Raw genomic sequence first — 144,179 nt, forward strand, 5'->3', positions numbered from 1 at the left:
GATTTTAAGTGTTCAACACTCCACTTTTCCGGGAACAGGCACTCACTCACTGTTTTAGTCAGGGTTCTCTATCTAGCAGGACAGAACTAACAGGGTAGATGTATACGAAGAGGAGTTTAGTAAGGAGTATTAACTCTCAGGATCACAGGGTGAAGTCCCACAATAGGACATCTGCTTGGCTGAGAATCAAGGAAGCCAGTCCGAGTCCCAAAACTTCAATCGTAGGGAGGCTGACAGTACAGCCTTCAGTCTGTGGCCAAAGACTCAAGAGTCCCTGGAAAACCAGTGGTGTAAGTCGAAGAGTCCAATAGCTGAAGAAAATAGAGTCTGATATTTGAGGGCCAGAGGCATCCAGCACGGGAGAAAGATGAAGGCTGAAGACTCAGCAAGTCAGCTCTTCCATATTCTCCTGCCAGCTTTATTCTCGCTGTGCTGGCTGCTGATTAGATGGGGCACAACCAGGTTGAGGGTGGGTCTGCCTCTCCCAGTCCACTGACTTAAATGTTAATTTCCTTTGGCAACACCCTCACAGACACATCCGGGAGCAATACTTTGCATCCTTCAAACCAATTAAGTTGACATTCAGTATTAACTATCACACCCGCCTTTATAGAGGTTTTGTTCATTCGTTCATTTATTCAACAATATATATTAGCCGGGCACCGTGACTCATGTCTGCAATCCCAGCACTTTGGGAGGCCAAGGCGGGTGGATCACCTGAGGTCAGGAGTTTGAGATCAGCCTGGCCAACATGGTGAAACCTTGTCTCTACTAAAAGTACAAAATGTTAGCCAGGTGGTGGGCATCTGTAATACCAGCTACTTAGGAGGCTGAGCAGGAGAATCGCTTGAACTTGGGAGGTGGAGGTTGCAGTGGGCTAAGACCTCACCATTGCACTCCAGCCTGGGCAACTAAAACAAAACTCCATCTCAACAAAACAAAACAAATCAACCCAATATTGTTGAGTGCTATACCTGACATTTTTCTAGGCCCTGGAGATACAGCAATGAATAAAACATTCCTGTTCTCATGAAACTGATATTCTGATAAAGGGCATCAGACATTAAACAAAATAAGTAAAATATGTGGATGTATTAGTTTGTCTGTGTTACTATAAAGGAATATCTGAGACTGGGTAATTTATAAAGAAAATAGGAGGCTTACTGATCTCCAGACAATTGGGAAAAAGCCTCTAATCTCCAAGTCATCATTGGTCAAGCCTTGCAATCTTCCCGGCAAGTCCCTGGCTCTCTGCTTCCATGCCACAGGAACACAGAACTCTTTCCTGAGGCTAAAGGACACCATACTCCTTTGGGTGCAGTCATCCCTTTGAAGTCATGACATCTTCCTCATCTGCCTGGAAAAATGAACATCTTGAAGCAGGGTCAGGTGTCCACTAATCTTGTGATATGCCAATCTTTTCAGTTAGTTTAGGCTTTTGTAACAGACCCCAAGAGTAGGTGACTTTCTTCTAGGAGTTTCAGCTTTCCACCCTGAAAATACTCCCTCAAAGATTTTTTTTTTTCCTTTTAATAAGTTGTTCTGCCATGTGTTTGTTGCATGAATGAGCACAAATTCAAATGGGATCCCATAACTGGTGATTCTGAGCAGCTAAGGGCATCATCAAAATATTAGATTAATTAAAGTCCAAGAGTATGATGAGGAGAAAGAGTGGCTGTAAAGAAACCTAAAGAACAATGAGGGCAAACTTCATCTGTGTCACAGTACTTATGATAGCATTTCATGTGCTTGGTGCAGAAGTAATTTTTCTCCACTCTGCCTTGAGCTGGGATCAAAACAATATCCTTGATCTTTTTGGGGAGCAAATGACTTTTAGAGAGAAGGTCTCAAAGGGAAAGTAGTTTATATTTGATGAATTGCAAGAATGCCTTTTGATATCTAGGGAATGTAACCCACAGAAGAGCTGATATTCAAAATCAGAATTATTAAAAATTGTAGGCCGGGCGCGGTGGCTCAAGCCTGTAATCCCAGCACTTTGGGAGGCCGAGGCGGGTGGATCACGAGGTCAAGAGATCGAGACCAGCCTGGTCAACATGGTGAAACCCCGTCTCTACTAAAAATACAAAAAATCAGCTGGGCGTGGTGGTGCGTGCCTGTAATCCCAGCTACTCAGGAGGCTGAGGCAGGAGAATTGCCTGAACCCAGGAGGCGGAGGTTGCGGTGAGCCGAGATCGTGCCATTGCACTCCAGCCTGGGTTAACAAGAGCGAAACTCCGTCTCAAAAAAAAAAAAAAAAAATTGTAGTGGGGGCAGTTGGGGTTTAGGGGTGAAAAGGAGTACATGAAGAGTATCCAACTAAGCCCAAGTGATTTACCATTGGCTTGGCCTAGAAGTTTCTTCGAGGAATTTGAATAATTCGTATTTATTTATACGTTTTCAAATATTTATTTAAGTGCCTAAAACGTGTGAGGCATTTGGGATGTGAGTGAATGTGGTAAGTTCTTTGCTCTAATAGAGCTCACATTTGGATGTATGTTAATTCTGAGTCTGAATTCAAGAGCACAATACAGTCAATTAAGCAGTGAGCCCAGGAAGCCATGGATCTTCACAAGCCCCAGGAAAAGTCAATATTTAAAATTTTCTATTTAAAATACAAGGGCACAGCAAGCTCTTGCCTGTATGGGAAGGCCATGGACTACAATTTCCACAAGCCATTGCGACTCTCTCGTTCAGCGCAGCTTGCGGTACGAGGAAGAGGAGCCTGCTCGGCGCATTCTTGTTGCATCATCAGCGTGCGCCTCCGCGACGAACTAGGTCTGGGCTACGAACGTATGGCAGCTTCTGAGGTGCCGTCGGTGGTGTCTTCGTCGTCTTTGAAAACAGACACATCCCCTGTCCTTGAAACTGCAGGAACGGTTGCAGCAATGGCTGCGACTCCGCCAGTCACAGCTGCAGCCGCGGCTGTTGCGGCCGCGGCCAGGACAGGATCCGAAGCCAGGGTCTCCAAGGCCGCTTTGGCTACAAAGCTGCTGTCCCTGAGCGGCGTGTTCGCCGTACACAAGCCCAAAGGGCCCACTTCAGCCGAGCTGCTGAATCGGTTGAAGGAGAAGCTGCTGGCAGGTACTGCAGCCCGGGTGGGGACCAGGCTGAGGCGGTCGCCGCGAAAGGGGAAGCACACTAGGCTTTTTGCGACGCTCGTGACTCAGGAGACAAAAGGAAGGGAAAGGGAGAATGACCATTGAATTAGCTCTGGACTAATTCAAAGAAATCTCGGGCGTCTCGGGCTTGGACTTGGCGGTGGCACGAACACTTGTAGCCTACATGGCAGTTGTAGTTCTCAACAGGAGGAAAAAAAAAAACATCAATAAAACCCTTCCCTAGGGCGTGCAGACCTATTTTCTGTAATCTGATCCTTCAGGAGGCTTTTGTTGGGTTCGTGTGGATGAATCCCAAAAGGAAGCACTGGCTCTGCATTCTTCAAAATACATGGGAAATGCATATACACTTCGTTAACCAAGACCTAACATAGTGGTTTTTCACACTTTAGTGGGCCTAACAATTGCTTAGACTCTCTTGTACAAATACAGATTCCTAATCCCTGTCCTCTCAGAGACTGCGATTCCGAGAGTTCGGGGTATTTTTAGGAAAACGCAATTCTTAACAGTTACTCCAGGTGATTCTAGTGTAAGTAGCTTATGGGCCACATTTAAGGAACACTCAGTATAACTTGGTCACTAAGCTGAGTGTTCTTTTTATTGATTTGTTTATTCATGTACGCTGGGAAATTAATAGAAAAGCCCAAAGAATCACCCCATTCATCAGCTCCGTAGATCATTTCACACATAAAGCATCATTGGATATCCACATAAGCCAGATCTGTGCTAGCCTATAGAGACTTAAAGATGAAAGAGACTGTCTCTTACCTTTGCCGAGCTTATAGCCTACTTTCTGCACCGTGTGGTGATAAAACTAGTTAGCTGGGCCCTCCAGAATTTGGCCCTGTTCTGTCTTGCCATTAAACAAGTACAGGGACTTTCTCACATTGTTTAGTGTCCCATGGAAAACTTTACACTTAAAATGCAAAAACAAATTACTCTTATGGGAATTATAACTGACAGTACAGATTTAAATGTTTTTGGGCTAATAGGTACACTCCTACAGGTGTTTAATTCCAGTATCACGACTACTCATTCTTTTGTTAAAGTTTACTTTTTTGCCTGAAAAGAGGGGTCACACAGAGGAATGAGTAAATGTCAAAGTGAGGAATTGCATCAAGGATATGCATTATGGTGTCATCATAGTTTTTTTTTTTTTTTATGTTTTCCTTTATAGAACTTCACCTTTCCTGATGTGTTAGCAAAACTCTGGGTTGTTACTTTTTTTTTTAATCCTTAAGGTAATGATTACCATTCTTTAAGACGAGTTTCTGACAATGCCATATTCTGGCCTTCTGGTTAATCTGCCTCTAAGAACTGAAGTTTCTTGTGGAATCTTGGTTAAAATGATTGTTTCAAGGCTGTTGCTAGGCTAGAACTTTTAGCTAGAGACATTCTCATGATCCTTGATTTCTATATTGCTTGTGTGTGATTGACCTATTCTTTATTTATGTTAGCTAGGTTAGAGTTTCCCAAATGCCATTTTAACTGGCTGTCAGAATTACTTGGGAAGGTTCTTAAAGATACCTGCATTCTAATGTGTTTAACACCTACAGACAATGGTTGTGGCCTCTAATACCATTCCTTGTCTTTCCTTACATTGATTCCTGTTATACTACAATCCCTACTCTTTGTTATCCTTCAAAGCCCTAAGTGTACCACAATTTTATAGCTAGAAAATACTTTAATAAATATTTATCCACAAATACTTAGTTCAGTGGGGTGAACTAAATTCTTCACTCTATAGAGGCAGTATGTCTGCACATAAGAAGGAGGTATATTTGGGCACAAAGGGAAGATAGTATATTTATGGGGCCTTCTTACTCGAAAGAGAAGTTGAAAATGCAAAGAGTTCCCCAGAAGGTTTCTGTTAATTTATGGGTGAGAGATCGCTGATGGGTTGCAAGTGACAGGTCAAGGATTTGAAACCTAGGTCTGGCCTTAGAATTTTTTGTCAATGCAGACAGCCATACCCATCTAAATGTGATGATGCCATAATTAGAGAATGATGCCAGGGTATTCCAGAGACCATGGTTGTGACCCACTAGAGTGGTAATTTTGCTGGGAGGCCAAGCCACCCAACATAACCTTTTGGCCATTTAAACTGGCTTCTGCATTTCCACTCTTGCTTTGCTTTCTCCTCTTCCCTTTTCTGTCCACTCGTTTTATTTTCTTTATTTTCTTTCTGCTCGGTGTCAGTGGTGATAATGAAGGTTTGACAGGTTTGGGGGCAGGTATAGATCAATATAGCTTTTCCTGCTTTTCTCTTCTTTCTCACTTGATGTCTAATAGCCAGTACTCTCTCAATATGTTGTATGCCATTATCAACTTATATTTATCTAGAAGGAAACACTGGCTCCGTACCCCCAAAGTACTTTCAAATAACACTGTTTTACTTTTTTTTTTTTGAGACAGGATCTTGCTCTGTTGCCCAGGTTAGAATACAGTGGCACAGTCTTGACTTAACTGTAATCTCTGCCTCCCAAGCTCAAGCAGTCCTCTTTCCTAAGCCTCCCAAGTATATAGGACTATAGGTGCACACCACCATGCCCAGATAATTTTTTAAATTTTATTTTGAGTAGACACGGGGTTTCCCTGTGTTGCCCAGGCTGATCTTGAACTTATCGGTTCAGGTGATCCTCCTGTCTTGGCCTCACAAAGTGCTGGGATTACAGGCATGAGCCACTGTACCTGGCTCACTTTATATTTACAACAGGAATATGAGATGCCAGGCTGGCATCCTCTTTTTAAAATCTAAATGCTTGGATCACCTGAGGTCAGGAGTTTGAGATCAGCCTGGCCAACATGGTGAAACTCCGTCTGTACTAGAAACACAAAAATTAGCCAGACATGATGGTGGGCACCTGTAATCCCAACTACTTGGAAGGCGGAGGCGGGAGAATCACTTGAACCCAGGAGGCAGAGATTGCAGTGAGCTGAGATCATGCCACTGTACTCCAGCCTGGGCGACAGAGTGAGACTTTGTCTCAAAAAAAGAAAGGAAAAAAAAATCTGAATGCTTAAGAAGTTAAGGTGCAACTTAATCTTACCTGCCTTCTACATAATGTTTTGTTGAGATTCGCTTCTTTAATGAATTGCAAGTTTTGATTAAGAGAGGGAGACCACGAATACAGGAAGTTTGGGAATTTGGTGTATTTAGAAGTAGCCCTACATGAGTTATACTCCCAATGTTAGGTAGCTGGAGATACCAGGGAAGACCATGGAAGAGATTTAGAACTGGAAATGGAAATTTTTATTATTTATTTGTTTATTTTTTGAGACAGAGTCTCGCTCTGTTACCCAGGCTAGAGTATAGTGGCATGAACTTGGCTCACCACAACTTCTGCCTCCCAGGTTCATGTGATTCTCCTGTCTCAGCCTCCTGAGTAGCTGAGATTATAGGCATGTGCCATTATACCCAGCTAATTTTTGTATTTTTGGTAGAGATGGGGTTTCACTATATTGGCCAGGCTGGTCTCAAACTCCTGACCTTGTGATCTGCCCACCTTGGCCTCCCAAAGTGCTGGGATTACAGCTGTGAGCCACCGCACCCAGCCACATTGAGGACTTTTAAAAGTATCTTTCTAAATCAAGATTAACTTTATTTCATGATTCTCTTATCAGCCCACCACTACCAAGAATTTCCTAGATTTTTGCGAGTTAGCCTGGATATTTACCCACCTTTTAAAAATGCTGTTTTTTTTTTTTCTTGGAGAATTATTTCTAGTATACAGATAGCTAATTTTAGAATACTGTTTCTTTATAATTTAGGGAATGTCCATTTTAAAATCTTTTCTTTGTTAGTAATGAGGTCATAGTCTCTTAACATGTAAAGTTTGTACAGTACTTTTTATTGCCTTTATTGAAATGGCAATAAAATGTTTTGAAAATGCCATCTCTTCTTCCTCCCAAGTTTATGGAGATCCTACTTCATTTGTCTTGGTAATCACCTTCCTTTTCATCCCCATTACTCTTGTAGAAGCTGGAATGCCTTCTCCAGAATGGAGCAAGAGGAAGAAGCAGACTTTGAAAATTGGGCATGGAGGGACTCTAGACAGTGCAGCCCGAGGAGTTCTGGGTAAGAGATAAAAAAGTGAAATTTCCACTGTCTCTTAATATTAGAAAGAAACACTGGTTGAGAACAGATGAGATTGACTAAAGCTTTCTATTTTTTGGTCTATTTTGGAATGTTTCAGATCTACTGGATATATATAGTGCCATCTTCTAAAGAAGCCCTTAAATGGTACAAGGTCTTAAAGGCCGTTAGAAATAGCTACCTTTATGTGTGGACAGGACTTTGAAAAGTTTGTATCTGTGCAGAAAAGAGTTAACATAGCAGACCTGAAATGGCTATCTTTAGAAAGGCCTGCTTATACACCTTTCCCTCGGCTGGTGTCTGGGAACTTGGAATTTGGGAGTGTTCCCACCTTTCACTGTGTGATAAGACTGGTTGGCTGTGCCTCAGATGTATCTGAGATTACCATCTTTCCTTCTAGGAATCTGGAATTTTGTCCCACTGCTAAGACAGAGAGGGTGCCTGAGTGATTATCCTCTCAAGTCCCCAATAAAAACGTTGGGCACTGAGTTTCTAATGAGCTTCCCTGAGAGAAGCATTGCACAGGTGTTACTGCTTTTTTTGTTGCTGGAAAAAGTAGCATGCTTGAGTGTCCCCTCATAGGAGGGGGAGAGAATAAGGAAGCTTGTGCCCAGATTGCTCTGTGTGTTTTCCTCTTGAGGTTCAGCTGAGTATTCTTACTACATCACTGTAATCAATCTGAGGTATACATCAATCTTTGAATGTGGGCTGGTCTTGGGGACTCCCAACAAGGTATAAGGTTCTGTTTGTCTGCTTATCTCTAGTCTAATCTCTGAGATAACTGTCTTGAGAAGGGGAAGCTTATAGTTCTTGAGAGGAAGTCATTTTCTGCTGGAGATGTATTAGTTGACCATTTTATTGCTTGTGAAGGAAAATGGTAGAATTGATCAAAGGGAAAAATGTCTTTTATCCTTTTTTATTCCATCTTTTTGTTGTTGTTGTTGTTTTTGCACCTGGTAGAGATTCTAAAGTCCAACTTAATGGACTGCTAAAGTGTGTATACATAGGCTAGGATATATTTTACTCTGTAACTGCATCCTTAGTTACAGAACTAGCTACATACATTGGGATCCCTCTCTGTGCCCACTTCCCCACATACGAAAAACAAACTTTTATGGAACAATACTTATCTTTTTCCATGCTCTGGTATTTTATATTTTATTCAGTTTTATTTAGAGCAAAAATTAGTACAAACAACAGCAAACCTTGATCTAAGCTATCCAAAGTAGATAAGTGCTTATTTAAAAGAAAAGGATAAAATTGGTCAAGAAAATGGTATGCTTAAAGAACGTTAGAAACTGTATATAATTTTTTATTTTCTAAAATTATAGATTTAGTTTATGTTAGCAAACATATTTTTACTTGAGGTTAGAATAGAACAAATAGTTCAAGACCAACCTGGCCAACATAGTGAAACCCCATCTCTACTAAAAATACAGAAATTAGCCAGGTGTGGTTGTGCGTGCCTGTAATGCCAGCTACTCAGGAGGCTGAGGCAGGAGAATCACATGAACCCGGGAGGTGGAGGTTGCAGTGAGCTGAGGTCACACCATTGCACTCCAGCCTGAGCGACAAGAGTGAAACTCCATCTCAAAAAATAAATACAATAAAATACAGTATAGTACAGTACAATACAGTACAGTACAATAGAAAAAAAATGAGGCTGGGCACAGTGACTCCCACCTGTAATCCCAGTACTTTGGGAGGCTGAGGTGGGTAGACTGCTTGAGCCTGGGAGCCTAAGACCAGCTTAGGCAATGTGGTGAAACCCCATCTCTATAAAAAATTTTAAAATTAGTTGGGTGTGGTGGCATATACCTATAGTCCCAGCTACTTGGGAGGCTGGGAAGTTGAGGCTGCAGCGATCTGTGATTGCACCACTGCACTCCAGAAAACAAACAAGCAAAACAAAACAAAAACCCCAGCTAATGATAAAAAGAATTTATTGAGTACTTACTGTACATAAGATCTTCAGTTTTGGGCATTCATAAGTTATATAGTTTAATTCTCATTGTAATCTGTAAGAGGTTATTATTATCCCCATTTTACAGAAGAAGAAATGAAGACCCTGAGAGATAAAGTAACATGTTCACTGTCATAGAGTTAGTGACAGAGTCAGGATTTGAGCCCAGATCTGCCCAGTTCCAAAGCATCTGCCCCTGTGGATGGTAGATACCTGGCGCTCCTGCTTTTGTTCCTCATGCCCTGTGCTCTTGGCAGAAATTAGGGCTTTATGATTCTTACCAGCGTAGAACTTCAGTAGCCTGTACCAGTGATTAGAGTTGGTCCTTGAGTTGAAGCCTATGCTTCAAACCACTTGCTTTACTGTTTTCCAGGCATAGCACCACAAATACAAGAAAAGAGAGGATAAGATCTGTTGCTTGTTTATGAATAGATCAATTCTGGTAATTTCTAGTGGTGGTTCTTCATTGGCATGCAGAAAATAGTAATATTCAGGGCAGTGAATGAAATAGTTTATTTTTTACCCTGAACCTATGGCAAGCTTGTCCAGTCTTTGACCTGTGGGCTGCATGTGGCCCAGGACAGCTTTTAGTGCAGCCCAACACAAATTCGTAAACTTTCTTAAAACATCCTGAGATTTTTTTATGTGTGATTTCTTTTTTTAAGCTCATCAGCCATCGTTAGTGTATTATATGTATGGCTCAAGACAGTTCTTTCATTGTGGCCCAGGAAAACCCAAAGATTGGACACCCTTGACTGAAGGGATCTTGTTGAAGCTTCCATTTTAGTATTATGAAGGAGCTGAAATTTGTATGTAAATTAAGGTTGGAGGCTTAATTTTATATTTGATCTTACAGGGACTTATATGATGATATAACATGTTCATATGTCAGATGTATTAATTTTTCTTCCAACACATGTGATTTCCAAGGAGAGATAAAGTTTAAAAAATTATAGGTGTTGGCCAGGCATGGTGGCTAACGCCTGTAATCCCAGCACTTTGGGAGGCCAAGGTGGTCAGATCACCTGAGGTCAGGAGTTCAAGACCAGCCTGTCCAACATGGTGAAACTCCATCTCTATTAGAAAAAAAATTATAGGTGTTCAGTCACAGAGTAAGGGATGTTTGTTATCCAAGTTAGCAGTTCTGGAAACTTATGAGAAGTTGATTTTTGATTGTGTGGTAAAATAAACACTAGACTCTAATCATATTTGGGTTTGTATACCGGCTACTGGCTTCTTCAGTTACTAACTATACACATCCTAAGAAAATCCCATAACCTCCCTGAATATTTTTTCATGTTTTAAAAGAGGATAATGTCTACCAAAATTGAGTCAAAAGGTTATTTATTTATTTATTTATTTATTTTTTGGAATGCAGTCACTCTCTGTGGCCCAGGCTGGAGTGCAGTGGCGTGATCTTGGCTCACTGCAACGTCTGCCTCCTGGGTTTAAGTGATTCTCCTGCCTCAGGCTTCCGAGTAGCTGGGATTACAGGCATGCGTCACCATGCCTGGCTAATTTTTGTAATTTTACTAGAGACGGGGTTTCACCATGTTGGTCAGGCTGGTCTTGAACTCCTGACCTCATGACCTGCCCGTCTAGGCCTCCCAAAGTGCTGGGGGCATGAGCCACTGTGCTTGGCCAGGTCAAAAGGTTTTTAAAAATATCTTACAGAATACCTATAGTATATAGATGTGTACTTTATTCTGTGAAGTACTGTATACAGGTCTTTTTTATTTTTATTTATTTATTTATTTGAGATGGAGTCTTGCTCTGTCACCCAGTCTGGAGTGCAGTGGTATGATCTTGGCTTACTGCAACCTCCACCTCCTGAATTCAAGTGACTCTCCTGCTTCAGCCTCCTGAGTAGCTGGGATTATAGGTGACTGTCACCATGCCTGGCTAATTTTTGTATTTTTAATAGAGTCGGGATTTTACCATGTTGGCCAGGGTGGTCTTGAACCCCTGATCTCAAGTGATCTGCCTGCCTTGGCCTCCCAAAGTGCGGGGATTACAGTGGTGAGCCAACATGCCCAGCCAAAGGTCCTTTTTAAAAATAAATAAAACTGGACCTGTGTGAAAAAAATATCCTTTTACTTTCAACATTTTAGACTGTTTTTTTTTTTTTTTTTGCAATATTAGTGGTGCAGAGTAAGAATTTAGCTGACAATTTAAGATTATAACCTGAAATTCAGGCTTATAATTCTATAGCATAATTGCTAGAGAGTTCACAGGTTTCTCAGAAATACTGTGGTAGGCAAAATAATCACCTGCTAAAAGTGTCCATGTCCTAATTTCCATAACCCGTGAATATGTTAGGTTACATCATAAAGAGCATTAGGGTTGTAGATGGAATTGATGTTGCTAATCAGCTGACTTTAAGATAGATTATCCTGAAATTTCCAAGTGGACCCAATGTAATCATAAGACTCTTTAAAAGTGGAAGAGGAGGCAGAAGAGAGAGTCAGAGATACGGCAATGAAAGCAGAGATTGGAGGGATGTGATTGCTGGCTTTGAAGAGAGAAGGGAAATCACAAGCCAAAGAATGGGAGCAGCCTCTAAAAGCTGAAGGAGGCAAAAAAAAGGTTCCCTAGGAAGGCTATAGTGAAGGATTCTCCCCTAGCACCTCCAGAGAAGAACATAGCCAAGCCAACTGCTTGATTTTAAGCCTAGTTAAACCTGTTTCAGACTTCTGACCTCCACAACTGTATGATAAAAAGTTTGTATTGTTTTAAGCCCCAATTGGTAATTTGTTACAATAGCAATAGGAAAGGAATATACCTATTGATCGTAAATCACTTAAAATGTAAATAAAATTTCTATATACCATTTCAAAATTTTTTTAACTTTAGAGGTTATAGAAACAGTGAGAAAATTTAGATAAAGTACAAGAAAGTTGAAAATAAAAAATGGCCATTTTCCACCTTTTATCAGTTAACATTTTTGCCATATTTCTTTGTAACTTTTTGTCTATGCAGTTTTTTTTTTTTTTTTTTTTTTTTGAGACGGAATTTTGCTCTTGTTGCCCAGGCTGGAGTTCAATGGCACAATCTTAGCTCACTGCAACCTCCGCCTCCTGGGTTCAAGCGATTCTCCTGCCTCAGCCTCCGAGTAGCTGGGATTACAGGCATGCACCACCATGTCTGGCTAATTTTTGTATTATTAGTAGAGATGGTGTTTCTCCATGTTGGTCAGGCTGGTCTTGAACTCTTGACTTCAGGTGATCTGCCCGCCTCTGCCTCTCAAAGTGCTGGGATTACAGGTATGAGCCACCATACCTGGCCTATCTATGCAGATTATTTTTTAAGTTGAGCTCTACTTCACTGTATGTACTTATATATCCATTTCTTTAACTTAACATTGTGACATAAACGTGGTTCATGTTGATTGTTTGTAAACCTTATTTTTAATGGCTATAAAATGTTCTATCATATGGCTAAAATACAATTTATTAACCATTTCCCTATTTGAGGTCACTGTGGCTATTACCAGAGTTTTGTCATACTGATTTTGTGAGGGATATCTTTATAGATATAACTTTTTGTTTGTTTAGTTTTTAGTTTTTAGTTTTTACCCATACATCCGTATCAGCCAGGTGTTTTGGATTCTTAAAATAGATTCCTACAATTGGAAAGATACAGGTCTTGTTAGATGACCATACGGGGTGTTAATCGAATTAGATAAATAGCAGTAGAAACTTCCAGTTGCAGAAAGCTGGAAATACATGTATATAATCCATGCCTGTCCTAGAGGGACTCTCCTCATAAACAAATTCTATCTTTTTGATTTGAGAATAGGATACTAGGACATTGGATTAAGTTCGGAGATACTGAATTTTTTTTTTTTGTGTGTGTGTGTTTTTTAACAGAGAAAACATTTGTGCGAGCACAGAAAATTTGGGAGACAGAGTAGTAATTGTGAGACTGTGCATGGAAAACCCTGTTATCCATTCTTTGAATTTTCCACACCTTTTCAAACGTGGTGCCTTTGCTCATACTTTTCTTTTATTTATTTATTTATATTTATATTTATTTTTTTAATTGCATTTTAGGTTTTGGGGTACATGTGAAGAACATACAAGATTGTTGCATAGGTACACACATGGCAGTGTGGTTTTCTGCCTTCCATCCCCTCGCCTGTATCTGTCATTTCTCCCCATGCTATCTCTTCCCACCTCCCCACCCCCCTCCTTCCCCTATTTCCCCCCAACGGACCCCAGTGTGTAGTGCTCCCCTCCCTGTGTCCATGTGTTCTCATTGTTCAACACCTGCCTATGAGTGAGAACATGCGGTGTTTGATTTTCTGCTCTTGTGTCAGTTTGCTGAGAATGATGGTTTCCAGGTTTATCCATGTCCCTACAAAGGACGTGAACTCATCGTTTTTGATGGCTGTGTAATATTCCATGGTGTATATGTACCACATTTTCCCTATCCCATACTTTTCTTTTGTAAGTGCCTTTCTTTGCAGAAGTCCTACTGACCTTTCCAGGTTCAGCTGAAATGCCATTTCCTGCCTTTGAAGCTTGCCTGCTTGCTCTTCTATACTGCTAATGTAAAACTTCATTTTGGCCTCTTAGTTTTTGTTGATATTTGTCTCCCTCTTAGATTGTTAAATCACAGCGGAAGCCAGGTCTTATTTATTTGTGTACCTACACAATATGTACTGAATATAATTTTGAATGATTGAAGGGAAAAATGCTAAATAATAATTCTGTCCAGGGAACTAACCTGTGAATGAAAATCTGCTGGTTGGCTAGGTCCCAATGCTGGAAAATTTTTCTGTATGCCACCACCATATTAGTCTTTCTAAAATTCCGCTTTCACTAATCACCTAACTTCAGTGGCAGTTGGTTATTCTTAGGTATAAAATGAGAGGATTAAGCTGGGTAACTCTAAGATGCCTTCTTTTAAATTTTATCCTTCTGGGTCACTAAACTAGCTCAGAAACCATGATGAGTTCAGGATTTCAACCATGTTAAAGTCAAACATCTCAGCCTGCTTCTAAGACACACTATGTTTGGTCTATAAACCCACTGTTCTCATCCTTGTATCTGAGAGTTTGTGCAATTTCTTTCTTTCTAAGAACATGCTTCTCTTCTCTGTTGTGTTCCTATATATTCTTCAAAGTCCTAACACAAACTCTGAAATGCTTGAGTGAAGCATTCTCTGGCCTCTTTAGCCATTTAGAATGCTCCGCTTTTGCCCTGCTATGGCAGCTGTTCTATCTCTGTTCATTTTGAGACTTAATCATATACTATCATATTGTAATTTAGCATTGTTCACTCATTAGGCAACATTTCTTGAGCTCTGTGATTTCTGTTTTCTGTGTTTTATTTTCCCAATAAGATTATAAGTTTTTTTAAAGTTAGGAAATGTGTCACAAGCTTGTTTTTTCATTAGAAGTATTCCTCTTGGGATTATGTGCATAGCAGTTATTAAAAAAATATTTATTGGGGATTTATTTGAATGGAATCAAATTGCATTGAATCTTTGCTGTTTGCCTCATCAGCAGCAGTATCTACTGCTAAAAGTTCTGTCATTTGAAGAGTATTGTGCTCTCCAGAGGCTACTGAGGGCAGACTGTTTTTTAATCTTAGTCCTTGGACTATATGACTTAGAGGGATCAAGACAGATGAGTGTCATAGAAGTTTTCAGGAGGTTGGAATAGACTATGAATGAGTTGGGGCTTGAGCTAGACTTCAATGCTGTAAGCACTGGGACCTTACTAAGAATTGTTTTGGGACTTTGTAATGTGAAAAATAGGGTTTCAGAAATGGTTATGAAGTGTTATGAATTGAGAGAGGAAGGGATAGGATGTAGAACAGTCAGATTTGCAGTGATGTAGGCTGGCAGTGAGAAGAAAGCCTAGATGAGTTAAGGTGGCAGAGGGAATGGAAAGGAAGGGAGTCTGCTCTTAGGCCACTGGCTTGAATAATCTGAACTCTACCATGTACTGGTTGTGAGATGCTGGGCAAAGTTCTTAGTCTCGTATTCCTCAGTTCCCTCATATGTCAATAGGGGTAATTATACTACCTTTTAAAGTTGTTATAAGGATTAAATGGGATAATAAAGGAGAGCATGTAGAGTAGAATCTGATACTTGGTAAACTCACTGAATGATATTTGCCATAAATATTGAAGATAATTATTCCAGTTTGCCAATCTGTACTCCTTATTTGCTCTTATAATTCTAAATTGTGGTGGTTATATTGTGTTCTTATGCACAGTTGTATCTGTTGATGACAGATGCTTCAATTCTTAAAAAAATTGCCTTCTTACAAAAAGAGAAGTGACTAAATCCTCTCACCCTCACCTGGTGAAATGTGTTGTCCTATGAATAATGTTTGAAATGTAAGAGAAAGGTCGGCCATTGGTGTACTTTTGTATTTGGTCTCTGTTAAAATACATTCTTCAGCCTTTATTTTACCTTGTATTCTATGTGTTAGAATGATTTGTTATGTTTCTCTCTTCTTGATTGTATACTGCTGGGTGCTAATCATCTTTAAATGGTTCATTAGCTATGATAATGGCTTTTGCTTTGTTTAATAATGAATTCTGTCAAAAGACCTCATCATACCCACTTGAACATGGTTAATTGTGCCATGTGTTTTTCACTGGTGCCCGTATAAAATTCCAGTGCATCCTTTGAGATTGTTGTAAAGCTTCATTATCTAATTGGCTGGGTTGAGGTTTCCACTGAGTTTAATACTTTGAGAATGGGGAGAAAGGTCTTCTCTCATCCCTTCTTCAGAATCTCTTAGTTGCGTGAGGAGTTCAACTGTTTGGAGTAATAAGAACCCTCAAAATTTGCAAAATGTATGCTCATTCCAACTTCACATTACCTAAGCTGGGAAATTATGACCAAAATATGTAGCTATTTTAAAACCTAGTTTTCAGAATAGAGTGTCATAATATTTCTTTCTTTGATTTGTAGTGGTTGGAATTGGAAGGGGAACAAAAATGCTGACCAGTATGTTGTCAGGGTCCAAGGTAAGAATACTGGAATAGTTCTATTTTTCTTTAATCTTGTTAATGACCTACATGTGTTGGATTTTTATCAAATAAAAAATAAACAAACTGAGTAAACGGCATGAATATCATTCCTGAGTATTAATCATGTCTATTAACATATCTGAGATTCAAAATACTGAGACTGAAAATTGGAAATTTTGAATTGAAAAACCAATTAGACTTAAAGAAATAATGCTACAGTATTCATCATTTAACAAAATTACGTTTAGACTTTTAAAATACCTTATTTCTTAGATGATCCGGCCTCAGAGGTCGTAAACTCTAGTGGAAGATTTTTTTAAACCTTGGAATTTTTATAGAAACAATACCATTTTGTAAACCATGCCCTTTTCAGCAAAAACACGCTTTGTTCAATGGTTATAAAATGTTTATTAAAGAAAAGAGTAGGGCCTCTTTAAGATGATAAAGTATGTTTATCTGTGAGAATACCCTTGAATTGATCCAAAAGCGCTTTTCCAGACACTTAATAGAAGAGAGAAGGGGTTATTTGGAGGCAGGAAGGGCTGGAAAGCTGTGAACTGCTGGTAGGAGAGGTCTCTTCCATCTCTCAAAGAGATAATATCTGTATCCTAATGAGTAATTAGGTGCTGGTTATAAGTGCTGGGACTAAGCGCCAATGAAGATGCACGTGGAAGGAAGATTAATATGCCAAGAGGTAATAAAAAATTTCATCAAGTTCCTGGACTAACCTTTTTGTTTTAAAACTCTTGCTCTAAATGTGACATAAATCGTTGATAAAATTATTTTGTCTAAATTGTTTCTTTAAAAAGATACGTAGTCTAAGACTATTTGAAACAATTTCCAGTTCATTGCAGACTGATTGATGACTTTTGTAAAATATAATTAAAATGTTGTGGCAATGTAAAATTGCTAAATAAGTTTCTACGCAACCTCATTTTTCTGAACTTAATCTCGTTATAGATACTGGCCTGTGGAAAACACTTGACATAGCAGTGGTTTAAGTAAACTTTTATTAAAATAAAAGCCCTGGCCGAGCGTGGTGGCTCATTCGTGTAATCCTAGCACTTTGGAAGGCTGAGGCGGGCAGCTCACTGGAGGTCAGGAGTTCAAGACCAGCCTGGCCAACATGGTGAAACCTTTCTCTACTAAAAATCACAAAAAATTGGCAGGCGTGGTGATGCATGCCTTTAATACCAGCTGCTCTGGAGGCTGAGGCAGGAGAATCACTTGAACCCAGGAGATGAAGGTTGCACTGAGCCAAGATCATACCACTGCACTCCAGCATGGGTTATAGAGGGACACTCCATCTCAATAAATAAATAACAAGTAAGATAGATAGGTAGGTAGTTAGGTAGATAGATAGATATTAAGATAGATGGGTAGGTAGATAGATAGATAAAGATAGATAAGTAGATTGACTGATTTTAAAAAGCTCTGGAGAATGTATTGTATGTGATATCCCATTTTGCTTATCAACTGACATGGCATAAAAATCTGTGCCATTCAGTTAGAAGGAATCTTAGTGCCTCTGATAAATGAAAAACTTCAATGTGGCTTGCTCTGTAATCTTCAAAATGTTGGTATTGAAAAATTACTTTGAAATGTTGGTGTTGGAAAAATTGCAGAGTGTAAAAATTGCATTAGAATGAAGGAGTTTGACAGTTTCTCAGTGAATTTGTGCATTGTGCTTAAATACTGACACACAGAGCTTAGAATTTGTTTCTGATATTGGTTTTTGGCAGTTGTTTAATATTTGTGAACACTAAAAGAACAGTGTTTACTTTAAAATGGGATTATGGATGATTTTTATTTTTTTCACATTATTTGGTATTTTCCAAAATCTTTACAATAAACAAATCACTTTTATGTTAATGTAAAAAAGATATGTTTACATTAAGGAATTTGTTTGGGGTTTTTTTCCCTAGATAAAATATGTTGAGTTCACTGAGATATTCATTGTTTGCCCCTCCTCCCCCAAACCACAAACACAGCACGCTACATATTATTGAAAGATTTTACTTGTAAATTCCAGATGTATTTTCAGAAATATTATGACTGAAATGTAAATAGATCATTGACTCTGGTGTAAATTTTGTCACAGCCCATTTTGCTGTTCAGCTATGAAACCTGAATGTCTCACCGTGAAATGACTGATCCTCAGGTGACTGTAACATAAATAGAATACCGCAGGCGCATCTTGTTATAGAAACCTAGTTCTTAGGTATTTCATATTTCAAAGATAGGCATCATTGTCTTGTTAGCTATTTATATTTTTTATCCTTTTAATTTTATGTACATGTTAAAAGAACTGAATCATTAAGAGTTTAATGTTTAAGATTTTTTAAAATAAAAAGTAGTTTAAACTGTTAATACATATTTTTGTTAGTTTTTTTAAAAAACACTAGAAGGAATCTTAGAGATCTTGTTATCTAGTGACTTTCAAAATTTTTTTGACAAAGACCCATAGTAAGAGACTCATTTTATGTCATGACCCTGTAGACACATACATTTATGAAAAGGCAACATTTTATCAGTGTGTGTTGCTGTAAAGGAATAGTTGAGGCTGGGTAATTTGTAAAGAAAAGAGGTTTATTTGGCTCATGGTTCTTTAGTCTGTATAAGAAACATGGTGCTGGTATCTGCTTCTGGTGAGGGCCTCAGGAAGCTTACAGTTGTGGCCATGTCACATGGTGAGAGAGGGAGTGAGAGAGAGAGGCAGAAGTGCCAGCCTCTTTTAAACAGCCAAATCTCTCATGAACTCATTACTGCAGGGATGACACCAAGCCATTCATGAGGGATCCGCCCTCATAATCCGGAAAATTCCCACTATGCCCCACCTACAACACTGGGGATTACATTTCAACATGAGATTTGGAGGGGACAGACATCCAAACTTTATCCAACTCTAACCCTGTATATGATGTATTCTTGGTATTTTTTCCTTCATTGGTATTTTATTTCATTTAATAAAAAAAATGGTGGTTGCAACCTCCTAACTTGGCCCAGATCTAATGTCCACTTTTTCTTCACTTCCTCTTTTGACAGATGAATTTCTATTTGCATCACAGTGCAACTAGAAAGATTAGACTTTGTTATGTGTAGGATGGAGTTACATGAAGAAATATATAGTTCCAGGATGGCAGATATTCAGTGTTCTTGTTACAGCCATGTTACAGTACACTCTTCTCTCCCTAGCCAGGCCTAATTGGTGATATTGCTAATTGAACATGGCCTGCCATTTCTTCTTGCTGAATCAAGAAACATCCTTAGAATCTTTTTCAACATAGTGCTATTTCATACAACTACTGTCACTTACCAGGTGAAATTCTGACCTTTTTTTTTTGAGAGTGTTGCACTGCCACCTGGGTTGGAGTGCAGTGGCACAATCTTGGCTCACTGCAACCACCTCTTGGGTTCAAGTGATTCTCCTGCCTCAGCCTCCCAAGTAGCTGAGATTACAGTGCCCACCAGCATGCCCAGCTAATTTTTTGTATTTTTAGTAGAGATGGGGTTTCACCATGTTGGCCAGGCTGGTCTTGAACTCCTGACCTCGTGATTCACCTCCCTCGGCCTCCCAGAGTGCTGAGATTACAGGCGTGAGCCACTGCGCCCAGCCAATACTGGCGTTTTAAATAAAATTTTTAGGCCATTATATTATTTTGTTTCCATCTATGAAGACTAGACACTAATCAGACCACCCAAATCATTTCTTGCATTTCCTCCCATTCAGATCAGAGTAAGAGTTAAGGGCCACTACCCTGTATTCCTCATTGTCTTCCTCTTCTGCCTTGGAGTGAGCTTTGTTCTGCCAATGATCATATTTATCGTCTTTTTTTGTTTATTTTCCACTGCCTGCTCATTTAGGATTATGTGTATAATGTGTGTGAAAAGCATGTGAGCTTTTTGTACAGTGCCTTGTGTACAGAAATTGCTCATTAAATACTGTTACTACTATTCCCAAGTATTTCATCTATCCCCAGATCTCTCTCTCGAGGTCCAGGCCTGTTGGAGCTTTCTAGCCACATGTTCTGTAGACACCTGAAATTAATTTTACTCAGGCAGGTTCTCTTGGAACTCTTGAATACAGTTAACTTCATTTTTTTTTCATTATTATCTGTGATTGCTGGTGATGTAGGCAAAATATTGCACTCATCAGAAAAAGAAAGCATTCCAGTTCTTTAAGGGAGAGACAAACTTTCCTTAGACATTAAAGTCAGGAAGAAGTTTCTGATAATAATGGATATTAAATGACAGATAGATAGTGATTTTCAAAAATAGCTTTACAACAGATGCAGAAATGGAGCTACATAAAATACAGCTTAGGTTAAATGATTCTGAGAGGTTAGGCTGATGTGTTCCTTTGGCCTAAGTTGATGTAAGTATAAAATGTAGCTTACCTAGAGGAGGGCAATAGTCTCATTCCTGTCTTCCCTAAATTACACTTTCTTTGAGGCAGTCATTCAGCAAAAGCTGGATAGCAGATACTGTACTTTGAAGGAACAGATTTTGATGAGGTATTGAGGTTTTGGAGTGCTATCTTTTTTTTTTTTTTTTTTTTTGAGATGCAGTTTTGCTCGTTGCCCAAGGTGGAGTGCAATGGCGTCATCTCAGCTCACCACAACCTCCACTTCCCAGGTTCAAGCAATTCTCCTGGCTCAGCCTCCCAAGTAGCTGGGATTACAGGCATGCGCCACCACGCCTGGATAATTTTGTGTTTTTAGTAGAGTCGGGGGTTTCTCCACGTTGGTAAGGCTGGTCTCGAACTCCTGACCACAGGTGATCTGCCTGCCTCAGTCATGAGCCACCGCACCCGGCCTGGAGTGCTATCTTTATTAGTTTTCTATATTGTTGATCAAAGTTGGTTGCTTTAGAAACCAGATGGAAAGGTTATGAAAACCCGAAGAATCTAACTAGCATGTCCAAATATAAAGGTACCTCCATATTTCTGTGCAGGTAAACCTTAGTGGCACCTTCAGGCAAAGCCAGCATTTCCTCAGAAGGCAACTTTGTATCTCCCTCCAATAATTAAACAAGTGTTATCATTGGAGTGAATAAAGTATACCCTTGGTGTGGTCAAAGGACAGTAACTTTCCCCAAGGACACAGTAACATTTTTGGCTAACCAGTTATGCGAACTCAAAAGCATGACTTGAATGCTCCTATGAAACTTAGCCAACTGTTTAAAATTTCAGCATTTCTAATCAGTTTTCTCCAGAGGCTAATCCAGTTTGTACCATTTCTGTATACTCTATTAATATTCATATATTTCATAAATACTGTATTGAAAAATTGGAGGGCTTATACTTAGGAACTATAAAGAGCTGTTCCTTCTCTCTCTCTTTTTTTTTTTTTTTGAAATAGAGTCTTGCTCTGTAGCTCAGGCTGGAGTGCAGTGGTGCGATCTCGGCTCACTGCAACCTCTGCCTCCTGGGTCCTGGTTCAAGCAATTCTCCTACCTCAGCCTTCCAAGTACCTGGGATTACAGGTACAAGCCACCATGTCTAGCTAATTTTTGTGTTTTTTAGTAGAGACAGGGGTTTCACCCTGTTGACCAGTCTGGTCTTGAACTCCTGACCTCGTGATCCACCCACCTTGGCCTCCCAAAGTGCCGGGATTACAGACATGAGCCACCGCACCTGGCCAGAACTGTTCCTTCTTAATGAATGCATTCAAAGCCACATGTTTTTTGTTTGATAGTTTTTTAAAAAAGTGTTCTTTTACATCCTCAGTAATATCCCTCTTTTTTGTGTGTGTGAAGTTTTAAATCACAAGCTTTCAAACTCACACCTCAGTTGAGATCCAAGGAAATGATTGTGTATACTTTCTGTAATAGAAACATTTTTCTTTCTCCTAAACAGTACAGAAGCTGATTTGTTGCCAGAGATGTCTAGCTAATATCTGCTGTGGGGTTCAGGGAGCTTGAAGATAAGTAAAGTAGAGAGTAAAATAATATCAGTGAGAAACCATGCGTCCCAGAGAGTACACAGGTCAGTGGGATGTTCTTCAGGACCTCTCCTTTGTTGTACTGGAATTACACTGTAATGAATATAGCAGTAGAACTCACAATTCCCAGGTATACATCTTGGAGAATTAACAACTCCGAAGCACAGACTCTATGTAGAATTTAAGCCAGTGAAAAGAATTATTTTAGACCCCGTAAGATAAAATGTTAGGGTTGAATGTATACATCTCCATGTCTTTTTTCTTCTTTGTCAGTATCTTTCTGGTGGTGAGGCTTTGTTTCAGCTGGAGGCTAACTGTGTGGTTGAATTTTTCTAAGTGGTTTGTGGATAATTGAATAAAATTGAGGGATAATTATTATTAGATGCCAGGACAAGGGAAAGCTAGGAAACAGCTATGATTTCAATCATCAGTTCACAGGGTGTGGTCTAAGGACTCCTGAGGTTCTTTCAGGGAGTCTGTTGAAATTGAAACTATTTTCAGTTTTCCTTTTTTAATTGGCAATCCCACAAATACACAGTAGAGTTTTTCAGAGGTTACTAGATGTGCAATGACCTCATTGCTCTGATGGCTAATGGAAGTTTTAAGCATTTTTCAGCTTTAATTTCTAATACAGTAAATCTAGGCAGATATAACCTGTTTTAAAAAATGTATGCCAGGGTTTCTCAGTAAGTTTTAAGTGTATGTAGGGGTTCTGAAAACAGAATGTTTGAGAACATCTTGATTTGATTTGAGAATGTTGATTTCGATATTGTCTTTCCTAAAAAGAATCCAGCACAATTGCAGACCCTGGTTGAGACTTAGCAGATAAAATCTAGATGAACAAAACTATGGTGAAATGTGAAGAATTGCACATATAGGCACTTCTCTAGCATGTGTATAATTCTGTCAGCTACTTTTTATTAAGATGCCACTGTTTCTGTCTAGTAGAGAATACAATAGAACAGCAAAGGGAAATTCTAGCTAAGAGTTCATACTTGGAGAAAGTAAGGATCAATAAAATATACTTGGAAAACAGTGAATATCTCTATAGGTCATCTTGTGCTAAGCAGTGTGATATGAGAGCTCAGTGAGATAAACTAGACATGTCTGTTGTTGCCATTATACACAGTCCCCTCTGCAGTAGTTGTCTTTACTGAAGTCTTCCTGTTACACTGTAACCTCTTAGAGGGAGAAGACTCTATCTTACCTATAGTATCCTTCCCTAGCACTTAGGAGAATACTTTGGAGATTCATAGTCCTTAAGAAGCATGATTGAATTTGTGGATTTGATATAGGCCTTCCTTCTTTTTGTGCATGGAATTTGTATCAAGCACCTACTCTTAGTCATGCTGTGAAGGTGGGTAATTGGAAGTTGGGATTAATTAAAGGGTGGCTTTGAAAGATGAATAAGGTTTGATCCTTACAGACGAGAGGGAGTTCAAGGCCAGGGAAGTGACGTGCCCAGGTGCACAGGACATCAAGAGTCCAGAGACTAGAATGGGCATTGCATACTTGGGAAACATGTTAAGGTTCCTAGTTCAGACTTGCTGAGGAAGAGCAAGATAGTGCAGATACTGCATTCAAGGCGCAATATGCAAGATTACACTGTGGTTTTCTTATGCAACTAAACAGACTCTAAAGGTAAAAAAATCATAAAGCATTTTGATGCTTTGCTTTCCTTATGGGAGCTCATTGTAACCAGATGAGTCACTCTAACCACTGTTACTCTGTGAATCATCCTATATCTTCTTTCTTAGAAAATAAAAATGATGGTAATATTGTTATTTACCAGGGCTAGATATTGTTGCTGTAAACGTTTGCTTCTTATGAGGCATTATTATTTTCCACATTTTAATATAGGAAATTAAGCTCCAGCAGGAAAGACTAACTTGATCTGCTTCATCAGCTGTGGTAGAGTCAGAATTCACACCCAGCCAGTTGACTCTGAGCCTGTGCTGTTACCATTGTTGTACTTCTCCCTGTGGTATGCTTCATCAAGGTTCGTCTCAAAATAGAGAGGCAGGAGTGGGTGTCTCGTGTGATGAGACTATGGTTAGTTATAAAAAACTAATTTTTGTCGATACCTATGAAACTTTTAAAAAATTAATTCAAATGCCAGTGGAATATTTCCTCCTGTATCTGAGCTATATAATATTAAGGTGATTTCATCAAAGGCCCTTAAGCTGTTATAAAATGTCTGCAGGTTTTTGAGATTTTGAAGTTTTAATATTTTTCTCATTTTTGTCTTGGGTCCCTTCACTAGCATAATAAGTTTGTCATTAATCTTATATTTCTGCGAAGTACTTTGAGCTTTCTTTTATAAAAGCTTTCACATAAATACAGATTATATTCAGTGGGAAAGATAGTTCTTACAATTTTTTTCACTACTTCATGTGATGACCCAAATAAAAATTGCATTTGACCAAAAGAGAGTAGTGAAAAGAATATGTACTACAAGTGTGTCCTAAGATGAGAAATAAGACAGTCCTCACTTAACTAAGAATGATCTTATTCTTCAGTTGTGAATAAAGATAAATTCTTAGAAATGATTCTTGTTCCTGAGATCTTAAATAGTAATTTATCTTTATTAAGAAAATACATGGCCGGGTATGGTGACTCACGCCTGTAATCCCAGCACTTTGGGAGGCTGAGGCGGGTAGATCACCTGAGGTCAGAAGTTTGAGACCAGGCTGACCAACATGGTGAAACCCTGGCCCTACTAAAAATACAAAAAATTAGCCGGATGTGGTGGTGGGCACCTGTAATCCCAGCTACTCCAAACACTGAGGCAGGAGAATCGCTTGAACCTGGGAGTTGGAGGTTGCAGTGAGCTGAGATCGCACCACTGCACTCTAGCCTGGGCAACAGCATAGACTCCGTCTCAAAAAAACAAAAAATAAAACAAAACAAAAAAACATGTAATAGTTAAGTGCACTAACTGCTATACTAGTTTTGCTCTTTTTCTACAGATTTAGCTTTTGTTTAATTGCATGACCTAGTTACTAAGATTTGTCTTAGTATTTCATGTAAGAAGTACTAAGTTGCCTTATTTAAAATTAATTTTAATTGTATGTGTGGGAAAATTATTGAATCTTATGATGGCCACAGGGTCAGGGATATTGTACCATTCTCTTTATTCATGGATAGACTTGAAAATTTTTCTTAAACTTCTCAGTATAAAGGTGGTTTGAGAAATTTGTTTACAATAATAATTCTCATAATTATTAAACCATAGTTATCAAGAAAATCAAGTTTTTCTTTCTCATATTGGCTACGGTGAGACGTTTATGAATGTTCTTCAGTATACACAATTGCTTCCCACACATTAAAAAAAAAAAAGTTGCATCTGTTATTTTCGCCTTTATTTTGTATTAGGCTGGTAGTATTAGTGAAATTCTGTATAAAGACATGCATAACAGCTTTTCTTTGCCTCATGGCCCATTTTCTCCCTGTTTCCCTTCTTCTAGAGATACATTGCCATTGGAGAACTGGGGAAAGCTACTGATACACTCGATTCTACGGGGAAAGTAACAGAAGAAAAACCTTACGGTACGAAGTTCATCTAATATAGGCCTCCTTTCTAGGATTTAGGGAAAGTTTCTGTGAAGGCAGAATTTTAAAACAAATCTCTTATCTGATATTACCAGCCATTTTAATTCTCAGTACATTTCTTTGGGCTAAGAAGATTGGAAATTGTGTATCATATTGTTACTCACTTGGTATGAGTTTATGAATAAAAATTTATTGTGATTGCCTCTTTTTCTCTAATGATTTTTTAAGTGTTTGGAATTGTTCTTCCAAATAACGCCATTGCAAAAGCAGTTATAGCTAGGATTTAGGTTATTTTCCCTAGTAAATGAGAAACAAAGCAGAGATACTCTGTTGTATTTTATCAGTGTTGCCATTAAAAAACAAATTACCTGTCAGCTATTGAGATAAATGTGCCAGGTTTAGTACTTTAAAACTCATCATGTTTTTGTGCTTTTGGACCATGTAAAAAGATGACAGAGGGCAAGCTGTTCCTCTGGAAGTAAAGCAGAATTCACTGGGGCTCACCTTAAGTTTCATACTGTTCCTTCTTTCATTCCTCTGAGGAAGGCTAGATAAATGAAATGGTCTCCTAGCAACTCTCACGGTGCCTATGCTGTTTATAATGCAGGAATTGCAGTTTTCTAAGTCAGTTGACCTGCATCATTATGTCACCAATTGTGAATTATTTGTGGACTTTCTGTTTTCTCTGTTTAGTGTTATCTCTTCTTAATCGTAGACAAGACAGCATTTGGTTCCCTTATATTTTTGTGTTGATTATCCTTATTACGTATTGCCCCAGTAGTGAGGCCAACCTTTTTATCATTCATAATAGCTTCATTTATTCGGTTAACATTTATGTATAGCTTAGTATCTTGCTTAAACCAAGCAACGTAATAAGAGGAAAAATTGCTGATTTATTTCAAGACTTTTCAAAAATAGATCCTGAAATATTCTTGGAATTATCATTATTAGCAAACAATAGCAACTAATAACCTTCAGCCAGAAGACTGTTAAGATTAAAGAGGCATAGGGTAATAAGAGGATGTCAGAGACTTCCAAAGTATCCTAAAGTATCTGTAAGTACTTATGTAATTAAGTCTCCTATGTCTCTGACTCCATTTACTAAACCATAATAAGAAGAATGATTAATATTCAGAACAGTAGTCCTGGGGTAATATAATTTAGGATGGGGGTACCACGTGGTGAAAAGTATAAGGAGCACTAGAGTAAACAAACCTGGTAGTCTGTTATTTTCGCCTTTATTTTGTTTTAGGTATTAATACCTGGTAGTCTGTTATTAACAAACCTGGTAGTCTGTTATTTTCACCTTTATTTTGTAGTAATTTGTAGCTTTGCCCTTATCTAGCTGTGTAAATTTGAAATTTTCTTAGTTTCTTTATTTCAGTTTTTTTCATCTCCAAAATGTATGATAGCAACTTCAAAGTGTGATTAGGAGGATTAATTGGAGGAGAATGAATTTGGAGGTCTTATAGATTAGTCATGAGGCTCTTACAGTAGTACAAGCAGAGATGATGGTAACTTGGACCAGGGTGTCAGTGGTAGAGACAGAGTTTTCCTATTAGAAAATTTTCCCATGATTAGGAAGTAAAATTGGCAAGACTTGATTTTTGGTTGATTGGATAGGATAGTGAGGAAGTTGTCAACAATGACCTAGATTTTGGGGTTTTAAAATTGGTTACATGATGGTGTAGTTCATTAAGTAAAAGATGCTGGAAGGGGACAAGGGTGACAGAAATACTTAAACATCTCCTTTTTATCCTTAAGGATTTCAGAATTTTAAAAAAGCTATGCTGTGTTAGGTAATTTGTAACCTTATTTACTTACGTTAAAGAAAGCTCAGTTTGTTAAATCATCTCATTGTAATGATGCAGTAAATCATAGAGAAACTATAACTTTTTTCAGGCCATGAAGAGAAGAGTTCCTGTAGTTTATTAAATAGTTTTCTTTGTCCCAGAAAATGAGAGCTCAGATAATTTTGCTAATGGTATGATTTTTCTAAAATAAAAAAATATTTTTTATTTGTTGAAACTGCTATAGCAGGTACCAAGGGAAAGATAGATAAATGTAAGACCTAACCTGTGTCCTTAAGGAACTTACTGTCTAATGGAGAACTTTGACCAATATTCTCAACCTTCTGTGACCTATGACCAATATTTTATAATGCCTTTTTTACTATACAGAAGTAAATTCAAAGATACTTTAATTTACTTATACATTTGGAAAAATCAATATGATACAGTAAATGGAATATAAAGAAGAAATAAAAATAATTTATAATAAAGTAGGTGCATTCATATGTAAACACACAGGTATTAGCACACCGAAAGTCTTGGCTGAAGTGCAGTGGCGATCTTGGCTCACTGTAATGTCCCCCTCCCTGGTTCAAGTGGTTCTTTTGCCTCAGCCTCCCAAGTGGCTGGGACTACAGGCATGTGCCACCATGCCCGGCTAATTTTTGTATTTTTAGTAAAGACGGGGTTTCACTGTGTTGGCCAGGTTGGTCTTAAACTCCTCACCTCAGGTGGTCCACCCACCTCAGCCTCCTAGAGTGCTAGGATTTCAGGCATGAGCCACTGCGCCCAGCCAGCACACTAAAAGTCTTAATGAAATAGTCAAATGTTTATACTTACACATGAATCACTGTGAATGCCACAAGTACAAGTGCAAATTGATAGAAATGTGTTATATTAATGATTGGACTGGAATATTCAGGGTATATAAAACTGGGTGAAAAATACTTTGTGTATAAATGTAAAGTGGACTTAAGTTCTAGCCTGAGGTAGTTACAGTCTTTTCACCTGCATGACTATCTGGCAGACATCCTAAAGTCTGGCAGTACACAGGACAATTCTTCATTGTGTTCCACGATTCTCTGTGTTACAGGACATCTGGCATCCCTGGTCTCCACCCATTGAAGGAAGCTGGTGTCACCACCCCACCCTGTCATTGTAACAACTAGAAACATGGTTTTTAATTGACCTGTCAAGACCAACTAATGTTGGATAAAGTAACTCAGTTTGCAGTCTTAAGTCATTTTGTCCTATCTAGACAAAAACTATTTTTAACTCTTATTTCAGATAGCTAGCTGAAAGCTAGCGCAGAGGAATAAGAAAATGAGCCTGGCTTAGAGTCAAACATCAAAGCATGTAACAGAGTTCTTCCCTTTGTTCTCTATCAAAACACTCTGTTATTCCTAAATAGCTTTTTTCACTATTTACAATTGTGCTTTATGTTTGAGTGTTGATCCCTTAAGCCATGGGGTTGAAACCATGTCTCTTTTGGTTCTCAGTGTATTTCTGGTGTAGTGTATGGCATATAGAATGACATATATAGAGTTTGATTAAAAAAAGAGAGGCAGCAGAGGCATTCTCAGAAAAGATGACTGCAGATAAGCCCAGAAAGGCAAAGCATCTTCCTGCCTTCTGCTGCTGCCTTCTCATCCCACCTAGAGATTAAGTCTCTGCCACTATTGCTGGTATCTCTGAGGACACACAGCTTCAGTATGCTCATCTGTTCTCCACTGAGCTAAGGACAGTAGGACCATAGCTTCCCAGGCTAGATGTGGACCAAGCATCTGGGAAAGCCTAACTGTCCCTGTAGTGGGAATAGTTTTCCTGTCCCTCCCATGAGGCAAGAAAAGTAGAAAGAAAAGAGGAATCTCACGCTAATCTTTTATTCTAAACACCACCACCCCTTAGTCCTGAGATCAGATGTTACCAAGGTCTTCCCAAATGGATGTAGCTAATGTTGTATCTAATGGGACTGGCTCCTCTTGGACTGTATGTGGTTTGGCTCCTGAGACTTATCATGGAGTAAGCTTAAGAGTTGAATTAAGTTTCAAATTGTGATGTAAACCAATAGGGTATATGCTATAATTTGACTAGTGTATAGCTGGGTATAAAAATTCTTACAGGGCTGTTTGAATTTAAACTTTTTGTTATAAAATGTTATACAAGTAAAGAAAACTGAACAAAACTTTCACAAAACAAATATTTGTATAGCTAGCTATCACCCTTAGTCAAGAAATAGAAGATTTTTAGAAACCACACTTAAGCCCTATCTGTCATTACCCTGTCCTCCTTTTGCAAAGATAACTACTATTCTAACTTACAATGCTATGAGATGGTTTTAAAACTAAGGCATAGTTTTACCTGTTTTTGACTTTAGTATAAATAGAATTGAACACTATGTGTCCTTTTATGTCTAAATTCTTCCACTTATTATATTTTTGAGATTCATCCATGTTGCTACATGTATGAGTATTTCAGACTTTTTTATTGCTACATAGTATGCCACTGTGTGAATATACTATACACACACTCACATACAGTACTCTCCCAGTTTGGGCTTTATGAATAAAGTGCTGTGTATATTTTATACCTACCTTTTGGTAGATATATTTCTACCAAAGTGTAATTTCTCTTGGGTATATACCCAGGTAGAATATAGGTCATATATTTGTGTGTGTGTGTGCACATGAGCATGCATGCACATGTGTGTGTTCCTTTTAACTGTACTGGAAATTGTCAAACAGTTGTCCAAAGTGATTTTACTTGGAAAACTTTGCATTTCCACTAGCAGCGCATAAGTGTTCCACTTGCTCCACATCCTTAGCTATTAATAGTGTTTTTAATTTTGGCTGTTCTGGCGAGTGTGTAGTGGTATTCCCTTGTGGTTTTAATTTGATTACTGATGAGATTGAGTACCTTATCATGTTTTTTGGCTTCGTAGCCATCTTCTTTTGTGTATTGTCTGTTCACGTCTCTTACCCATATTTTTATTTTTTTCTTTCACTATTGCGTTGCCTTTTTCTTATAAATTTGTGTGAGTTTTTGTTTTTTATTAAGCACCTTCTGTTCAGGGATGCATAGGTTCTTTATATACTCTGGATATATTCCTCTTCTTTTGGCTATGTGTGTTGCAGATATTTTCTCTTACTTTATGGTTTGCCTTTTTCCTCTCTTGTCTTTTGAAAAACAGAAGTTCTTAGTTTTAATTTAGTCCAGCTTATCAGGTCTTCTCCTTTGTGAATGGTCCTTTTAGTGTCCTGTTTAAGAAAACTTTTCTGACTCTAAAACCATGAAGATATTTTCCTATGTTCTAGAAGCTGTTACTGCTTTGCCTTTCACGTTCCCTCTGCAGTCCATATTTTCTTCCTGCATGGATATCCAGTTGCTTCAGCACTTTCCCAGTACTCTTGTGTTCGCTCTTTTATCACACATCAAGCACCACTGAGGCTATTGTTTTAAAGAAAAACTCTGTTTTTTTACATTGATTGGTTTGTTTATACTTGTACGTACACCAGACTGTATTAATTGCTGTAGTTTTAGACTGTCTTGATATCTGGAAAAACCAGTCTTTCCTACCTTATTTCTTATAAAGGGCTTTTCTATAGGTTTTTAATAGCTTTCTTATCAAAGTAAAGAAGTTATCTTTTATTCCTAATTTACTGAATTCTAGTTTTTTAAAATAATGAGCAGACATTCAAGTTTATCAAATATTTTTCTGCATCTATTGATTTTTATTATTATTCACCTCTTAAACTAACTTTACATTTCTGGAATAAACCCAACTTAGTTGTAATGTGTTATCCTTTATATCAGTTGTTGCATTTGTTTTGGTAATATTTAGTTGAGGATTTTTTGTATCTGTATTTGAGTGAGATTACCCCGTATTTTTCTTTTCTCTTAATGTTCTGGACTGGTTTTGATACCAAAGTTAAGCTGACCTCCTACAATAGGTTGGGTGCTGTTCTCATTTTTTCTATTCTCAGGAAGAATTTCTATCAGATTGGCATTTTTTTCTGATGTTTGGTAGAATTTACAGATAGACATCTGTTCTTGTGTTTTCTTTGTTAGGAAGGTTTTAAACCGTGGGTTGGATTTTTTTTTTTTTTTACTAGCTATTGGATATGCTATTTTTTTTTTTTTTTTTTTTTTTTTGAGACAGAGTCTCACTCTGTCAACAGGCTGGAGTACAGTCGCGCCATCTTGGCTCGCTGCAACCTCCAACTCCCTGGTTCAAGTGATTCTCTTGCCTCAGCCTCCTGAGCTGGGATTACAGGCATGTGCCACCACACCCAGCTAATTTTTGTATTTTTTTTTTTTTTTTTTTTTTTTTTGAGACGGAGTTTCGCTCTTGTTACTCAGGCTGGAGTGCAATGGCGCAATCTCGGCTCACCACAACCTCTGCCTCCCAGGTTCAGGCAATTCTCCTTCCTCAGCCTCCTGAGTAGCTCTGACTACAGGCATGTGCCACCATGCCCAGCTACTTTTTTGTATTTTTAGTAGAGACAGGGTTTCACCATGTTGACCAGGATGATCTCGATCTCTTGACCTCGTGATCCACCTGCCTCGGCCTCCGAAAGTGCTGGGATTACAGGCTTGAGCCACCACGCCCGGCCTAATTTTTGTATTTTTATTAGAGACGGAGTTTCACCCTATTGGCCAGGATGGTCTCAGTCTCCTGACCTCGTGATCTGCCCGCCTCAGCCTTCCAAAGTGCTGGGATTACAAGTGTGAGCCACCGAGCCTGACCTGGATATGCTATCTTTTATTGCTTATATCTATGTAGATAATTTTTTCCCTAGAAATTTGTCATTTCATGTAAAATTTCAAACATACTGATATAAAGTTGTTTATAATAGTCCCTTATGACCTTTCTTTTATTTTGAAATAATATCAAACTTAGATATACAGCAAATAACTTTTCCTAAATTACCCAAGAACAAGCTCAGCCATGATGTTCTGCTACCCAAAATACATTACTGCAATCCAGTTTGGAGACTCTATTTATTTTTTAAAAACAGCTTTCTAGAAGTATAAATGACATACAGAAATACTGTACATATTTAAAATATATGATTTGAAAAATTAACATGCATTTACCTATAAAATCAGAGCTATGATGAAAATAGTGAACATGTTTATTAATCATAAAGTGTCTATGCCCCTCTCTCCAGTTTGAGTTAATTTTTTAATATGATTTTAGATGTGGATTCAAGGTCATTTTTTGTATATGGATATTGTTTTGTAACCATTTTTTAAAAGGTTATCCTTTCTCTGGTTCCCTTTGAACTTGTGTCAAAAAAACAGATGTCCATATCTACGTACTTTTATTTCTAGACTTTTAATTCTGTCTCATTGATCTATGTATTTTTATACCAGTACCATACTGTTTTATTGCAGCTTTGTAAGTCTTGAAATTAGGGAGTGTTAGCCCTCCAACTTGTTCTTTTTCAAAGTTGTTTTTGCTATTCTTGGTCCTTTGCATTTCCATATGAATTTTTGAATCAGCTTGTCAGTTTCTATACACACACACACTCACACATAATCTACTGGCAGTTTGATTGAGATTGTTTTGAAGCTAAAGATCAATTTTGGAAGAATTGACATCCAAACAATATTGAGTCTTCTGAACCGTGAAACAAGATATCTCTCTTCATTTATTTAGGGCTTTCAATTTCTTATAACCATGTTTTTGTGATTTTTAATATCAGATCTTTACATCTTTTGTTCCTGAAATCTCTAAGTACCTCATATTCTGAAATTTCAGTTTCTGATAATTCATTGGTAGTATATAGAAATGGAGTTAATGTTTGTATATTGGTCTTGTGTTTTTCAGTCTTGCTAAACTCACTTGCTTGTTCTAGTTGTTTTTGTATAGATTTAATATTAGGATGGCTCTAACGTAGACTTTTTCCAGGTCTAGATTAGCTCTGCTCCTAAAGCATTACTTTTCTGTAATGTCTATCAAATGTCTTGTGTATTCAACAAAGTTTCTTCATTCTGGATGGTTGAAATCAAAACATCCCCCACCCTTGTAAGAGCTTTGGTAGTGCTTCTTTAGTTAATTTTGTAGAAACTCTGGGGCCTTCATAGACATTTCTTTCTCTGTGTATTTTCTTCAATTTCCAGCTGCCACTACTTCCCCAGATTCTGATCTCTGTTCCATGAGATCACTGTGCTTTGAGGTTCTCCTCTCTGTCTCACAGTTGAGAAAACACCTCCACAAAAACAAGTGATCCTGGGGCTGGCTTGTTTCTGTTTCCTCAGGGGTTACAGTCCTTGATGCCTGTTGTCTGTCTAAAAATAGTTGCTTAATATATTTTGTCCAGTTTAACAGCTGTTTATGGTGGCAGGATTTGTCCAGTGACAAATACGGTTTTAGTCAAATATGGTTTTTAGCATATTGTAGTCAAATATGGTTTTTAACTCAATCATATTGTTTTTAACTCCGTAGTTCAGTTAAATCTCAACCATCATGTTGTGAGTTCACTGGAAGAGTCAAGGCAAATAATGATGTATAACATGATCTTGTATATATTAATTTTATGAAATATTTTTATAAAGTTAATTTCAAATGAATGCTGTCGTACTGACGGCTTATTAATTTACTAAACAAAAAGTAATTACCCATGTCCTGTGACACTTGTATTTCTTTTACCAAATATATTAATTTTACCTAGTTACTTGATATACTTACTATGGACATTTTATTCTATGTTTCTTTTTAAATACTTTGGAAGTAGAGTCTTTATACTTATGTCATAAGAACAATTATTATTTTGATTGGACTTATATCATGTTTTAGATATAGCCAGTTTGTATGACATACTCATGTACCACAAGCTTAGATTTTATTATAAGACAACTTGCTATGTAGTCTGCCTAGTGATTCAAACATCAGATGGATGATTGGCCTAGGTGACTTTTAAATGCCCTTCAGCCGTGAGATTCTATTATTCTTCAGCAAATTAAATTCAGCAGATGTCTTGAGTGCCATTTTAATAGGGTAAGTTATCTAAGAAAAATTATTTTTGCCTTTGAGAAGCTTAGAATTTCATTGGTAAGATAATACCTACGTGTGTGTGTGTGTGTGTGTAGAAACAGAATATGTAGAAAGAAGAGAGAATATGTGTAGAAAGATAATAGTTAAAATTGCGTATGATTAATTACAGAGTGAACAACACAAACCATAAATGCTTGACATGTTCAGTCAGAGAAAGAGACAATATGGCAAAAGTAGAAAAAAAAGAACACATCTTGTCTTGTGTGTGGTGATATCAGCAAAAGAGGGGCACCGAAACAGCACAAAGGAGTACACATTTGCAAGAATGTCAGTAAAGAAAACAGCTTAGTAGAAGTAGAAAGCTGTTTGCCTTGTTTTAAAAATGTGTAGCTAAGTTGTGAACATTGCAATTTTATCAACAGTGGCATTTCTTTCAGCAAGTGCCAGCCTGGTGACAGCATTGGCTGTCTAGATCTGGAAATCTTACATTTGTATAACTAAGGTACCACTGGTAATAATGTCTTAATGTTGCTATAGACTAAATTTTTTTCATAGAAAAATCCTCATCTGTATCATCAGATAATCTGAGAAACAGTATGAACATATCCGCCATCTGAAGTCTGCCTTTTTGGAGCTGCTAGGTGCTAGAGAAATTCTTTTGAGTTTTATAGCTCTTCTGTATCTGTCTCAGTCTTAGTAGATTCTGGTCTATTGTTTGTGGTTAGCTTTTAAGGGTCAAGGTCATACTGAGGTTAAAACTGTCTTGCTGGGTTGATATTAAATCTGCACATAGTGTTCCATGCTGACTTTTAATTCTGGTATTGGAACGGTAATTCAAAGCACACTAGTTTTTATTTAATATTGTTCAAATAAAATTAAATTTAGTACGCATATACCAGAATAAAAAGTTTAGATAAATTTTCTACAAAATAGAAAAAGCACTGAAATGTCTTTCCATTGACTGAGCTAAACAGATTATATAATATTTCTGTGATTTAGTTTATTACTAAATAGGAAATATGTATGAAGACATCTTTGACTATGAAAATTCTAAATTTCAGTGTATCATAGGTTTCAGTTTTTAAAATTATAGAACTGAACTTTTTGTCTTTTTTTTTTTTTTTTTTTTAATATGGAACACGGTCGGGTGTGGTGACTCATGCCTGTACTTCAGCACTTTGGGAGGCTGAGGCAGGAGGATCACCTGAGATGAGGAGTTGGAGACCAGCCTGGCCAACGTGGTGAAACCTAGTCTCCTAAAAAATACAAAAAGTAGCTGGGTGTGTTGTTGCACGCCTGTAATCCCAGTTACTTGGGAGGCTAACGCATGAGAATCGCTTGAACCCAGGAGGCAGAGGTTGCAGTGAGCTGAGATTGCACCACTGAACTCCAGTCTGGGCAACAGATCGAGACCTATCTCAAAAAATAAGTAAATAGATAAACAAAAATGAAATATGGAGTACTTTACTGATTTGTATGTCATCCTTGCTCAGGGGACATGCTAGAACTCTACTTTAATATTGCATCATTTTGTTTAAAGCAGTACCAAACAAAAGCTGAAAACATGACTAACAGATATTAAAAGCTTTATGTGTATGTCTTAATTCATATTTTAAAAAATCATTGTTTAAAAAAATGCTTGTTTAGTAAGCATGCTAAAATCCTTGCTTATGTATGTGGTTTTTTTTTTTCACTGACTTATTTTTGAGGCTGACTGGGAGTGTTCATGAAAAACGAGAGAAATTCCAACAACAGAGAAAGGGGAAGGAGGAGGGGGACAGATAAATGCAGTTTTACTTGGCAGAGTTGAATGTTGAATGTGTAAAATTTATGCCATAAAACAGATTTGAAATCTTATCAGGTAAAACTTAATATGTAGATAATACTTGATAATGTTGAGTACCATATTGAGTTGTTTACAACATTTGGTTTCTAGAGAAACTTAGAAAAGAACTTATGGGGATTATTTTGCTGCCTGTATTCTGATCATTATTGATCACAACAGGATCATTTCTGTAGCTAATGGGGGATTTTCCTCAGATCTTCTTAAGGCCATAGTCAGAACCAACTGAATATGTATAGGATGATTGCATTATTTTTACTGGGAAAAAAAATGGAAGCAAAGGAAGTTGTTTTAATAAAGAATATAAGACTCTCTCCCCCTTTTATCTCATTAATGTATATTTTATTCTTTTACAAAGAATTTGGATTATAGAACATGTACTGTAATACATGCTTTGTTGGAAGAATTTTTAAATGAGTTTTCAGGGCTGTTGGTGCTGTGAAGATAGTACATGTACTTCTGTGGTTGTTTTAGTGTCTTTTTTGTTGATTTTTGACAGATAAAATAACACAAGAAGATATTGAAGGCATTCTACAGAAATTTACTGGGAATATAATGCAAGTGCCCCCCCTGTAAGTTCAATTAGTAAATTTGGATAAATATTTACTTTTCTTTTCCAGTGGTTAACATCACTCTAATTAAAATACATGGGCTTCCTCTTGCCATATGGCAAGGCAGGTTTTAAATCTGGTGTGGCAAATGTTCAAGTAAAGGTAAGACAGGATGTGGAGCTTTTGACACTCTCTAAGAGGCAGTGAAATGTGGTCTCCTTTGTTTCTGGGGGTGGCCACAGCCTGGCATCTGTGCTATTACAGTGTTTATTGGCTTTTCTGTTTCTGTCAACAGACATCAGGGCAGCTCTGGAGCCCAGAGATGTCCCTTTTCCTAGAACTGTTGTGAAGGGACCAGTCCAGTCTGGGAGGGAGTCCTAATGTGCAGTGCCTATCAGGTGCTGGGACCATTCCTATTGGACAGAATCTCTGCCTTCACTATTCTCTGCAACCAGTGAAACCAGTGAGAGTTATAACTTATTAAAAATATAAGTATATTGCTTTACTGCTTGTCTTAGTTTGTTTGGGCTTCAGTAACAAAATATCAAACTGGGTAGCTTATAAACAACAGAAATTTATTTCTCACGGTTCTGGAGGCTGGGAAGTCCAAGATCACAGTGCAGTAGACTCGGTGTCTGGGGGGGCCTGCTTTTTCACAGATGGCACCTTCTTACCCTGTCCTCCCATGGTAGAAGGGACAAGGCAGCTCTCCGGGGCCTCTTTTATAAGCGCACTAATTTCTTTCATGAGACCTGTGCCCTACGTCCTAATTACCTCCCAGGAGTCCCCACCTTCTCATATCATCACCTTGGGCATTAGGATTTCAGCATATAAATTTTGAGGTTTGGCATTCAGATCATAATACCTTGGAGCCATATTTTTCTGCACATTACCATTTCAAGCAAATTGCCTGTTTTTAAAAATGGCTGAATTGATTACAGGATATATTGGGATAAGTTTCTGACTTCTTTTAGAATTTAGTATTTATTTTGTATTTAAAATCTTGGGTTTTTTCAGGAACATTGAAATATCTCTGAAGAGATACCTTTTCATGATTTTGCCTCAAATGTAAAAATTTAAAAATTTTAGCAAGATCTTCATAAACATTTTTTTGGGTTGTTGTTAAAATAAATTTTATTTATATTTGCTTATAAGAATTATTTTAATATTTTCTGTGATTATTCCAAGGATTTTGTTTTCCAGTAAAATTTTATCACGAAAAGCTAAGATACGCTTAGGAAATTATTTACTTATTAGCTTCTTAGAAATGTTTTGGTAACATATAAAAATGTGTATTATAGTAGAGATTGTTTAAAGGAAATATAGCTGATATTATTATGACCAGAGTCTATTAAATTCCTTGTGCCTTTACCACAGAATGAGGACTACTAAGGAGAAGACATGAATAGACCATCTCCAGAAAGGTGGTTAAAGAACAAAATTGGCAACACTGTTTAGTGAGTGTCAGAATGAGGTTATATCCACCTTAGAAATATTTAGAAACTCTCTCCATGACAGCATTGTGGAGTAGATTAGAATTAAAAACTCATTCATTTTTTAGAAAGATTGTCACTGTAAAGCACTGCCAGTCATCCTTCCTTTCCATGCCAGAATTATCATCTCGCAATCTTTCCGAATCCCTCTCAATTCTTGCTCTCCTTTTCTTCCCTTTCTCCCATCTCACAAGCTATTCTGCATTAAAGAAAGATGGACAGAGACTTTCAACTTTGATGAAGAGAGGTGAAGTCGTAGAAGCAAAACCTGCCAGACCAGTGACCGTGTACAGTATCTCCCTTCAGAAATTCCAGCCACCATTTTTCACATTAGGTAAGATGGAGAAATTTGAAATCATTTGTAGTTACATGTACTTTTAATTTGTATTTGGCTACTTTTGTGTCATTTTAATAGATCTGTAGGGTGTTAGAGATTTTTTAAAAATTAAATTTAAGGAAAGTTAGGATTTCTTTATACCTTTTTTTGGTAACACATTTAATGAGATACCTATAGCTAAGTCAAGGTTCAGAAATGCCTTTCTAACTAGGCTGAGTTTTTCGTGTATTGTATTGTGTTATCTTACTATAAAGTTGAAAGTAGCATACTTTAGATCTCTATAGAGAAGCGTAGGTAAGGAGTATATACTTTTTAAATTTTAGATTTTTATTATCTTTTGGATGCTTTTCCTCCCATTTTGATTAGTACTCGATACATTCAGTTTTAGAATTGGCATTAATTGTCAATTGAAAACAAAGCATTTTTAGTTTTTGAACAAGAAACCCCTCACCCTCTTCTTTACCACCTTTAAGTTACTATTAAAGATCCGAAAAATATGGGTAAGGCATGGTCACATTTTTAGTTCAAGTTATGAATTTTAATTTTGAATACATATTTAAAATAAATGTAAAGACTATAAAGTTCATTTCTGTTGTTTGGAAACTTTATGATCTGGCTACAGAAAGTTGTAAACATATAAGAGCTATGAAGAATCCAAAGCTGTAGTTCTTAATCCCCAGACTCCCTTAAATTGAGCCTACCCTTAATTTCATGGTGCATACTGAATAGAATTCATTTTAGAAATAATGTCCCAAAACGTTTTAACCTAAACTTACCGCTTTTTTCTATTGGCATTATTGTTTTATCTGTGTTATGTTTCTGCAGGATATGATTTTGTACCATTAGGAAAAAAAAAAGTCACTTTGTTTCTTCAGGTTCCTGCTTCTAAAATATTTGACAGATAATGAAAAAAACACTCTTAAAAATGTTGTGCTCCATTCCATGAAAATGAAGCAGCTGGTTTGGCAGAGTAGATATTCTCTATGAAAGCAAGAAAAACTCGGATTTTTCAGATTGTATTGAAGTTGGAACTATTTTTCTGACTATTGACTAGGGAAAGCAGTAACAGGCCAAAAGGTATTTTTTCACCCATGTCAAATATAATGCAAGGAATGCTGGCACACCTGCATTTCCTCCCAGTGCCCACTTTCAATCTCAGCAGTGGCCCCCAACCATGAGCTGACTAAAGAAAGCGGGGGAGGGGAGGGTGATTATTAAAATTCTCAGGTGGTGAGTTTTGATTAATTCCCTCAAATGGCTTTATTTGTACCAGTATGACTAGAAGCAGCTTAGAATCTAGTCCTTTTGTGTGGAAATGTGGCAGCTCTTTTCAGGAAGTCTTGCTGATGAATAAAAATAATGCAGTCCTGTTCTTAACCAATAAGCTTGTGTTAGATTGTGTTAAGATACTTAGATTCACATTCAGTTCTGGGACATTGTGTAATTTTAAGCTGTTTTGTGATTACTTCAGGTGTGTTTCCAAAAGAACATGTCAATATGCTGAGTTCTTCGTGTGTAGTACAGTACCCCAAACATAATTCTTGTTACTGTGAAAAGGGGTTTTTGGTTGGTTGGTTGGTTTTTGGTTGAATGTATAAATCAGAAAATATTTTAAAAATCTGCAGCTCATGATGGCAAAACTACATTTCTAACCATTTACAACCTATTAAATGAACAAGGCATACAAATCTGAAAATATTTTTTTAAATCTACAGCTCATGATAGCAAAGCTGAGATTTCTAACTATTTAAAACCTATTAAATGAACAAGGCTGAAGTATTAAAGTGGTATGACTTGGCAGTTAATTTAAAATGTGTTCGTGAGTTTCTGCTGTTTGCTTTCTCCACACTCTGACTTTTCAATCTCACAAACACATATGCTACTGGATGAATAATTTATGCTTTAGTGCATAAATATTTTATCACTCGATTGTTTGCATAGTGCATTTTTACATTTGTTTATGGGCATCATGTCTATGTAAAGTGGATTTCATAGGAGGTTAGCAGTTTACCATGTCACTGTTAACATTCCAGATGTTGAATGTGGAGGAGGTTTTTATATCAGAAGTTTGGTCAGTGACATTGGAAAAGGTAAGCATAAAAATGAATTACGAATTACCATTTAGAGAGTAATACTCCTTTTCAGTGGGAAGAGGGAATTTTCCATTTTTCTTATTTCTGAGTACTGGCCTTAGGAACTGAACTCTTGCTGCCTTCAGCTTTAAAAGCATTGTTGGTTTCTGGCATGCAGTTATCAGCCTCAGCAGCTGCAGTGAAATGCTTGTAATGGAAAAGAAGAGAAAGAGAGAACAGAAAATGAAGACGGGAAAAATGATGTAGGGACGACGTCTTTGCAAGTACAAAAGATTTTAACTCAAACTAGGGATCAGAAGAAAAAAGGGAAGATTTAACCTTGTAAAAGTTATTTTCAAATTTTTTTAAAACTGGAAGGCATAGTCTTACAAATAGCCAGAAGGTTTTGGTTCTGACTCTGCCATTTACTGGCAGTTGTCACACTGGACAGGTCATATGATCTCATCTGTAAAGTGAGAGTAATCTTTACTCCATGAGGTTGCTTCATGAGTTAAATAACAAAAATGTGCGCAGGTTCTTTGTTGATTTTACAGCAGCTTATAAGGTGAATTATTAAATAGTATTTTGCTACTTAATCATGTCTTTATCTCAAGGCTCTTGGTTCTTATATTGGATTATTTTACTTTTGGGTGGTTTCAAGATATTTGAATCGAGTTCGGTCATATAAACAATTATAGACTATGAAATATTGAATCATTTATCTTCTGGATTTTTTTCCCACCTTTTGTTGCTATAGAACTATCTTCCTGTGCCAATGTGCTAGAGCTGACCCGAACCAAACAGGGGCCATTTACACTAGAAGAGCATGCCCTTCCTGAAGATAAATGGACAATTGATGACATTGCGCAGTCTCTTGAGCATTGCTCATCTCTTTTCCCAGCAGAGTTGGCACTTAAAAAATCAAAACCTGAGAAGTCTAATGAACAGGTTTTGAGCTGTGAACATATAACTCTAAATGAGCCAAAGGGAGAAGATGATGTAATTAAGACGTGTTGAGATTGGCCTGGGAATATCATCATTTTCTAGTTGACATTTGAATCCCTTTGTGCGGATGCAGAATGACAAGCTACATTCAAAAGACAAACAGTATTCTTAACGTTTTTTTTGCATGAAGAAAAATGTCTATCATTTACAGTTTCAATAGCATATAATTTATTTGCTGTGCCTTGTAAATGGCCTCGCAGTTGTTCAGTTGTTTGCTGTGTTGTGGAATGTTCTTTTAGGATTTTTTATGTCGTGAAAATATGAATATGATTGGATTCAAGAAAATTAACTTTCTGAATTTGATCTGTCTTCAGTCTTGTGAAAAAGTTGAACAAATTTCCTAATCAAAGAAATAATTTATGAGTTCCATGTTTCTTTAGTTTGACAAAAATGAACATAATTTAGTGTTATTTTTACTTTATTTAGGTTTCCTGGTGGCTTCATTTTATTGAAATTCTTTACTTTGTTTGAAATGGCCATGATTGACTTTTTTCTTATGTTTTGGAGAGTTTATTATTATTAAAAATATTTCTTTGATAAAAGGTCCCTCATCTAGTAATACCTCTGTTTGTTTAGATCTTGGAAATGAATAAATTTTTATAATATTTGTAAATGAACCAAATTATTGCTGCTACCACTAAGAGGATGTAAATAGAAGACTAATAATTAAAGTCACCTTCCTACCTTTAGAGCAGAAGACAGCTCCTGTAGTTTTGTATTTTGGCAGCTATGAGATATTTTCATGGTAATTTCAACATGGTCAAGCACTTTGTACCAAGTTATTAAATAACAATTTTTAAAATTTAAAGAATGTGTCTTCAACTAAAAACTTTTCTTTATGCTTTAGCATTTATTTATGTCTGTTTATAGAGCATTATCCCTGTGACATTGTTTCTTTAGTTTGCTCTTTCAGGAGATATTTATAGATGCTGTGATAGCTGCCCTGCATTTCCAGCTAATCTCTTCTGCTCTAAATATTTAAAAACAGTTCTTCTCAAACATTTTCATTCAGATAGCTTTCTGAAAGTTCCCTATCCCTCTTTACCATAATTTTTAAATGTAGCCACATTATAAAATAGTAAACTTCATATATAATGAATGCTTTATATTTTTGTTATGGGAAAGCAATAACATAGTTGAATACAGAATGCAGCCAGTCTTTAGAAACATTCAAATCCCTCTTCCTTTACTCAAATACAGTTTCAAAAGGAAGACTCATGAGAAATGTCATAAAATATAAGTTTTTAGATTTTTATGCTTTGCCTTTCTTTTTAAAGGTGTTTTCCTGCTCTGCACTAACTTTTTATTTTGCTTAACCCACTTTGAACTCAGCGTAAAAAATTATATGCGTCATTACAGCATTTTCAACATATTGGCAATGTGTTTTAAATGAAAACATTAAAACTAATTCTTAGTATGAGACAAAATTGTAACGAAAAAGAGTACGAATACCATGATGCATTAACATAAAATACCAAACACATGGAGTTATAAAATGAAAATTTACAGTTTAACTTATTCATATCTAGTGCCCATAGTGTGTGTCAATCAAAGGTGGCAGCAGCTACACCCGCCTGTTGGAATGGCACAGGTTACAATATGTCTTCTTCATTCCAAGTTAAAGTCTAAATAGAAAAATACTTAGGTTTTAGAATACATAGGAGGGATTTCTGCTGTATTTTTCAACTTAAAAATTGACACATAGAGTTTGCTAATAGAGGAGTAGAGATTGTTGACAAGTTTTAAAAAACAATAGCCAACATTTTTCTTTTATATTTAAAACATGGAAGGAGATTTTGCCAAATGGGAAAAATATGATTATTTCTTAATGCAGTAACTTTAGAATTTTAATTTTTATATTGTATTTTCCTTTTTGTTGTTCACATAGTCTTAAGGCACCTATACTTTTTTTTTTTTTTTTTTTTTTTTTTTTTTTTTGAGACGGAGTTTTACTCTTATTACTCAGGCTGGAGTGCAATGGCGCAATCTCGGCTCACTGCAACCTCCACCTCTTGGGTTCAGGCAATTCTCCTGCCTCAGCCTCCTGAGTAGCTGGGATTACAGGCACTCGCCACCATGCCCAGCTAATTTTTTGTATTTTTTTTAGTAGAGACGGGGTTTCACCATGTTGACCAGGATGGTCTAGATCTCTTGACCTCGTGATCCACCCGCCTTGGCCTCCCAAAGTGCTGGGATTACAGGCTTGAGCCACCGCGCCCGGCAAGGCACCTATACTTTTAAGTTAACTTTTTCATTTGATATTATCTATATGTATTTAGTTGTGATATGGTTATTTTAATTATATTGCTTCATACTTTTATTTAAACCATTTCTCTATTGATGAATACTTAAGTAGTTTTTAATTTTATTAGGATAAATTCCTGGGGGGGAGGATTATTAAGTGAAATAACATGAAGAACTTTATGACTTATGTTTGCCTTATTGCTTTCCCAAAGAGTTGTAACATTTTACAGTGTTACCATTTGAGTTAGGGGTTTTATATGTGGTTGCTAATTTAGTCAGTATAGGAGAAAAATCAAAGTTTCTCTGATTTGCTTTTGTATGATTTGTCTGTATACTTTGTTCATTTATATAAATAAATGTCTTAATGGTTTCTATACATATTTGCATGAGTTATTTATGTCGTAATATGACATAAAATAACTTGATAGAAGAATTTCTCATGGTTTGTTGTCCTTTTAGTTTTAATTTTAATTTTTGCTAAGTTTGCTCATTCTAATAATTCTTCCCCCTTTTATTATTGTCACATTAATAAGTATGAAAAGTTTAAAATTTATTGGAACTTTAAAATCTTATTAACTCTCATAAGCAGCTGAAACTGATTGAGATAGTCTGAAAAGTTCAAGACTTCTTCATAAAACAAATTAGCTTTCTTCCGATAGTCTGGTATTTAAATACCAACTCAGGGTTGTTTTTTTTTCATTTTAATCAAAATATTAAAACATTTCTGTGTCTTATATATTTCTGGGTCTAAACCTTCATGACATAACAACGGTGTTTTACTTGTAAGAAAAAGATAAAAGACTTTAAAAATCCTAAAAATGTTTCAACCTGAAATATACCAGATCACTTCATTTTGACACTTTAAAGTTTTTTATATTTCTGAAAACTATTGCCTTAAAAGTTATTAAAAGTCATACAATTTATTTATAGTCCTAAAATTCAGGACTTTTACATAACAGAAATTTACTCTCTGCAAATTCAGAGTTTTGAAATGTGAATAAGGGCTAAACACTTTCTTCTACCTTTACTGACTAGGTCTTTTTTTCTTAAATAGTTGAACTAAAACAAGCCACTGACTAATGATCAGAAGTGATTTACTGTATTAAATATGAGTGCTTTGTATCATTTCATCAGTACATTTTATGCCCCCTGACCAGATTGAAATTTTTATCAGATTTACAGTGAACATTTTGAGGTTCAACTAGATGGTGAATTGTTCTGTTTCAAAGAAAGTAAGTAATTTACCTTATATCATGATGTATATAATAGAAAAAGATGTGATTCAAAAGCACTCTAAAGTGCTGAAACATTTAGATGGAGGAAAAGAGAATAGATAGGAAGTTTATGCACTGAAATGAGTATAATGGCCTTGTAGTTAAATAGAGGGATTGTCTTGAAACAATTTCTTTCTCTAAGGTGTGTATGGGCAAAGCTCTCGTTTCTCCTAATTATTCATTAAATACTATTTATTAAGCACATTTGTTACAGCAGTTGACTCAGCAGTGCCTTCATTTGTTAATGTGTGAGTTAAATTCTCTTTATGAACAGGAATATCTTCAGATTGCTGCTATAAACAACGATATAGTCTGAAGGCTGAAGTTCAAAAATTATTTTGTTCTTCTTATCCATAACCCTTAAAATGCTATTAACTTTATTTGTGTCTTTACCGTTAGTCAACTTTTTGATCCTAGGTGAATCACTTAATCTATTGGGGTCTCAGTTTCTTCATTGTTACAACAAAGGAGACAGACTAGTCCATCTTGAAGAATCTCTCCAACACTAAAGTATTAGGCTTCCAAGTGTAGATAACTTGTAATTATTTTGTTCAGGAACTCATTCCTCATGAACCCGAATTTTTTCATTTATCAATTCCCATCTTTGGATATTACATCTCTTCTAGAGTCTTTGCGTTTTATTTTGTATCTAATTACTCTTTCATATTTTCCATCTCATTATCCCACTGTGCTGCATACTGGGGAATTTCCTCCAGTCTTTTTTCCTGATAATGAATGCCTTTTGCTATTTTTATTTAGTCTTTTAACAATCATATATTTATTCCAATCACTCTGTGTATTTATTTATTTAGAGACAGAGTCTTACTCTGTTGTCCAGACTGGAGTGCAGTGGCGTAATCTCAGCTCACTGCAAACTCTGCCTCCCGGGTTCATGCCATTCTCCTGCCTCAGCCTCCTGTATAGCTGAGATTACAGACATGCACCACCATGCATGGCTAATTTATTTTTTATTTTTAGTAGAGACGAGGTTTCACCATGTTGGCCAAGCTGGTCTCCAACTCCTGATCTCAGGTGATCCTCTCACCTCGCCCTCCCAAAGTGCTCGGATTACAGACGTAAGCCACCATGCTAGGCCTTTTGTTTTTATTTCAACATCAAGTTTTTTCCTCTAAAATCCACCTCTTCTTTTTTCATGTGTTAATTTTCTTCTTTCCTTAGGGTTTCAGTAAAATGTATATATTTTTTACTTTGATATTTTATATGCATACAGAAAATCGCACGTAACTGTATAGCTCAGTGAATTTTCACGAACCAAACATGTCTATAACCAGCAACCAAGTCAAGAAGCAGAACATTACTAAGCCCTGCAGAAGCCCCTACTGCTCCATGAAGATTATAGATTAGTGTTTCATGTAACATTATATATTAGTAATTTTGTCTGTTTTGTGCTTCATAGCTGCTTATAAATAGAAGTCTGTGATGTGTATTCTTTTATGTCTGGCTTCTTTTGCACAAAGTTACAATCTTGAGGTTCTTCCATATTGTGGCTGTCTTAGCTTGGGCTGCTACGACAAAATGTCATAGACCGAGTGACTTAATAGATATTTATTTCTCACAGTTCTGGAGGCTGGAAGTCTGAGATCAGGGCTCAGTGTGGTTGGGTTCTTGTGAGGACTGTCTTACTGGCCTGAAGAGGGCTACCTTCTCATTGTGTTCTCATATGGCCAAGAGAGGGACTGTGTCTCTTCCTCTTATAGGGATGCTGACCCCATCATAGCAGCTCCAACCTCATGACCTTGTCTAAATTTAATTACCTCCCAAAGGCCCCACTTCCTGTTCATCGTCATTGTTTAGTAGTCATTTATTGCCACTGTTGATCTGTTTTACTGAATGATGGACACTTGGTTAGCTTTCAGTTTGGGGTATTTTGAATAATGCCTCTATGAGCAATCTAGTACTTGTTTCATGGTAAACATGCACACATTTCTGTTGGAATTTTGTTTTGTTTTGTTTTGTTTGAGACAGAGTCTCACTCTGTTGCCCGGGCTGAAGTACAGTGGTACAATCTTGGTTCACTGCAACCTCTGCCTCCCAGGTTCAAGCAATTCTCATACTTCAGTCTCCTGAGTAGCTGGAAATACAGGCACATGCCACCATGCCCAGCTATTTTTTTTTTTTTTTTCTGTATTTTTAGTAGAGACAGGGTTTCATCATATTGGCCAGGCTGGGTCTCAAACTCCTAAACTCAAGTGATCTGCCCGCCTCAGCCTTCCAAAATGCTTGGATTACAGGCATGAGCTACTGCAACTGGCCTCTGATGGATATTTCTAAGAGTGGAATCTAGGTTGTAGAATATATGTTAAGCTTTAGAAGATACTGCAAGCAGTTTTTCACAGTTGCTGTACCAGCAGCATATGGGAATTCTAGTGGTTCTACATCCTTATCAGCACGAAGTGTTTTATGTTTTCATCTTAACTATTTAGGTGCATGTTTACTTTATTACAATATGGTTTTAATGAGTTTTTCTCTGATTTCTTAGGGTTTTTATTTATGTGTATTTTTTAGTTTAATTTTCTATGCAGTCTATTAGTCTGTTTAATCTTACTGTCTATCTAGTCTAATAGTCTCTGTTAGCTCAGCTATCTGAGCTAATTCTTATGGAGTGTACTCTAATATTACTTACTGAATCTCCCAGTTCTCAGCCAAGGTAGATTGTGTCCTACCTTGTGTTCTTTGTGCTGCAAACTTGGACTCTGAGTTAATAGTGAGACTTCAAGGGAGTCTGTGTGCTTGGGTTGAGAGTGTCCTCCCATACAGGTTTTGGGATTGTTTCTGCTAGGCACACCAGAAATATCGCTGTTCCGAAATCCTCACCGTAAATGATCATTGCAGAGGTGTTTTGTTATTGTTGTGTTGTGTTTTGTTTAATTTAAAGCCTAAATCAATAAAAAAAAAAAAGTTTCCTTGTTTTTGCCCTATGTTTGTGGTAAATTATGCTGTATCTACCATTTTATAAAATATATAGTCCTTTAAGGGTACCAATTTTATGTCTGTGTTTGGGGGTGTCACAACTCCAAAACCTCTCAAGATCCCACACTTCATTTCCATTTCCACTTAAAATGCAAACCCTTTGGTTACAGAGAGGAGTAAATCTTGCCTCCCTCTCATACCACCTGGATTGCTGTAGCATCAACAAGTGCATTTACCTCTTCATTTTTCAGATTGTTCTTTATTTTTGACCCTGGTAAATTTCCTTATTACAAGTTCAATTGGTTTTTAAATGAATTTTTTAAAGTCGCCTTTATATGCAACACAGTTCACCATTTTAAGTGTATAGTTCGAAGAGTTTTACTAAATATATATAGTCATATAACAAGGATCATCAAAGTGAAGATAATAGGACATTTCCATTATTCTCCAAAGTTCCCTATTGGCCCTTTTCCTTTCGTAAACCACCTCTTCTGTCACTCTCAGTCCTGGCAGCTATTATCTGATTTCTATCGCTATAGTGTTTTTTTGCCTTTTAAGGAATGTCATATAAATGGAATCATACAGTATTTTGTATTTTGTATTTAGCCTCTTTCACTTAATACAAAGCTTTTGAGATGTGTTGGTGGATGTATCAGTAGCTCTTTCCTTTTTGTTACATTCCATTGTGTGGATGTACCACAATTTGTTTATCCATTCACTAGTTAATAGACATTTATTTTGCTTCCAGTTTTGGGCTGTTCGAAAAAAAAAAACATCTATAAACATTATATACAGGTCTTTATGTGCACATATTCTTCTCTTGGGAATGGATTGCTGTATCATGTAGTAAGTGTATGTTTACCTGTTTGTTTGTTTTTTTAAGAGACAGATTCTCGCTCTGTTGCCCAGGCTGGAGTGCAGTAGTCCAATCTCCGCTCACTGCAACATCCGCCTCCCAGGTTCTAGCAATTCTCCTGCTTCAGCCTCCCAAGTAGCTGAGACTACAAGCACACGCTGCTATGCCTGGCTAATTTTTTGTATTTTAGTAGAGACAGGGTTTCACCCTGTGGCCCAGGCTGGTCTTGAACTCCTGAGCTCAGGCAGTCCACCTGCCTCAGTCACCCAAAGTGCAAGGGATTACAAGTGTGAACCACCATGCCTTTAACTTTTAAGGAAACTGCCAAAATGTTCTCCAGAGTGGCAGTGACATTTTGGATTCCCTCTAACAATGTATGAAATTTATAGTTGTTCAACATCCTTGCCAGCGCTTGGTATTATAAGTCTTTTTAAATATTACCCATTATAGTAGTTGTGAATAATATGTCATGTGGTTTTGAATTTGCATTTTCTAATGACAATATTGAATATCTTCTCATGCTTATTTGTCATCCTTATATCTTCTTTAATGAACTTTAAAAAAATCTTTTGTCCATTTAAAACATTGTGTTATACATAAATTCTAATTGTGTCAACATCATTTGTTGAAAGCATTATCCTTTCCCTGGTAAATTACCTTGGCATATTTGTTGAAAACTAGTTGACCGTATTTTTTTATTGGTATCTATTTGAACTATTTGTCTCCATTGATTTTGATTTTTATTCTTTTTTTTTCCTTTTTTTTTTTTTTTGAGATGGAGTCTCACCCTAGTGCCCAGGTTGGAGTACAGTGGCATGATCTCGACTCACTGCAACCTCTGTCTCCCAGGTTCAAGCAATTCTCCTACCTCAGCCTCCTGAGTAGCTGAGATTACAGGTGTGTGCCACCATGCCTGGCTAATTTTTGTATTTTTAGTAGAGACCATGTTGGCCACACCGGCCTTGAAATCCTGACCTCAAATGATCCACCCATGTTGGCCTCCCAAAGTGCTGCGATTATAGGCGAGAGCCACCATGCCTGGCCTAATTTGTATTTTATTCTTACATCAATACCTCACTGTCTTGATTACTATAGCTTTATATGGTAAGGCTTGAAATCAGGACTCATTCTCTAATTTGAGTATTTGTGGTATTCTATTTGGATTCTTTGCATTTTCAGATAAATTTTAGAATCAGCCTGTCATTTCCTACCAAATAAAAAGTCCATTGTGATTTTAATTAGAATTCTTTTGAGTTTATAGATTTGGGGAGAATAACATCAGAACGATATTGTTCCATACAATCTGTTAACATAGTGTATCTCATAATTCATTCAGTCCTTTTTAATTCCTTTCAGTAGGCCAGTATGGTGGCTCACACCTGTAATCCTAGCATTTTGGGAGGCCAAGGTGGGTGAATCGCCTGAGATTGGAAGTTCAAGACCAGCCTTGCCAACATGGTAAAACTCTGTCTTTACTAAAAATACAAAAATTAGCCAGTTGTGGTGGTGCACATCTGTAATCCCAGCTACTTGGGAAGCTGAGGCTGCTTGAACCCGGGAGGCAAAGGTTTCAGTGAGCCAAGATCACACCACTGCACTCCAGCCTGGGCGACAAAGTAAGACTCCATCTCAAAAAAGAAATAAAATAAAATGAAATGTTCCTCTTAGTAATGTGTTTTAGGTTTCAGTATATAACTCCTACAAACCTTTCTTTAAATTTTTATATATCTTGATGATTTTGTAGAGATACTGTTTTTAATTTTAACTTCTGTTTGTTGCTACCATAGAGAAATATAATTGATACTTGCGTATTGCAAACCTTTCTTAGTTTTGGTAGCTTTATGGTACATGCTTTGGGATTTTTTGCATAGACTGTCGCATCATCTGTGAATAAAGGCAGTTTTATTTCTTCCTTTCCAAACTGTATGCCTTTTATTTTTTTTCTACTAAATAGCAGTGGATAAGACCTACAATACAATGATGAGTAGTGGTAGCAAGAGCAGATATCTTTTCCTTCTTTCTGATCTTAAGGGATTTATTATTTATTTATGTTTAACAAGTATGTTGTTAGGTGTAGGTTTTTCATAGAAGTTCTTTATCAGGTTGAGAAAATTGAATGTTATTAGCTGTACATGTTTTTGTAGATGTTCTTTATTTGGTTGAAGAATTTCCTTTCAATTCTTAATTGCTGAGAGTTTTTATCAGTTTTTAACCTGAATTGTTATCAGGTGCTTTTCTACATCTTTTGAGATAATTGACTACTGAATCTTGAACTGACCTTGCATTCCTAAGTTAAACCATACTTAGTTATAATGTCTTATCCCTTTTATATACTACTGACTTTGGTTTTCTAATATTTTGTTGAGTTTTGTTTCTGTGAGGGATTTTGGCTGTAGTTTTCTTATAATAGCTTAGTGTGGTCTTTATTTATTTGAATTTGCATTTTCTAATGAGTAATAATATTGATTATTGACTTTTTCTATTAAAAATAGTAAAAATTGTTCTCATTGATTTTTACCATTTTTATGATTTCTATTTTTCACATATATATTTCATGTTTATATTTCTATTTTTCATGTATATATTGCTCCTATCTATATTATCTTCTTTCCTTTGCTAGCTTGAGGTTTATCTTGCTCTTTTTCTAGTTTTAAAGTAGAGACCTAGGTCACTTCTTTTCAAACTTAAGCATTTAATGTTATCAGTTTTTCTTTGAGCAATGCTTTAGTTGCATCTCATAAGTTATAATAAGTTATGATTCCATTCAAAATAATTTCCATTATGATATTTCACTTTACCTATTATTTACAAATATATCATTTAATTTCTGAATATTAGAGGACTTCTGTATAAAGTTCTTTAATGTCTTGTTTAATTTCATTGTGGTGAGAGAATATAAAACATAAATGTAAAATGTGTGATTTCCATTTTTACAAACTTAAGACTTGTTTCATGACTCAGAAATGATCTACCTTGGAATTTGTTTCATGTACATTGGTTAAGAATATGTTTTCATGGTTGTTGAGTGTATAATTCTGTAAATGTCAATTAGGTGAAGCTTGTTGCTGTGTTATTCAGGTCTTCCATAGCCTTAATGGGGTTTGTTTTGCTTTTGTTTTGTTTTCTGTTTTTGTTCTACCTTTGTCTATCAGTTATAGTGAGAGGAGATCTACAATCTTCAATTATACTCCTTCCTTCCTTCCTTCCTTCCTTCCTTCCTTCCTTCCTTCCTTGAGAGGGAGGCTCATTCTCTCACTTTGTTTCCCAGGCTGAAGTGCAGTGGCACAGTCTCAGCTCTCTGCAACTTCCATCTCCCAGGTTCAAGCAGTTCTCCTGCCTCAATCTCCCGAGTAGCTGAGATTACAGGTGCCAGCCACCACACCCATCTAATTTTTGTATTTTAGTAAAAACAGGATTTCACCATGTTGGCCAGGCCATTCTCTAACTCCTGACCTCAAGTGATCTGCCCTACTCAGCTTCCCAAAATGCTAGGATTACATGCATGAGCCATCCCACCCAGCCCTTCTTTCAGTTCTATCACTTTTTTTGCTCTATATGTATGAGAACCTTATTATTAGGGGCATGTACCTTTAAAATTGTTATGTCTTATTGATAGATTGATCTGTCATTATGAATGTCAGTATTCATTCCTGACAGTATTTCTTTTTCTGAGTATGTTTCTGGATGTATCTGCTATTATTAACATAGCCACTCTAGCTTTTTAAAATTAATGTTATATATATATATATATATACACACACACATATATGTTACTTTAAGCTGTTTTGTTTCCTTATATTTAAAGTGGGTGTCTTATAGGTAGCATATACCTGGGTGTTGCTTTATTATCTAATCTGATAATGTCAATGTTTTTATTAGGATGTTTAGGCCATTTACATTTAATGTAATTATAGACATGGTTTAATTTGCTGTACTATCTTGGCCATAAAACATTGTTCTTTTTTCCATTTTTGACTGTTTTCTTTAGTACTGAGTGCTTTTTTTTTTTGTATTTCATTATATATCTTGGCTTGTTATATATCTTAAATTTTTTTTCTGTTTTATATAGGATTTATAATATACATCTTTAACTTATCACAGATTACTTTCAAATAGTATTTTACTACCTCATGTGTAATGTAGAAACCTTACAATAGTATATTTTCATTTCTCTCTCCTTTTATGCTATTGTTTTTATACATATAATTTTACATGTTAGAAACCCTATAATACATTGGGTTTGTTGTTGTTTGTTTTTACCTTATTGTTGTCAGCATACATTTTCTATAAAGGCATACCTTGGAGATACTGTGGGTTTGGTTCCAGACCACCGTAATAATATAATTATGCAAAAAGTGAATATCACAATAAAGTGAGTCACACAAGTTTTTTGTCTTCCCGGTGCTTATAAAAGTTTTGCTTACACTACACTGTAGTCTATTAAGTGTGCAATAGTGTTATGTCTAAAAAAAAAAGTACCTTAATTTAAAAATGCTTTATTGCTAAAAAATGCTAACAATAATTTGAGCATTCACTGAGTCATAATCTTTTTGCTGGTGGAAGGTCTTTTCTTGTTGATGACTGTGGACTGAAGAGGGGTCAAGTGATGAAGCTTAGGATGGCTATGGCAATTTCTTAAGTCAACAGTAAAGATTGCAACATCAGTTCATGCTTCCTTTCATAAAAGATTTCTCTGTAGTGCGTGATGCTTTTTGATAGCATTTTATGCACAGTAGAACTTTGAAAATTGGAGTCAGTCCTCTCAAACCGTGCTCTGCTTTAACAACATAAGTTTATATAATATTCTAAGTCCATTGTTGTCATTTCAACTATATTCACAGTGTCTTCACCAGGAGTAGTTTCCATCTCAAGAAATGGAATGAAATATTTGCTCATCCATAAAAAAAAATTCCTCATCTGTTCAAGTTTTATCATGAAGATTGCAGCAACTCAGTCACATCTTCAGGCTTCACTTCACTTCTAATTCTAGTTCTCTTGCTATTTCTACCACATCTGTGGTTCTTCCTCCATTGAAGTCTTGAACCTCTCCAAGTCATCTGTGAGAACTGGAATCAACTTCTTCCAAATTCCTGTTAATATTTATATTTTGGCCTCCTATGAATCGTGAATGTTCTTAATGGCTTCTGGAATGGTGAATCCTCTCCAAAAGGTTTTCAGTTTACTTAGTCCAGATCCATCCATCCAGAGGACCCACTTTCAGTGGCAGTTACAGCCTTATGAAATGCATTTTTTCAATAATAAGGCTTGAAAGTCGAAATTACTCCTTGATCCATAAGCTGCAAAAATGGATGTTGTGTTAGGCATGAAAGCAACATTAATCTTTTGGGTTTTTTTGAGATGGGTTCTAGCTCTGTCACCAAGGCTAGAGTGCAGTGCCACAATCTCCTCTCACTACAACCTCTGCCTTCTGGGTTCAAGCAATTCTCTTGCCTTAGCCTCCTGAGTAGCTGGGACTACAGGCATATGCCACCAGGCCTGGCTAATTTTTTGTATTTTTTTAAGTAGAGACAGGGTTTTACTGTGTTGCCCAAGCTGGTCATGAACTCCTGAGCTCAGGCAATCTGCCTGCCTGGCCTCCCAAAGTGCTGGGACTTTAATGTTTTTGTACATGTACATCTCTTGGATGACCAGGTTTATTGCCAGTGAGCAGTAATATTTTGAAGGGAATTATTTTTCTTAGTAGTAGGTCTCAAAAATGGGCTTAAAATATTTGGTTCACCATGTTGTAAACAGATGTGTTGTCATGTAAATTTGGTAGTTTCATGTATAGAGCACAGGCAGAGTAGATGTAGCATAATTCTTAAGGGCCTTAGGATTTTCAGAATGGTAAATGAACATTAGCATCAATTTAAATCACTAGCTGTATTAGTGAGTCAGCAACTCTCAACAAGAGAGTCAGCCTATTTTTTGAATCGTTGAAGCCAGGTATGAACTTCACCTCTCTGGTTGCAAAAGTACTAGATGGCATCTTCCAATATAAAGCTGTTTCATCTACATTGAAAATCTGCTGTTTAATGTAGCCACCTTCATCAATGTTATTATCTAGATCTCTTAGATAACTTGCTGCAGCTTCTATGTTAGCATTTGCGAATTCACTTTGTACTCCTATGTAATGGAGTAGCTTCTTTCCTCATACCTCATAAACCAACCTCTGCTAGCTTCCGACTTCTGCTAGCTTCCGACTTCTGCATTTTCCTCACCTCTCTCAGCCTTCATAGAATTGAGGAGAGTTAGGGACTTGCTCTGGGGATTAGAATGGCTTAAGGGAATGTTGTAGCTGATTTGATCTTCTATCCAGACCACTAAAACTTTCTCCATATCAGTAATAGGGCTCTTTTGCTTTCTTCTTATTTGTGTGTTTACTGGAGTAGCACCTTTAATTTCCTTCGAGATGCATTTCTTTGCATTCACAACTTGGCTGACTGGTATAAGAGGCTTAGCTTTCAGACTGTTTGGCTTTTGACATGCCCTCTTCGCTAAGCTTAATCATTTCTAGCTTTCTATTTAAAAAGAGATGTAGGCCAGGCACAGTGGCTTACGCCTGTAATTCCAACACTTTAAGAGGCCAAGGCAGGAGGATTGCTTGAACTTAGGAGGTGGAGGTTGTAGAGATCATACCACTGCACTCCATCCTGGATGACAGAGCAAGACCCTGTCTCAAAATAAAATGGGAGTTGTGCAATTCTTCTTTTGGTTTGAGCACATAGAAGCCATAGTAAGATTATTAATTGAAGTAATTTCAATACTGTTGTGTCTCAGAAAATAGGGGGCCTGAGAAGAGGGAGAGAGGTGGGGGAATGGCTGGTCAGTGGAGCAGTCAGAACACATACAACACTTATAAATTGTTTGCTGTCTTACATGGATGTGGTTTGTGATGCCACAAAACAATTACAATAGTTACAGCAAATATCACCAATCACAGATCACCATAACAGATATAATAATCATGGCAAAGTTTGAAATATTTTGAGAATTAGCAAAATGTGACACAGAGATACAAAATGAGCACATGCTGTTGGAAAATTGGTATTGATAGACTTGCTTGATGCCATATGCCTTCAATTTGTAAAAAACACAATATCTAGAAAGTTCAATAAAGTGAAGTGCAATAAGATGAGGTATGCCTGTTAGTATTTTAGACTTTCCAGACCATATGGTTTCTGTTGCAACTACTCACCCCTGCCATTATAGCATGAAAGCAGCCATAGAAAATACACATAAATGAGGCCCGGTGCAGTGGCTCAGGCCTTTAATCCCAGCATTTTGGGAGGCTGAGGTGGATGGATCACTTGAGGTCAGGAATTCAAGACCAGCTTGGCCAACATGGCAAAACCCCGTCTCTACTAAAAATATAAAAGTTAGCCAGGTATGGTGATGCATGCCTGTAGTCCCAGATAATAAGGAGGCTGAGGCAGGAGACTCGCTTGACCCCAGGAGGGGGAGGTTACAGTGAGCCAAGATTGTGCCACTGCACTCCAGCCTGGGCCACAGAGCAAAATTCTGTCTCTTAAAAAAAGGAAAAGAAAATACAGATAAATGAATTTGTGTGGCTGTGTTCCAATAACTATATTTATCCTCATGCTGTAGCTTGCCAACTCTTGCTTTACACTGTCAGTTACCTTCTAAAGAGATTAAAAATCATAATATCTATTATGTTTATTCATATCCTGGTGCTGTTTCTTCTTTCCTTATTTAGAATCAAATTTCATTCTGGTATCATATTTCATCTTATGAAATAATTTCCTTTAATACTTTTATAGAACAGGTCTAATAGCAATGAATTATGTCAGTTTTTGCCTGAAAAAGTGTTTCATTTTTGAAATGTACTTTTGCAAGTATATAAAGCCATGTTGGTTAACTTCTTTTTTCTTCAGCACTTTAATGAAGTCACTCAGTATCTTCTGGCTTATATAGTTTCTCTGGCTGCCTTCAAGATTTTTTTTTTTTTGTCTTAATTTTTAGCAGTGTGATGTGTTTAGAAGTGGTTTTCTTTGTATTTATCCTTTTGGGAGCCTCTTAATATCTTTAGTCATTTTTTCCTTTTTTAAAGATCAGTTTTGGTCTGTCTCCTCAAATGGGCTGAAAAAGAAGAGAAGAAAAAATATAGTTTAAAAATTAATTTTAGAAAATTTCAGCCATCATTTCTTCAAATATTTATCCTACTCTATGCTCTCCTCCTCCCCTTTTCTCTCTGCCACTCAAATTACAGGTATATTTAACCTTTTTATTGGTTCATGGCTCCTGGATGCTCTGCTTTCTTAGTTTTTGTCTTTCATTTTGGATAATTTCTATTGATCTATCTTCAAGTTCACCGATTCTTTTCTCAGCCATGTCTAGTGTGCTCAACACCTGTTGAAGAAATTCTTTTTCTTTAAGATCATGCTTTTAAATTCTAGCATTTTCATTTAACTCTTTGTTCTGGCTTTCATCTCCCTGCTGACTCTTTTTTTTTCTTAGATGGAGTTTGGCTCTGTCACCGAGGCTGGAGTGTAGTGGCACAATCTCAGCTCACTGCAACCTCCGCCAACCCCATTTCAAGCGATTCTCCTGCCTTAGCCTCCCGAGTAGCTGGGATTACACCATGCCTGGCTGATTTTTGTGATTTTTTAGTAGAACCAGGATTTCACCATGTTGGCTAGGCTGGTATCAAACTCCTGACCTTAGGTGATCCACCTGCCTCAGCCTCCCAAAGTGCACTGCACCCAGCTCTGCTGACATTTTTTATCTTTTGATGCATTTTTCTACCTTTTCCTTTTATCTTTTGATGCATTTTATCTACTTTATCATTTAATGTGTTAGTCATAGTTACTTTAAATTCCTTGTCTGATAAGTTCTAACATTCAAGTCTCGGTCTGTTAATAACTTTGTGAATCTGTTAACAGCTTTTTTTCTTTCTTTCTTGTCTGTGTGTTTTGTATTTCTTGATTGTATGCCAAATATTGTGTGTAAAACAGACTTAGAGTAGTACTTCTATCCAGAAACAGGCACATTTTTTTTGTTTTTTGTGTCCAGTCATTAATGTGGAGGTTGGGACAGTCTAGTCAGTGGCTGAACTAGGTTTGGGTTTGCTGATGCTGTACTTACAGTGCACCAGACTTCCAGTCACTGCAGGAGTGGGCTGCTGCTGCTTTGTGCTTCATGTGAGGTCTGAATTGCGGAAGGGTTTTTCCTTAGTGTTTCCCTCCATGCTCAGATTTCAGCAAGTCTTTACATCTGTGCCACAGGAGGAATCTAATTCATTCTCTTTTTGACCTCCCCTGGTGACTGACTGTTGCTTGTTATAACTCATCATGGAGTAAGAGGGTGTTTTTTACTTTTCATCCTCCAGCCTCAGTCTTGGGCCCTGAGCTCCTAGACTCCAGGGTTGGTTGAATCCAGGGATTTCTCAGTCATTCTGCCCCTTTCCCAGTAGTGGCAGATCTCTGCTTTGTATCAGTGCAAGATCCTGGCCTGAAGATCCTTTTTCTGCCCTTCCTTGAGTGGCAGACAACTCTCACTTTCACTCTTCTACCAAAGGCAGTGCATCTTTTCCTGGGCCTCTCCCCCAGCAACTTATGACTTTCCCTTCGTGTAGGAGAAGGCTCATGTATCAGGGGATTCTGTGCCTGTGTGCCACCTGCAGAGTTTCTCAGTTCTCCTGCCCTGCCCCAGTCTTTTCTGTGAACACCTAGTAGAGACCCATGGAGAAGAGTGAGGAAGTGAGTGTGGACTTCTCTTGTGTCTGTTGATTGTTTTGTTTCTAAACTGTTACTCTTGGACTTTAAGAATTTATGACAATTTCAGCTGTTTTCTTTTTACCTGCTGGGATGGTTAATTTTCTGTGTCAACTTGACTGGGCTATGGGATGTCCAGATACCTAATTAAACATTATTTCGGGGTGTGTCTTTGAGGGTGTCTCCAGAAGAGATTTGCATTTGAATTCGTGAACTAAGTAAAGCAAAGGGCCCTCCCTCCCTCATAGGGGTAAGCATCATCCAGTCTGTTGAGGACTTGAATAGAACAAAAGGCAGGGGAAGGTTGGAATTGCCCCCTCACTGCTTGAGCTATCCTGCCCTTGGCACTCCTGGTTCTCAGGCCTTCAGACCTGGATTCCTGCGTTTCCACCTTGTACATGGCGGGTTGTGGGTCTTCTCAGTCTCCTGTCTAATAATAAGTCTCTTCACACACACACACACACACACACAGACACACACACACACACACACACACACTAAGTATCCCTCTGTTTCTCTGCAGAACCATATCTAATACACCGCTTTTATGGCAATTACCTATCCCTTCTGTATTCTGCCAAAACTGAAAACAGTTCATTTTTCCATCTCTCCTCAAGAGAGGTTCGTCACCCATTAGTTCTCTGATGGGCTCAGGGAGTTACCCATTTTTTTTTTTCCTCACTGTTAGGATAAAATTGATATTCTGTTGAAGCTTTCTACACCTAAGTGGAAACTTGTTTTGAGGTTCTTTTCTGTACTTTTGCTAGAATCGCAACACTGTATCTAGTTAAGACAGATAAGCTGACTTGTGATACCATAATGTTGTGTTGAATTTTATATTTTTAGAAAATAGTCTGTCAATGTGTTGACTAATGACAAAGCATTTAATAAATCAGCATTCATGTATTCAGGTGCTCTGAATTATCTGACTCTTAAATTCTTACTTTATAAATGAGAAAATTGGGGCATGGAAAAGTAAATTCTCCTAACCCCAGATTATTACATTATTAAGGACAGGACTTAGAGGCCAGATATCTTAAGTCATCAGTATTCTTTTGGCTCACAGAATTGGCAACATGATTTAAAGGTAATAACTAGGTGATTTTCTTTTATATGAATTAATGATGTCAATTTTCAAATATTCACAAGTGCCTACTGTGCAGGGAAAGAATGCATGGCATACAAAAGATGTAGTCCAGACCTTTAAGAAACTTTCATTTAAGGGGAATTCAAGAAGTGTACATATAAGAAAGTAAGTAGCAGTACGGTGAAAGACAATACATAAATATCAGTGAATGGTATTGCCAGAAAGTGCTATTGATAGAGCAGTAATTCATTTCTGTAAACATCTGTTGATCTCCTACTGGAAACAGAGGAGGGAGAGTAGGACGCCTCATAGTCAGGATAGAAGAAAAAGACCTTGAGTTGAGCCTTAAACAATATTTAATATTCAAAGGGTTAAGAAAGGAAAGCAGTTGAGGAGGGGAGAATAGTTCCAGCATAAATGATGGTGTACAAGATGAACACAGTCTGCAAAGAGCAGACCGGTCTGGATGGAGAGGAGGATTTGCATCATTTGGGATTATGCCATTTATACCCATGAAAGCCAGGATTGAGTAAAGCTGCAGTGAAGGGACTGGTTCATATGGAAGCTTTATTTTAAGAAGATTAATCTGATAGTGACATGTGCCAAAAACCGAATAGGTAGAAATGGGATGCAGAGAGCCCAGCTGGAACTGAGTCTGGTGTAGTAATGCAGGATTGAGGCAATAAATGGCAAACTACAATATCACCAGATAATGGATGTTTGAATGGACAGTTTAAAGGAAAATTGATGGCATTTGGTAATTCACTAGATAACCGAGAGTCATGGAATTAGAGGGGAAAATGACTAAACATAGTCATCAAATCGTTTTTCTTAAAAACAATGAATCTGTATTTTGGTGTAAGAGTAGCATTTTCTTACACCTTATTGCCTAGTTGGTACAATTGCCTATGATAATGACTCCCACCATGCTTGTTCCGAGTCGCCCACCAGCCAAACAGCTTCTTGAGAAGGACAATGCCTTTCTGCTTCTCTGCAAGTGCTTGGCTTTCTGAAGTTAGTCTATAGTTAGGGGTTCCCAGTTAGTATTTGAAATATTAAATCATGCCAGTGGTTGACAGCATGGGCTCTCATGTTAGAGATTTTCCTGGCCCTACTGTTCATCATCAGCTATTAACCTCAGGCAAGTTAATGAACTTTTCTGAGTCCCAGTTTACTCATTTATAAAGTGGGATTGTTTATAATGTCTACTTCATAAAATTATGAAGCCTAAGTTAGGTCACTCTAATAGTGTTTAGTATCATTCTTAGAACCTAGTAAACAGTCAGTAAACAGAAGCAAATGCCACATGCCTGATTTATAGCCAAGAGGAGAAGGGTCAATCGGAAATTTTCGTGATTTATGGATTCAAATTACACATTTCAAAGATGCTTTATAAGTTATTGTTTTGGTAAGAAGAACTGAGCTGAAACAAAGAACTTTCTGACAGTAACAATTATTAAATGGTGAAATAGGCTTTGGTGCAAGTGAAAAAGACTTTAGAGGATATAGATGTTCACCTTGTGCATATTAAGAGTACAAAAATTCACTAAGTAGATACATTTATCTACAAAGAGAGAGCATTAAAGTTAGTAAACACCCCCCACCCCACCCTGCTTATTTCTGAGACAGGATCTCACTGTGTGGCCCGGGCTGGAGTGCAGTGGCATGATCATGGCTCACTGCAGCCTCAATATCCTGGGCTCAAGCAATCCTCTCACTCAGCCTTCCTAGTAGCTAAGGTGTGCACCACCACACCCAGCTAATTTTTAAATATTTTTCTGTAGAAGCAAGGTTTCACCACGTTGCCCAGGCTGGTCTCAAACTCCTGAGCTCAAGTGATCTGCTCACATCAGCCTCCCAAAGTGCTGGAATTACAGGCGTGAGCCACTGTGCCTGGCCAGTAAACCCCATTCATTTACACCATCTCATTTGTCTCTCCAACAATCCTGTAGGGTAGGTAGGATCTGTCTTTATTTGTTATTTAGGTGAAGAACTTGGAAGTGGTGTGAGGACTAGGTGTTTCTCTAAAAGTCACGCAGCTGGAGTGGCAGAGCTCTATACTTTTCTGATTCCACGATGCTGTTTACATCACATCTGGAGAACAGCGCTCTGAGGCACAGATGTTTAGTGGGAGGGATGAGACACAGGCTGCAATGCCAAAAAAGTAACTGGGAATAAAAGCAGAAAACAAGACATTTGTTTCTGTTAAAATGAGGCAGAAAATAAGGCGTTTGTGGTTTGGGATTGAGCATTTGGAGAAGTGGGGAGCGATTCGATTTGGAGAAGTGGGGAGCGATTCGATTTGGGTGAAACTGCTCATGGAATGCTGCGTCTGGTTCTGGACAACTCATTACTAGGCTTATAGAAACCAGCTGGAGAAGGTTCAAAGAAAAGCTCCAACATGATTCATGGAATTGATTTATAAGAAATGTTAAAAGAATTAAATGTGTATAGCTCTGCTAAGCAAAGATTAAAGAGAGACCAGCTAAATGGATACAAAAATCTGAAATGTGTAAACTTTAAAAAGAGGGATTAATTATTTAACATGATATACGGGGGTTACAATATGCAGTAATAGTATGAAAATTTAGCTGAGTATTCAGAAAAATTCCCCAATAACGAATCTGTTAGGGCTGTCTGTAGCATGGCCTTTCCCTGGAGAGGCAATAGAACTTTCAAGCCTTACGATTTTAAAACTTTCTTGGGAACTAGGTATTAGATGATGTTAGAGAATTATTAATTTAGTCAGGTATGATAACAGTATTGTAGTTCTGTAAGAAAAAAAATTCATTTTTTTAGAGTTACATACTCTGAAATAAGCCTAGAATATGATGTCAGATTTGGTTTAAAATACTGCAGTAAGGAAATAAGGGAAAGAGGAAGAAAAGAAAGGAAGAGGAAGAAAGGGAAAAAGAAAGAGGAAAAAAAAAAAACAAGAGAAGGCAAGAGAAAGAAACAGGACAAAGAAAATAGGGTGGGCCCTGTGGCTCATCCCTATAATCCCAGCACTTTGGGAGGCCGAGGTGGGAGGATTACTTAAGCCCAGGAGTTCAAGGCTCCAGTGAGCTGTGATTGCACCACTGCACTCCACCTGGGTGACAGAGTGAAACTCTGTCTCTAAAAAAAGTAAGTTAAAAAGAAAGAAAAGGATAGATGAAGCAAGTGTGGCAAGATGTTGGTAATGTTGAATCTGAAGGATAACTTCCTTCAGTTATGTGAGTTCACTTTCCTCTTCAATCTTCTTTATGTATGTTTGCCAACTTTCATAATAAAAAATTTAAATTACATTTTCCTGATCAAAACTTAGTAGTAATATTAATCCCTGGGCTCCAGGACTAGAAAAGCCTCATTACCACAGGGGCAGAGTTCTGGCCGACCAGGGAGCACAGTGGTTCACCATCTTGCTCTGGTAAGATAGTCTGGTCTGAAGGGCCCTTTCTAAGGTTGTGGATAGGAATCCAGGAAACTTCTTAGAACTGCAGACCTCTCAGGGTACCTGCAGGAAGTGGGTCTTCTAAGGTGAGAAAGCAGAGGGCAGGGGTCATGATTAGCAGCTGACCTCTTCTGTCCGTCATTCATGGAGAATACTGGACACTGAGTAGAGGTCTAGGTGTCTTCGGAATAGTAAAACCCTACTTTTCTTTTTATTTTATTTTTTTTATTTTGGAGACAGAGTCATGCTCTGTTGCCAAGGCTGGAGTGCAGTGGCGTGATCTCGGCTCACTGCAACCTTCGCCTCCCAGGTTCAAGTGATTCTCCTTCCTCAGCCTCCCAAGTAACGGATTACAGGTGACCACCACCATGCCCAGCTAACTTCTGTAGTTTTAGTAGAGATCGGGTTTCACCATGTTGGCCAGACTGGTCTCAAACTCCTGGCCTCAAGTGATCCGCCTGCCTTGGCCTCCCAAAGTACTGGGATTACAGGCATGAGCCACCACGCCCAGCCACAAAACACAAAACTCTTCTTTTTCTTGAATGGAGAAATACTTTCCCCCATTTATTGAGTTTGGGAAGCAAGAAGAGGGGTAATTCATTAAGTGAAAGGTTCAAAAATCCAGAAAACATGGATAAAGCTGAGGCTTCATTTTTTTAAGGAAGAATTTGTAAAACTCTCTTCTTTTTAGCCTCTTTAGGAAGACCTCACATCCTTGCCTTGAATGTTGAGAGTGGGAAACCCAGGGAGGTTTTGAAATGCTTGCCCTATGTCTGCTTTTTTGTTTGTTAGAAAGATATAAATATTTTATCTGAATTTTGCTGATAGCAATCAAGCATGAACACAACCCCATTATTTGAGGAGCTGTCATTTCTGAATTTCTCCAACGTGCACAATGAGGTCAGCAAATGGCAGTAAGTGAGGTGAATTCTAGCTCAGTAGAAGGATGAACCTGGAACCATCGGTGCTGACTGAAAGTGAAGCAGTGGCTGCGTCGTGGGAAAGCCAACTGGAGTCTCTCTCATAAGCAGCCATTCTTTTTCTCCAGCCCGTCACTGTGTTGGCTCGGGCCCACAGTAAGCCTCCTGGCCCCTAAGCGAGAACCCCCACCATCCTCCTCTGCCTTGCCTCCAGGGTGATTGTTCTGAAGCACAACTGGGCGTCCTTCCCCCTCATGAACTCCTAGCAACTGTGGGGACTCCATCCCTGTGCTCACACCATGTCTCACACGTAGACATTCCTAATGAAGATTTGATAGAATTCTTGTAACCTCAGTGCCTCCCACTCTACTCTTCTGGTTGCCTCTCTCTGTGCCTTTGTACATACATTTATTTTATTATTTTTGAGACAAGAGTCTTACTCTTGTCACCCAGGCTGGAGTGCATTGGTACCAACTCAGCTCACTGCAACCTCCACCTCCCAGGCTCAAGCTATCTTCTTAGCCTCCAAAGTAGCTGGGACCACAGGTGTGTGACACCATGCTCAGTTAATTTTTTGTAATTTTTGTAGAGATGGGGTTTCACCAAGTTGCCCAGGCTGGTCTTGAACTCCTGGACTCAGGCGATTTGACCACCTCCTTTGTACATACTTAACCTCTGCCCAGAGGGTAGGATTACAGGCATGAGCCACTGCACCCGGCCTCCTTTGTATGTACTTAACTTCTGCCCAGAGGGTAGTTTTTTCATTTTGTCCACTCAGTGATATTTTAAGACCCCAGACTTGCTTTAAAGTTTATAGTGATAAAGTCTTTTTTTTCCCCTAAGCTATGGGATCTTGTTATGTTGTCCAGGCTGGTCTCAAACTTCTGGCCTCGAGCAGTCCTCTTGGCCTCCCAAAGTGTTAAGATTACAGGCATTAGCCACCATGCCTGGACCATAATGAAGTATTTTTTTGGTGGCCCAATCAGAATGAATCCATCCTCATATCAGTCACCATGGCTCACCATGCATTGGCTTGTTACTCTACTTAGCACTCATCCTTTTTTTTTTTGCGGCAGAGCTTTCCTCTGTCACCCAGGCTCCAGTTCAGTAGTGTGATCTTGGCTCACTGCAACCTCCGCCTCCTGAGTCCAAGCAGTTCTCTGTCTTAGCCTCCCGAGTAGCTGGGATGACAGATACCCACCACCACACCCAGCCAGTTTTTGTATTTTAGTAGAGACAGGGTTTCACCATCTTGGCCAGGCTGGTCTTGAACTCCTGACCTCATGATCCACCTGCCTCGGCCTCCCAAAGTGCTGGGATTACAGGCGTGAGCCACTGCTCCCGGCCCCTAGCACTCATCCTAATCATACATTTACTTTGTCTTTCCCACCAGACTGCAGACTCTGAGAGTAAATACTATGTTTTTACTTTTATTTCCCCAGTTTGTGGCATATTGTAGGCACTTGCCATCATCGAATAAACCTCTGGAATATTACAAACATGGAGATGATGAGCACTCAACAAGTGTAAGTGAGTAAACAAAGGCTTTCATTCATATTTACTGACTGTCCTGACTCTGGTTCAAGGAGAGCATAGTCCATAGAACCAGAGACCTGGCTGCTCTGGAAGTTAGACTTTAGCTTACCCCTGGTCCTTGAATGGGGACACATTTCCCTTCATCCCTGTGTTTTAGGGACAGAAAGATGAGTAATGCCATGATACATGCTGGAAATGTTTATTCCGCTACCCTAAGCTGCCTCTCAACTTTAACAATCCATGAAAGAAGCAAGTTGATATATAACTTATTCTAATTTGTGATGGCTTTGTTTATTTGTTTCTTGTTAAAAGCGAAGGTGGCATTGAATTGTTTGTTTGGTTTGGTTTCTTCTTCAATAAGAAGCATCTTAATATAACTAGTCTGGACATCTGTCCCATTTTCAAAAATTACAAGTTTCGATCATTGCTAAATTGTACAGATCCCAATCTGTCTGCTTTGCATACATTTGCATTTATAAAAGCAGAAGCTGACTAGCAGTCTTTCTAATGCAATCCCCTAAATGCATGAAGTATTAGATTGCTTCTCCCCATTGGTTCATGCATTGCTAAAGGCTTAAAAGGATCATTGACTTGAATTATTTAATGTGTACAGCAGGTTGAGTTTCCTTTCTTTTTTAAGAAAAGAACCTTCAGGGGCATTGCTTTCGTTTTTTAATGTTAAATCTCATTTTTCTTTGAAAATAAGAAGTTAAAGCTGTATTCACATAAGCTCCCAAAGTGTTTTTAAACCATCTAGGAAAGGTTTGATTCTAATGAAACATTACTGCTGAAAATTGGGCTGAAATTGCTGGGCTGAAAATATCGTTATAACTTCATGTTATTCCAATGTTGTACTATTATATTTTGGTTGTTTTTTTGAACCGATAAAGATGAAGCGAAGAGACAGGGAGCAATCCAATGGGTAATAAAAAAGGCAGCCTGGACTGTTGTCGCTGTTTTTGAAATTTAAGCTGGTTTTCAATTAAATGTAAATGGTCCAGGACTGTAAATGTTGAACATTTTTTACCATGTAATTTACATTTTAGTCTTACTGTTTTTTTTTTTTTTTTTTTGATGGTTTACATTTTCCCCATGGAAAGCAGCTATGTCATGTCGGCACCATTCATGATGGTAACATCTGGGTGTATGGTTTTATTTTGGTTTGTATTATGTTCAGAAAGCAGGATGCTAGAAATAAAGAGTGGTTTGTAATGTCTAGTGTGTCTTCCTTTAACAAATCAAAGGCTCTTATTTAATCCACTTAATGAGACACTGCAGAAATTTTAAAAATGAAAGTTCCATCCACATAAGGCAGTCCTATGATGTAAAAAGTTTAGGTGGGGGGAATTAATAGAGTGATCACATAATTTATCAGCTAAAAGGAGGCACTTTTATTTTGAGACCAAGTCTTACTCTGTTGCCTAGGCTGGAGTGCAGTGGCACGATCTCCACTCACTGCAACCTCCGACTCCCAGGTTCAAGCGATTCTCGTGCCTCAGTCTCCTGAGTAGCTGGGACTACAGCTACTCAGTATTTTAGTAGAGATGGGGTTTCACCATGTTGGCCAGGCTAGTCTTTAACTCCTGACCGTAGGTGATCTGCCTGCCTCGATCTCCCAAAATGCTGGGATTACAGGCGTGAGCCACTGTGCTGGACCCCGAGACACTTTTGAGAGTGAAGAGGGAGCATGAAAATAATTTATTATCTACAACTGGGACCATCCAGGGCAAGCCAGATGCCATTGCCACTAGCTAGAAAGCTTGCCAAGGTCTCATTTACGTTGGTATACAGCAAATTATTCTGTGAATTCTGGAAATTCTAGTAAGTCATTGAGGTAGCTCTGTGCCAAGGAACAGTCTGGTAGAATTCTAATGTTTCAGGCAGTACAACACTTTCCTGCTTTTGTAGCAGGTAAAGGGAGGTTAGGGCAGAAGACAAAACCATTGGGACTTGACAAAGGACATAAACGTCTAATGGTAAACCTGATGTAGCTAACAGTAAATTGTTATCAGCTAATGATCTTTCATAATAAATAAACATCATTTGTAGGAGGGCACAGATACTGTGAAAAGCTGGGATTCAGATTGCCTGTGGCTTTAATTCCAGAGTCAGAAATATTAGTCAAAGATATCAGTACATGAAATAAGTTTTCAATGTTATATGCCACAAGATGCGGCTGTCCTATTTTCACTTCCAGTAATTCCTTCTGAATTAATATACCTTAAAAATAGCTGCAGCTTCTCAAATCTGTGAGAATCATATGTGCTGCTTGCTACACGTTCCTTTTTCCTGAAGGTCTCTTTGAGGTCTTTCAAGAACTCACTTCAATTCAGCAACAATTAGGGGGTCTAAGGTATACAGACACTGTGCAAGGTGACCCTGAGACAAAGAGGAGGGCAAACCCCTGCCCTCAGGCACCTTTCTGTAATATAGGAGAAAGAAAAGAAATGCTAATACAACGCTACAGAGGTAGGTGCCATTAAAAGGGTACATACACCAGCCTGGCCCAGACGGTGAAACCCCGTCTCTACTAAAAATACAAAAATTAGCTGGGTGCAGTGGCACACACCTGTAATCCCAGTTTCTCGGGAGGCCGAGGCAAGAGAATCACTTGAACCCGGGAGGCGGAGGTTGTGGTGAGCCGAGATCACGCCATTGCACTCCAGCCTGGTGACAGAGTGAGACTCCATCTCAAAAAAAAAAAGGGTACATACAGCCAGGCACGGTCGCTCATACCTGTAATCCCAGCACTTTGGGAGGCTGAGGCAGGCAGATCACGAGGTCAGGAATTTGAGACCAGACTGGCCAACATGGTGAAACCTCGTCCCTACTATATAAAAATTAGCCGGGCGTGGTGGCATATGCCTGTAGTCCCAGCTACTGGGGAAGCTGAGGCAGGAGAATTGTTTGAACCTGGGAGGTGGAGGTTGCAGCGAGCCATGATTGTGCTACTGCACTCCAGCCTGGGTGACAGAGTGAGACTTTGTCTCAAAAAGAAAAAAAAAGTATATACATTAAAGGCAGGTGGTAGGTTTATTTGTAACATTAGAATTTTCTGCATGTTTGAAATATTAAGTTTTAAAAACTAAAAAAGGGAGATACATATATATTTATGTATGTGTGTACATATACACACACATATATACATACGTATGTATATATTTGTATTTTATATATCTGTGAGACTTTAGAGGACTGAGAAATCACATCTGGTTATGGGATCTGTGATGGTTTTATCTACCATTTTCTACAACATACCTTTCCCTTTGCAACCCAGCTTCCCTATAAACTGTCTCATAAAGAGTCCTCTTTTCCCTGCACCTATGCAATGGTAAGTAGCAAAACACACATTCTTTTGGGTCCCCAGAACATTCCCTGTAGTTTGCCCTTAACAGCCTTTGTTGTGAAATGTATTCTTTCTGTCTGAACCTTGCCTGTCTCACGTACATGGAGTTTTGGCTCCTGGCTGCCGGTCTGCCTTCTCACCCCCTCCCTTGCCAAAAGAATCTGGTGTATGACCACTGCTCCTCTTCTCCACTGCCACAACTCCAGTCCAAACTCCCCTGTGGGGAGTTCCTTTCTCTGCATGAGTTGATTCTCCGCACAGCTGGCAGAGGTAAGTGAGACTGCAGAAGAGGCAGGTTTGCAAGTCCAGAGGAAATGAAGACTGCTATGCACATGCCTGGTATGCGGGGTGCCGGATATCCGAGGGATGACTGTGGAGGTGAGCCCAAGGCTTAAGGGAGAGATAGGGGCCGATGATCCGAGAGTCATCAGTGTGTGGCTGATGTTTAAACCCAGGGGTCAGGATATGACAGTTATTCCAGGGAGAGCGTAAGTAAGTTCAATGGCTTCTGGATCCTTAGTCATTCAAAATTGGGCCTCTTGAGTCAGGAGGAAAGATCAGAAATAGTAGATTCCTGGGACTCAAGGGATAAAGACTAAAAAAGCTGGGACCGGCCACTGCTGCTGAGGGTAAGTAAAACCGAAACAGAAAGGTAATCACTGAACCTGGAGAACTTGAATTTGTTGGTATCCTGAAAAAAGAGCAATTTTAGATACCATTTGAGATTATTTGCAAGATCTGTTTGGTATATACATTATTCCAGGCAAAGGGTGCAGAAAAATAAAAAAACACTTATTACTGCAGATACTGCATGCCTGGCACTGTAACACCCTGTTTAATTCTCACAGCAACCCTATGGAGTAGGTGCCATCATCCCCATCTTACAGTTGAGGGCTTGAGGTGCAGGTGCATTATGCAGTTTGCCTCAGGTTACACCAGCTGCTTAACATAGAGCTAGGATTCAAACCCAGATGGGCTGATCCCAGAGCCCATGCTTTAAATCACTGGACTGGTGCTCACAGAAGACTGTGACCAAAAAAAGTGAATAAAAATATAGGGAGCCCCCTGGGCTAGCAAATTAGGAGTTGTTTAGTTAGATGTGAAAAGGAAAGTGAGGGAGAGTGAGAGTCATTGTAAGGAAGACAGACCATGACAGCAGAGACAGTGAGCTGGTAAAGTGGCTGGCGATCTAGCCCTTGAAAATACTTTCAGAGAGGCCCAGCATGGTGGCTCATGCCTGTAATCCCAGCACTTTGGGAGGCTGAGATGGGCAGATCCCCTGAGGTCAGGAGTTCGAGACCAGCCTGACCAACATGACAAAATCTCTTCTCTACTAAAAATACAAAAATTAGCTGGGCATGGTGGTGGGCACCTGTAATCCCAGCTACTCAGGTGGCTGAGTCAGGAGAATCTCTCGAACCCGGGAAGTAGAGGTTGCAGTGAGCTGAGATCACACCACTGCACTCCAGCCTGGGTGGCAGAGCAAGACTCTGTCTTAAAAAAAAAAAAAGAAAGAAAAGAAAAAATAACTCCAGAGAGCCCCATCTCTTAAACCTTGTGAGAAATTCACATCCCTTTTGATGAACACAAATGCTTTACACTCTCACTGTTAGTGATCCAAGTTATCAGTACACCTAAATCACTTAGTACTGAATCTGACATATAGTAATCACCTAATGAAGAGATAAGAGTCATGGAGTATTCTGCAGCAATTAGAATCAATAGACTCACTATATACATAGCAACAAAGTTGGATCTTAAAAACCGATTTGAGTGAAAAAGGAAAGGGTAAGATATGTAACAATACCAATTATTGGTATTGATAAAATAGGCTTACACAATTTGTAAGAACACATAATAAATACATGTACATTTAACACATTGAACGGTTACCTATGGGGTGGTGGCAGGAGTTGGGGGTAAGTCAGCAAGCTGGAATGGAACATGAATAAATACATGAAACAAGTAGGAATTGGAAGGAGTAACAATAAAAATGTGCATGAACTGAGGAGTGTAATTAATCAACTCTGCATCTGATATTAAAAATAGAAAGATAATAATTGTTATTATTACTCCTAGATCTTGCACTTGCTTTCACTTTTAGAATGTCGGACTGTCCTTCAGATGGCACCCTCCTTGCACTTGCTCAGGCAGGGGAGCTTTTTCCTCCAGCTTTCTAGGTGATTTAGAAAATAAGTATAAAAAAAGGCACGGTGCTCCCTGGGTAGCCTTTCGGGACTTCAGAGCTAAATTGCAAAGTCAGTTTTACACATGTGATTTCATCTATGTAATTAGGGCAAGGTAGGAAACTGACATAAAAAAAAATGTGATTTCTTATGGTATTACTATCCCTTACAAGCGGAGAGTCAGCTGCCCTTTTTTGTCCACTGATTGAAGGCAAGATGTGCTGAAAGTGGCTATGATCCCGTCTGCAAAAGCACACTCTGGCCCCTTGGCTGCAGGCACCCTGCACATTCTCCATCTGCATGTCCGATGGTGACACAGTGCATAATTGCGGCGCCTTCGTGGTACAGACTCTCTCACTCAGCTCCGTCAGTGCTGGCACAGCAGAAAGGAAGAAATAAAAAATGTTTGGATTTGAAAGGTAACAAGAAGCTGGAAAACAACCACTGGCCGAGCCTGAGAGTTTCGGCGGAGACCGGTGCAGCCTCGTGTTTTTCCACTGACAGCTGAAAATGAGCCCAGCTTCAGCGAAGCTTGTTTCCTTGCTTCCTCAAGGTTACCTGCAATTCTCTGTTCTTTAGGAAAGCAAGAAAATGAATTTGGGATTGTTGTTCTTTTATCTATTATAGGATTGATAATATGTTCCTCCACCAAGTGTTCTGCTTGTTAACAATACTCACTTCCTAACACTATTGTATATGCAGGAGTATTACTACCAAGGTAAACACAGAATTGGCTGCCCAATTTCAAATCCCCAAGCTGAGTGAGAGAAATCAGAATTATAATCCGGGATTCCTTGGAGTCGGATACCGATGTGCCCATGGCCAGAGAGCTTGCTCATCATACGCAGGGGCTGCTGCTATAGCAGCAGCTTACTGCTTCATTTCTTGGCCTTTACTGCTTTTCTCAGCTCAATTGCCTTTCTTCTCTCTGGCAGTCATGTTCCTTAGGGTCAAACGGCAGATGATTCTTTGGAATCACATCATACTCAAAGGAGCTCCAACAAGGCATTGGGCATCCATATCCATTCTCTTGGAAGAAGAATTTTATGGAAGCCAAGGTTGCCATGGTGCCTCTTCACGTTGTTTGCTCAGCCAAGGCCCAAGCTTTGTGCTTCGAACATGAAATTAGAGAGCTTTGGAGCGAGATCCACATTTTCAATGACCCCATTCGATTGAATAAAAGTAAGCTGGAATGGAACCTAAATAAATACATGAAACAAGAGTAGGAATTGGAAAGAGTAACAATAAAAATGTGCCATGAACTGAGGAGTGTAATCAACTCAGTTCTGTTACAAGTAGAACAGTGTTAGTCAACGATCGCCACAGTTGTCTCAGTGACCACCTTTTCCCAGTGGGACAGTAGGTGCTGGAATGGGTCACTGAGCATCACCCAACCAGAGTTTGCAAAAGAAGCTGGAAGCTCTGACTGGGGATCCTAAATATGTGAAATTTAATAGGTTCTTTATGCAGAATAGGAACCCCGTGTATGGATATAGCTGAAGGGTTGGCCTTTAGGTCTCTATTCCTTCACAAACCTGGTAGGATAGATATGCTTTTCTCCTTTTAAAAAATGTCAACAATTGCATTTATGATGCCATATGCAGTAACTCCCAGATCACGACCTGTGAAAATGCTTCAGAACCCACTATAAGGAGATTTTTAGCCATATGTGACAAGAGAGAGGCCGCTTCAGTGTTGAAATTCTTCAGAGAAGTATTTGATTGTGTTTTCTCAGATTGTTTTTTTTTTGAAACAGAGTCTCACTTTGTCACCCAGGCTTGAGTACCGTGGCTGCGATCTTGGCTTACTGCAACCTCCGCCTCCCAGGTTCAAGCAATTCTCCTGTCTCAGCCTCCAGAGTGGCTGGGATTACAGGTGCATGCACCGCCATGCCTGGCTAATTTTTGTACGTTTAGTAGAGGCAGAGTTTCATCATGTTGACCAGGCTAGGCTCAAACTCCTGGCCTCAGGTGATCCACCTGCCTCAGCCTCCCAAAGTGCGCCACCACGCCCAGCCTGTTTTCTCAGATCTTATAGTTTGTTTCTCAAGCTTTCATTTCTATCTTCTTATGCATTTTGGAAGTAGTACTGACTTAAGTAGGCCACTGACTTAAGTAGGTTTTTAACAATCAAATATCTTTGGAAAATTCTCTGGTTCCTTTCTTATTCCTACAAAAATGTGTTCAATACAGCTGATGTTATATTTCTTTCAAATTATTCTTTCCTCTAACTCAGAATTTATCTTATGCCTAATTTTTATTGAATAGTCTTCACTTCTTGTCATTCAGCTTCTGGTCTATTACTCCATTCTAGCTCTAATTGGCTATTATAATAAAGAGCTTGTAACAGATTCTTTCTCCAATATGTCTTATCTTTTGACTACATGCCAGTGACAAACTGTCAACTGTTTTGATTCTTCGTAACATTCCACAGAACATGCTGACTCCTCTCTTCCTGAAAGCAATGCCCAAGCACAGTGCTATAAGATAATATGTACCCAACAGGGACATGGGTGCAGAGCAAAAATTGGAAGGAAGACCTTTCTTAGCAATGGGTGATAGGGCCCCTGGACTTAGGCTCCAGAGGGTTGTGAGGTGAAGCACACGTCGTCCATGGCCGGGAAGCACAGAGGAGGGATGAAGAGCTATGCCTAATGAAACTTCATCCACACGGAGATGGAGGCTGCAGCTGCTCAGAGCTGCCTTACCCAGTCAAGGAGCCAGGGAGGGCTTTCTAGAGGAAACAGCCTCTGAGCTGCCAGCTGATAGAGGAACTCTACCTCAACTCTTCTGGTTCCCCAGGGCTGCCTTTTCCACACCCATTTACTGGCATTGAAGTTTGACCACCTTCAGGGCCGGAAAGCCTGCCAGGTTCTCTTCTCTGCAGAGCAATCACACCAACCTGCAAAGAGCCATCACCATCTCCTGCTCAGAAACCGGATCCCTGGAAGGACTCGAGGCCACTGACTCCATCCTGGCAGCTTTTGCAAGAAGGGCTTCAGACTCAAGGATGTTTCCATCTTTGCCAGGTCACCTTTTCCCCTCTTAGGCTTAGAGTTTGGAGCATGCAAGTGTGCTGAGAAGTCAACCCTGCAAGCTGAGACCCAAGGACCTTTCCCTGCAGAAAGAAGAGAGCAGATGGAAGGTCCGTCTTCCTCCAGTAGAGGATTGACTCTGTCTGGCAGCCATCCAACAGGGAAAGCGCAATGCCTGCCTGCCTGCCTGCCTGCCTGCCTCCCTCCCTCCCTCTCCCCATACCTTCTCCCTTCCCTTCTTCTCCCTCTCACTTTCTCCCTTCCCTTCTCTTCCTCCCCCTCTCCCTCAACCTCTCTCTTCCCTTCCCTTCCCTCTCCCTCACTATCTCCCTCTTCCTCACCCCCTCCCTCCCTTGCCTGTCCCTCACCCTCTCCTTCCCTTCCCTCTTTCCCCCTTCCCTGTCCTACCCCTTTCCCTTCCCTCTCCTTCACCCCCTCCCTCCCCTCCCCTCCCCTTCTTCTCCCTCTCTGTTCCCTCTCCCTTTCCTTCCTTCCTTTCTTCCTACTTTCCTACCTTTAGGGCTGTATGTCTTTGGAGCCCATTCTGAATATGCTGTAATGTCTGCCCCTTCCTCTGATGAACAAGGAAAGACTTGGAAGCCACTTACCTTTTATTGAATAAAAAAATTAGTGAAAGAGCTAAAAATTAATGGTAAAAATGTAAGCATAAATTATGCAGTCTACTAACCAATGAAAAGATACACTTCTCTTAATTAAAAGCTGACAGGGAGGGAAAAAAGAAAGAAAAAAAACAAACAGTAAATGACCTTTGAGTTGGAAGAACAACATCAGAGAAAATAGATACTGTGTATAGTCATGTACATCTGTGGAACAACATTTGTAGAGAAATCTGGTCTGATCCTTTCTGAGTAAAGAGAACTGTAGGTAAAATTAAGGGGAGATTGAATGAAATCCAAACGCGTAGCAGATGCTGTGCCTAACTGGAATGGTTGCTGATCTCCTCCAAACTAAGAAGTGTTTGAGGCTCAGCTTTAATATGATTAAGATACAAAGACAGAATGAGCGAAAGAGAGCAGGGAGCTCACTGGAAGAACACACGAGATTCCTTACTACTGATGGTCTAAAATTACAATTGTTCTAGATGCAAAAGAAAAGAAAAAGCTTCTCTGTTAAAAAGGAGCCTATGCTATAGGAGGTTTAAAATATACTTTCTGACCCATCTTCAACATTCTAAATCCTTCCCAGAAAAGCAAGCCGATCCCAAGAAATGTTAAATCAAATTGCTGGAAAGAAAAATACAAAATATTAAAATGTATTATGAAGCGCCAGTAATTAAATCAGAGCTGGTGCAGAAATGGGCCAGCAGATCGATGAGACAGACATCAGGTCCAGGAATGCGCACTTGCAAATGCATCAAGTAACTTGATATAAAATAAAGGTGGCGCCAGTGGAGAAAAAACTGATCTTGTAATAATTGGTATTGCAATAATTGTCTAGTAATTGGGGGAAAAAATAGGTTTATTCCTTACCTCATTTCTTTTTTTTTTTTTTTTTTTTTCTTTTTGAGACAGGGTCTCATTCTGGTAGTCCAGGCTGCAATGCAGCAACCCGATCTCTGCCCACTGCCACCTTGATCTCCTGGGCTCAGGCGATTCTCTCACCTCAGTCTCCCAACTAGCTGGGACCACAGGTGCATGCTACCACCTCTGGCTAATTTTTTAGCTTTTTTTTTTTTTTTTGAGATAGAATCTTGCTCTGTCACCCAGGCTGGAGTGCAGTGGCATGATCTCAGCTCACCTCAACCTCTACCTCCCAGGTTCAAGCAATTCTCCTGCCTCAGCCTCCTGAGTAGCTGAACCACCATGCCCAACTAATTTTTGTATTTTTAGTAGAGACGAAGTTTCACCATGTTGGTCAGGCTGGTCTCAAACTCCTGATCTCATGATCTGCCCACCTCAGCCTCCCAAAGTGCTGGGATTACATGCATGAGCCACCATACCTGGCGTATTTTTTTTATTTTTTATTTTTTTTGCATTTTTAGTAGAAATGGGATCTCGTCATGTTGCCTGGGCTGGTCTTGAACTCCAGGACTCAGGCAGTCCACCCACCTTGGCCTCTCAAAGTGCTAGGATTACAGGTGTTAGCTAGTGTGCCTGGCAGCTCATTTCTTATACTAAATGAATTGGAGATGGCTAAAAGGTTTCTGTGTATGCTAACTACATCTAAAAAAAATTTTCTAAGGATATCTGCTGGAACCAGTCATGCCACCAATCAAATAAAGATGCAAGAATATAAAACATACCCAGTTTTTCAAAGCATTTAAAAATTATTCTAAAAATTATTTATGTCCAGAAATTTTGCATTGATTCCCTGAAGGAGCATTAATATGGGACTTGGCTTATAAAATGATGAACTCATTCTCCCCACTCAATGTAGAAGTCTCTCCGATTTAAAAAACAAGCAGCCTAGTCCTGTCGGCCTGTAAAAGTGAACCCTTGGCTGGGCATGGTGGCTCACACCTGTAATCCCAGCACTTTGGGAGGCTGAGGCAGATGGGTCACGAGGTCATGAGATCAAGACCATCCTAGTCAACATGGTGAAAACCCATCTCTACTAAAAATACAAAAAATTAGCTGGGTGTGGTGGCATGCACCTGTAGTCCCAGCTACTTGGGAAGCTGAGCCAGGAGAATCGCTTAAACTCGGGAGGTGGAGGTTGCAGTGAGCCGAGATTGCAACACTGCACTCCAGCCTGGTGACAGAGTGAGACTTTGTCTCAAAAAAAAAAAAAGGGGGGGGGGGAACCCTTACACCTGAAACACCAGGAGATGGCAGTTCTTTGCATAGGGGTTACAATTAAAGTTGAGCTGCCTCTGACATCCATTAACACCAAAATTAGTAAACTATACCTGTGTGGAGTTTTATGATTGAACTTGCTTATTGAAGCAAGAGATATAGTTTATGTGGAAACTTTTGGGCATATCAAAATGATCTTGGCTTAGCCTAGCAAAATAATACATTTTGCTGATGTTAACTATTTTCTGCAATGGGCTGATTTTAAGTTTCTTTGAGAAAATACAAACACACACACACTTTAAAATTATATTAAAATGCAATTGTAAACCTCAGGGTCCAGAATCACATCCTAACACCAGCCATGCATAAGATGTGTATGTTTTTGTGCTTTAAAAACTACAAATAAGAAAGTGTTAATAGTTATACAATTGATTGTCAGTTAGTCAAGGGAAGATTAGCACGGTTAAAGACTCAAAATGGCTTCACAATGTATATCAAAAGGACAAAATAAAGGAAACAGAGCCTAGAAAGGAGGAAATTGGGACACAGGCAAAAAAAAAAAAAAAATGAGGACTGGTAAATGAATAACACAAGGGATAAGACTCATACATGAAACACCCCAAATAAATAGCCAACATTTGCTGAGTTCTTACTGGGAGCCCGTTCTCAGCGCTTTATGTATATTACCTCATTTCATTCTCAAGGAACCATCTGAGGCAGGCACTATTATCATCTCCATTTTACAGATAAGGAATAGAGCCAGAGAGGCTGAGTAACTGGGCTGATTCCATAGCTACCCTGGTGGAGCCGGGATTTGAACCTAATCATTGGCTCCAGAAGCCCATGCATCCAATTACTGCACTAAGTGAGTGCATGCACTATCAACATTGCCAAAAGTGGGCCACAGCTCGGATTCTGCATTTCCCAGTAGCCAAAACAGAGTGTGATCACATCTCACTTTAATAAGCAAGTCTCAAGCCAGAGAAAGATGGTATCAAGAAGCACACCGGCTGCTAGTCAAAATCCTCTTCTCTGGGTAGTCCACACAGTTTTACACTACTTGCTTACAGAATGAAAATGGCTGGAGTTCAGGTGTAGTTTCTATGCTCTGTTGCCAGGATTGGGCTTTTCAAGTTCATTTTTTGTTGTTGTTTTTAACAGACTGTATTATTATTTTTTTTTTAGAAAATGTTTAGATTTACAGAAAGTTTGAAAGGATAATACAGAGAGTTCCCATATACCTCAGTTTCTGCAATTTCTGCAATTATTAACATCTTACGTTCATTTCTGCAATGATTAACATTTTACATTAGTTCAGTACGTTTGTTACAATTAATGAGCCAGGGCTGGCAGGGCACAGTGTCTCAGGCCCCTAATCCCAGCACTTTGGGAGGCAGAGGTGGGTGAATTACTTGAGGTTGGGAGTTCGAGACTAGCCTGGTCAACATGGTAAACCCCATCTGTGCTAAAAATACAAAAAGTTTACCCAGGTATGGTTCTAGTCACCTGTATTCCCAGCTACTCATGAGGCTGAGACACAAGAATTGCTTGATCCAGAAAGGCAGAGGTTGCAGTGAGCTGAGATCACACCACTGCACTCCAGCCTGGGCGACAGAGTGAAAATCCAACTCTCCCCCGCAAAAAAAAAAAAAAAAAAAAAAAGAAAAGAAAAGAAAACAATCAATGGGCTAATATTGAGACACTATTATTACTAAAGTTCATGCTTTATGCAGATTTTCCTAGTTTTTGCCTACTGTCATTTTTCAGTTCCGGGAACCCATTCAGGAAACCATATACCACATTCAGTTTTCATTTAGTTGTCTGCTTAGGCTCCTCTTGGCTGGACTGAGTTGTATTCTACTTTCTGCAGAGCCTGAGGACTTTAGCATAATTTCCTTGAAATTACAGCTCAATATTTTCAATCACTTATACAAACAGCCTAATGTTACGATGGCCCATAACAGTGTTTCAAGGTAATAAGCTCTGTTTCGGTGCTGACTGAAAGAACTGCTGCTTAGCCTCCTGCCAGATGATGAATTGGGTACACAGGAACATTTTTCCAGGTAAAGCATAGTTGATGGGACTTTTTAAGCCACAGCCTTGTATGCAATAATTGTCCATTTACGAGGCTTATGTTCAAATTTCAGGCACTCTGTTTTCGCTGAGCATATCTTCACCTTTGATAAGTACGGCTTTGATCACTTAGAAAATCTAACTTGACTAATTTTTTTTCACCATCATTTTTTTTTTTTTTTTTTTTTTTTTTTTTTTTTTTTTTCCTGTTGACTCTGTCTTCTTTGTCTATTTGCCTAGAAACATGCTTGGGATTCTTTCGGGCCTTAAAAAATCCAAAAATTTCCTGCAGTCTAGTCACTGCTTGATTCCCTTGTTCTGCTTATTGCTGGAATTCTTGAAAGCTTGATGTATCAGTCTTTTTTAATACTGCTGATGAAGATATACCCAAGACTGGGTAATTTGTAAAGAGAAAGGTTTAATGGACTCACAGTTCCACGTGGCTGGGAAGACTCACAATCAGGGTGAAAGGCGAAAGGCTGGTCTTACCTGACAGCAGGCAAGAGAGAATGAGACCCAAGTGAAAGGGGTTTCCCCTTATAAAACCATCAGATCTTGTGAGACTACCACAAGAACAATATGGGGTAAACTGCCCCCATGGTTCAGTGATCTCCCCCCGGGTCCCTCCCACAGCACATGGGGATTATGGGAGCTACAATTCAAGATGAGACTTGCTGGGCCCACCCAAAGGTATCACCTGCCCTATATCATTATTTCCGTCTCTTCCTCATCTTTTTATTCCTCAAACTGGTATAACCAGACCTCTTTTTTTCCTTACTACTTGAAACTGCTCTTTTGAGGGTAGCTGATAAGTCCAAAATATAGTCACCTTTTCTCAATTCCGTTTCTTCTTATGCCTTTGAAGCCATTGACTGCGTTGGTCACTACCTCCTTTAAAGTGTCTCTCACTTGGTTTTTATGACTAACGATCATGGTTTTCTTTTTCCTCTCTAAACATTCCACTATCTTTTTCACTTCCCTTCCCCATCCTGTCCCCCAAATGTCCTTGTTTCCCGGAATCTGCCTCACCTCTTTGACTTCACTATGCCTTCTCATCCACTCATGGGTCTTGATTACATTATTGTATCTGTGTCAATAACTCTGGTCTTTCAAGTTCTAGTCTCCCATTTCCAAATGTCCCTAGACATTTCCAATTGAATATCTCTCCAATGCATTTAACCTGCTAAATATCTAACACACAATATTTCCCATCAAATCAGCTCCTCTTAAGCTTTTCTTATTTCCTATTAGTGCTCCTGCCCTTCTCCCAGGAGCCCAGACTTCAAACCTTAAATTTCTCACCACAACCTGTCTCTGGTCTCCAATAATCAATTAGTAGCAAGTGTTATCAATAATTCCTTGATAATACCTTTTCATATTTCCTCCCTGCTATTATCGTTTATCCAGCAACAGCAGTCGGCTCTTTGTTTCTGTGGGTTCTGCATCCCTGGATTCAACCAACTGTAGATAGAAAATATTTGAAGAAAAAACATCTGTACTGAATATGAACAAATTTTTTTCTTGTCTTTATTCCTTAAACAATACAGTATAGTAACTACGGCATTTACATGGCAGTATATAGATCTTAAAATCTAGAAATGATTTAAAGTACCCCGTTTTATACAAGGGACTTGAGCAGCTGTGAAGGTATTCGTTCGTGGGGCATCCTGGGACCAATTCCCTGTGGTTATGGAGGAACAACTGTGTTTACTCAGTGCCTACTAAATACTAAACAATTGGTCAGTGTATTTTTCTTTTTTTGTTTTTCTGTCTTTAGTTTGTCTCTTGCCAATTAGTTCAATAGTGCTGTCAATGCCACGTATCTAATTTTGTCATTGCCAAGCTTAAAAATATTTAATATGCCAGGTGCAGTGGCTCACACTTGTAATCCAGCATTTTGGGAGGCCAAGGTGGGGTGGAACACTTGAGGTCAGGAGTTCCACACCAGCCTGGCCAACATGGCAAAACCCTGTCTCTACAAAAAAAATTTAAAAATTAAAAATTAACCAGTTGCAGTAACATTTGCCTGTGGTCCTCAGCTACTCAGGAGGCTGAGGCAGGAGAATCGCTTGAACCTGGGAGATGGAGTTTGTAGTGAGCCAAGGTCACACTGCTGCACTTCAGCCTGGGTGACAGAGCAAGAGTCTGTCTCAAAACAAAACAACAATGAAAAACATTTAATGGCTGCACCTTGCCTATACAAAATACATTTCTTGGCTAGGTGTGGTGGCTCAACCCTGTAATCCCAACACTCTGGGAAGCTGAGGCCAGGAGTTTGAGACAAGGTAGGCAGTATAGAAAGACACAATCTCTACCAAAAAACCCACAAAATTAGTCAAGCTTAGTGTGCATGCCTGTAGTCACAGCTACTCAGGAGGCTGTGGCAGGATCCCTCAAGCCCAGGAGTTCGAGGCTGCAGTGAGCTATAATGGCACAAACTGGGTGCCATCCTGGGTGACAGAACAAGGTCCTATCTCGGGGTTGGGGGGAGGGAGAAAAGAATGCATTTTTTAGCAGAGTTCTCTGTAGAGTCCTAGGGTTCCATGAAACTCCTTAAGAGCATCAGAGTATGTGAGTATGATGAGAGGAAGCATTTTAGCCAGAGCAGTTGTGCTCCCATTGCATAATAATTTTTTTTTTTTTGAGACAGTCTCCCTCTGTCACCCAGGCTGGAGGGCTGTGGCACAATCTCAGCTCACTGCAGTCTCTGCCTCCTGGGTTCAAGCGATTCTCCTGCCTCAGCCTCCCAAATAGCTGAGATTACAGGCATATGCCGCCACACCTGGCTAAAGTTTTTTGTATTTTAGTAGAGACAAGGTTTCACCATGGTGCCTAGGTTAGTCCTGAACTCCTGAGCTTGGGCAATCCGATGGCCTCGGCCTCCCAAAGTGCTGGGATTACAGGTATGAGCCACCACGCCCAGGCTGCATCATAATTTTTAAAAAACAAAAAGGTTTAAAACTACTACTTCAGCATCAGCTAGACATTTAATGGCTTCTTTAATCAAACCTTAATTGACATTTTAGCTAGATATACTACCAGCCAACTACAGACAACCCACTTTATATATATTTTTATTGTACTTTAGGTTCTGGGGTACATGTGCAGATCATGCAGGATTGTTGCATAGGTACCTACATGGCAAGGTGGTTTGCTGCCTCCATCCCCCCATCACCTATATCTGGCATTTCTCCCCATGTTATTCCTCCTCAACTTCCCTACCCCCCACTGTCCCTTCCCTAGTCCCCACCCCAACAGATCCCAGTGTGTGATGCTCCCCTTGCTGTGTCCATGTGTTCTCATTTTTCAACACCCACCTATGAGAACATGTGGTGTTTGATTTTCTCTTCTTGAGACAACCCACTTTTTAATCAAATTAGACTACTAGTGGTCATCAGTGGAAATCAGGTTTGCCACCTTGCCATGCCTTTGCTCACATCATTACCTTTCTCTATCTAAATAAAGATTTTTGCTTTCCTGTCAAAAAACAACAACAACAACAACAACAACAACAACAACAAAAACCATTTTCTGGAATGTCCTGTACTCGTCGTCTTGAGTTGGATTCTATATCCAACTTTAAAAACCTAGCTTAAAGTTCGGCACCTCCATTCCATTTCAAAAAGAGCTTTCCTCTTCCTAAAAGTCTAAGAACTCATTTTCACAAATCTTTTTGGTATTTATTGCACACATGCTTGCTTTTCATTATTTGTGTTCATGTCTCATGTGCCCCCAAGGGTTTTAGACTCCTTAAAGGCAAAAATGATGCTCTAAACATCTTTCTATCTTTCATAGTGTCTTAGTCTGTTTGTAGGTATACCTGGGACTGGGGAATTTATAAAGAAAAGAGGTTTATTTGGCCCACAGTTCTGCAGGTTATGTAAGAAGCATCGTGCCTGCATCTGCTTCACGTGAGGGCTTTAGGAAGCTTCCACCCATGGTAGCAGGCATCACATGTCAAGAGAGTAGGAAAAAGAGAAGGAAGAAAGGAAGGTGCCATTCTCTTTCAACAGTAAGTTCTTGTGGGAACTAATAGAGCAAGAGGTTGGCATGATGGTTCATGTCCGTAATCCCAGCACTTTGGGAGGCCAAGGCAGGTGGATCACGTGAAGTCAGGAGCCCAAGACCAGCCTGGCCAACATGGTGAAACTCCATCTCTATGAAAAATACAAACATTAGCTGGGCCTGGTGATGCATACCTGTAGTCCCAGATACTCAGGAGGCCGAGGCAGGAGAATCACTTTAACCTGGGAGACGGAGGTTGCAGTGAGCTGAGATTGTGCCACTGCGCTCCCACCAGGGCAACAGAATGAGACTCTGTCTCAAAAAATAAAAATAAGTTAAAAAAATTAATAGAGCAAGAATGTACCAAGCTATTCATGAAGGATCTGCCCATCACATAGTAATGAACACAGTACCTTATCTATAGAAAGCAATGGCTAGACAGCTGTTGAATGCCTAACCAAATCTGTTTTCCTGTGGTCTCACTCTGGAGGGAGTCACTATGAGTTTCTGTCAAAATGAGAAAAAAAAAAATTTATAGTCAGTTGTGTGTGTGTGTGTGTGTTCATGTAAAAGAGATCAAGAGAAAAGAATGAGAAATTAGGAAAAGGCCGGGGAATACAAGAATAATACTTAGAAAAAAGCAAATTATCTTATTTATTTGGCAGTATCCAAGGAGGTAGAAATGGGGAGTAATAACCCTTCTTCACTTTGTCTATTGTTCACTTTTTTGCACCTTTATTTTGATGAATTCACATGAAAGACAGTAACTCATTAAGGCTTCCAGTATTCTGGAGACAAGAAGGGCTGCTATGCTCATTATACAGATGAAAAACTTGGGTCATTAACTTTACCTCAAACAAGGGCACAGCAAAGAAATGGAGCATAACTCACAAGGTCCTGACTGGAGGATTTGGATTCCCAGTTGGTGCCTTTTCACCTTTCGTCACTCTTCCTAAAGTTACGATCTTTCCTTGTGCATAGGAAAATCGTAGTGATTTCCCACCACCCTTAGGATTTCCACAGCACCTTTAAGGTTCCCTCTCCGCGTTCAATAACATCAATGTTAAGTGTTCTTCGAGCACTTGCTGAGTGCTTATCATTGTGTTCAAACATGGCACCCACAGATCCCACCAAGGACCCAGCTAAAACCTGTGGCATGGATAGGTGAGTACTGCCATGCCAATCCAGAGTACTCAAGTGATGCAAATGACTCCTTTAATCATACTTTTACTGGCTTGTTTTGTTCATGGAAAAGTGGCTACAGCATCCATGTCATATCTACGTAATGTTGGACTGAGAAGCATCACTTGGCTTTTTCCAAGCAGAACTTAAAGCTGATGACAAGCTGTTGCTGAGAAAATGGATATTTTTCTGAATTTAGTTCGATGTGGAAACAGCTGACCAGTTTCCATTGCTGTAAGGTGGCTCTTTTGCTCTTGGTTGATTCTGAGTAATAGCTTTGCTTATGTAGAAAGCAGATTTCATTTGAAGTCCACTCAGATTTGGTTCAACAAACTGGAGTATGGGTTTCAGAAAATATCTTTTTAATCTTCCAATAATAGATTTTCTCATCTATAATTCCTGAACACTTCATCCTTTGCAGCCAAGCACGTAGATAGTTTTGTTCACTGTGTTCTGTTTGCCACTTTCACCTGCTTTTTCAACGTAGGTTACAAATAGAACAGAATCTCTCTGATTTTTCTCATTAATTGTTTGAATTCCCACTTTTCCTCATTAGCAAGAAGTCCAATATCTTCCTGAGAACTTCCTTTTCTCAATCTAGGCACTTACCTGGTCCATAAGGTAACAGTCTTATTTCTATCAAGGAGAGAAAGAACAGGAGCCACTATCACCTTCATGCTGTCACTGCTGAAAATCGGTCCTCTGTAGAGCTTCAGATTCCTGTGTTAGTCCATTCCGCTGCTCTAACAAAGTTCCACAGACAGGGTGGCTTATAAATAACAGAAATTTATTTCTGACAGTTCTGAAGGCTGGGAAGTCAAAGATTAAGACATTGGCAGATTTGGTGTCTGGTGAAGGCCCGCTTGCTCATAGATGGCTGAAGACCTTTCCCTCTGCACATGGCAGAAGCGGTAAGAGCCTTCCCTGGGTTTTTTAAATAAGGGAAATAATCTCATTTTTGAGGACTCTGTCCCTAGGACTTAATCACCTCCCAAAGGCATCATCTCCCAATACCATCACCTTGAAGGTTAGGATTTCAACATATGATTCTAGGGGGACATAAACATGCAGTCCACCTCATTTGTTCACTCCACTGTAGTATTCTTGCTGGATCAGTTTCCTCCTTGGGCAGCATTTGTGTTCCATGTCTAACTTGTAAGTTACAGCAGGCCTAATAGCAAACCATTTCAATATTGGTATGGCATGGGCATTGAATAATCAGAATAAACCCAAGCCATAAACAACTGGTAGAGCTGCAGAGAGTACTGATTATGAGTCCTGGGAAACCCTTTTTAGTTCCTGTGTCCATCAGCCCTTTTCTCCCATAGTAGCTCCACTGCATTGAAGTGGCTGAATCTATGGAAGCTTCCAGCTTGGGCCACATGCTCACTGAACCGATTCTCCTCCAGAGCTGTACACAAGCTGGGTTGCCATTCTGGATATTCTCTTTCTTCAGAAAATTTTATTTCAAGGATTTTTTTTTTTATCAACTGCAGGGGTCATTTAGAATCTTAGGGCAGTGGTCCCCTACCTTTTTGGCCCCAGGGACAGGTTTTGTGGAAGACAATTTTTTCATGGATCAGTGACAGAGGGTGGGGGACATGGCTTTGGGATGCGTCAAGCACATTTATTGTGCACTTTATTGCTATTGTTAATACATTGTAATGTACAAGGAAATAATTATACAACTCAACATAATGTAGAATCAGTGAGAGTCCTGAGTTTGTTTTACTGCAACTAGACAGTTCTATCTGGGGAACTAGGGCACAGTGACAGATCATCAGGCATTTGATTCTCATAAGGAGCATGCAACCTAGATCCCTCATGTGCAGATCACAACAGGATTTGCACGCCTATGAGAATCCAGTGCCGCCACTGATCTGACAGGAGGCAGAGCTCACGCAGTAATGCAAGCGATGGGAGCAGAGTGGCTATCAATACAGATGAAGCTTTGCTTGCTTGCCTGCCACTCACCTCCTGCTGTGGGGCCCAGTTCCTCACAGGTCACAGACTGGTATTGGTCCGTGGCCAGGGAGTGGGGGACTCCTGTCTTAGGGAGCAGGGGTGGAGTGCCTTCACTTCTAGAAGGACCCTGGATTTAAAACCCAAGTGTATCCCAGGGCTGTCATACAGAGGACCACAAACCAGGTAGCGAAAAACAGACATGAATTCTCTCACATTTCTGATGGCTGGAAGTCCAAAGTCAAGGTGCTGCCAGGGCCATGCTCCCTCTGAAATCTGTAGGAGAGAATCCTTCCTTCTTCTTCCTAGCATCTGGTGGTTTGCTGGCAACCACTGGCATCCCTTGGCTTGCAGCACTTCAACATCTGCCTTGTTTCATAGTGTATTCCCCTCGTGTCTCCATGTCTCTGTGTCTCTCTCCTTTTTTTTTTTGAGATGGAGTCTCATGTCAATATCATGTGAGAAGGGGATGATACTGACTTATGTTGTTTCTGTCTTCCACACTAAAATGTCAGCCTATTTTGTTCACTGCTGTATTCCCAGAGCCTGGCATGTAGTGGTATCCAACAAATATTTGTTGAGTGAATAAATTCTGTCTTTTAATCCTAACTATAGGTTTCAAAGTTAAATATTACTATAATCATCTTACAGACTAGGGAAATGAGGCTCAGGAAGGTTTGGTAACTTATGCGGGATCACTCCACTCCATGATGGAAAGGACAGCATTGAGGTGCACGTGCTTGCTCTGTCTGCTATTCCAAGCTGCTCATCACACAGCTGCACCCCTGGGGACCTCCCTCCCTTTCTACCTCCACCCCTTCCTAGAGATGCACATGGCCACAATCCACCAGCAGACCAAAATTCAATTTTTCCCCAGTTGGTTGCACTCAAGCTGAGAGCAAAGCAATTGCACTTTAAATCCCCTTACAGCAGATATTTCAGAGCATGTTCGAGAGAACCCATCACACTTGGCTTTTAAATCTCATTTCTGGTTTCCGGCAAAAAGGCAATTAAATGAAAGGTTAGGCAGCTTTTAAATGGCCAGTTCAAACTTTTGGCTTATTTTTGCCTTGCTGTCTTTATAGGCATTTTACCAATATTTATCACTATTTCCCTTAGGGAACCCTTAGATCTGTGATATTTGAAATAATAAAGCCTCTCCGTTGGCCCTTTAAAAGGTTTGTGGTAAAACCACACCATTAACATTCACAGTTCCTCATTGATGAGGCCTGATTGCACTTACTTCCATATTTCTCACTGTTTCTCCAATGAGGATTTCACATAATAGTGTTTGAAGGCTGAAGACTTCAAAGCAGACTCTTTACTATTTTTATCTTGAAAAATATTCAATATTTGTATAATTAAAGTGAAGTCTTCCTAGAGAAAATGACAACTCAAATAATCTTAAATGTACCTCCAAGAAAAAAGCTGTCAAAGTGACATTTAGTTGTAGAGTCACATTCTCTAAGGCCTCTGCTTCTCCTTCTGAGTTCTTATAATCTTTGAAGGTTATGTCATGGCTGACTTCAAATCACTTTTAAAATTATTATGGCCTTCTTTAAATGTGAGTTCTGAAGGTGAGGGGCTTTAGCTTCTTTTTGCTCCAGATTTTGTCTACTGCGTCATTACCAAGCATCTTAAAACAAAAGCCAAAAACAAAAATCTTCCTTGACCTGGTTTTTCCTACTAGCTAACATCCTATTTTTATCTTTCCCTTTGCACTAAAGGTTTTTAAACAGATCTTTATACCCTCCGTCTCCATTTTCTCATCTGCTAACTTACACGGCGAAGATTACCACTGCCTTTCAACATAATTGGCCAATCTACAGAAAGTTTTCAAGCTCTGTTTTTAATTGACTGCCTCCTGCCTACCTCCCCACCTTTGACATCTTGCTTCTAACTTGTCACCTTACTCAGTGTTCAAGATTCCCTCATTTAGGATGTCTTCAGAGCAGCTAGACAGTTGGTACTATAATTTATGCACCATTGTGCATGGGCTTTACAGGATATTGATGGAGAGGAGGAGGAAACTGGAAGTAGTTCAGGCCAGGGCTAGGGAAACTGACACATCTCCCGGTCTCAGGTCTGCAAGGAATGCTCACAGCTTAACACATGGAGTCTAGAAAGACCTAGACACTTGTGCTGGACCTTGAAGAATACCAGCCCATGGAGTCCAATACAGTGCTCAATAGGAATTTCCAGGAAAAGGCTTTATTCAGTCGAAGAGATTTACCAAGTGTCGACTATGTGTTGAGCACTGTGCTAGGCGCAGGGGCCATGAGGCTACATGAGACGTTGTAGCTTTCCTTAAGTTGCTCACTGGGTAAGTAGAGAGACAGAAAGGCAAACGGGCAAGTGCAAAAATGCATACAATTCGGCAATAGTGTTCATAGTGGCAATGGAGAACGCTCACTAACTTTGTTTAAACAGTTGTTCTTCCAAGGATTTGATATGGATTTGATTGAAAAAGCATGATACTGTTTTTTGCAATTAAACACATGAATATATAAATAAAATGCTATAGTATTTTTTACAAATAGCTACTAAGAGCTACTAGAAAACCTGGAAATTCTTAAAACCTTACTATGCTACTTCCTCGAAAATGTTTTATTTTATGTTATTTTGTAAATTTCCTTACCCACACAAACACCAGTTTTCTTCATTTCTTAGTCTATTTAAACCTCACACCCTTTCAGCATCTCTTAATTATTTACTGCCCTTTGTTAGTTCTCTTGTCCAGAATGAAACAAAAATGGCAGAATGTGAAACGAGGGAGAGCAGATTTTTGACAGGAAATATTCAGAAGTAGAAGGAAATAGTCAAGACACATATGATAAATAAAACAATAACAACTTTATACCATAACAACTTATAGACACATATTTAAAAAATTGAAGACCTCAAGACATACATCTGAATAGAAAAAAATAAAAACTATAATAAGCAATTAGGAAAATAACAAGAATAGTGAATTTTTTAATGTATGGGATGTAGTCAAAACTGTACTTATTGTCAAATTCATAATCTTGAATGTTTTTATTATTTAAAGAGACAACATGGGGCTTTAAATCTGTCTGCTATTTGATAGACTTTGATGGAGTCAAATCTCAATGCTGCCACTTACTGAATGGCCTTAAATGACTTGGCCTCTCTTAACCTCTCTTTCTGCATATGTAAGATGGAATAATGATGGCTTCAAGGAGGAATAAACCTATGAAAACTGTTGAAGATGTGTCTGATATGAAATAAGGATTCCACAAGTAGTAGCTGCTGTTGAAGATTTAGGAGTTACTTATTACAACTATTTCAAAAGATTTTTAAACTAATGCACTTAAATTATTCAAGAGCTTTGAAATGGGCTGCACACAGTGGCTCATGCCTAGAATCCCAACATTTGGGAGGCTCAGGCGGGTGGGTCACCTGAGGTCAGGAGTTCGAGACCAACCTGGCCAACATGATGAAACCCCGTCTCTACTAAAAATACAAAAAGTTAGCCAGACATGGTGGCATGCACCTGCAGTCCCAACTGCTTAGGAGGCTGAGGCAGGAGAATTGTTTGAACCTGGGAAGTGGAGGTTGCAGTGACCTGAGATGGTGCCACTGCACTCCAGTCTGGAGAGAGCAAAACTCCATCACACACACACACACACACACACACACACACACACACACTTTGAAATTGTCTTAATGAGCTGTAGTCTTCATTTAAGAAATTCATCTTTGTTCACTTATTTTTACTTGACACAAGAGTTTCCGGCAATTTTTAATTAAGCCCTCACAGATTTTATGTCATTGGCTATGTGATAAACAAATTATTTGCTAAAATAATATTCTTGCTTCTTTTTTTAGGAATTGTCTCCCTAGAAACAGTTTGTACAGAACAATACACCGAATTTGTACACAAAATCAGATCTGATTGGCAACAGTTGCAGATGTTTTCAAAAGATTTTCATTTGAGAAGAGACCCATTTGGGTTATTTAGATTCTAAGAACTGAAACTGCTTTGTTAGTTCTGTTTTTCTGGCTTCTGGGAGAGGAGGAGACATGAATTCAATTAGCACCTTGGTATTTTCTTTATCCTTCATTTCAATACAGGAGATGCTTCATATGCACAGGGGTGTCAGGTCACATCAAAAGAAAGAGAAACAGCTTCTTGGTTTTTAATTTTCAACCAAAAAGGAAAGTCATCGGTTTTGTTCCGCTCTAATTAGCCAGTGCATGACTTAGCAGGCAGATGCTTTGAAGGTGTTGTAACACAGGTCTTCATTAATCTCCACACAGGACTTGCACTTCTATGCCTAGGCTGAAGGAAATGGCTCAGAAGACAACAGTCTCACAGAGCCCTAACTCGGCAGGTGTTACAAAGAACAAGCCAAGAGGGCGAGAAACTGACCTTCTTGAAATCTCCCACTTCTTTCTGCATCAGAAGAGCAAAGTTGATTATTTTAGTTGGAATTTAGAAATTAAAAAAAATTATTCTCAAGTCATGAACAAGCCTAATTATAAAGATAGTTGCTGTGAAGATGCTGATATAACTGGATTTTACCAACCCCCTCTTCTGGAGGAAGCCAGAATGGAATCCTGTAGAACATTCACTCTACCAATAAACACTTGTTTTTCTAATGAGGAAACTGAGGCCCACAGTAGTAAAGTATCTTAACCAGGATGAAATGACTAGGGCTCTGGTCCTTTTTTTAAGCACTAAAATTTTGATCCAATAATAAATCTGCCCTGTAAAAGGAGTTTCCCTAATGTGCTGGTTCTAACTTGCTCCCTTCAAGGGACCAGTGTCCCAAACACGTAGCTAAATGGGATTTCTTTTCAAAGACCATTACCCAGAGGACAGAGCCTAAAATGTCATTCCGCTGTTCACCTATCAGCAACAGTGGTGCATCCGAGCTTCTGCAAGTCCACCTAGAGCCTATATCTGCTCAGATGCTAAACTCATCCAATTCAGTGAGCACTTGGTTCTAGTTAACTGAGCATCTACTTTGTATAAGGCACTACAGCAGTTCAGAGATGAATAAAATCATGAGATTCCACTGTCTCCTATAAACCATCACTTTGGAAAATTTTAGAAATGTGGGTAAGCTCCAGGGCTTCCTGAAGCCTAGAAGTCACAAACTCAGATGCCTGCAGAGGCCCAGCTGACAATATAAGTGAATGATTCTAGCTGGGTGGAAAACAATTACGGGTGAGTGGGTTTCCAGCTGGGGAGTGCACGCCTGTATTAAAGGACAGCTGCTACTCATTTCCAGCCAACTGTGTTCTCATGTAGAACTGCAGGCCGGTGTAGCCAGTACTGAAGGTTTCTCAGAAAAAGCCAGGAATCTCAGTTAGTGTAAAATCTCTCAAATTTCCAAGAGGATTGTATGAGGCAAAGGTTCTCAGATCAGTTTGCAGTCTCTGCCCATGTGCAGAGCAGTCAAAGAGAGTAGTGTGCAGTGCCCTACATAATAATCCTTTTTTATTTTCTTTTATGCCTTCTTCCTTCCTGTCTCTCTTTAACCTTTCTTCTTCCCTCAGGCTGGCTTCTTTCCTCTGCCTCCTCCAACTCCAGCCTGGGTTCAATGAACATTCAGTTCATTGAACTGAAGTTCAAGAAACGTGGACGGTCAATTGCAGCTGCGTTAGAGACAACCTTGAGAAACATTCCTACCTTCCTCTTGTGGTAAGCACTTCGCTGTCGATTTTTAATTTTAAACAAGACAGTATTTACGACTTGCTTCTTTCAGGGAAGAGCAATATCAACTTTAGTAAACACTTCAAGGCTGAGATACGTTAAGGGGGTCGTGTGGTGTCGCACAGTGAAGAATTCCACTTTGAAATGAGTGAAAAAAAAGCATTAAATGCCACATGTAACTCACTGACTGAAGGGTTACATTAGTATTAAACCTGGGTTTAAAAAGGGACGGAATAGGCTAGCCATTAAAAGACCTGCATACAAATACAATCTCTCTCCCTCCCTCTCCCTCTCTCTCTTAGAGATAATGTGAGTATCTGGACAATAAATATGGACAGAGTGGAGTCTATCCTATTTAAAACATTGCCCACTGTGCAGGCACCAGGAGCTGAAGGTTCAGAATATTAACAGTGGGCACTTGATTAGAAGTCGATGAGAGACGGTAATGGGAGGAAAGATGGATAGAGGAAGAGGACACGGGGGTTACCCATAAGTGTAAACTAGAAAAGAAGTATCAGTTGGCCATTAAAGGGCATGGGACTGAGGAACATATGACGTGTATTAAGTATAGTAAGAGCTGACACTGGAGGACTAGGAAGGTAAATGAAATCAACAGGGGATGATGGAGAATGGTTAGGTATGTAGGGATGAGGGTTATGATAGAGGCACATATGAATACATGCAGTATTGTCCTAGAAAATGGTTAACAGCTGACTCTCCTGGCAGTGGGGAGGGGGGCGGGGTGTGTGTGAGGGGACACCCTGATTTGTCATATTTGCTTATTTCTGTGGTGCAAATACTCCCACTGTGATCAGTTTCAAGCTATAAATGTGCAGTCACTGAAAGCAGGGTTGGAAGGAGATGGGCACATTTGCTCCCAGGCAAGGTGAAAGGTAAAGAAGGTAAAATCAACAAGGTCAAAGATAACTCAAGATTTCAAGGTGCCTCAGGTCTGAGTGACGATGAAGTCTAGCGGATGTCTGTGCTGAGATGGCTGAAGTAGAGGTTACTGCAGAGGTCATGAAGCTGAAGAGGCGAAAACAGAGATTAGAAAGTCACCCCCCATCCCCCAACCCCCACCCCTGTAACCAATTTCTGAGGGTCACCACAGAGGAGAGGGTGGAGGATGGAGTTCAGGTCCAGAAGCCATAGAAGCAAGTGTGACATTGTGTTCGAGGTCAGCACATGTCAGTGTGGGATGTCACATGATGTTGTGAACCATCATTTATGGCCAATTATGGAAGACTTTGTATGGGCATTTTGCCATGTGCATTATAAAGATGTGTAAGACAACATTTCTCTCCACTTGGTGAAGAGAATAAAGGCTGTACACAGGTACTTTAGAGCGCCATGTGCCTGGTACAGATAAGGTATGCTAGAGATTAAAAGATGAGGCTCTTGGGCCAGGTGCAATGGCTCACACCTGTAATCCCAGCACTTTGGGAGGCTGAGGTGGGCGGATCACAAGGTCAGGAGCTCAAAACCAGCTTGGCCAATATGGTGAATCCGCCATCTGTGCTAAAAATACAAAAATTAGCCGGGTGTGGTAGCAGGCGCCGGTAATCCCAGCTACTCAGGAGGCTGAGGCAGGAGAATCGCTTGAACTGGGGAGGCGGAGGTTGCAGTGAGCTGAGATCATGCCGTTGCACTCCAGCCTGGGTAACTCCGTCTCAAAACAAACAACAAAAAAGATGAGGTTCTTAATGTTAATGATAGATCCCACTTGTCTGAGTCCTTACAATGCACCCAGCATTAAGTGCTTTACCTGTATTCCCTTTGACCTTCAGAACAACCCATTTTACAGATAGGGAAATTGGGTCAGAAAGTTTCGGTAACTTATTCAAGGTTACACAATTGGCAAGTGGCAGAGCTGAGCCAGGGACTCGGGTCCTTCTAATACCAAACAGCTTGTCTTCCCAGTCACTGTGCTGTTTTCCCTCCCCTAGAAGATAATACTCCGCTGGAAATGAGGGATAGTGTAATAGGAGATTCAGAGTTCCTTTTTTTTTTTTTTTTTTAAATGCAGCTTGCATATTCCTAAAGAGTAAATTCATGTTTAAAAAAATTTCCCTTGTGGTTGCATGTGACACGTATTTTTAGGATCTGCTGTTAGCAAGTGTATTTTTGTGTGATTGAGTGGGAGAGTGGGAAAAGTTCTGCAGAGCTGCTGAAGCCAGAATGCAGTGGGGGCACAGCAGAGACTGTAAAATCTCTGCCATCTCAGGTCTTGGAACAACCACAAAGAGATGTGTTCTCGATTTATTATTCTGTGTACATCCCCAGATGAATGACTAGTTAAAGGTATTGTTAAAGCATTCTAAATGACCCACTTCCAGCAGCGAACAAAATCACTTGCTGTGCCAAGCCAACTGGCATTTCTGAGATGATAAAACCACAAAGTGAGGAAAATGTTAAAACTGCTAAAGCAAAAATGATACACAATAATGGAGAAGGAGAAAAATGGAGCTTTATTGTCTGCCTAGGCAGATGGCTGACCACTAGGTGGGCCTCGGCGTCACGTCCAGGGTAATTGGTTGCTGGGGTTTTTCTGGCGAGGAAGATTCAGGCTTCAGCTTGGTCCACAAGACCCTGGCTCATTCTTTCCTATATTCCGTTTTCTGCCTTTTCTCCATGACTAGGTCTGATGGTGGATCCAAATGGGCAACTTAAATCAGAAGGTTACCTTTACCTTAAAATGCTTTTCTGGAAGTAAAAAGACATGAAAAGTAACTAAGGACTGGATTTCCTAGCCGTCTTTCTCTCCTTCACGAACAATTATCCCCAGATATAAAATTGCCTGCTTTGATAATTATACCCTCCAAATGAGGGGCAAGTGGCTAATTATGCCCACATGTGGCCGATTGCACTCTCCATTAGCCAATTATGTGCACCATTATTTGTGCACATGAATAATTGCACTCATGGAAAATAGCAGCCCTCCTTTCAAATCCTCCTGCTTGGAGTAGCTGATGGAGTAATTGTCACACTGGAAATGTACTTGGTGGGGAGGGAAAGGGTATCAGATACCAGGAAACGCGTAAGTGACCACAGCTCGCAGATGTTCACTGCCACAAATGGCCTTAGGAGCCAGAGAGCACGGGAAGGACCACGCGATGAAACTGACCAGCCTGTGAGTTAGGAAGCCGGCTTCGGAAGTTGCCTGGGTGCATCACATGTGGTGACCTCGGGCAAGTCATTAGCTTTCCTTCAGGTCTAACTGGTTCTGCATACACAATGAGGATGGTAATAACGCCCAATTCCCAGCACTATCGTGAGATGGAGCAGACCATTTAAAAGGATTTACAGTCTGATTGGGTAAAAGCTTTACATAAATATGACACATTATCATGTCACATCTCCAATTATGAAGGAAGGGTAATGTCCCTTCATAGCAATGCCGGACTCCTGGTTTGGAGGGAGGGAAAGTTTGAGAAGGACAGGAAGCTTGCTGCCCCAGCACTGATGTTTCTCCTGAGATACCAGAAAATGTCACGCAGCCATACAGAATTCATTTATTCATTCAACAAACACCTATCAATTGCTACATTTTCCTGAGAACTTGGAAAAGTGATGAAAGATTCGGTCTTGCCTTAGGTGGTCACTGGCACATTGGCCCGGAAACCTCTCTTGGGCCTTTTACTCTGACCTGTGCTGATTAACAAATAAGGGGAAATTTTACCTCGTCTAGGAAATCTGGCATGTATTTTCACGGTTTGATTGCCAGGTACATTCAATGACCATGAGTCTTACAATGTTTGGTTACCTTCATTTACCTAAGAATGTGGTTGCTTTGTTTTGTCTTGTTTTGAGGTGGAGTCTTGCCCTGTTGCCCAGGCTGGAGTGCAGTGTCATGATTTCGGCTCACCGCAACCTCCGCCTCCCAGGCTCAAGCTAGTCCCATGCCTCAGCCTCCTGAGTAGCTGAATTATAGGCACGCACCACCATACCTGGCTAAATTTTGTATTTTTAGTGGAAATGGAGTTACACCATGTTGGCCAGGCTGGTCTTGAACTCCTGGCTTCAAGTGATCCGCCCGCCTTGGCGTCCCAAAGTGCTGGGATTCAGCCGTGAGCCACTGTGACCAGCCAGAATGTGGTTTTAATGAAAATGCTGACAAGTGGTATATGTCACAGTGTCAGGGGTAGGGCCAAGAGGGACATCGCTGCAGTGATCTGTCACTGAGGTCCCACATTCTTGCCTGGACTAGCGCAGCAGCTGCCAGCGATGCACCTTGCTTTGACTTTCATCCTTGAAGACATTTTCTGCCACCTGCCTGGCCCTTATTACCTCTCTATCTTTACCCCTTGCCTGTGTCTCCGTCTCCCCTCTCACATGCAGTAGAAAGAGACTCTCTACCTCATGGGGTAAGGAGAGGCTTCACAGAGGCAGGAATGCTGTTAGTCTTCAAAGACGAGGAGGTGTTTGCTAGATGAATGAGACGCAGGGATTGGGGCCACATTACAGAAAGCTGAGGTATGGAATAGGTTTGTGTAGGTCAAGAGTGTGGACTTTGAAACCAGACTCAGCCTGGAATTGAATCCTGGCTGTGTGATGTTGGGCCAGTGACTTAACATCTCTGTGTTTTTATTCACTCTTCTATCAAATGGGGATTATAATAAGCCTGCCTTATAAAGTTATTATAAGAGTCAGTAAATATAAAAATAGAAGTTTTGGAATGATGACTAGCACACAGGAAAGGCTGTCTAATTGTTTGCCATTATTTTTATTACTTGACTAAAAATATACCAAAAAGACCATCCAAGAAAAGCCTTTAAGTTGCTAGTGTAGAAAGAGTCCCCTGGTGTGTAGGGGGAGGGTGGTGGGTGGGGGAGAGGTCAGTGGCACCTGTGGCCCACTAGAGAGGAGACAGCTATGGCTGGAGTGATTCTCAAACTTTAGCATGTCTGAAGTCATCACGTGGACAACTTATTAAGGAAAACAAATGCCTGGGCCACATCCTCAGAGATTTCCATGCACTAGGTCAGGACAGAGTCCAGGAATCTTTACTTTAAAGAACCATCCCCCGTCCCACCCCATATGATTCTTATGCAGGTGATCTGGGGCCCACACTTTGAGAAATAAACTCATGTAGAAGTGGCTCTAACTGCATCTCCTGGCATATCTAATACTAGAGAAGAAAGCAACGCCAAGGTCTTTTGTTGAAGCTCTTTTGCTGGGATTGCTGCCTCCTTCATTCACTCCTTTATGTATTTGTTTATTTGATTTGAAACAGAGACTTACTTTGTCACCCAGGCTGGAGGGCAGTGGCACAATCTTGGCTCACTGCAACCTCCAGCTCCTGGGTTCAATCGATTCTCTTGCCTCAGCCTCTCAAGTAGCTGGGATTACAGGCCTGCACCACCATGCGTGGCTGATTCTTGTATTTTTAGTGGAGATGGGGTTTCACCATGTTAGCTAGGTTGGTCTTGAACTCCTGACATCAAGTAACCTGCCCACCCGGGGCCCTCAAAATTAGTAGCCGGAATTATATGCGTGAGCCGCCATGCCTGGCCTGCTGTTTCTTTTAGTTGGGCCTCTTCTGTAATAGAAGGTGAGAATTCTGACTTGCCGCAGCAATCCGCTCTGAGGCAGGGCTGTGTTCGCTCTGTCATGGTCAGATGTGGAACTGCTGGGCACACTTAGCAGCTTCCTCCTCTATTTTTTCTATATTTTCAAATGACATTTAAAAAAATCTAATAAAAATATTTTTAAAATTAATGTTATTATAAGATGAATCCCATTTTTTTAACCTTGTAAATGAAAAACAATCCTAAGCATGTGAGCGTCTGCACTTAGGGGAACAAGGTGTCAAAGCTAAACACTCCCAGCTCTCCATGGTTCATGGCAATAGAAATGGAGCTGGACTTTGGGCATAGTGCAAAAATACTGAGCTGTTGTTAGATGCTCTGAAGTTTCCAAAAAGAATTGGTTCTGCCTGCTGTGCTTCAATGCTTAAGGGAAGTGCTTCCTCCAAATGTTAGCTTTCAAGCCCAGCGTTCTTAAATGGGAAGATTCAAATCATAGGAAAAATATAAACTGCTTCTAGGTTTAAAAAGGAGTCAACACACAACGGTTATCACACACCTTTCTCCTCAGGTGCTGAGTGGATGAGTGGCCCTGTGTACTTCATAACATCTCTCAGGGTCCAAATGCTAAAGCAATTGCTGAAAAGATACCATGTACACTGGAACCATGCAGAGATATTCTGTTGGCATAAAAAGAAATATTGATCATCTGTAGTAAAAGTTGTTCCAGTTTAATACTCCTGAGAAAAGAAATTTTCTTTTCCCAGATCTACGTCCTCATGAATCTTCATGAAGACAAGATCCCCTAAACTTCCACTAACACCGTAAAGTGTGCTGCCGTTTGTAATGTAGTCCACAGATCTCATAAACTGTCAGAAAGAGCAGAGATTGTAAGGTCATCTGCTCATCCTGTAAGGGCTGAGTCCCTCACTTACATCCCTAATAATGGCCTCTACCCTCTGCTGGAGGGCAGGTTTAGCTGCCAGCTGGGAAGAGCTCTGCCGTCAGCTCTGTCCTAGTCAACATTTTTAACTGTGGCTTTCAGATGAGAACATTGGATGCTTATCTGAAAAAAGCTCCTCAGGCTGGAGGGAGGGCTTGGCTCTAACAGATGAAATGTGATAAGAATAGATGCGAAGCCAAACTCTAGGCACAAAGGCTCTAGCACCACACTTTGGGGAACTGTGGAGATGAGTTTTGGCTGATGCGAGCTTCTCTATCTGCTAAAGTAGCCCATTCCATTTGGATGGTTCCAGAAGCTGGCACGTTCTTTTTCACATTGTGTTAGTACACTCCAGTTCCTTCCTGCCATGGGCTGGCATGCCCTGGCTCCTCCTGCCTTCCCTCCCTCCTCCTGACCTTCCCATTCCAGCCACACCGGCCTTTTCTCAGGTCCTAACAAACCATGCCTTTCCTGCCTCCAGGCCCTATGCTTGCTATCCATCCCTCTCCCTGAGAGACACCCCCACCTCTTCACACAGCTGGCTTCATCCCTCCAGGTTCAGACGTCTTCTCAGGCTGTCTCAACTGACCTCTTTCAGCTATTCTCACTCTGTACTCTGTTCATTCCCTACCTGGCACTCATCACAATTTATCTTTATTTTAATCTAATTTCCTGGTTGTATTATTTAGTTATTTGCCTTCTTATGTCAGTAATTTATTTATTAATTTTTTTTTTTTTGATATGAAGTCTTGCTCTGTTGCCCAGGCTGGAGTGCAGTAGCGTGATCTTGGCTCATTGCAACCTCTACCTCCTGGGTTCAAGCGATTCTCCTGTCTCAGCCACCCAAGTAGCTGGGACTACAGGCGCCTGCCACCAGTCCGGCTAATTTTGTATTTTTAGTAGAGATGGGGTTTCACCATACTGGCCAGGCTGGTCTTGAACTCCTGACCTTGTAATCTGCCGAACTTGGCCTCCCAGAGTACTGGGATTACAGGCGTGAGCCACCATGCCCTGCCTATTTATTTTAATTTTTAAAAGTAATTTCAACTTTCATTTTATATTCAAGGGGTATATGTGGAGGTATTCCATGAGTATATTGCGTGATGCTGAAGATTGGGGTTTGATTCTGTCACCTAGGCAGTGAGCATAGTACTGTATAGTTTGTTTTTCAAACCTGTACCCTTTCTTCCCCCCCTCCTCTAGTAGTCCCATTGTCTATTGTTGCCATCTTTATGTCTGTGAGTACTCAATGTTTAGCTCCCACGTATAAGTGAGAACTTATAAGCATGCGGTATTTGGTTTTCTGTTCCTGTGATAATTCACTTAGGACAATGGCTTCCAGCTGAATTCATAGTGCTAACAAAGGACATTCTTCTTTATGGCTGTGTAGTATTCCATGGCATAGATGTACCACATTTTCTTTATTCAGTCCACTGTTGATGGGCACCTAGGTTGATTCCATGTCTTTGCTATTGCAAATTGTGCTTTGATGAACATACAAGTGCCTGTCTCTTGGTAGAACAATTTGTTTTCTTTTGGCTATATACCCAGTAATGGGATGGCTGGGTCAAATGGTAGTTCTGCTTTAAGTTCTTTGAGAAATCTCCAAACTGCTTTTCAGAGAGGCTGAACTAATGTACATTCCCACCAGTAGTGCATAAGCATTCCCCTTTCTCTGCAGCCTCACTAGCATTTATTTGTTTGTTTTTACTTTTTAATAGTATCCATTCTGACTGGTGTGAGATGGTATCTCCTTGTGGTTTTCACTTGCACTTCTTTGATGATTAGTGATCTTGAGCATTTTTTCATGTTTGCTGGTTGCTCATATGTCTTCTTTTGAAAAGTATCTGTTCAAATGAGAACACATGGACACAGGGAGGGGAGCATCACACACTGGGGTCTGTTGGGGGAAAATAGGGGAGGGACAGTGGGGGGTGGGGAGTTGGGGAGAGATAGCATGGGGAGAAATGCCAGATATAGGTGAAGGGAAGGAAGGCAGCAAATCACATTGCCACGTGTGTACCTATGCAACAATCTTGCATGTTCTTCACATGTACACCAAAACCTAAAATGCAATTTTAAAAAATTTAAAAAGAAAGAAAAGTGTCTGTTCATATCTTCTGCCTATTTTTTAATGCAGTTGTTTTGTGCTTAAGTTCCTTGTGGATTCTTGATATTAGACCTTTGTTGGATGCAGGGTTTGTGAATATTTTCTCCTACTCTTTAGTTCTGTTTACTGTTGATAATTTTTTGTTTTGTTTTGTTTTTGCTGTGCAGAGCTCTTTAGTCTAATTAGGTCCCATTTGTCAATTTTTGTTTTTGTTACAATTGCTTTTGGATTTTAATCATAAATTCTTTCCTAAGGCTGATGCCCAGATCAGTGTTTTCTAGGTTTTCTTCTAGGATTCTTACAGTTCAAACCCTTATATTTAAGCTTTTAATACATCTTAAGTTAAATTTTATATATAGTGAAAGGCAGGGGTCTCGTTTCATTCTTTTACACGTGGCCAGCCAGCAATCTCAGCACCATTTATTGACTAGGTCATCTTTCCCTCATTGCTTATTTTGTCAACTCTGTCAAAGACCAGATGACTGTAGGTGTGTGGCTTTATTTCTGGGTTGTCTATCCTGTGACATTGGTCCATGTGTCTGTTTTTGTATCAGCATTGTGCTGTTTTGGTTAGTGTGGTCTTATAGGTTAAAGGTGGATAATGTCACGCCTCTGCTTTGCTGTTTTTGCTTAAGATTGCTTTGGCTATTGAGGCTCTTTTTAGGTTCCATATGAATTTTAGAATAGTTTTTTCTAATTCTTTGAAAAATGACCTTGGCAGTTTGATAGGAACAGCATTGAAACTATAGATTGCTTTGGGCAACAAGCTATTTTAATGATATTGATTCTTCCTATCCATGAGCATGGAATATTTTTCCATTTGTTTGTGTCATCTATGATTTCCTTCAGCAGTGTTTTGCAGTTTTCCTTGTAGAGATCTTCCTAGGTATTTTGTTTTTTATGTGGCTATTGTAAATGGGATTGCATTCTTCATTTGGATCTCAGCTTGAATCTTATTGGTGTATAGAAATGCTACAGTTTTGTACACTGATTTTGTATCCTGAAACCTTACTGAAGTCATTTTTCAGTTCTAGGAGCCTTTGGCCAGTCTGTAGTGTTTTCTAGGTATAGAATCATATCATTAGCAAAGAGAGATAGTTTGACTTCTTTTCCTATTTGAATGCCTTTTATTTCTTTATCTTGTCTGTTTGCTCTGGCCAGTACTTCCAGTATTATGTTGAATAGGAGTGCTGAGAGTGAGCAACCTTGTCTTGTTCCACTCCTCAAGGGGAAGGGTTGTAGCTTTTGCCTATTCAGTACGCTGTTGCCATGGGTTTGTCATAGATGGTTCTTACTATTTTGAGGTCCCTTTGATGCCTTGTTTGTCAAGGACTTTTATCATGAAGGGATGTTGGATTTTATTGAAAGCTTTTTCTGGGTCTATTGAGATGGTCATATGGTTTTTGTTTTTAATCCTATTTATGTGACGAATTGCATTTATTGATTTGTGCATGTTGAGCCAAACTTGCATCCCAGCAATGAAACCTACTTGATCATGGTGTTAACTTTTTAATGTGCTGCTGAATTTGCTTTGCTAGTATTTTTTTAATTCTTGTTTTTTTCTCACTCTTGCTGCCATCTTATGGTTTGCTAGTATTTTTTTAAAGATTTTTGCATTTCTGTTCATCAGGGATATTGGCCTGTAATTTTCTTTTTTCATTTCATCTTTACCACATTTTGGTATCAGATAGATACTGGCTTTGTAGAATGAGTTAGGTGAGGGTCCCGCCTCCTCAATTTTTTTCTGTAGAATTAGTACCAGCTCTTTGTGTGTCTGGGAGAAGTTGTATGCCAATAATTTAAAGTCAGTTAATATTTACTGGACAATTTCCTCCAGATAATTGTATATAATTTTTGGTCCACCCTGAGTTGATACATGTATTTTAATTGTATTATGGTATGAAAAACACAAGAGTATTTGGTCACCTAGTCTTGCCTACAGATGTGCCTAATGATTCAAAGTAGATATTTTGGGAGCCTAACAGGTGCCGTGACTAGGCAGTTTTATATTCCCAAATATCCAACTCTTCTGACCTGCTTTCTCAGCTTGAGTGTGTCAGGCACAGGGCCTGTTCAGATTACATGGTCTCTGAAGATACGGCTCTCTAAGGTTGGCAATGTGGATAAGGATTCACCTGGTTTAGGTTTTACCCATTCACCTTGAATGTCTGTTGCACCAAGTCGCCAGTCCATCCCAACTTGACCATTCGATCAGAGCTTTAAGGGGGTGGGCAGCTGCTGCTGTGAACTGTTTGCACAAAGACTGCCAAATAGCTATCAGACAGTGTTAATGACAGCTGATTTAAGTTTGAAAGAGGTGGTCCCTCAGGCCACTTACTGGGCTTCATCATCCTCTCTGGAAAATGCTCTGCAAGTAACTGCCCAGCAGACAGAGGAAATGAAATGAAATGCTCAAAAAAAAAAAAAAAAAAAAAAAAAAAGACCTGGAAAGTCTGACGTCTCAGAACTCAGTGTTAAGGTGTGGAACTGGATTGTGAAAAGATTTTAAAATTTTCTATATTCATCACTGGGAACATTGATGTATTCCATCCCTTTCCACTCCCACCTGTCTGTCATTGTCTTTGTCTCTGTCTCCTCTACCTCTCTCTCTCTCTAGACACACACAGGCGCGCACACACCCTATTCATTGCCAACAGTAATAGAGTTGCTTTTTACATCTTGGAAAGAAAAGCCTCAATCTGAGGGAGCTGTGCTGACTAGCTTTGCTCTTAATCATGGAGACAATACTTTATCTTAGCACAGCTGAAAGGCATGGCAGACGCAGTCCTCTAAACGAAATAAAATAGAAAGGTTCCTTCTAAAGCCTGGCAAATCTGCAGTCTTCTGTCCCTCCCCCAGCACTCACAGCTTCTGAGCAAGACATAGCTGCCTTCCAGGAGGCTGGTGGTGGACAACAGCAGGCAGAGCCATGTGAAGGAAAGATGGGTGAAGAAACGTGTGTGGAAGTCATGCCGGCTGCACTGACCATGAAATAAAGGATGTACCCCTCTAGTAACTGCCTTACCCCCTTGGTAACTGTTTGGAAATTATAGCTTGCCAGAAGTTCAAAAGGACCTAGTGCAGGTATTAGAGGAAATTCGTAAGATTGAGTCATTTATTCCTGCACAGATGCATAAGAATGGACATGGGCCATGGTGGCCAGCATGCTTGCTCTTGACAATGGTGAATGGAAGGGCTGTAGGTCACGGCTATGCTCCCAGAATTATAATAATAGAAAGTAACAGCTCCTGAATGTTTACCATGTGCCAAGGGCTGTGCTAGATGTTTTACCATAGGATCGCATCTTGTTTTCACGGGTATTAGAAACTAGTGGGCATGAAGCAAAAACCTATAGGACATACTGGATTAGCTGTAATCTTTGGACCCCTGAAAACACAGTAATGTGTATTCTCTTCTTCAAATCCTACATACTGCTATGGACCCTATCCCTGAGGCATACTTATTGTAAAATAAAAACATATAAAGTACTACTTTTTTTGAGACGGAGTCTTGCTCTGTTACCCAGGTGATAGTGCAGTGGTGCAATCTCAACTCACTGCAACCTCTGCCTCCAGGTTCAAGCAATTCTCCTGCCTCAGCTTCCCAAATAGCTGGGATTACAGGCATGCACCACCACACCTGGATAATTTTTGTGTTTTTAGTAGAGACTGGGTTTCACCATGTTGGCCAACCTGATCTCAAATTCCTGACCTCAAGTGATCCCCCTGTCTTAGCCTTCCAAAATCCTGGGATTACAGGTGTGAACCACTGCCCCCAGTCCCTACAAAGTACTACTAATGTAACGGGGTGCTACTCTAGACAGTGACCAAAGGTGGTGGTCACTGAAGTCTGGACTAACGATTCCAGCTTCTCCAACATCTCAGAGGGATGACTGCCTGTTCTGGAAGCAAAGCTTCTGGTTCAAGGAAAGGCCAGTAAGTGGCTGCTCTTTGTTGTATATGTGTTAGATGATCAGGCCTCAAGAAAAGTATAAAGAGACCCTTGTGCTTTCTGGGATTCAAAATGCCACACTCTTTGGGTGAAGGGTAGCCAAGTAAAAGTGGCCCAGATTAAGGGAGCTTATATGCCTCTAACTGTACGTAACCTGCAAGATCTAACTACAAATAACTGGAATCTTGGAAACACCTGTAGTACATCCTTGGCTAAGGTTAGCCCCAACAGAGAGGGCTCTCCTCTTATAGAGAACCATTACATTTGTGCCTTCATTCTAGAATAGAAAAGGCACGATCAGACTACTAAAAAGACATCAGGAAAGGGTCTGTGACATCTGTGGAAGTGGTGGCCCTCTCTGGGAGTTGTTTGGGGATGAGGGACATGGAGGAATGCCTGCTTCAGATGGTCATTTGGGAACCCAGGCTGATAGAAAATTTGTATTTTTGATCTTTGGCTTCCAAGGTTACTCCAGTCATTGAAGTTCTCCGTTGCAGCCTTAAGGAAATAGAGAATGGTTTGGAGGAGCACATGGGGAATTTTTATGGACCAGGCTTGAGATGCACGTGGGGCATTTCTGATCCAACCTAGCTGGAAGCAGGGCCAGGAAATGTAATCCGAGGAAGACAGTTTTTGTACAGTGGTCTGTGTACCTGAGACATGTAGATTATCAAACCATTAATTAGAAAAAATATAGCTGGGCACAGTGGCTCACGCCTGTAATCCCAGCACTTTGGGAGGCCAAGGTGGGTAGATCATGAGGTCAGGTGTTTGAGATCAGCCTGTACAACACGGTGAAACCCCATCTCTACAAAAAGTACAAAAATTAGCCAGGTGTGGTGGTACATGCCTGTAATCCCAGGTACTCAGGAGGCTGAGTCAGAAGGATCGCTTGAACCTGGGAGGTGGAGGTTGCCGTGAGCCATGATCGCACCATTGCACTCCAGCCTGGGTAACAGAATGAGACTTCATCTAAATATATATATATATATATATTTATTTATATTATATATACTATATATACAAATTAGAGAAAATTTAAATGAAGTCTTGCTTCATCTCTCTCTCTCTACACTTATATATACTTATATAAAATATATATTATATATTTATAGATATAACATAAATATATATATTAGGTTATATATATTTATATATTATATATAACATCACATATAATATATATTAATTCATATATATATTATATATAACATAATATATATAATATATATAATATATATTATATGTTTATGTTATATTTATATTTATATATTTTAAAATATATATATTAGTATATATATTCAAAAATATTGATAGCTAACATTTATTCGACACTTACTATTCACCAGGAAATACACTAAGTGTTTTACATGGGTTAACTCATTTAATCTTAACAATAGCCCACTAAGTAAGTGCTGTTATTATGTCCATTTTACAGATAAGGAAACTGAAATGCAGAGAGGTCAAGTAGAGAAATGACCATACTTGCATTCCCAGTTTTTAAAGCAGCTCCTACAGGAAGCTGGTGTGAGAAATCCCCTAACAAGGTGTGAGGCACGGGTTAGGAGGTGCTGAGTCTGAGTTGGGCAGATGAGGATGGAAGAAAGAACAGGTTGAACACGAAGAATGGTTTGACAGCGAAGCTGGTGCTTGGCAACTTTGTGGGACCTTGAGGAGTTAGAGGGACTTCACCAGAGAAACTGGTGGTCAGGGAAACAGGGGAGGACACGGCAAGGAGGGAAGGGAAACGAGCACAGCAGAGTCTGAAGCTACTACAGTGTGTTCAGAATGTGGAAGGATAATTTTTTTTTTCTTTTTTTGAAACAGAGTTTCCCTCTTGTTACCCAGGCTGGAGTGCAATGGCGCGATCTTGGCTCACCGCAACCTCCGCCTCCTGGGTTCAGGCAATTCTCCTGCCTCAGCCTCCTGAGTAGCTGAGATTACAGGCACGAGCCACCATGCCCAGCTAATTTTTTTTTTTTTTTTTTGTATTTTTAGTAGAGACGGGGTTTCACCATGTTGACCAGGATGGTCTCGATCTCTTGACTTCGTGATCCACCCGCCTCGGCCTCCCAAAGTGCTGGGATTATAGGCTTGAGCCACTGCACCCAGCCTTGAAGGATAATTTTTTAAAGGTAAACTTATAATCTCATGCAAATATAAAATGAACAGATGTCAAAGATCTTATTTAATTTATTAATTAATAAGGGAAACTGTAAGATGTTACAGCTTATTCAAAGGATAATTCAAAGAAATCCACATAGATATATGGGCAATGAGGAATGCTGAAATGAATTTAAAAATAGATGCAAGCTGATTTATCCACATAGAATAAATCAGTTGCATTTCACATGACACGATTCAGTTGCTTTCTACAGAAGGAATTGTTTGCATCATTATTAATTTTCTAAAACTAACAGAATTATAAAATAACTCAAATATAATGAAAGGCAGAGATAATCTGGAATGGTATGATAGATACAACATCCAGAATTTTTTTTTTTTCTCATTTCAAAGTCTTTCACAATTTTTCCTGATAAGGGAGTGTCAGTCATACCATATGGCAGGCAATAAGACTGGATGGATGGTTGGGACCAGATTTTAAGGGGTAATAAATGCCATGTAAAGGTATATGCATACTATGCAACGTGTCAGGGAATCTCAAATTATTGGTAGCATATGTAAGAAACAATTGTAGAGCTTGTTAATAAATTCAAATTCCCAGGCCCAACTCCTCAAGAGTCTAATACAGTAGGTTTGGCATGAAGTCTGAAAATCTGCAACTGTACGAAAAGCAACCCAGCTGATTCTGATACACTCTGAGAAGCACTGGTGGAACTAATAGTTATTGAACAGTTTTGAGCAGGGTAGAAATCTGAGGACGTCTATGTTGCAGCAGTGGAAACTTGATTAGAAGTGGGAGAACATGCATGGCCTTAAAAGACTGCAAAATGATGACTAATATTCAAGTGCTTATGATGGGCCAGGGGCTGTGCTAGGCACATGGCACACATTAAATATGATGGAAGCCTGTACCAGTCAGTATTAGTGGAATATCTTTAAGAGTAACCAGAATTAAGGAGAGTTTTCACCACAGCCTGAGGACTCTGCCTCCTTCTTTCAAATTCAGACACAAGGTTGTCCCTATGCATTTGCCTCCAGGCTGTTCCTGGGCCTTGGGAGTTGAGGGTACTGGCCCAGGCTCCTAATAATAGAGATGCCCAGCAATGTAAAGCCTGGATTTTGGAACTCCCTGAATGTTATTCAGGCTTTCTAGTAACTGTGGAGATCTGAACAATAAAACATTCTAAGTTCCCCTACTCGTAAAGCTGCTCATCATTTAGATGGGGTAGAGCACCTGAAATACAATGAGCGTCACTATTTTCATTCATCCATGAAATGAACATTCCGGGGAGATACAGTAAGTTGATGTATCACCCTTGAACAGGGCAAAACGAATACTCACCAGGAATATGTGGTATTTTAAAAGGAAGGCAAAGGGAAGAATAGTGGTGGTGGGGTAAAAACTTTAAATAGATTCCCCCAATCATATATGGCAATTGAAGATAATTAAGTCATCATTTTAATTAAGTTCTCATGGAGCCCTCATTATTTGAAAATGAATTGCCTCCTAATTGTTAGTGTGCAAATATGATACATTAAACTTAAGCTATTTTAACAACATCCATTTTCAGAAGCTGTAGTAGGTTCTCCCAGGTCAGATCTGATAAGCCATAAAGAACAAATGCCAACTCCTCTATTTCCATGGTGCTGGGAAATAAGAGAGTAATTCAAAGCAATCATTACATTTTATCCAATAGCTTGATTCTCCTCTCTCTTCTAGCCTTTTACCTAAGCTGTTACCAAGTAACCACACTGGTTGGCTTGAGTCTCACACTGTTTCCTTGACCCCGCAGTGGACAGGCTGCATCTGTTAAAGAGCAGTTATGTCACCATGGCTATCCTGAGCTGGGATTCTCAAGGCTTACGTTCTGGTTCTTTCTTTGAATGACCTTCACCAAGACACCTGTGGTCTGCACAGAACCGCAGGCTTGTCATCTCTAAGACAGAGTTGATAATTCCATCTCTATCTTGAGCGCACACTGAGAAAAAGATTACATGACTGCAGTTATTTGAATGCCTCATGGAAAGACGTCTTATAAATATTATAATTAATGTTATCATTAAGTATGGCTTCGATGCAGATCTTCTGAGTATAAATATCAGCTGAGTAAGAAGTCAATTTTCCCTGAAGCAAAATTGAAATTTGAAAATGCGAGCTTATTTAATACATGATTCCAGAGTGTCCACAACACACACAATGTCTTTTTTTCCTTAAAAGGACTGTTTACAACAAAGCTGGATTTACAATATTTATTTCCAGGAATGACTAGAACTTTAATAACAAACCTTGGGCTAGGCATGGTGGCTCATGCCTGTAATCCCAGAACTTCGGGAGGCTGAGTTGGGTGGATTACTTGAGGCCAGGAGTTTGTGACCAGCCTGGCCAACATGGTGAAACTCCATCTCTACTAAAAATACAAAAATTAGCTGGGTCTGGTGGCGAATCCCAGCTACTAGGGAGGCCGAGTTATGACAATCACTTGAACCTGGGAGGCGGAGGTTATAGTGAGCTGAGATTGGATCACTGCACTCCAGCCTGGGTGACAGAATGAGACTCTGTCTCAAAAAAAAAAAAAAAATAAAATAATAATAATAAACCTTGAAGAAAGGTTTCTAAAATGTTTTCATCTAATGGTTTTCATGACAATTAAATTTTCTGTATAATATAAATTCATACAAAAGCTTAGGACCACCACGTTATATCAACTGCTTGAAAGAAAATATGTCTATTTGCAAACGTATACACAATACTGTCTTTTGGCTGGTTAGTTTAGAGTTAGAATAAACTGCTGTGGTGTGTTGTAGTCAACAGAGAACAGAACTAGGAGTCAGGATGTCTGGACTCCTAGGAAGCAATGAATAGCTGCATGGTGCAGCTGGAGATTATTCAAAGTGTGGTGCCCAGACCAGCATCATGGGTATCCTCAGAGAGCTTGAGGATATCCATGCCCTCTAGGATATCCTTAGAATACCCTAGGCGTGGGGCCCTGAAATTTGTCTCTTACTAGGCTCTCCTGGGATTGTGATGTGCCTTAGAGTTTGATAAGCATTGGGTACCTGATCCTGATTTAGACTTGTCAGGTACGTGATCTTGAACAAGTCACATAATCTCACTGAGTTCAGTTTCCTCATATTTAAAATAGGCCCAATAATATCTATTTCATGGAAATTGCTTTGAAGATTAGGCGAGAGGTGTGTACCTGACACTGTAGAACAGTATCTCTGGTCTGCAGTTGACCTTCCTAAATGGTAGTTGCGCTGATTCTCTGCTCTGCTGCAAAATAGCCATTTAAACCGGAGCAAGTAATTTGGCTGTTCTCAGTTTAGTTTCTTCGTCTGAAAAGGAGGAAAATAATTGTTTTACTCATTTATGAGACGGCTATCAAAATCAGTTGAAATTTTGTGCATGGAAGCTCTTTGTATATCATATAAGGACTGTACATCTAAGGGATTCATGAGACCAGGTTGATGATTTTAAGCACAAGGTAAATAGTACCACTGACCCTGTTCTGTGACCATATGGAAACTCTAAAGAATACCCACATTTGAAACGCAGGTATCATCTGGGGAAGGTGATCTGCTCACCCAAACCAGTTCATAAACATTGGCCTCCCGTGGTGTGCTGGAGCTGGCTATACCAGCCAATTGTAAATTTTTAGAAATTTTGTTTGCTGGTTGTTAAAAATAGTCATTATTTTAAATTAAATTATGTAAACAAACTTATAATAATATTAGATAAAATAAGTTAAAATAAAAACAAAGGTACTAATTATCCCCAAATTCTTCCCTTCCTAATTATTTTACTATCTGTGCCTTGGGATTATTTACATTGATTTTATCCATATGGTGACAATACTATTCACATATAAATGGTGTGCTTCTCTTTGTATCTCTACATAGCCTGACGTCAGGCTAGTAGCTTGAAACTGGCCACAGTAGGAGTACGAGTATTGCACCCTGAGGCTTGGCCAAGGCTACAAATCCAGACTTTAAAAATTTTCCTCCTGGAGAGCTGTCTGTTAAAAATTTACCAACACACCACTGGTCTAACCTTTGTTAATTTACCACAGTCCAGGTTCTGACCCTAGATTTAGAAACCGTGCTTTGTCAGTAAGCTGAGAATAGAGCCATTTTTTTCTAGGAAGGACTCACATTACCCAAGTGCAAAGCCTAATATATACTTTCAGAATATCAATTTATTAGTTTACAGTGAGGAAACCTGCCCCAGGGCATTCCCCAAGGGAAGGCAAAAAGAGCTAGTTACACATTTTGAATGTTTAATGACATTAGGCTAAGGTGACACAGAATATCCATTTCCACAGCTGAGACACCCACTGCCTTAAGGAAGGGACAGGCAAGTCCTTGGGCAGGACCTTAGATTATCACTGTCCAACTTGCTCTGGGACTCTCCTTTCCAGGCTTGACTGTGGCGGACTCTCCTCCTACCCTACTAATGGAAGTATCCTTTTTTTTTTTTTTTTTGAGACGAAGTCTCCCTCTTGTCCCGCAGGCTGGAGTGCAGTGGTGCGATCTTGGTTCACTACAACCTCCGCCTTCCGGGTTCAAGAGATTCTCTTGCCTCAGCCACCTGAGTGGCTGGGATTACAGAAGCCTGCCACTACACCTGGCTAATTTTTGTATTTTTAGTACAGACAGGATTTTACCATGTTGGCCAGGCTGGTCTTGAACTCCTAACCTCAGATGATCTGCCTGCTTTGGCCTCCCAAAGTGCTGGGATTACAGGCATGAGCCACCACGCCCGGCTAGATTATCCTTCCTTGACACATGGCAATGCCTCCAATCAGAGGCCTGTAGCTGTTTTTCATCTTCAGGGCAGTATTTTTCAAATGGAAGTTCATGGACTGTATGCATCTGTATCATTTAGATGTATATTAAAAATGCTTAGTGTTGAAAAAACCACGCTTTGAATGAAGAGACCTTCCAAACAGGCTTTGTGTGAGCAACATGGTTATTTATATAGGTGCAGGTGGGCTAAGGCCGAAAAAGCCATTAGCAAAGGACAGTGGGTTAGGAGTCGGTTTTATCGGTTTGGGTAGTTTTTTTGGGGGGCGGAGGTGTTGCAGAATATCAGTTATAGTGGTCAGGGGTGGGGAACAAGGAAGATACATGACCACAAGTCCAGTTACAATGGCAGGGTTGGGTGAGAGGTATTTACATTATCCTAAGAACAGTTAAGATGGCAGGGTTGGGTGAGGGGCTTGTCTGGGGAAGCTCCATGAGGCAATCAGGGACAACGGCGAACGCAGGCAGGGCATGGGAGACTTCAGCCGAGGCAAGCAGGGCTTCAGACTTTCAGGCTCCAAGCTTGTGTATGGAGACTTGACACTTAGGTCTTCCCCAGTTCTGCTAGATCAGAATCTCTGCTGGTGGGCCCCACGAATCTGTATTTTCAACAAATCACTAGGTAATTTCTATATATACTATAATGTGAGGACCACTGCTTGAAGGTTTCTTTGCATATCTCCACTAAGTACAAAAAATATTGGCATCTAGATTTAACTCCCAAAGCACTTGCATTTTTAAGTTTCTGGGGACATTGTATTGTGGTATCCCTATACCACTCACACTCTAATTAGGAGGGATATTGTGGACTGAATGTATCCCTCCAAAACTCTTATGTTGAAGTCTTAACTTCTAATGTGATGGTATTAGGAGATGGTGCCTTCTGTGGGTAATTGTGTCATGAGGGGAGAGCCCTCATGAATGGGATTAGTGCCTTTAGAAAGGGATCCCAGAGAGCTCCCTCACTCTCTTCCCATCACGTGAAGATGCAGTGAGAAGTTGGTAGTCTTGCATCTGGAAGAGGACCCTCACTCAACCTGACCATGCTGGCACTTGGTCTCAGACTCAGCCTCCAGAACTGTGAGATAATAAATTACTGTTGTTCATACACCATCCAGGCTACAATATTAGATTGGTGCAAAATATTTGCAATTTTTGCCTCCACTTTTAAGGGCAAAAACTGCAATTACTTTTGCGCCAACCTACTATTTTGTTGTAGCAACCTAAACTAAGGCAAGGGAGACTACATCAGACAGTGTAGCTCTGTAAATACAAATGTATTCCTGTTCAGGAGAACTAAGTTCTAACCCTGACTTCAGGCCAGTAGCCACCTTTTCAGTCTATTTCATGAAGGGACCACCCATTATCATTACCACTGGTGGCAAAAATAGAGGCAAGAGAATGGAATTTGCTTTTCTGTGCAATCTCAATGTATACAGATTGAAGAGCAAGGGTTTGCTTTCATCTCTAAGAAGGAAAAGGAACGTGCCAGTCCCTAGGCTTAGAAACCTGGGGACTGCCAGTCCCTAAGAACTGGCACGTTATCAGAGAAAGAGTCATTCTAGCTCAGTGGGTCTTACTTAACCAGGAGTGAATTTGACTCCAGGGAATAGTTGGCAATGTCTGGAGATGTTTTTACTTGTTACAACTGTGGGATGAGTGGGTGGGTTGCTACTGGCATCTAGTGGGTGGGTTGCTAACTGGCATCTAGTGGGTGGAGACCAGAGATGCTGTTAAACATCCTGCAAAGCACAGGACAGTCCCCAACAACCAAGACTTATCTGGCCCAAATATCAATAGTGCCAAAGTTGAGAAACCTCATTCCAGCTTCTTTTCCCCTTCTACATTCTAGTCAACTCTTGACCTCTCAGCATTAGGATTCATCCAGCAGTCTTTTGCCCCAGCAATGTGTTGAAAGTTTTTAAAAACCTGAATCATTTTAATGTCACAAGAAAAAAATAAATTCACATGAAAGGATAGTCATTATGTTTAATGATGTTTTGCCTTTCACAGCAGGAGCTTAATAAAAATTTTTAAATTAAATGGTAAATAGATTAAAACATTAATTTCACATATGTTTTAATAAATAACAGGAAGATGGCTATATTACATAAATTGTTCTTGTATATGTCTTGAGTGGATCATCAAATGCATCTACGTGCTTTTTCCTGTGAATAGATCTAATAATAATGCTCTTCTAAAAACAAATTAAATGGATAATATTTGCTGAGAATGTAATGCTAATAGAAGCCAGCCCTGAATCCAATCCCCCAAATCTATTTAAAGAATTTGAAGAATGTCAGAAAAGCATGTGGCTTCAGGTTAATGTGTAAGATTTCCAGAAACTGGAAAAATCACTATGACTAAAAAGAATGAGCTCCCTGCATGGCTTTAAATTGGAATGATAGCCAAAACCAGTTAATTATAAAAATAGCTAATTTAACAGGTTTTCAAATTTGCTTCTTTCTCCAACTAGCATATAGTCAATAATCCTTAAAGAGAAAGTGAAGAAGGGAAAGCACTGAACCAAATTAGCTTTTTCATACCTGCCCAGCTCCAATGCAGAGTTCTCTGCCCGTAAATGGAGTGCTTCCATAGTTCAATAGCCATAAAGAGATGGGAACAGAGGGAGAGATAGAATCTCAGACTTGATTCAGCTGTAGAGAATGACAATGGTGTCAGAGGCCTTTCAACCAGAGCGACTCCATCTTGAATAGGGGCTGGGTAAAATAGGGCTGAGACCTACTGGCTGCATTCCCAGAAGGTTAAACATTCTACGTCATAGGATGAGAAAGGAGGTCAGCACAAGACCTTGCTGATAAAACAGGTTGTAATAAAGACGCTGGCCAAAACCCATGAAAACCAAGATGGCCAGGAGAGTGAACTCTAGTTGTCCTCACTGCTCATTATATGCTAATTATAATGTATCAGCATGTTAAAAGACACTCCCATCAGTGCCATGACAATTTACAGGTGCCAACTTCCAGAAGTTGCCCTCTAGGATCTAAATAGGGGAGGAACCTCAGCTCCTAGAATTGCCCACCTGGTTCCCAGAAAACTTGTGAAAAATTCATCCTTGTTTAGCATACAATCAAGAAGTAATTGTAAGTATCCTTAGGTGAGAAGCTCAAGCCGCTGCTCTGCCTGTGGAATAGTCATTCTTTTATTCTTTTACTTTCTTAATAAACTTGCTTTCACTTTACTGTATGGACTCCCCCTGAATTTTTTTCTTGTAGGAGATCCTCTCTTGGGGTCTGAATCAGGACCCCTTTCCAGTAACATAGGGAAGGGTCAGGGAGACTGGACAAAGAAGTTTTAAAAAGACTTAGATAAAGGGCTCTCATCATTGTCATAACATAAAATCGAGGACTCTTAGAATTTTGTAGCTGATACGATTAGAAATTTCAAAACTCAATTTCATTGATTTTCATCTGGGAAAACAGATGGCCAGAGAGGCCAAACAATTTGTTGAAGAGCACTGAGCGCAGACCACGCTAGAACGCAAACCTCTTAGCGGAGTATACGAGGCCTTTGATCTCCTCAGTCAGAATGAACTAGAGTTGGCCGGGCGCGGTGGCTCAAGCCTGTAATCCCAGCACTTTGGGAGGCCGAGGCGGGTGGATCATGAGGTCGAGAGATTGAGACCATCCTGGTCAACATGGTGAAACCCCGTCTCTACTAAAAATACAAAAAACTAGCTGGGCATGGTGGCGCGTGCCTGTAATCCCAGCTACTCAGGAGGCTGAGGCATGAGAATTGCCTGAGCCCAGGAGGTGGAGGTTGCGGTGAGCCGAGATCGCGCCATTGCACTCCAGCCTGGGTAACAAGAGCGAAACTCCATCTCAAAAAAAAAAAAAAAAAAAAAAAGAATGAACTAGAGTTTTCCAGGGTACCCTTTCTGATTGTTCAGCATGTGTGCCAGTCCGACTAATTATGAAGTTGCTTAAATATCTGTCCCTTCCATTGTATCGTAATCTCCTCATTCATCTTCAATCTCCAATGCCTTGAACTCAATAAAAGTTGACTGAACAAAAGTAAGTTGAACCCAGGATTTCTGATCATAATCTGGTGCACTTTAAAATTGTCAGCTTACTGGGAAATGGGATAATATGAGATTTGTATTTAATTTGTTTTTTGTTTGTTTGTTTTAGCTCATATACTTTTTCCACCTACACATGCTACACAAATGTTTTCTAAATCTGATAAAAAAATTAAAATTAAAAAGTTAAAAAAATAAAATTTGATACAATGCTACATTTAGATTGTTGAGATTAGATTTCTGAAGTGTATCATGGTGATCTCTACATCGCATGGTGATCAAATTGTTTTGGGTTTTAACACATAACTGACAAAGGCTTGGGGATGTGTAAGATCCCAAATATATTTTTACTAATTTTTATTTTTCTTGTTGATTCTCTTTTAAATAACTTTTTTTGTTATAAGAGTATTGGAGAAACCATAGAAAATAGTGATAAGTGAAGGAATAAATTTAAAATGACCCATTATTGTACAATACATTTTGATTTTTCAAACTTTGAAATTCAAGTTTGGAGAAGGATAGCTGACTTAACAAATTATCTAGCTAGACATTTTCTTGATGGGGTAATTTTGCAGATGACATTAGTGAGAGAAGTGACTTGCCATTCTCATACAGCTAGTAGGGGCGTGGGAGGATATTGGAACCAAATTTCCAATCTTCAGCAAAGAATCAAGGGAGAAGTGCTAAAACCTCAGTATTCCTCTGGATGGACATTTATTTTATTACTACAATAAGCCACACGGTGAGTCATAAGGGGCATTTTATTATTCTAATATGTCTCTGCTGTATTTAGAATCTGATAAAGCCCCTATTAGAATTCATCTCTTTAAGAATAAAAGGAGCTGAGGCACTAAAGAGAGGGTTGGAATAATCCATTAATTATATCCGTTAAGCTTCAGTTACGATAATAAGGGATATCACATGACCGTGGTGTGTGCTTGTTCTGAACAGTAAAGTACATGAGGAAAGATAAGATTCAGGGCTGAAATGTCCTTCAGTGCTGTGTTGGGAGTGGTGATGGAAGTCATTAAAAGAAAAATTGATTGAGGTATTTTAGTAAACAAAAGAACTCACCACTTACCCATCAGGAAGTGTATTGTTAATGTAGTGCTGTTCAGCCTTCTGGAAGAAAAGGTTTCTTCATGCTTCTCTCTTTAGCCTAATTCTTACCCTGTCACTTTTCAGGCAAATTAAAAAAAAAAAAAGATTAAAAACCATGGTCCTATTTTATTTGCTTCAAAAGAAACAGGCTGTTGCATTGTGCTTAGAGCAGTTTCCTCCCGGCCCTGATGTAAGTGTGAAAGGAAGACCATGTAATTGACTAGGCACTCTCTGAAGAAGCAGGAAATACAGTGTTAAGAAAATGAACAGGCATGAAAACCATGACTATTTGATAAAAGTAAATAATTTCTACAGTTCCTATGTTCTCAGCATATTTTCTTTGATACTGACTTATTTAATATGACAATAGCAGAACCATGGTAGCTTGTAGGCATTACTTTTCTTTTAATTTCTTTTACATTTTCAATTGACCAGCACTCACATTTGTATTACTTTTGGGTTATACTGAGAATCTATAATTTTTACAGATCAAATACCTGACATATATGTGCATTCTCTGAAGTCTTAGGGCAGAACTAGAACATTCTTATGAACATCAGTATCAGATATTAACGTGAAGTTTTGACTAGTGAAAATACCACAGTCCAAAATAAATGCCAGAATACCATACAGGATTTAAATATATATACATATATATGCATGTGTATTATATATATTTAATATGAATCTGTGTGGGATAGGATGAGGTAGGGGGAAATCAGTTTTACAATTCTTAAGTATTTCACTCTTGATAAGAGTATATACATTGGAAATCAGTTGGAAAGTATTTTTAAAGAAAAATATTGGTGTGCTATGAATGAATCCACCCCTACCACCATAGAGGCAGGGTAGGAGAGGCCTGTGCTTTTCAAGCATAGCTGGGAAAGGATCTCAACCAGACCACTTCAAGAGTCTAATGTGTGGAGACTGTTGCTTACAGGGACATTATGGTCTAGTTTCTGACTCACAGTTAAGTCAGGGAGACAGGTTGGGTGTTCTGATGGTGGAGTCCAGAAGGTGGCCTGCATTGAAAAGTCTCATGAGTGTTGACTTAGGTTGAGTTTAAGAGGTCCCTGGAAGAACAAACACTCAGTAGGAGAGAAGCTAGAGGTACCTTCAGTGCTGAATGTGGGGTAAGCCACCAACTGGAACCTAGAGATTCATTCTCCCCCGTGGAGAGAATTACATAGGAAAGATGCCCTGTGATAGAGAGTGGGGGTGTCTCTAACAATTTACCCACCCACCTGCCCCACCCCCAAGAAAAGGAAAATCACATATAACCAGTTAGCTGTAAATACATGCTGAGCCTAGAAAACTCAGATACTAAGTTATCAGGGTACCTGGCAAGTAAGAACATCCCTGCTTCCCTTCCCATCTCTCCTCTTCCTCTTCCAACCCTGTGGCTAGCAAGACGGGGAGAGGAGGAGAAGCCATCAGTGGGGAAAAAGGAGCAGCTTTCTCTCCTTCATCAACTGCTGGATTCTCCCTTGTCATAGGCCTGAGCTGGGGAATGGGGAAGAAGTGTTCTTTTAAAACTGAAAATGTAACATTATTGTCTAATTTTAAAACATGTAAAATTTCAACAGTGTTGAGATTAGACATATTAATCATTAAACTAAGATCATGTTTTGCAGCTTGAAGTGATAAGAAAATTCTCTTATCTTAGAGCATCCAGGAAAGTTGGGGGCTCCCTGAACATCCTTTTAAATCCTTTGGAAGTCAGCTTTCAAAGAGGATTTAAAGTGCAGACCGGGCCTTCAGAAACTTGGTTAATGTAATGGTTTCCTCTGCAGAGTTGGGGACTATACCTTGTGTGGAAAAGAGAAAATAAGATTATCTTGCATTTTCCCCATTCTTTTTCAAAAAAGAAAGCTCAGCTAGCATAAAAGTTAAATTCAAAATGTAATGGGTATTATTTACATATTCAAGTCTTGTGTATATCATGTAAGCCCTGAATTATGGTATTCATTATTTCAAATGACAAGCTGGATTTTTTTTCTTTTTCACAAATTAATTTTTCTGGAAACCTTTCGGTTTGGGCTTTAAGATTTTAGGCTTTCATCATGAAAAGATGACAGCATTCAAGATTAAAGTGTGTGGCTCTTCTCAAGATGTTCTTAGTCCAGCAAAGGATTCTATGCATATTTGGGCTTCCTTCTATCTCATAACCTGTATTTCTTGATATTCTATTTATATCCTGTGAGATTTTTTTTAAAGGGAAAATTTTTCCGTGGTTGAAGGACATGTCAAAGAATAGAGGATACAGTTTTATATCAAAGGAAGTTTCATGTTATGACTTTAGAAGCCCATTTGACTTAAGACACATCATTTCCTCATGGAAGTGTTAAATAGATCTGTACAATAAGGTTGGCAATCTTTGTACAAAACACAGGTTTTTTTCTTCCTGCCCTAAAGAAAGTGTATCTTTCACAATGTAAATGTCAGCAGTCAGAAAATAGTTACTTTTACTTCGTTTTCAAAGTCCTCAAAAACTTGTACCTAATCATGAATATTTTCCCCCCAGATTGTTCCTTCTCACTCCCAGAAACTTTGAAGTTTTTCTTTTTTTCTTTTTTCTTTTTCTTTTTTTTTTTTTTTTCAGATGGAGTGTCACTCTGTCACCAGGCTGGAGTGCAGTGGCACAATCTCAGCTCACTGCAACCTTTGCCTCCTGGGTTCAAGCAACTCTTCTGTCTCAGCCTCCCAAGTAGCTGGGACTACAGGTGCGCACCACCATGCCCAGCTAACTGTATTTTTAGTAGAGACGGGACTTCACCATGTTGGCCAGGCTGGTCTCAATCTCTTGATCTCGTGATTGCCCACTTCGGCCTTTCAAAGTTCTGGGATTACAGGCATGAGCCACTGCACCCAGCCATGAAGTTTTTCTATATGACACCAAGACCAATGTCTTTTTTATAATTACACAGAGATGAAAGAAAGTGTGTCGTATTGTTAACCAAACATATAAAATTGTGAAGCTGTATTTTTTTTTTAACTTTGTTTTTTGCAAAGAAGCCATTCTCTTTGGGTAAAGTAATTTGTTATTCACAGTTTCCTTGTCCTCATATTATAAAGGGAAAAATTGTAGAAATTTTAAAGGAAGCTCTAGGTAATGTTTTCATCCCTGAATCTTTGGGGAGTTATAAAAACAAACAGATTACTGAACCTGTAAGAGAACCAATTGTGAAGTCATTACATCTAAGCACAAGCAAAATTTCCTCTTGGATCATGAAGTTATAGAAGAATAGAAAGCCTGCATTTTGAGATTCAGATAAAGTTGGGTAATGTGTAAGTCAAACAAGTAAAATTTTACAATTCAGGAATATTGATAGCAGTTCAATTTAATAGACTTTCACATTCCAAATTTAAAGCTTCCTTTGCTGTGCTAATAGACATACAACAGCAGTAGGCATTTAAGAAGACTGAATCAACAATTTAAAACTATAATGTGTTTTTTATTCAGCTCCCTTCTTCACATATATTTGTTTTGTTTTGTATTGTTTTCTTTTGTTTTGAGACGGGGTCCTGCTCTGTTGCCAGGCTGGAGCACGATCTCGGTTCACTGCAACCTCTACCTTCCAGGTTCAAGCCATTCTCCTGCCTCAGCCTCTTGAGTAGCTGGGATTACAGGCACGCGCCAGCAACCCCAGCTATTTTTTATATTTTTAAATTTCCTGTGATCGAGACTGGATTGCCCAGACCTCCCTCTGTGGGGTGTGGCTGTGCAGTAAGTAGAGATGGGGTTTCACCATGTGGTCCAGGCTGGTCTCGATCTCCTGATCTCAAGTAGTCAGCCCACCTCAGCCTCCCAAAGGGCTGGGATTATAGGCGTGAGCCACCGCGTCCAGTCCTTATTACAAAAGTTTTAAAATCATCACAGAAGTTTTGAAAGGGTGGGGGGCAGAAAATTACCTGCTTTTCCTCTCTCCAGTGATTTCCCTCAAATCTGTGTCTTTTCCTCAGGCCCAGGCCTCTGACTTACTGCGCAGCCACACCCCACAGAGGGAGGTCTGGGCAATCCAGTCTTGATCACAGGAAAGCCATCGACCTTCCCACTTCCTCCCCTCCAACTTGTTCTCAGCCCTTGACTTTGGGCTTTGCTTCTGCTCAAGTCCCAGGAACTGATTAATTTCATCCAGCTGGGTGGTTAGTTCTCTTTCCCTCTAGTTGCTCTCACTCCCTGACTCTTGCCTTCTGTAACAACTGGAGACAACTCTTTCAGAACCAGCTTCAAGCCCCAGATCTCTCTCTGGTTTTAGTTCATAAGGCAGGTACCCTACTGTGTGAGCCTACATCAGACAGAAACATAGCCATTGGCAAGGATTTAGGTGAATTTCCTTCCAGTGCTTTTCTAATAACCCCCCCTTTTTTTTGGTAGATATAACCATACACCTACACACATATTTGAATATCCTGCCTTTTTATTTAAAGTGACATGATAGGGCTGGGAGCGGTGCCTCATGCCTGTAATCCCAGAACTTTGGGGAGAACAAGGTGGGTGGATCACCTGAGGTCAAGAGTTCAAGACCAGCCTGGCCAACATGGTGAAACCCCATCTCTACTAAAAATACAAAAATTAGCCAGGCATGGTGGCAGGCTCCTGTAACCCCAGCCACTCAGGAGGCTGAGACATGAAAATCACTTGAACCTAGGAGATGGAGGTTGCAGTGAGCCAAGATCTTGCCATTGCATTCCAGTCTGGGAAAAAAGAGCAAAACTTCATGTCAAAAAAAAAAAAAAAAAAAAAAAGAAAGAAAGAAAGAAAGAAATGACGTGATAAACATTCTAGATAGTCTCTATGATGGTCACGGCTATAGTCTCAAATAGTCGATATGTATTAATAATAATTTATTTGGCCATTCTGCTGAGTAGTGGACATCTGTCATTCTGCCCACTCAATACCTTTCTTTCTTTTAGGGAAATGCTAACTACTCTCTGCATGGGGTCTGGATGGAACTGTTTATCACAGTGTTTTCACTCCCCGTTTTGCCTCACCAAGAGGTAAGCAGAAGACCCAAGCCAGCCAGGCCAGTTAGACACAATCTTCAGATAACTAAGGTATTGATCACAGTATCACCCCACTCAAGGCTTAGTTGGAGATGAGCAGAAGATGACTAAAGCTCGGTCATTTTAATTAACTCCTGTACCTCAAAGAAAGACTGTCAATGAGGCCTTTATACTGACACTCTGGTTTTCATTCTTCCTAATGTCATTCATTCGAGAAATTACCCAATCTTTCCAACGGTGTCTTTGGAAGGCAGATAGAAAAGAAGATAGAGTTGTTTTCTGTTCTTTGCAACCAAGGAACTCTGAATGATAGAATTGTTGCTAGGCCTTTTGGTTATTTTTAATATCTTGAATACTTCTGTGATATACATCTTTGTGTGTGCCTGTTTATACGGATGTAGCTTTATGTGTTTTATATAATTTCTCAGTGGCAGAATTACTTAGTCAAAAGGTATGAACATTTTATATCTTTGCGTGTAAAATGTTCTGTTTGTATGGATGTAGCTTTTTATATATTTTATATAATTTCTCAGAAGTGGAATTACTTAGTCAAAAGGTATGAACATTTTTCTGATTCTTAATATAAATTGTGCAAATGCTTTTTAAGAGGATTATACCAATTTACATTTTGTATTATATATATAACAAAAAGTACTACTGAAAAAAAATTATAAAAATTTGTCTCTCCATTGAGGAGAACCTTGTAATAGATGACAAAGTACTTGAAATAGGAACACAGAATATTTTCAGTTTAAAATAATTTCACTGCGTTATTTACAGAATCCTTAGCGTTATGGCCAGACATTTATAGGATGACCTGTACCAAATCTATGTTGATTAAATAAATTACTTATTCAACTAGCTTAAATCTGTGATAGAAAGATGACATTTACTGAATGTTTAATATACACTTTGCCAGGGGCTTTGTATTATCCTAGGAAATCCTCAAAATGACCCTACTATTTTTCCTATTTTATTTGTAACGATAGGAAGACTTCGAGAACATGACTAACTTTCCCAAGGGCTGTACCAGAGCCAGAACCAAAATCTACTTGGCTTTTAAGCCTACATTCTAAAACTGTATCTCAACCATCTTATTCTTATAGAACTTAAAGTTAGAAAACCAGGTTGGAGGCCCAATTTCACCACTTAGTAACCAGACACACTTGGGAAATTCACTCAAGCTCTTTGAATCTTCATTTTCTTATCTTTAAAACTAAGATAATAATACTTGCTCTACCTACATCATAAGATTTTGTGAGGCACATAGAGATAATGTGAAAGGGTGCTATACAGATGTCAGATGTCAGTGTGATGACTTAAAACCCCGAACGCCATAAACGTCTCTGACTGCTATTAGAAGTTATAAAGAATATTGGGGCCAGGTACAATGGCTTATTCCTGTCATGCCAGCACTTTAGGAGCCTGAGGCAGGAGGATCATTCAAGGCCAGGAGTTCAAGACTAGCCTGGGAACATAGTGAGAACCCTTCTCTATAAAAATAAAAAAGCCAAGTGTGGTGGCACACACACCTGTAGTCCCATATACTCGGGAGGGTGAGGTGGGAGGATCACTCTACACCAGGAGTTTGAAGTTGCAATGAGCTGTGATTGCACGACTTGTACTTTCGCCTGGGCAGCAGAGTGAGACTCTGTCACTAAAAACATAGAAAACAATAATAATTAAAAATACTGGGACCTTGGGATACCCACTCCTCTCTTTCTGCACTGAGTTGTGAAGCAGCTGAGATACGTACATACATCCAATGGATGAGGCTGAAGATATCAACTGGATTGGAAATCTGTGGCTTACATGTGTGGCCACAATGAGCCTTCTAACACTTCCTGACTAGGTGAGGAGACAAGCTTCCTCACCCAGTCACGGGCAGAGCTGGATACTCTGTGTCTCTCCCACAGAACAACCTCTTAGTGCAGGAAGGTGGAGGAAAAAGTCGGCTGAGAACAGGCTACTCCAAAAAGCAGAGCAGCAAAGGCACCAGCTGGTCAGGTCCCCCTTCCTAAGTAAACAATCACATAATTCATCTGAGACAAAGCCAGTGAGGTGGTGTGGAGAAAGAGAGGGCAGTTTCCTTCCAAGTTTTTCCTGGGATTCTTAATGGGAATATTAGGTTTGGGGGAATAAGGCTTCTCTTTAACAGTGAAGAATCACCAGCTCTATTAGTAATAGGAAATAGCTTACAAGGATCATGGGGAGTTTTTCCTCAGCTCGTTCTACCTCCTACTTGGCTGGGTGGAAGGGAAGGAACCATCTGTGGCTGCTGCATATGATATTGTCAACTTTGTCATTCCACACCCACTCCTTGACGCCCCACCATGTGGTCATAAGACTCCCTTTAAAGTGTTCCTTTAAAAAACAAAATGTGTTTTCTTTCTATAAACTACAGCTCAATGTCAGAACCCGTGTGTTGTTTGCTCTTGATGTAACCCTTTTCAAATGTTTGGGCAACTTATTCTGTTTCCCTGTGGGGTCCCAGCCAGGCCAAAGTGAGTGCCAGCCTCATTTGGGCAGCAGATGCCCTGTGGAAGGGCAGAAGGAGACAAGAGCTAATTGTAACTTTGTGATTAGCTGTCATGGATGCCTGGTCCTGTCAATAGCACTCAATAAAGCCAGAAGGCCAAACGTTCCCTTCTGCATACTGATTGCTGAGTCAGATTTCTCAGTGCAGAAGGGCTTTCTAGGCAGTCAATTTTAGAATATTAGTCTTGGTTCTTAAGTGGTTAAAATCCCTAGCTGGTCTTTAATCTGAGCCTGGAGAATTTACTTATGGCTGACATTCTGCTGCGATATTTTTACTCTCAATATATATGTTTTTCCCTCATCTCTTAGATCCCTGAATCATAGAGATATATATGTTTTATATAATCAACTGTCTCCAGTCTCCAAGAGTGATGAGTACATATTGTGTCAGGTTGAGAGGATGGGAGAACTTTCAAATGCCTTTCTTCTTACCTCTTTTTCCTTCTCACTGTCTCCCACTAGGTCCTGCCGCTTATTCTTTGACTGACACCCTTATCATGACCACTGAGGTCTTTTGGGGCTACCCTGGTTCTGATTCTTCTGAAGGTTTGTTGCTTAACTCTGTCTTCAGTCCTTTGAGCTGCCTTTTCTATAAGTTCCTCTTTTGGCTAAAGTTGGCAAATCTTATAACCAAAGAACAAATAAAACACTAGCTTGCAATGTTCTATGTTGCTTCTGCCAAGCATATGCAGCACTTCCTATCTAATCCACCCAGTGGATAGGTGGATTTAGTATTTGCTTCCTCCTATTGGGTCATTGTCTGTTTCTGTGCATGTCTTGTTTCCTCATATAAAATGTGGTCTTCTCAAGGGTGTTGGCCCATGCTCTATCCATCCATAGATATCACAGGACCTAGCAAAGTCTTTCATAAAGGAAGTACACAACTGGCAATTATTGATTCATTGCTCTATTTTTTCTTTCTTTATCCCTGGCATTTCCCAATAATTTCAAATATCTCCATAAGAGTACCAGAGAAAGCAGGTAGCTTTACTTGCGCTATGTTTCTATGCCCATAGTAGCTAAAACGGGACCCAGAGCAAGACGTTTAAATCCTCTCTTGTTATCAGGACTCAGCCTTCTGATGCTCCATGGCTTGGGGGCTGATTGTCTCCTACCCAGCCTACACTGTATACCTATGCTAGGCTCTTTATGAGGACTAAGCCTCATAGTAAAAGGGCCAGATAAATAGAAAATCATTTTATGTAATTATAGAAGTGAGAATACTGAGTATTCTGGTGTTCACATAGGATAAGCACATCTTTATTTGTATGAGAAAAAAAAAAGAGAGTGAAAAATAGATTACTTAGTATGTTATTTAGAACCCTTGGATTGCAAGTGACGGAAACTCAATTCAAACCAACCTAAGTCAAAAGCAAAATATATTGTCTCATGTAACTTTCTGACAGAGAGTCAGGGTGGAAAGGGCTTTGGGAACAAGGGAATGAGATCTAGGATTGGTCTAGTCTGTATCACCTTCCTGTACCTGAGGTAGTGGCAGTGATGGTAGAGTCTTATAAGAGGAAGGAGTGCATGTTACGATGATGGTACGGCTAAGCAAACAAGGGCAAGGGCCACTATATCATGCTATAAATGGTTTTCTTTGATGTCTTCCTTAATTTCAAAAATGCTTCCAACAAAGCACACAGAAAAAAGAACACAGGGACTCTGCTAGTGGGTGTTTGTATCTTAAGCCTTGTACTTTTCACAGCTTACTCACTGCTTGTACCTGAGGCCATAGATGCCCTGTAAAAGCTTCTACAGGGTTTCTCCTAAGCTAGCTTCCTTACATGATTCTCTCCCTTTTCTGATCTTCTTCTTTTCCTCACCTCTGGGACTGGTGGCTGTTTGCACGGACTGCCCTTAGCTTTGCTTTTGTTTTTATCCTGGGGACAATGTCTTCAGATTATCCTAGACCAAATAAACTACAACCACGGGGCCAGGCTCTTCCTCCTCTAACTGGACCGTGTTCCCAGGGATCTTCAGCTTAGTTTAGGTCAAGCACTCTTGGAAAAGGAAAGGCCTAGTTAACAATAGACATTCTAGCAATTGATTCTTTTTGACATGTTGTAAAATCTACTCACATTTTGTAATTAAAGCATTCCGCTATGGAAACCAACACCAATCAAGCTGCTCCTGGAATGCAGGGTGGCCTCCTAAATATGGGATGTCCTAGAGAGCTGCATTTTGGGCATTTAACGTATTCTCCACTACTTAGGGCACAGCACTGAAATTACCACCACTAAGTTCGTCTGTCCCTGGAGTTAATCTCAGGCAGTGCAGCCTCAGGAGTGGAACTGATCTCTTGTGTGTGTCCAGTCTTTCTTCCTTCAGAAGTCAGCTGTGTTTTCTGCTGACTCTCTATAGGAACATCAGTCCTGAATCCTCAAACCACCACCTGGAGCAGTAAGTGCTCCCCACAGTCCTAGAAGGCATCTACTGCTGGATCTCCAAAGCATGTGACACATTGTGAGAGAGAAATGAGAAAGCCGAGCACTTCAGGTAAAGCTTACTTTGCTACAAGCCCCCTAATTATACTGCATAATTAGTTTGAATTCACTGACAATTCGTACAATTTTCCTGTAAGTCATCTACACACAATTCCCTCTCATGCAACACTTGGCTTTGCTAATACATATCTATTATGAGAGCTATGCTTCTTAAGTGTAAATGTTTTATATTCACTAAGGCTCTTGGCTTACATATAAATGGGCTATTGAGCAATGTGGTACAGAAGTCTTTTCTCCACAACTCTCAAATGTAAAGAATTCATTAGATGGGCTGAAATAGACTGATCTGTCAATTTCTATGCTCACTTAAAATAAGGAAGTCATTAGCTAGGTAACAAAAAACACAATCTATGTAATTAGAACAAGCTGGTTTTGCTCAATATAAAAATAAGAAAAAGAAACCATGTGAAAGTTAAACTATTTAATCAGTTCATTGAGGATCTATTAAAAAGCATTTGAATTATTTATGATGAGAACTATCTTGACTCAAGTGGGCAGTGGTGAGCTCTTTGACCTTCAGTCCCTATGTCGAAAGGGGGCTTTGCCATAAAGTCTTACATGGCACAGGTGCCAAGTTAAGTGCCCAGGCTTACTCTTAAAAGCACGCTGGATTCTGTTTTAGTCTTTCAGTGAACTGAAGGGAATAAACAAATCCCTCTTGGAGAACTTCTGCACTATCTTAGTAAAGTCGTTCTGCCAGAATTCTATCTGGTAGTTACCTTTTCTGATTCATTGAATGTTGTCCCAGGGCCCAACATGGGTAATTTTTCTCTCATTTGCGATTAGTTCCACTACAGGGAATTAAATATTCAACTTCTTGCCTTCTGGGATATACTCAGCCTTTATCACAAAGCTCTTCCAGGGAAGGAACTTAGATTCTTTGAAGAACTTCCCTGCCCTTACCCAAACAGATTCAGTTGTTAATTCTGTCCACCTAGCTCCATCTTCAGCGCAGGTTAAAAAGCATCTGGTGCAAGTCTTTTCTTATAAAGGCTCATTAATGCTTGATAACTGTGAGGACCTTCTGTAAGTCATGCCTTTTCGGAAAAAATACACACATACACACACTCAAAATGCTGCAACACAACTATGATGGCAGCTTGCATACTGAACCAGCTGTTTCTCTCAAACATTGTATTCGACATCCTCTCTAGACAGTGAATGCGAAAGACTTAGGTTGGAAAAGAGCATTAGGTTTTGATTAACGGTTGGATGAGGGCCAGTTAAATTTTTAAATCTGAATGAGATTGCTGACTCAGGAGCCTTAGTAGCATAATGGACAGACAGTCCTCAAAGCTTTCATTAAAAGGATTTCTGGTAACTGATGTCTAGAGAAATGAGTTGAAATACAATTCACTGCACCACTCAGCTTTTATCTAAAACAGAATATGTAATCTCAAAGAACTCAACTGGTCTTTTGAAAAATTCAGGTAAAATTAAATTTAAAGAAGCTAGAGCTTAAACATTTTGAGGAAAGGAAGGCTCCAGGAGCTTTGTGACTCTATCACTTTATCCTTTTGAATGCCATATTTAATTATGTTTATTGCATTTTAAGTGCAGCTGGAGTCACTGATCTGCTGATAACAAAGTCTGGAATGGTTTGTGGGAGGTGCTCAGGATGTATCAGAGACTGATTTGATTTGCATTTTATTTTTAACTTTAGTTCCTCTCTGAACTCCACGTTCTCATGTTTGTTTTTTTTTTGTTGCTTAATACCAGTCATGTGCCACCTAATGAGAGGGATATATTCTGAGAAATGCACTATTGGGTGATTTTGCCATTGTGCAAAATCACAGTGTACATACACAAACCCAGATGGCATAGGGTACTATACACCTGGGCTATCTGGTGGAGCCTATTGCTTCCAGACTACAAACCTGTATAGCATGTTACTGTATTAACAGCTGCAGGCAATTGTAACACTGGTATTTGTGTATCTAAACCTATCTACACATAGAAAAGGTACAATCAAAATACAGTATTATAATCTTATGGGACCACCACTGTGTATACAGTCTGTCATTGACTGAAACATTATGCAGTGCATGACTATAATAAGAACAGACTATGCCTTTGCAGAAATCTCCCCAGAAAGCCTCTGAAACGACCCTGATCTTAGAGGCAGTTTTATAAATCACGGCCAATGAAACTCAGCCATTGGGTTGTGCCTGAGATGTTCCTGCTCTCCTTTTGCCATGACCCTAGAGGTGAAGGTGCTCTTTCTTCTGTTTCTCGTGAAAGAATGTAAATGTTATATTTTAGCTTCTTTTCCCAGTCCAGTAATATCTTGTTAAATTTACAAGATTGTAGCAGTGCCTCCAAAAGGGGACAGTAACAACAGTTACTTTGAAAATGGGTGAGTTCTTTGTAGCCATCTCTGAGTTGAACAGTTCTTGTGTAGGCTGTCTTCCCAGTTAGGCTGTGAGGCTCTTGAAGGCAGCAAGAGTTGTCTTTCACTCTTCCCTGATCTCCTCAGCCAATCCTCTGCCCCACAATTCCAAAAATCAGTTACCAAGCCATTGCAATTCTTTTTCTGAAATGTGTAGTAGACCCCTTTTAGGGTATTTGCCCAGTTCACAAAGACCCCTGCCCTCTTTGAAAATCTGTTCTTGCAGACATCTATGTTCTATATGACTCTTTCTGAGACAATAGCTGATTAGAACAGTGATAGACAGTTGCCACAAGCTGGACCAATCGGATTGATATTCTCTCTCTCTCTCAAATCTCAAATTGAGATTCAGAAACAGCTCTGTAGTCTCTGTTTGTGGGTAGAACTGGAACATATGAACTCAGAGCTATAAGGATGCAATATTCTATCAAGCAGAGAGAGAAGCAGAGGAAGCCAGTCTGCACAGATGGAATGCAGTAGCGCACAGAAAGAAGCAGACACTCGGAGATGTCTGACACCTTTCTGGTTACGTTCCAGTCAGTTCAGAGGCCCAGACGCATTCCTGTCTGGAAGCATCGTGATACTTCTTTGTAAATCAATAATAAATCCCTTGCCATCCCCTGTGCCTGTTAGCTTAAGTTGTTTTTTTCTTAAAAAAAAATCTAAAGAGTTCTAAATGATATGAAATGTCTATTATATGGATCGTAGAATGACAGTTGCCAGGGGCTGAGAGGAGAGGGAAATGGAAAATTGCTCAATGGATGGATATAGGTATAGCTTTGCAAGAGGAAAAAGTTGTGGATATTGGTTGCACAACAATATGAATAGACTTTCCACTACTGAGCTGTATGCTTAGTTATGGTTAAGACAGTAAATTTTACATTATGTGTATTTTGCCACCATTTAAAAAAAAGTTTAAAATAGCCTGTTGTTACCAGCTTCCTTGTCTTCCTTACTGCTACAGCCCTATTCAGGTCTCCATGGTCCAAAATATGGACAATTGTAGTCACCAAACTGGTCTCCCCACTTCCACCCCCTTGGAATTTGGTCCCCAGCAATCTACCCGACATGCATGGATCAATTGATGTTACCCATAAAGCACTAACACTGTGCCATACTCCAAAATGCAAACCTTCATGGTTACCCATCTAATTCAGGATCAAGTTCACACTCCCCAGCCTGTCATACAGGATCCATTGAACCTTTCCAAACTTCTGGCCTACTGATTCTCAATAGGAAGCAAACCCTAGCAAGACTGGTCTGCCTCATCCCAGAAGAGTACTTACTCATGCTGTTTCCCTGCTGTGAATACCTTCCTTCTCCTCACCACGTCTTGTCTTTCTTTCAAAGCCCAGGTTCAGATCCACCAATTCTATGAAACGTTTCTGGCCACTCTAGTCAGCCAGAGACATTTATTATTTGAATTGAATTTCTTAGCATTTAAATATACACAGTTACTTATTAATCTGGCTTGTTTTTCTGCTAGCTTATAAATTGCTTGATTACAGAACATAAGCTTGATAATCTTTGATTTTTCCTCTATACTGTGTTCTTGGTAAGCTCTTAATAATGCTTGCTGAATGAAATCAGAAATGAAGAATGGCTGCTTTACCAGTTTGTCTCTTCTGCCAAGTTTTTTACATAGATTTTACACATCAACTTTTTAATGCAATGATTAAATATGCCTAATTTAATCATCCCAGCAACACTAGTAAGTAGATATGATCATTATCCTCATATCACAGATGAGGAAACACTGGCACGCTTAGTTTTTGTGTTTTTTGTTTGTTTGTTTGAGATGGAATCTTGCTCTGTTGCCCAGGCTGGAGTGCAGTGGCACAATCTCGGCTCACTACAACCTCTGCCTCCCAGGTTCAAGTGATTCTCTTGCCTCAGCCTCCTGAGTAGCTGGGCCTAAAGTGCATGCCACCATGCCCAGCTAATTTTTGTGTTTTTAATAGAGACGGGATTTCATTATGTTGGCCAGTGTAGTCTTGAAATCCTGACCTTGTGATCCGCCTGCCTTGGCCTCCCAAAGTGCTGGGATTATAGGCCTGAGCAAACCATGCCTAGCCAAGAACACATAGTTAAATAACTTGCAAAAAAAAAATCATATCTATTTATAGGAGGCAGAGTTGTGATTCTGAGCTGAATCTATTTGGCTCCTAAGTCTATGCTTTTTCTACAATATTACCACATATCCCATACTCTATTGTTATTGCTGGCTTTATTGCCTGTTATTCCTGTGAATTCTAACCTCCCCAAAAGCAGGAATCTTATTTCAATACATCACAGAAAATCACTAAATATCTATAGAGGAAAGGAAGGAGAGAGGAAGAAAGGAGGAAGGAAAGAAGAAGAGGAAGAAAGAAAGGAAGGGAGGAAGCAAGGTAAGAAGGAGGGGGGAAAAGCAAGAAGGCAGGAAGACAGGAAAGACGGCAGGAAGGGAGGGACGGAGGGAGGAAAGGATAAGAAGGAAGAAACTCTGGAATGGAGCTTGTCTTACTCCTAAGCTTGGTAAAGTTCAGTCTTGCAGAGAGCTTGACTAGAAAACACTGGCTTATCTCTCTGAACCATATTCCCCATGTCATTGATTCCTTTCCCTTGGGGAGTAATTCAACCATGTGTTCACTGTATGGATGAGAGTTGATGATGAATATTCTCTTGCCTCAGTCTCTTTTGGCCAGGGTTCCTTGGCTTCCAGCCTGCTCCTTGCTTGTTTTGAACGAATAATATATGACTTTCTTATCTGGCAAATGCTGAACTGTGGCCTCTTTTAACCCTCAAGTCTCCAGATAAAAAGCAAAATATGAGATTCACTGACCAGCGCTACTCCTTACCCCCAGCTGATTGTACATGAAGAGCTATGAATGGGTGGTAACAGAGGTTTAAGGATGGATGTGTATTTAACTCCTGGCTACAGTTCCTGATAATATACTATTGGAGATTATTTCTTTGGTTGAAGAGTCCCTTTGCCACCACATGTCAGTGCCTTTACTTATAAAATGGGAAGATTAGGGTTGTTGTAAGGATTGGATGAGTTAATGTATATAATGTACTTAGCACAGGACCTGCCACTCAATGCTATTGTTGTTGTTGTTACTGGTCGTAGTAGCAGCAGTAGTCGTTGTATGAAGATGTATAATTTCCTGGGAAAGGTAGCACATTAAGGCAGGATCAGCCGAGTTACCTGAAGCAGATTAATTTACTAGGCCTTTCAGGTTGTTTCCCAAAGGGATGGTTTATCAAGATGAGGAAGATGTAGATGTGATTTACGACAGATTTGAGGTTAGCACTACATATCCAGGCTGTGTGTGAGAAGACAAGAAGGAACTGAGGGCACAGCTGTATTTAGGAAGAACTCTGGTTTCCAAGGTACAGAAGCTAATTCAGATGAATTTAAGCCATAGGAGCTTGTTACAAAGGCACTGGATAACTGCAGGGACCAGGGAGCAGGGTGTCCACTCTCATTCTAGATTCTCCTGAATACTGTATAGTTTTATTCTCTTTCCACAAACAGACTTTCTATCCATGGTGGTGATGATAACCAACATTCCTTCAGTCTCACCCTCTAGCTCTGTGACCGAAAATGCAAAGCTGCTGCTTCTCCAGCTTCAAAATTTAAAAAGAATCCCAGGGCAGAACATTTATTGGCTAGGCCTGAGTTGCATGTCTAACCTTAAAGAACTCACTTTGAATAGGGGAATTCAGAACTAGGATTGGCGGCTCCACAAATCTCACAAAAATGAGGCAGTGTAGGAACTCATCAAACAGAAATCAATAAATCTCCACCGGCTTTATGTTGTGTAGTTCTGGGAATCCAGATATTCAGGGCCTAGGTGGACCTGAACATTTTCCTTTAGGCAGATGGAGATCCACGTTCTTCTAGCTGCTAAAATTTTTCCATTCTCTTTGAGGGGAGTTTCCATGGAGAGGCTAGCTTTGTGGGAGAGAGTGGGAAGAAACAACTCACGCTGTTTTTCACAGGGGCACATTCTTATTGCTACTTTAATCCAGTCCTGCCCACGGATCACACATTATTCCTTACTCTTGTTGTTCCTGGGCTTTTTCTTTTTCCTTTGCATGCTACTTACATTCCCTTCCCTGAAAGCAACTCTATTACGAGGCAGGTTAGGCAAGTAGGCTGGTTTGATTATGTGCTGGTTTAACTCATAATCACATCCCTCGAAAAGAAAATGTCAGACACACTGTAATAGCTCCACATACAAAACATGAAGTACAAAGACCTCTTCAGAAGACTGCAGGTTTGCTGCTCACCCACAGACAAATAGAACTGATTCTATCAGAACAGGTGAGGAAAGAACACAGTGAAGAATGGTGTTTAAGATCAACTGTGACAATGTCTAATTATGTCTGGGAAGACCATGGCAGGGAGGGATGCAAAGGGATGACATCAAGTTTTCAGAATAGGGCCCATATGTTTAGGGCTAAAAGTTAAATAATGAGAGAAAACAAATGCAATACAATCTTACTGGGTGTCTGGTTAGGCCTAGCGTGAACTGTGTCTGTGATAGTGCTATTAATTTGTGATGGAGACATTGGATATTGTCTTTTCCTATTTGCTAAGAGCTTGATTCAGGTACAGAGAAACAATAATTCTTTTACAGTGTACAAAGCACTTTCCTATATGATATACTATTCTCATCTTCCTGATTAATTTGATAGGCAGTGATATTATTCCAGTTTCACAGAAGGGGAAATCTGGGTTAGGGCCCAGGAACTTGGCTGGTGAGTTTGGAAAGCTTGAACAGCAGTGATTATAATCTTAGTGTACAGAAGCATCCAGTGAAATTCTAAAATGTATATTTCTGTTCTCTACTTCCAGAGGATCTAATTGAGTTAGTCTGGAGAAGGGTGTAAGAAATTGAATTTTTATTATTCATACCAGGTGATTTTGAAGCATGGGGTCTACCGAATATGCTTATGAAACATTAACCTTAGGTCCTAGGCACTAACTCAGTTGACTGTGAGAAACTGAAGGACAAAACTGTGTGACCAAGTTATCTTTCTGAGCCTCAGTTTCCTCACCTGAAAAATGAATGATGATGATAAAAATAACTAGGCTTCATGTTGAGTGATTTACATATTTCCCTTCAGTTCATCTTCCTCACAACCCTGAGAGGTTGGAGTCATTGTTGTCCCTATGCTATGGGACTCAAACCCAAATCATTTCTACTCACTCTTCTTTTCATAATTGTTGGGAAGATTAGACACAGGAAGTCTCCAGCACATATTCCTGATGTTGAATGAACGGCAGCAGCTGTTGTAACTGCTAGTAAAACTGGCAATACTGACCCTACAGCCACCACTAAAATGCTGGGGTTGAATTCAGATACTTTCTAAGGTTCTTTCCAGATCCACCATACCCTGATTTCAGCATATCAGATATACGCTATATTTAGGGGGGTGGTTCCTAGAAAGAGTGTGGTAGTAACTGAACTCAGCTACGCAAAAGACGCAATTCTTCCTTTAGTTGGAGATTTATTGATTTTTGTAGGTGAGTTTATAGACAAAGACTAGGAAGATACAGAGAAAAAAAGAGAAGAATTACTGTGCTTTGATGGTAGGACTATGGGTGATTATTTTATTAAAAAATTGATTTTATATATATTAATGTGGTTTCTATAACAAATACAAATTTGTAATAAAAAATATCCTATTTCTCTTGTGCTTCCTATTTACAATATATTTCTTAAATGTATTTTTTATCATAATCAGCAGCTGCAAGTTTACTATAAAAAAATCAACAAAAGAAAAATATCAGAGCTAAAGGACTTCAGACCTAATGAGCCTAAGTCTAGTTTATATGCTCACTAGCCTTGGCTTATCTCAAAATATTAAGAGTAAAATATGATCCAATCTGCATCTCTTTCACATGTCATGTTTTTTAAATAGAAAGTTCTTGGAACAATCCGTAACACCATTGAAACACTTCATTCAATTCTTAGGCATTAAATTTAATCTTCTGTTCCTGCCCCATATCATTAAACAGTTCTTTCACCTGCATTGCAGTCAACTGTGGAGGACTAATGCTGTATTTTTTATGTCGAACATGAAGCATAAATATGTATAGTTCTGAACTTGAGTTTTCCTTGCTTCAGAAATAAGAGATGTTGATGAAAGATGAAATCCCTGAGATTCTGCAAACCTTACCTGCAAGCATGATACAATTTGTGTTTTATTTATTGTATTCTTTAGCAAAATTTCAGTAAAATTAGTATTGTTATTTTCATTTGCTCTTGAATTAACAGAGTGAACTTTAGTTTACAGAGTGAACTTGTATATCCATATTTTGGGTTTAAAGGACATGGTTACTATAGCAATGAAGGGGATAGCCCATGTGTTAAGGTCGTGGATTATACTGATGCTCGCAGGAGAGCATGGGTTTGAAGATGAGCCTGCATAGTAAAGTAGATAAAAGGTTGGACCTTGGGGGCAAGCTGCCTTAACTCAAATCCTGGTCCTGCTACTACTCTCTGTGTGACCTTGAGGAAGTTACTTAATCCTTGTAGACCTCTGATTTGATATCTTCATAATAGGGATAGCAATAGTGCCTGTCTTATAGAGACATTGTGAGGATTAAATGAATTGATATTTGTAGAAGAATATTGAGTTGGTTTTGCTAGAACATATTTAGTGCCCAGTCTTTGTCAAATAAGTAAATGTTACGAAGAGCAAAATAGCCTTTCTGCAAAGAGCAGTGATTGAAGCAGGAAACATGCCTGCCCTCATAAAGCTTACATTGCAAAGAGAGAAAATAAGCAAAACAAACTATATGGTATATGTGTAAAGTAAAAATGAGGAGGGTGAAGGATAGGGTGGGGCAGATATTGCAATTATAAATAGGATGGCCATTTGGAGGCTTTATGGAAAAGGTGACATTTGAGCAAAGTCTTCAAGGGGGTATGGAAGTAAGCCATGTGGGTATTTGGGTGTAGGGAAGGAAAAATGTCCTTCTACCCTCTTAGGTTTGGTGGCTAACCGAAGAATTCAAATAACATAGATTAACAGGAGAAAAGCATGCACATTTGTTTAGTGTTTGTATGTATACTTGGGAGTCCTCAGAGGAAAATGAAGACCCAAAGAAGACTTTATGCCTGAAAGCTTGTATACATTTTTACACAAAGAATGATAAACTGTGGAGATGTGACAAAACAAAAGGCCTGGGGCTAGAGGCAGTAAATTGTGAGACAGAGAGTAAGGGACCTGCAGGAAAAACTCGTAGAAAATGAGAATGATTTTAGTTTGTTTTTACAGGACCATTCGGTGATCACTCCAATCATCTCTGGTGATGCCATTCTCTTCTTGGCACAAGGAGGTCACCTTTCTCATGGGAAATTTTATGACCTGCTTTTAGGTAGAAAGGGGAGAACCGAGAGCTCTTCCTGCCTCTAATGTTTCTCAAGTGCCTTCAGCTCAAAATAAGCATTATGCCAAAGTGGTATATTTTGAAGTGGCATGTTCTGAGCTAATTCATAAGGTAAAGATATTCCAGGCTGAGGGAACTGGGAATGCAGAGGCCCTGAGACAGGAGCATGCCTGGTATATTCAAGAGACATCTGGGAAGCCAAGGTGATGACAGCAGACCATGAGGGTGTCAGTGGCAGGAGATGACGAAATGGTACAGGAGGCACAAATCAGGCAGCATGTTACTGACCACTGGCAAAGCTCCAGGTTTCATTACATTCTGAGTGACATGGAAGGCCATCAAAGGTGTTTAAGTAGAGGAGTGAGTGTGTTTAGAATGGATGAAGGGGAATAAGGGTAGAAGTGGGAGGGCTATTACAACAATCCAAGTGAGAGATGATAGTGGCTTAGACAGGAGTGACAGCAGTAGAAGAGGCAAGAGATGGATTATGAGTGTGTCTGGCTGATCCACTCTTATATCCCCTGTGCTAAGGCATTGTGGTTGGCACATAGTAGGGACTCAGTAAATACTGGTAGAGTGAACGAATAAATGGGAGTTGAATTTGGGTAAGGCAACTTCTCTGCGGCTCTGTTTCCTCACCTCTAAAATGAGGGTAAGAAAGATATTAATAGATCTACCTCAAACAGTTATTGTGGAGATTAAATGAGATAATTCCCATGCAGTGCTTAGCATAGTAACTGAAACATTAGATAGGGCTAAGATGTGTACACACATATAAATATAAAACATTTTTGGAAGAGTTTACCTTTGGAGAGATGGAGGAAGGTAGACTTTTACTCTTCATTTTATAAGCCAAAAGCAAAAGAAGGAAACAAGAATTGAAATTATGAGTCATTTTTGAGTTCTTTTTGTACTTTTCACCAACATGTGGAATTTTCCTATAATGAATATGTGAGGTGAAGACAGAAATGAAAGAATAAGATCACTCAGAATTTCAGGTTTTTATAAAGCATCAGAAACATAAGACTTTTTTCTGCTACTGCATGGCCCATTTCTCTGACAGTTGAATGTGGGTATTATCCTCATCTTTCTCCCTCCTCTTTTTAGTTAAAAGAAAAACAAACTTTTGAAGCTGTTATAGAACAAGAACAACAGCCTAGTTTAGCCTCACATTTTGTAACCTCTTATTCCTTCCAAAGAACAAACACATCTATTTAGCGGCTAAGAGTCCCTTGAGCTGAAACCATTCATCACCATAACTACGTTCAAACTGTCCTAGGTATACATTATTACTAAGGAAATGGAGTTCCTTGTTGGAATTTACAAACTAAAGAGTCAAAGAAGGGTTCTGATGCTTTTAAAATAGGGGCACTACCAGAAGGTAAAGTAAGACATGTGATTGAAGACAGGAAAGGGAAGAGGTTATCAGGAAAGTTGGTTGTCAAGCCTAATCTTAGGGCCACATAAAGAAATAATTATGGTAGAATGAGGCCTAAGATGCAAGCACTTTAGCATGGCTCTCCCTGGACAAAGTGGAGAGGCCCTTCCACCGTAATTTATCCTGTTGTCCTGGTCTTTAGTCTTTCCTATCTGTTTGCCTTTCCTAGTGTTAATCTACTTGTTCCTAAGGTTTTCACCCTGCTGACTTTCAGCTCTCTTTGCTACAATCCGTGGCTGTACATTAGAAAACTCATGAGCAAGCAACTAAACAAAAAAAAATATTTAGCAGGGCAGGTGGCAGGGGGCCCTGGGCCCTATCTAAGACTTGTTAAATTTGAGTCTCTTCCTGGTGGATCCTGGGCATTGCTTTTTTTTTTTTTTTTTTTTTTTTAAATATCTAAAGCTTTCCAGTTGATTCCAATATGTAGCTAGAATTGAGACCAAAAAGCTGTTAATACTGAAGGAAGTATCCTAATAATGATCATAATATTAATAACTAACATTGAATGAGCTTTAAATGTGTTAGCTGCTTAATTCTCAATGACTCTATGAGGGAGTTACTATTATTATTAATGTATCCCTTCTACAGATGAAGAATTCAAGATACCAAAGATCCGCATAATTTGGCAAACATGTGAATGTTCAATTTGGGATTCAAACACCGGTAGTTTAGTGTCAGAGCCCACACTCTTCATCACCACTCTGGACTGCCCACCTGCAATGTTAAAATCGCGGAGGGCAGTGATGATACTGCAGACACACTGCCTGCATTTTTTCTCCTCCTTGTTAGTCTGAGCGATTCATACCCCAGTGGTCCACACCTTAAAGGGAAGATACAAAGGTGAATATATGTGCCTTCTCTGATATGAACTAACCAAGAGACCCCCATGCCCTCTTTTAAGAAATATAAATGATTAACCAGCTTTCTCTTATTCCTTTTGGTATCTCATTCATAAAAAAAATCCATGGAATAAATTAGTATCATAAGTTTTCTATAATTGCTCATCAATCAGTATGTGATGTAAGATAAAGCAGTAAGAGTTTCCCCCTCAAATAATGGTCTTTCTGTTTGTGACAAATTATTCTTGGGAATGTAATTAGCCAGTTGGGTTATTGAAACAGATGGGAAATGTTTCTTCCAAAATTGTGGAACTGAAATGATTCTTAGTCTGTCTGGTGATAAATGTCAATTAAAATAGTTCTCCCTTCACAGGAAAAATTAAGAAAAAATTAACTCAAGAAAATATCAATCCTGATTGCCAGGGGAAATTTGTTTCTGCAGTAAAACAAGCAAAACAAATCAAATCCATTAAAACTAGGAACAGACTGTCTTCTAAAGTCAAGTGAACATCTGGAGATTTTTGTAAACTTTATTGGAAAAGTTCTGGTTATTCATTATTTTTAGCAAAGCAAAAAGATTCTTATTGTTTCTTGAATTTGATATAAAATGTTACTTTTAGCCAAGTCCTGAGGCAGCTCCTACCTGGTCAGAAAACATTCTCGGTGTTGACAAAGATGCAAAGATCTTGAGTATTAAGGTTATCAGTTAACTGGATACTCTTAAGTATTATTTGTAATTATGCCCAATGTTATCACCACAGGGCTGACCAACAAGCAAAGAGCTGACGGTAGTAACAAAAGGTAAAAATCTCTGGTAAGCGTATTGTGTTTATTAATCCTCTTCAAATAGATGAACTTCAATTGCATTTGAAGAATGTTACTTATATTAGGCATTTTTATGAAAGATGTTTTAAATAAACTACGGTGTCAAAAGATAGAAATATTAAACAGAATGCATTTAACAGGACCTTGGAATCACTGAATACTCACCTGTGTAAAAGTCAAAGTTCAGATCATTGAAATGCTTTTACTAATCTCACATAGAAATTTCCATGCTAAATTTTGCTCTTTTAGAAAAGCCATTAATATGAATCAAAATCCATTATTTTGCAAGTGAATAACCTTTTTTTTTTAAAAAAGAGAAGAGCAAGGAGCCACCCCCATCCAACCTCTTAAATCTAAGATCAATATATCAAAATTTTAATGTACATTGAAAATATTTACATTTTTTTCCACACACTACTTTTTATTCATCATTCCTTATTCTGAGCATATAGCAGGTTTTTTTTTTTTTTTTGGTCTTTTAAAATAGGAAAGATAAGCAAACACTGTCTTAAGTTATTATTGTTACTAAGTCAGAAATAGTAAAGATGGGACCAGGAGCACCTTGGAGGACTGGAAACTTATCAGGGGCAGTTAGATTTCACATTTGGAGGCATAGACTGAAGGGAGGACTCAGAGTCCTACCTGGGACATACATTTGCATTCTAGACTCAAGAGCAAATATGTCAGCTCTTCTTTGATCAAAAAATCTTTGCTACAGATCCTAGGTAGTATATCGGTGGAACCTACTAAAGACGATGGAATGTGTGGGATTTCAGGATAGGAGGTAGAGTCGTAACAGGTTCAACTATACATGACTTCAAAACTAAATCTGAAATGCAGATGTTCTATGAGCTACTTGGATATTGCAGTTATTGCAGTTATCCCATCTATCAACTGACTACATTTGGTATGAGCATGTTAGTTCTTATTAGGACTTACCTCAACATAATAAGAAGGGTGGCATTTAGGGCCCAATGTGGGGGCCTGGTGATCACTGCTGGGACACTGCTTCTAAATCAGTGTAACTAGCCTTTCTTTTTTTTTTTTTTTTTTTTTTTTTTTTGAGACAGAGTGTCGCTCTTGTTACCCAGGCTGGAGTGCAATGGCGCGATCTCGGCTCACTGCAACCTCCGCCTCCTGGGTTCAAGCAATTCTCCTGCCTCAGCCTCCTGAGTAGCTGGGACTACAGGCATGCGCCACCATGTCCAGCTAATTTTTTTGTATTTTTAGTAGAGACGGGGTTTCACCATGTTGACCAGGATGGTCTCGATCTCTCGACCTCGTGATCCACCCGCCTCGGCCTCCCAAAGTGCTGGGATTACAGGCTTGAGCCACCGCGCCCGGCCATAACTAGCCTTTCTAGGCTGACATGCTGTGGCTGCTCAAGTACTTCCTGTCTGGTATGTGGGACAGGGCTGAGTCTCTAGGTGGGGAGATGGGTGGGAGGACTGAGGCTGATGAATATATGCTATAAATGCCAGCCACTGGAATGGCTCCACATACAGGACATGTTGATAAGTTATATTAACATATTTTGCTTTCTCTCTCTCTGGTGGCCCACTGAGAATCAAAGCTTGGACTGAGTGACTCTATAAAACAGAAAATTGAATCAAGTCTGAGAATGGCCCACATAATTCTACAGCAAGGCTGGGCGCCATGGTCAGGACCTCAGTATATTCTGCTTGCACAGAATTCAGACAGTTTAGGGTTTGATGAGTTAACCTCAAAGGCAGTAAGATATCTGTCCTGAGAATCAGCAGATAAGCACAGCCGAAATGGCTGGAGCAGCAGGAGCCTGCTTTTCTTCTGTTGGCTGCTAGCATCCACTCCATTATGGCTCCTGATAGAAGATTTCTACAGAGTGATGCCTCAGAACCATTCTTATATCTTTCTTCCATGATTCTTGCACCTGTTTTTCTAGATTTGGCCACATTCTTATGTACAAGTAACTAGACATACATTATTAGACAAGCTGGCAGACCTGCATATATCCACTTCTATACTTTTCCTATAATTTCCTCACCTGAATCTCTGTCATTCTTCTCTTTTCTGTTGACTCTGGTGTCTGGCCTTGGAGGCAAGTTGAGCATGGGTTTGGTATCAGAGTGAAGGAATAAAGGAGTAGTTAGTCTTCTATTTATTCACAAACCTTCCCTTTGATGTCTGGGTCAGTATCTCTCTAATAAGAATTATGTACATGTTAAGGCAAAGAACATATGCTTATTGAGTGCCTATTGATTGGGGTTAATACTAATTTGATATGGTTATGGCATGGTGCCCAGGAATGACAAAATTCTACCTCAGTGTTCAGCCACCATTCCCCTTGAAGTAACTAATTTAGGCGGGATACATAAATGTACAAGGGGTAATGGAAAATAGGAAATCACAGTATTACTTTATTACTATCTGAGCTTGTACCCTTAACTTCACTGCAGAATATGCTGGCAAAATGGACTGGATTACAGGGTTTAGAGACAAGGTCCAAAGGTGAGGATAAGAGGTAAAGAGGGAAATCTTTCTCTCCTTCTAAGTCTAAACCCTCCATGGCAATTGAGATTTTAAAAAATTAAAACGATGAGAGAATCCAGGCACACTTGATCAAAGAGGAAAAAGAGACGATACTTTTCTCCCTCTTTCATTTTCATGAGAAAGTGGCCCTCTTGTTGATATGGCTACTTGATTAAAGAAACAGCGGGGGAAAGGATTGTCACATCCACATGTGCAATTTTTTAAAACACATAGTGATTCTGAACACTAATATAAATTCTTATCAGTGTTCTGGCCATCTGACTACTCAGGTTATAATTCCTAATTTTTAAAAGGGAGTTGGGAAGTGGTCCAAACCTGTAGAAGTCTACATATACTGTATTCAGATTTATATGTATTATTTTATATAACCTTTCAACCTCTGTTCTCTATCATCACTTGAGTGATTTCATCCAGTGTCATCATTTAACATATTTTAAATAAATCTATATATTGATAATCCCCAAATTTATATCTCCATCCCCAATTGTTCTCCTAACCTCCAGTCTCTAATATCCAACTGCCTATCCAGTATTTTCACCTGGATTTCAAATAGGCATCTCAAACTTATCATGTTCAGAAGAGGTTCTAATCTTCAAATAGGCATCTCAGACTTATCATGTTCAGGAGTGAGGTTCTAATTTTCCTTCCCAAAACTGCTACTCCCATGGTTTTCCCCATTTCAGTAAATGGGAATTCCATCCTTCCAATTGCTCAGGCCAAAAATTTGGGAGTTATCCCTTCTCTTCCTCACACCCCACATTCAATCCATCAGCACATTCTGATGCCTCTATCTTCAAGATATACTCAGACTTTCACCACTTTTCTTCACTCTGCAATTACCACTTTGGTCTAAACCACTGTTGTCTCTTACTTGAATTATTGTAATAGCTTCCTAATTTGTCCTCTTTATTCCACCTTTGTTTCCCCTACAGTATAATCTTTCATATTTTTTTGAGACAGAGTTTCGCTCTTGTTGCCCTGGCTGGAGTGCAATGGCGCCATCTCAGCTCACCGCAACCTCCGCCTCCCTGGTTCAAGTGATTCTTCTACTTCAGCCTTCTGAGTAGCTGGGGTTACAGGTATGCACCACCACACCTGGCTAATTTTTTTGTATTTTAGGTAGAGACAGGGTTTCTTCATGTATACTTATGTGTAGCCACCATTCAGATCAAGTCGTAGAATATTTCCAGCACTCCAAAGCTCCCTTCCAATAGCTATCCCAGTCTGACATTTACCATGATTTTGATGTCTACTTAGCTCAAGACAGTTCAATAACAGAGTTATTATATAAGCATATATTCAAGATGGCATCTCATAGACATCCATGAATGGGAACCAAAGAGACTGGAACTGGCTGGGCACAGTGGCTCATATGTGTAACCCCAGCACTTTGGGAGGCTGAGGTGGGTGGACTGCTTGAGTCCAAGGGTTTGAGACCAGCCTGGGTAACATGGCAAAACCCCATCTCTACAAACACACATACATACACACACACACACACACACACACACACACACACACACACACACACACAACACACAAATTAACTGGGCATGGTGGCACATTCCTATATACTCAGCTACTTGGAAACTGAAATGGGAGGATTGCTTGACCCCAGAAGGTTGAGGCTGCAGTGAGCCATGATCATACCACTGAACTCCAGCTTGGGTTACAGAATGAGACCCTGTCTCCAGAAAATTTTTTTTTAATTGAAATAATTTTTTTTTTGAAAAAGAGATACTGAAACTAGAACTCAATAGCCATATTGAATCCAAGGCAGCTCTAGAATGCTCAGCAGCAAGAGTTCATGAATCTCTACTTAGCTAGCATGAATCTCTACTTAGCTATGACTCAACAACTCTCCATGTGTTTACTTCACTGTGTCTAATCGCCAGCAAACAAAAATCTCTTCATCTTCTACTCTATGTCTCCAAGTCATAAGTTGCTACTAATCTATAATTCTTCTTACTCAGAATTTTTACCTTCTTGTAATGTTTACCTTCTTGTAATTGTTACTCGGGGCTTTTTTAGCCTTTCTTATGCTAATGATTTCTCTTTTTCTGCAAAAATTTTTAGCCTTAGTTCTTGTTTTTAATTACTTCTTTCTGTGTGTGTGTGTGTATG

At 39.4% G+C, this 144,179-nt stretch overlaps 1 protein-coding gene and 1 long non-coding RNA gene across 4 annotated transcripts; both read left to right on the forward strand.

Annotated features, from left to right (window-relative positions):
- The first annotated feature begins 2,733 nt into the window (after positions 1-2,733).
- On the forward strand, positions 2,734-66,975 carry TRUB1 (TruB pseudouridine synthase family member 1). 3 transcript variants are annotated; one of them, XM_074382945.1, is made up of 8 exons: positions 2,734-3,081; positions 7,096-7,194; positions 16,109-16,164; positions 25,577-25,658; positions 36,794-36,866; positions 38,533-38,672; positions 40,709-40,765; positions 64,140-66,975. In XM_074382945.1, exons 1-8 carry the CDS (start codon positions 2,793-2,795, stop codon positions 64,169-64,171), a joined length of 828 nt encoding a protein of 275 aa, XP_074239046.1. In that variant the 5' UTR covers positions 2,734-2,792; the 3' UTR covers positions 64,172-66,975. The 3 variants fall into 3 exon arrangements, with proteins under 3 accessions (XP_074239046.1, XP_074239045.1, XP_003922227.2); XM_003922178.3 differs by lacking the exon at positions 64,140-66,975 and adding an exon at positions 41,505-42,108 and having other exon boundaries at positions 2,735-3,081; XM_074382944.1 differs by lacking the exons at positions 40,709-40,765; positions 64,140-66,975 and adding an exon at positions 41,505-42,108.
- Positions 66,976-84,673: 17,698 nt separating this feature from the next.
- Positions 84,674-124,682, forward strand: LOC141580732 (uncharacterized). Its single transcript, XR_012513025.1, has 4 exons — positions 84,674-85,260; positions 91,838-91,982; positions 121,508-121,591; positions 124,598-124,682. It is a non-coding gene; the product is annotated as an uncharacterized LOC141580732 (long non-coding RNA).
- The last annotated feature ends 19,497 nt before the right edge of the window (positions 124,683-144,179 follow it).

The sequence above is a fragment of the Saimiri boliviensis genome, chromosome 12, assembly GCF_048565385.1.
Source record: "Saimiri boliviensis isolate mSaiBol1 chromosome 12, mSaiBol1.pri, whole genome shotgun sequence".
Classification (NCBI taxonomy): domain Eukaryota; kingdom Metazoa; phylum Chordata; class Mammalia; order Primates; family Cebidae; genus Saimiri; species Saimiri boliviensis.

What these genes read in the sequence shown, in the direction of transcription:
- TRUB1 (XM_003922178.3), top strand. Translation starts at nt 2,793, where the DNA reads ATGGCAGCTTCTGAGGTGCCGTCGGTGGTGTCTTCGTCGTCTTTGAAA. An exon ending in TGCAGCCCGAGGAGTTCTGG is followed by an intron (nt 7,195 to 16,108) that starts GTAAGAGATAAA and finishes TTTGATTTGTAG; the next exon opens with TGGTTGGAATTGGAAGGGGA. An exon ending in ATAATGCAAGTGCCCCCCCT is followed by an intron (nt 36,867 to 38,532) that starts GTAAGTTCAATT and finishes CCATCTCACAAG; the next exon opens with CTATTCTGCATTAAAGAAAG.